We start from the raw sequence: 140,706 nt of genomic DNA on the forward strand, positions 1-140,706 counted from the left end.
ATTTTCTGTTCCTGAAACTCCAGTGTATATAGTACATGTTTGAAATAAATGTTCATACTGCAATTAGATTTTTATTTTTTTAAATGGTCAAATAATTCGTTTTTGAGGAAATGAAAATTATTCAAATGTGACACATAATTGGATTATTTGTAGATCAATTTAAGGGCTAGTTAATGTGATCGGTTTTTCTTCTTTGTCCGTCAAAATTTGCACTAAAGCGAAATCACCTACTCAGCTGTGTCAATAATACCAAAACATGAACAGTCTTCAAAGATAGTAAGGTTGTAGTTTGCTTTTATTTTCATATTATGTCCACATCGCACATTACTTATCAAAATATTTTTAAAAATTTGAAATATTTGTTTACGAGCCGGTATAGTTTTATATGAGTTGTGATACACGTACCCTTTGACTAGATTGGTCTATGGTATGACCCAATATATATATATATATATATATATATATATATATATATATATATATATATATATATATATATATATATATACTCAACTGGATTATTAAAAGCGAATTATGCATTTAATCGCCAATTTTACGTGCAGTCATCATTGTAAAACGACAAAAATGCACGGCGAATATTTAAGTAACGATTGACTTTAATAACATTTTATTTTTCTTGCAGTTTATTACATAATTACAATTACCCTATGTTTCACTTGTGTACATTATTCTGATTGGCTATAGTATATCATTTGAATGGGCTTTAATATTCAATGAAGCGAGTTGCCTCCACGAAGCGCATGAGGAAATCGAGCGTGGGACAACTTGGTTAAATTATACCATGTGCGACATGCACACAGTCAAAATTGCGTACTGTAAAAGGGGCGCCTACTTAATTCATGCACGAATAAATCCCAAATTATATTGTATTTTAGCCAAACCATTGAAAACATATGCACAATTATAATCGTAATTGCATGTATAAGAATTGAAACGCTCTTTTCTTCGCTTCATCGATGTTAGTAGGTTAGTTTTGGTATTTAAGTCGGCTTTATGCAAATTAGTTCCTCACACAAAACATGCACATTTTCAACTAGAGATAACTAAACATCTTACATTTAAAAGACCGGAAAGCGCGTTCAAAATAACCCTTTAATAGCTGCAGTGAAGTATCAAGCAGATACATAATGGTGAGCATTAATATACGATTCGATAAAAACTTTATTCAGATTTAACAAAAGTTGACCTTCAAATCTTCGCATAGAAGCTAATAATTTAAATTATAAATCTCTAATTCTAAATATCAAATTTAAAAAGATGATTTATAAAACAACATAACAGCTAATGAGTTTCAAACTGTTCTTCAGTATTTATTCAGAAAAAGTAAGACAAATGAAAACAAAGTTAAGGACATATCACTTTCTGAAATGGTCAGAAGTGAGTGGGGTAATGTAAAACAATAATAATCTCTCAAAAAGAGTATAAAATAACATGTTTTCACCTTATAAACCACTTTCTTCTTGGGCTTTGAAAGTCCTTATTTTCTTGTTTTGCTCATAAATCCGTTAACACCAGCTGGAACCTACACTACTGTAGTAGATAATGTTAGAGTATTATTATATATTACACACTAGAAACACTGAAAAAGGGATACTTTTGTGCAAGAAAAAAATGTAAACAACTAGAGTAAAAAAATAGTACACTTGAGCAAAAATGTGTTTGTCAAAAACACTATGTCCCCTTCTGCGCCGCTTTGAAGCTATATATTTGACCTTTAAACTTCAAGGATGACCTTGAACTTTCACCGCTCAAAATGTGCAGCTCCATGAGATACACATGCATGCCAAGTATCAAGTTGATATCTTCAATATTGCAAAAGTCATGGCAAATGTTAAAGTTTGACGCAAACAAACAAACCAACAGACAGCGCAAAAACAATATGCCCCCACCACTATAGTGGTGGGGAAAATTAAAAAGTATGATGGGCCAAAAATGATAATTTAAAAATGAAAGATACATAAATATTGAAAAAATGTTAATAAAAACCCTTTAATTTTATAGCGTATGTTAATATTATAAAGATAATGATATATCAATGTGTTTGTTAAAGTGATATTTTACACTGTTTCCAAAAGTTTCAATCAAATTTATATTTGTCATCCTGGTCAACCATACTTTTCCCAACTATTTTTAGACTCAAGTTGTTTACATTTTTTTTCTTACAAAAAATGATCTTGTTTTTCAGTGTTATTAGTGTGTTATATTTAATCATACTCTCACATTATCTTCTACAGTAGTGTAGGTTCCAGCTGGTGTCAATTGATTTATGAACAAAAAATAATTAAATAAGGACTAACAAAGCACAAGAAGAAAGTGGTTTATAAGTTGAAATCATGTGATTATTTACTCTTTTTGAAAGATTTCATTAGAACTGATTCATGTATCACTGAAGTATATGATATTTTAGTTCTGCATATTGTTCCAAACTTAATATAGAACGCTTATATGAGGAATTATTATTTGACATTACTCTAACCACTTCTGACTATTTCAGAACGTGATATGTCCTTAAACAACAAAAACAAGTAACACAAATAAGAGGGCTAAGCGGCACTGTGTCGCTCACCTGAGGGAAAGAGATGAAATTAATTCAGAACATTTATATGACAAAGGCTGACTTCAAGTCGAGGTTAAGATCTTCCAAAGTATTTAATGTAAGCATATATAGAAAATTACCCGACCTGGTTTTTAATACTGATTGACAAGAACCATTTTACAATACAAAAGTATCAAGGAAACATACGCTTTGACCAAAGTTCATGAAGATTGGGATAAAAATGCAACTTCTAGAGTTTTTACATGTTTACATTATAAACGAAAAGGAAACAGGGAAAACTGCTCCATCCCATGGCGGCCATTTTTGCCCCACCTATCAGTACCAATTTTGAACTTGTCTGAAAAAATCAGTAATACCAATTTTCTGACTAAGTTTCATAATGAAGAAAATCCGCTTCCGGTTTTGAGTGAGCATCAATTTAAAATGTAATTCTAAAAGCTAACAAAACGCGTGTGAGGCACACAAATAACATTTGTGAGTGATGTGAAGTTTATTGAACAGGATGTGACATGTAAAAAAAACAACGAGGTTTGTGACTTTGAGAAGGCCTTTCCTCAATTTTTTGTATTTTTCTATTGACGGGTGCGGTGTGAGAAAGACCCTAGATATTGACATAATATGTGTATACACACATAGGTTATTGTGATTGCCATTGTCATTGTCATTGTCTGGCGCCTCCGTGACGCATCAATAAACATGTTAATAGTTCACCGTTACAGTAGCTAAAGTGAACAAGAGTGTTTAAGGGTTTATTGTGAATACTGTCCCGTTAATCCCGTGTTAGTTGTGAAATCATGAACAAACGCCAGCATTCATCTACTGCGAGCGAGTTAACAGACAATAGCTCATTAGACTCGTCTGTATTCGAAAGTTTAAAGGGGCAGAAGTCCAAGAAAGACTCGAAAAAAAAAGTCCCAAGCAATAATCTATGGAAGTTTATTAATTCGCTCAATAGAATCGCGGCTCGAAGAGATTAGTTCCAAGTTGTCTATAGTCCTTACGAAAGATAACACCTCCATTATTCGTACCATGATTAAGGAAACGTTCGATGAAGTCAAAGATAAATTTTTGAGCGCAGTCGTCAAAAGGTTGGAAATCATTGAATGCAACATATTCGACAAGACAAAGGAAATTGAATCGTAACATTGTCAAATAACCAGCAAAGACAGAGAGCTACAAGACCTGAAAACAAAGCTGAATGACTCAGAAAAGCGTACTGCAGAAATGTTTAATGAGCACGAGCAGTATAGCCGTAGAAACAATTTGCGAATTACGGGTATACAAGGAGACAAAGAATTTCAGTCCTCAATAGCGTTGACTTAACAGGTGTCGTCCCTTTTAAGTTCCAAGCTTGGTCTGCGCGTTGAAAAGGAGGATATAGACATAGCGCATAGATAGGGAAATATCACCGAGAGAAGATCCGATCAGTCATCGTCAGGTTCATACGGCGCCAAACAAAATAGGATGTAATGCGAAATGCAAAGCTACTCAAAGGTTCCGGTATTTTCTTGAATGAAGACCTGACAAAATTGAACGCTTAAGTTAGGCTGAAGGACCCGGCGACGATGGAGCGAGCGTGGTCGTTCGATGGAAAGCTTTATGAACGCTTCAGAGGTAAAGAGCGCTCTGAGATAATCGATTACGAACATTTTCAGACGTGGCTCAACAAAGCATGGCCGAAGGCGGTAGCTTCACTATCGAACGCCAGCAGGGTTTCAGCTAGCACAAATCGAAGCCGGTAACATAGGGCCCTCCGTGTTAGAACTGACGGTGTTTTTTGTGTTATATCATTAACAGTCTATATTCACGTATTTGTAATACGTATGCAAACCAGTTTAATCATGACATTGTAACTAGACCACCCTGATACGTGTGTTGTCTGTTTTTTATCCTGTTGTTCTCTAGGTTTTTTATTGTTTGTAATTTCCTAACTTAAGTTCTTTTTTCTCTCTCTCTAATTCGATAAAGATACGTACTTTTTTAAGCATATCATACTTATATAATCCATCTCAATCTACGTCTATTGTTATAAGAAACAATCTCATACGGTGTAAGTTCACACACGCAACGTACGCACGCATGTACAAACACACACACACGCTTGCGCGTGCGCGCACACACACACTTACACACCCATCCACACGCAAACATGCAAGTAGTAGTAATATATACTTTTATATTTGCTCATTTAGAGGCCTAGATATACTTATGGGGAATATAGCGTGATAAAACAATTACCCATAATATGCCATTGTACAATATTATAGTTGTAAAACATTAGTAGTTTGTTTATGTATGCATATTAGTATGGACCGATTAGTATTGTATCTTCGTTAAGTCGACAGGTGTCATGGTGTTGTTTTTCTTGTTGTTATTGTTATATGACACAGCCCCCTTTTTTGGTTACAGTGTATATCGAGTACTAACGACTCGAAACACATAAGCTGTAAACATTTTACAAACACACACTTTACACATACGCACGCGTACTCACACACCAACGCACGTGCACAGATGCGCGCGCACACACACACACACACACACACACACACACACACACACACACACACACACACACACACACACACACACACACACACACACACACACACACACACACACACACACACGCACGCACGCACGCACGCACGCACGCACACACACACACACACACACACAAACACACATGCAAGAAGTAGAATATATTTCTTTTTCAACATTTAGAGCATATACGTTTATTCTATTGCAGTTTTTACAGGTCTTTGTTTGGACTGAATCGCCTTGTAGATAGCTTCTTTTGTTTAGTTTCTGTTTTTTTCAATAATTTTGAGAACATCTTACACCTGATGATTACTTATGAATAATAACAATATATTATTCTTAGTGAGTTTTTCCTTACATGTACCTTGTTGTATCTACTTTCAAGTTGAATAAAACTGAAACCAAGGTACAAAGATTAATATAACACTTTTTCTCCCCAAGATATTCTTCTTCATTGAAGAAGAATACATAAGTAGAAATTAAAGGATATGTTCTACCTTTATAACATGTTTACTTTTTTAAAATGCTTGTTCAATTATATAAAAGTATTATTTCTCCTATTGTACATTTTTGATAATGCTTCCTTTTTTGATTTCGCGGGAAGCGTTCTCAATTTTTCGTTTTTTATCATGTAGAGGAAACTCTTTGCTACTGACAATTTAAAAGAAATGTTCATATTATTATCCAATCTAAATGTATAATATATCTAAACTTTATTTATACAAATATTGTTACCTGGTAAATATAAAATCCGATACAACAGGCTAGGCTGGATCTATTTTTAATCACTTCAGATTTCTTGCAACACTTCAAAACCACTGGAATAGAACCATGTTTACAATCGGACCACTCGATAATTACTTTAAACTTAACCTTTAGTAACTTTCCTCACATACCAGGTCTTTGGAAACATAATAGTTATTTACTGTCAGACATTATGTATGTACAGGAAATCAACAAAAAAATTGATGATATTAAACTTCAAAACGCAATACCCATTTATAATTATCAAAATACAAACGATATTCCCGACAGTGAATTACAGTTTACGATAAGTGATCAACTTTTACTAGAAACCCTGCTTCTGGAATGAAGGGGCAAATCTATTTCATATGGGTCTTATAAAAAAGAGAAACAAAACTTATAGAAAGCAAATTATTAACAAGAATTAAAGTGTTGAAAGAAAACTTCCTAGATAAAAACTCTGAAGAAAATTTGAAAACTGAAATAAATAATATTCAGAGCACACATTTAAAAGGAAACATGCTAAGATCTTACTTTCAGTGGACTTTACAAGGTGAAAAGCCATCTAGATATTTTTGTAGCCTTGAAAAAATAATGCAATAACAACATCAATATATAAACTAAAAATGAAGATGATAGTGAAATAACTGACTAAACCGGTCTCCTAAATTCAATAGCATCGTATTATCAGTCTCTTTATAAACAAAATAATTATTGCAGTAATGAAGATTTTAATAACTATGTAAAAGACATAAATTGCCCAAAAGTAAACCAGAGTGAGTCCATTTTTATCGAAGGTATTATAACTTTAGAGGAAGCTTTAACTGTTTTAAAAAAGATGTCAAATAATAAAAGCCCATGCAGTTCTGGCTTCAGTGCAGAATTTTATAAAATGTTATGGAAAAAATTTGTACTTTTATTGTCAGATCCTTATAAGTGTGGTCATTTATCTATAACACAAACTCAAGGTATCATAACCTGTATTCCAAAGGGTGAAAAATCTAGGCTTTATATGAAAAAATTGCGTCGAATTACTCTTTTAAATACTGTTTATAAAATTGCCTCTGGAGTAATAGCTAACAGATTTAAATTATTTATTGACAAGTAAATTCATAACAACCAGACAGGTTTTATTAAAGGGAGATACATATGGGAAAATACTAGGTTAATTTATGACATTATACACTTTACTGAAGAAAACGAGATCCCAGGCTTACTTCTCTAATTGATTTTGAAAAGGCGAACGATTCATTGGCCTGGTCCTTTGTACAAAGTACACTTTCTTTCTTTAATTTCGGTCCTGACATAAAACGTTGGTTTGAGGTTTTATATAAAGATTCTAAATCAGCCGTTTCTCAGTGTACTTATCTAACTTTTTCCCTATTGAAAGGGGCTGCAGGCAAGGAGATCCACTCTCATGTTACATTTTTATCCTCTGTGCCGAAGTTTTGTCACTTGTATTGAGAAATAACAATAATATAAAAGGTATAACCATTCAGGGAACTGAACGTAAATTGACCCAGTTTGCTGATGATACTACTATTTTATAAGACGGTATCGAACAATCCCTAAATGAGACACTTACTGTTACACATAATTTTGCATATATTTCAGGCCTTGATGTTAATTTTGATAAAACAAAAGGTGTGTGGATTGGCAAGAATAAATATAGTTCATATACCATAAAAACCAAATGGAAACTAAATTGGATGCAACAAAGCTTTAAAATGCTTGGAATACATTTCCATGTAGACCTGTCAAAAATGTTAACAATTAAATTACGATGAAAAAAATGTTAAAATGGAAAACATTCTGAAAAATTGGAAAAGAAGAATTTTAACACATTAGCAAAATTGTGATCATAAAAACACTAATTGTGTCATTATTCAATCACCTGTTCATATCAATGCCCAACCAACCCATTACCATATTAAATTCAATAAAATCTTCCATTCTCAGTTTTATTTGGGATGGACACAGTAAAAAATATTTCACAACAATAGTTAAAGAACATGATGAAGGAGGTTTAAAATGATCAATTTGGATGCATTTATTCCAGCATTGAAACTTACTTGGCTACAAAAACTTCAATATTTAGTGGAAATTTGATAGACATCACAAAACTGTATTTTGATAAGTATAAACTCTTTAATTGCAGTAATCATTACGCTTGAAATACAGCTAATAGAATTTGAAATCCTTTTTGGGTAGATGTTTTAAAAAGCTTCTCACTTTATTGTAATAAATTGGATTTAAACACAGAAGAGATTCTATATTATCCACTTTTCTACATTCCAAACATATTAATAGGAAATAAAAGTATTTTCTTGAAGTCATGGTTTTGATGCTGGAATTCATTGTATAGGGGATATATTTAAAAATGGAACCTTTATTCATTTAGATGAAATAAATAGAATGTATAATTTGAACATAAATTTCATTCATCGTTCATGGGTAAAAAAGCAATAGATGAGTTTTTGAAAAAAAAAAGTATCTTGTCCCTCCCAGCAAATTATAAAACCCTTTTTGTCCCCTTTAATACAACTTTTACTGAAAAATGAATCTGGAGCAAAAAGACTATACATCATTATAAATAAAAATAATGAACAACCATCAGTAAAAGGAAAATTTTAACTTAATGTCACAATTTATGAAAAAGAATGGAATTACATATTTTAGCTACCATTTTAATAACCAATGACGTAAAAGTGCAGTGGTTCCAATAAAGAATTACTCACAGAATACTTGGAACAAATAGTCTCTTAAATAAAATGAAATAAATTTCCATTTATTGATAAGACAACTTTTCTTCTTGGATATTTAACGAAGTCTGCTAGTACCATAAATAATGTAATTTTATTTTTAAGGCTATACTTATACAAGTGTAAAACAAAAAAAAATCATTCCAAGCATAGCAGGAGCCAAGAAATACCTCAAATATGAATATGATAACTTGAGAAAATTTTCAATTACAAAAAACAATGAAGAATCATTTGATAGAGAATGGGAACTTTTTCATACTATTTTATCACAGACATAGATTTTAAACGCGATGATTATTGAATTTTCATCTGTTATTACAATATTTACATCATTTATACAGCATTAATTATCTATACACACTAAATAATATCTGCATCATTCAATGCTCTTATTAATGTTTGTCTATATGCCTTTACATTTGCTAGTACAATTTAAACATCATTGGTCGTATACATATATATATATACACACTGGGAAAAAAAATGAAAAAATAAGTTTCATAATGATTTGCACAAAAAGTGTCTTTAAGGGTGTTCACAAGCTTCTTTTACTACATAAAATATATGGAAAATGACCCCACGGTGGCCATCTTTTTTGACAGCCAAAACCAGTTTCAAACAAACTATACATATAGAGAAAACTGCCCCACCCCCTAAAAGCCATATTTTCCCACCGATCTTGACCATTTTCGAACTCGTCCATGAAATCAATAAAACCAATATTCTGACCAAGTTTCATGATAGGGAAACATGTGACTTACAATGTAACTTAATAGCCATGTCCGGAAAACTGCCTCGCCCCCTGGCGGCCATGTTTTTCAACCGACCAGAACCATTTTCGAACTCAAGAAGCGACATATCATTTACACAAACATTTTGGCCAAGTAAAAGTGACGTCTAGCGTATTCACAAGGTCTTTATTTTTTTGACCAAGTGACCTTGTTTCCGACCCCATATGACCAGTTTAGAACTCGGTGTGTGTGTGTGTGTGTGTGTGTGTGTGTGTGTGTGTGTGTGTGTGTGGTGTGTGTGTGTGTGTGTGTGTGTGTGTGTGTGTGTGTGTGTGTGTGTGTGCGTGCGTGCGTGCGTGCGTGCGTGCGTGCGTGCGTGCGTGCGTGCGTGCGTGCGTGCGTGCGTGCGTGCGTGCGTGCGTGCGTGCGTGCGTGCGTGCGTGCGTGCGTGCGTGCGTGCGTGCGTGCGTGCGTGCGTGCGTGCGTGCGTGCGTGCGTGCGTGTGTGCGAATGCTTGCGTGCGTGCGTGCGTGTGTGCGCGTGTACGTACGTACGTATGTACGTATGTATATATGTATGTATGTATGTATGTATGTATGTATGTATGTATGTATGTATGTATGTATGTATGTATGTATGTATGTATGTATGTATGTATGTATGTATGTATGTATGTAGTGTGTATGTGTGTGTGTATGTATGTATGTATGTATGTATGTACGTATGTATGTATGTATGTATGTATGTATGGATGGATGGATGGATGGATGGATGGATGGATGGATGGATGGATGGATGGATGGATGGATGGATGGATGGATGGATGGATGGATGGATAGATGGGTTTATGGATGGGTTTTGGGTGGGTGATTGTGCGTGCGTGCGTGCGTGCGTGCGTGCGTGCGTGCGTGCGTGCATGCATGTTTGTATGCATGCATGCATGCATGCGTATGTATGTATGTACGTGCGTACGTACGAACCTATTTACATATATACATATGTGACCGTACGCGCATCTTGGTACTTCTATATTTTTTAATGCAAATTCAATTAGTACGTACGTACGTACGTACGTACGTACGTACGTACATGTATGCATTTGCATATATACATATGTGACCGTACGCGCATCTTGGTACTTCTATATTTTTTTATACAAATTCAATTAGTGACTGCTGAGTGCAGACATACAAAATTTTGGGCATCGAATTAGAATGATTAAATTGACATGAATAACAGTGTTTTGTACTTTCATTCAAATGTTTTGAGAGAAATAGAAATGGTTAAAGTTGAAAAAAGAAGAGCTGTCTCCATAGGTTGACATATGCCCCCGAAAAATGCTTTGATAGAAGTTATGAGCATTTTTCGAAATCTGAACGCTGATTTTGAAACCTAAACGCGGACCCTAAGTTCCAGGTCAAGGTAATTGGGGTCAAACATTGTGTGCGTATGGTAAGGTCTTGTCCATATACACATGCTTACCAAATATGAAGGTTATATCTGAAGTGACATAGAAGTTATGAGCATTTTTTGAAACCCTAACACAGATTTTGAAACCCAAAACTATGACGACATACCATGTTATTTCACAGTAAGTCGATATAAACTAATCCGGCATGACCATATTATTTGGGTACCATATACGATTCCATAATGTTTAAACAACACCATTTGTCCACATAAATTATATCGACTCCTTCAGTTATATCGCCATGTCAACATTTTGTTACTTGCAAGTCATCAAGATATATGCCGTCATACAGTAAACAACACAGAACTTGTTAAATTTACTAAACGGCTAAAGGATAAAATATTGTCAGAGATTTAGGCTTTTATTCCAACATGCGGATTGTTTACGTCTTGACAACATATCTTATGTCGACAAATCAACATAATTTTAGGCGTCATGCTCTTTTGAAAATGACTTGCCATCGTTGTTTTAGTCGACATGATGAGTTATTTTTGACGACATGACACCTTTATCATATCATGCCGTCATAGAATGTTGACATCATCACAGTATCAGGGTGTACCATATACGTTTCCATATTCTACGGACGTGTATTATGGTACAACCCGATAATATGGTCATGCCGGATTAATTTATATCGACTTACTGTGAAATAACATGATATGTCGACATATTTTTAATTTTACTCGCAATAACGACATTAAGTTAAAGTCTCGACGTAAATCTTTCCGGCTTTTCCCGAAAAAATATTTGTTCGGCATGATAAAAGTCGACAAATAAACATAACTTTTGGCGTCATGCTCTTGTGAAAATGACTTGCCATCATAGTTTTAATCGACACGATGAGTTATTTTTTACGTCATAATATGGAACGCCAATGCTGCCTTCTGATGGCACTGGTCTTTATGTTCTGTGCATTTACTAAGTTGTTTTGTGTAAACTACATTTTGTCCTGTAGAAACATCATTTTGTTATGTATATTTTTCATAATGCTATGTGCATTTGCAATATCGTTTTGTACTAACGACATTTTGTTAGGTGCATTTGTCATTATGTTGTGCGCATTTACTGGAAAGCTGGACACTATATTTTCGTGTAAAGATGTGTTTTCGCCTTCATTAAGTTGTTAGTATTGCAAGTATTCATCCATTCTGTTTTAATGTGTAACATAAGTATTCAAATTTACGTAATTTACAGTATTGGTTTCATGATTGTTTACATATGATTGGATTATAACCATGCATACAATAATAACTTTTAAATATAAATACATGCACAAGTTTTCCACTAGAGCAATTATTCAATATTTTGCATACATGTGTCATGATATTATCTCAAGTGGTGATGCTTTCATACCTCATTGACCAGCCCACATTTCTCCGAGATAATGAAAATGTTGACAAAATCAACACGTTTACGAGACAGTGTGACGACTAAAATACGGAAGCGTATATGTTACACCCCAATTATATGGTCATGCCGGTTTAGTTCATATCGACTTACTGTGAAATAACATGGTATGTCGTCATAGTTTTGTAGGTTTTTCCCTCTTAATTTTACTCGCCATAACGACATTAAGTTAAAGTCTCGACGTGAATGTTTTCGGCTTTTCCCGAAAAAATATTTGGTCAACATGATCTAAGTCGACAAATCAATATCCTTTTTGGCGTCATGCTCTTGTGAAAATGACTTTCCATCATAGTTTTAGTCGACACGATGAGTTATTTTTTACACCATGGCACATTTTTCATATCATGCCGTCATAGAATGTTGACATCATCAAAGCATCAGGGTGTATCATATACACTTCCATACTAAAGGCTCAGGCGGCCATGAGTCGGTGTAATACTGGAAAACAAAAAAAGATGGACTAGATAATCGGTTTTACTGATGCAAATTTAATACATTTCATATTTACCTGTATATTATTCATAATTTTTAATAGTTGCCATAAGATATTTGATTGTGTATGGATCGTAGACAAGAAATTGATTTAAGAAAATTAAAGAGTACATAATCTAGACAGCAATGTTCGCAAAAACACTCGAATCTTGTTTGAACAGAAATCAGATGCAACGATTAAAATACGGAATGTACAGGTACAGTGGCATGCACATGAAGAATGACGAATTTAACAAGTTGAAATACTGTTTAATTTTTAGCGCACATTTTTCATGTTTTGTAACATCTCTTAAACATCTCAGTTAACAAATCCCAAAAGTGAACCGACTTTATATACAGATGGTCTATGGGACATTCAGTTATCAAGAAATATCCGCCAAACAGACGAGTAACACTCAAAACTGTCTTCTAACTTGTAATCGCGCGTTTTGATACGGGCGATTTTCATTAACTTAAATAAAAAATACTTTATTTTCATCGTCACTTCCTTTTTCTCGACTGAATAAGGAAAAATAAACAAGTTGCACTAACTTCGGAAAATATTACTGGTAACCGCCGATACTAGAGCCGTTTTGTCGGTCCATCGGCAGTAAATTGCGTGCCAATTAAGAAAGTCGCAGAATCTACAGTTGGAATCCAAGAGCGAGAGATAGCATTTTCGGATTAAGAAAATCTATTTAAACACCATACTACAGCTTGTATAAGCAAAGGTCTTTAAAATGAAAAAAAGTCATTTCGATGAAACTTAAGTTCATATTTACATTTATCAATTCAAAGCAATTCAAAGCATTTTATGACAAACTTCACAACATGCTAACATGTGTGAAAAAGTCCCATAACATACAAGTGAAACATTTAACGATATCAGAACTTGACTGGTTTGCCAGTATTTTCATTATATAAGTATTTTCCGGATTTTTTTTTATATTCCTATTTCGTAACCGCTTTTCATTTTTTATTCAGGTAAATGCTTTCATTATTAATACAGTTTTATTGGTCTTCAAAAAACGAAATTAACACATGCGACCGTTCTCTGAGGACATGAAATGAAGTGCGCATGCGCAACACTACCCCCCTTTCAGCGCACATACATTGTTAATCAAAGATTGAGCTGTCTTGTATTAAAACAGACGACATTTGAAATATCCTTGTGAAAGTTGCTACGACGTTGAACTGGATTGTACTGCTATGTTGTAATTATTTCGTAACGTCAATAGTGAACCATTTAACATGTCAAGTTTCAATATTTTTTCTTTTTAATTTTTTAATTTTAATTAATGATCTGATTTATTGCTCTTTATTTTTAAATAAACTGTCCACTCATCAGTTATTTTGTAATTCTCTTCATTATTAAATAAATGTTTCAAGTATCACTTTATTTTGGTGCTAATAGAAACTTTTTTTAATATTATATTTTCACCATTCCGGACCTATTTAATTGCGCATGCGCAAAAGTGACCTTCGTTTTGTTTACACTCGCTGACAAGCAAAGAACCCTATAGAATCAGAGTTGTCTCCATGCTCTCACGTATAATGCTGGTTCCAGTCATATCTCTGCGCGGAGGTTGAAACCATGAATGAAAAACATCCCAAAAATAAAAGCATATATCGTTCGAGAAAAAAAAGAACAGAACAGACAGTTTATTAAGACTTATACATAAGTACATTGTGTTCAATGCATATTACTATAAATAAAGTATCGTTTCATAAGTAAATGACATTTACACAGGACTTTCAATCAATATGACATCAATATACAACGGTTTGGTGTATTGTAAAAGAATATTTAAAACAATACTTATTCTTGGAATAATTACCGTGTCATGGCAAATTATAAAGAACATATACTACCATGACAAAGTATATACAGCACAGTTTTAACAACAATATCTCGTAAACGTTATATGTTTTCTTTCGATACACAATATTACTAACTTCAACGTGATAATCGACAACGTGATAATCGGCAATGTGATTTTCGACAACGGCTGTCCTTAGAAATCCAGAAAAAATAAAGATGCTGTCAAGTATATAGCATAGTCGAAGTTAGGAGGTTTCCTGTAACATCAGGCAAGTAAACTGATGATAATAAGATAAACATAAAACGATTATTATGTGCATTTTTAAATTACTTTGTTAATAAATTGTAAAAATTCAAAATATAGACGAAGATTTTCCAGGCTTCCAACATGTCAGAAATATGAAGATCGTTTAGAAAAACAAATCAGATTAGTATGGACAATTTAAGACATAGATGCATTAAAGTACATGCATAGGGTATAATTATAATGCAATAAACAATAAAGAACTGACGATAAACCAGCTGCGTCAGAAATCGTTGTCAACTCCATACCAGACTAGTTGTAAATTGTATGCATGTCTAAGTTTTCTATCTAGGTAAGAATTGTAACTGCCTTTGCCACATTTCTCGATGCACACGTTAACTCTATGAGCCGCATTGTTTGTGCCATCATTTAGGGCGTGACCAGTCGCCGCATCACGAGGATTGTTATCAGTATCACTGTCCGTATGTCCGCCCCTAGGCGAAGTGGCACTGCTCCACAGGAAACGCCTTCGTAGCAAATCTCGGTTGTGGCCGGGTCGATCTGGATCATGCCCCCTCAAACAAAACTAGTGAGTAAACACCTATTAACTTAAACGTAACATCATACTTAAACAATTAATTGTTAATCGTGAGTATTCATCGATTATTTAATACTTGACACGGCATTAATAAGATTTACCTTTTAAAGTGAAGAACACCGAGTAGCTCATGGCCCCGTCTCCGCCGGCGCTGACTCCCTGAACCCTGAGCTGGTAGACGCTCTCCTGCTGGAGGCGATGTAGCACCGCCGAGGTATCCAGCAGTTCCGTCGTCGTCTCGTTGGCGTGCCGAATATCCGACTGCACAAGCCACCATTTTACCTAGCGAGAGATGCCACAGGAAGATACAGTATCAGCGCCATTAGCAAGGAGTTATAGAATTAGCAACATCGACAAACAAGCAGATAACACTTACCATGATCACTGAACTTTTTGAAGTTATTGAGACTTTAAATAGGACTGCATTATTTTTTATTTTATTTTTGTATTCATTTTTTTTAAATAAATGCCTTTAGCATCATTTTGTTTCTGTACGCGTGCTATACTGTATGAAGGTAAAACAGTGTGCACACAAGTTTTAAATAGAGTAACCTATAAAGATTTAACACTTCAGTAAGGCTAAGTTATCTGACTCACAGTAGTGGTAATTCCCAGAGACCTTGAACTCTATTGTGGATAGAAGGAGCCTTATGGATTGTCAAATGATTTGTTTTACTGTTTTTATACTTCCATTCATAAAAAAAGATACATGTATATAAGTTGAAATGCACCAAGTTCTGATGTTGGGAATTTCATAAGATCAAAAACCACAACAAGACTTGTGCCAATATGTGTACTGCACAATCCTTCTTGTACCTTGTATCCCGTAATAATTTCCTCATTCTTTGTCGTCATGATCCCCTGCCACGTGACCAGGACGCTATTTGGACCATGTGACGTCACCGTGACAAACCGAGGGTAGTTCAGGGGCGCTAGACACAAACACCATAATTATAAAATAATAACTAGAGGCAACTATCTATTATTAAAATACTGTCCATTAAAATACGTGTAATATGTTAATGTTTCGCAAAGTATATCAGTGAATATCTGTAATACCGCGAGGGTTGATTTATTCAGGTAGGTATTTTATGTGTAATTTCATAAACACTTAACTGGTCTAAATTTTCTTGTAAAAGCACATTTTTATAGCTTACAAATTGTTTCATATAGCTCATAACATGGAAACATGCTGAACAATTGCTTATCGAAAAAATGTACTGTAATTTGTACTTAAATACACAAAAGGATAACTACTGTCCAACGAGATATGAACATTCACACCGTTTTTGGATGTTTCCCCTCGTCGCCATTCCCCTTTTGGACCCCTTCCGGCGGAATTAAACACTTGCATGCGGAAGAAGAACTCGGAGTTAATTTCCAAGTCAATCAGTAGAACCTCGCTCGCTTGGCCATAGATGTTGCGATTGCGCAGGTTGGTGACCGCACATCCCTTCAACGGGCTGCACCCTAGGTTGTTCCAGTAGTACTGAATCTTGAGAGGACAACACGCATCAGTGAGGCCATGGTATCCGTCACAATGAGGAACTTAACGTATTTCGGTTTTAAGAAACATTTGTCTTCAAAAACAAAGCCATAATTGTTGAACATATACACTACTATGGTTTTACAAAAAGTTCAAATGGCATTGGTATCGATGTTTGTCTTTCTATTAAAGTACATGTATGTAAGTTGAATATAATTTTGTGAAATTTCTTTTTTTAATACAAATATGCTTTTATAAAAAGGTAGTGAACAGTGATGGGATCTCTGAAAAGTAATAACTAGAAATCCCACTGCAATTATGTCCGAAGTACAGAAAATTCATATTTTTTAATGGTGTTCCCAGTGTTGTTAAGACTTTCCACAATTAACCTGATAATCATGTACTCTATGGAGAATAACCAATGCGCTTTAATTGTTTTCTATGATCGACTCGCTTAAGTTGAGGTTGGTGTTTCGCAAATTTAATTACATGTGTTAGCCATAATGAAAACCGACAGTTATCAAGAAATATCCGCCAAACAGACGAGTAACACTCAAAATCTGCCATTTCTTGAAAGTTGTCATTTTGTCTTTGAGTAGGTCAATTGAAAAAAAAGGTCCGTGTTTAAGTTGGCGAGCTATAATATCAAATACGTTCCTACACGTCGCGCGTTGTTTGTTCCCCAAGACATAGAAGTGAATCAAATATTGTGTTTTCTGAAATTTTGATAGGGTGATCCTTATGTTTGATAAGCAGTTATGGAGAATTAACGTAACTTGTACAACTAAATGTGCGCACTAGAAAAACAAATTTAGCAAACCTATGTTTCAGTTAAATGTGTAGTGCGTGTGTATTTTGAAATTTATGAGATCCTTCCGCGCCTATGACTACATAATATACGGACTCGGATGAAACATCACTTTTTTCTTATTAACTTATACTAAATTTAAAGACCTTAGGACTTTTTTTTTGGATCCTGGGTACAATTTCCACCTTTTCATCGCATACTGAAAGATTTTCGATATTGGTGTGATATTTTACTGTAGGAACGGGGTGGCCGGAGCACGGAGTGTATATTGACAGGAGATGAATCGAGTATTTGACCCTTACTGTAGTAAATTCAATCTTATGCAAGACCTATTCATCCGATTTTATTGGTTTATACGTTATCTTGTTGCTTATTAATTCCTCTTTCAAAAAAATATAACTTTAGTATATTCCCGTTGTTATGAATGGATTTATAGCGAGTTAAACACAAGAAATACACATTTTATATTTTACCACCGCGCGTTTTAACGTGTTGTGGCTATCGATCTTTTACGATTAGCGTACAGCGAAGTGCCGAGGTTATACATTTTGATGTACCCACTCACGTCTTTTGTTAAATTAAAGTTTCATTTCTCGGCCGATTTTGACAAATTATATATCATTAGAAAGCCTACGTTACGTAGTAAACAGATATATCAATATATATTAAGTTTTTCTTCTGATTTCGACAGCCCGGCGAGTTATAACTTAAACTTTTGCAAATATCATACCATTTTGGAGTTTTAGAATCTAGATTTACGGTTGACATGTTCGTACTTAATACCAATTTGTAGCGTTTATATTTGGAGTTCAGTTTTAAAAATTACATCTGGCTTACGAGAATAGAATTCTGTATACGATAGAAAAAAAATTGTTTAAAAACGAAAGTAATTAAGGAATGAAGGCGGGAAAATGTAGCGCGCGTTCCTAACGCACTGAACTGATGCTACGGTCTTGGCGATTATGCTTTTGTTTAGAAACCGGCCATTTAATTTCTTAAATTTTTTTTCTATCGTATACAGAATTCTATTCTCCTAAGCAAGATGTTATTTTTAAAACTGAACTCCAAATATAAACGCTACAATTATGTATAAAGTACGAACATGTCAACCGTAAATCTAGATTCTAAAACTCCAAAACGGTATGTTATTTGCAAAAGTTAAAGTTATAACTCGCCGGGCTGCCGAAATCAGAAGAAAAACGTAATATATATTTATATATCTGAAAACTACGTTACGTAAGCTTTGTAATGATATATAATTTGTCAAAATCGACCTAGAAATGAAACTATAATTTAACAAAATACGTGAGTGGGTACATCAAATTTATAACCTCGGCGCTTCGATAGAAGATCGATAGTTACGACACGGTCACGTGACTTAGACACAACAAGATATTTGGCGTAACGGTCCCGTTTCATATCCGTGTAATCTAGAGTCAGTGGCCGGAGTGCCCGAACCAAACCCCCACAGGTAGAGGATGAATTAAGCGACATACTTCATAGCACTGTACTGACCGTGTAGCCGCCAATGCGGCCCTTGATGTGCTCCCTCTCGTCCGGAATAGGGTCCCACGTGACTAGAACGCTCGACAGGTTCACTCCGCTTACGCTTTTAATCTTAGGCACGATATCCGGCACTGAGCAACAACAACTAATTTGAATATATACGTTAATGTGAAACAATAAAATGCATTGTATAATAAGTAATAGAGAGTTATGTTTCTCCTTTATACATTTTTATTATATATGTTACAATAAACCTCCACAACTATAAGGCTGAGCGGTCACAAAAATCAAAACGTACCATTGAATTCGATTGACTCTCGACGTTTTTTAGCAACCAATAGACCCATATCACACAAACCCCTGAATATGGGGCTAAGTCACGTATAAAGCATTTTTGACATATGCCTTCATTCAATCGCATATACCCAATAAAACGCGAGAAAAACTGACCGTTACAGCCCCTTCATCAATCTTGGTGGTATAAAATATAAATATGTAATTTAAGGTAACAAGGTTTTCCTGTAAGTTCTCTTACTGCCCATAGCGGAGAAGACGGTGACGACGCTGGAGTTAGGTCCGGCGCCAAGGTTGTTGAAGACGCCCACCATGACGTCATACCCGAGGTAGTAGTTCTCCACCCCGACCAGCGCCGAGTACATGCCCACGTTACCAAGGAGCACGACCTGCAGCAAGATGTAAGACGAAATGACAACGTTATGACGTCACGAATAAACAAGTACGTCATATATGTAGTGTATCATTTCATTAAAAAGGTGTGCATTGGATGTAGTGAAGTCGGTATTACGTCATAAATAACATGTGCACGTGGTGTTGCGTATCATGTAGTATAGATACAATCATTATATTTTATAAATAGTATGTACGTATCAAATTATTGTTAATAAACAGCGCGAAGACATGACGAAGAGATGATGAAATTCACTCACAAAATAATTATTGTCTGATCCAGCGAATGTCATAGAACACCATGTACGGGGATAAAGGGTGAGTGGTTGATGAAATATACCATTGTATATAACGCAACTTATGCAGTATGATTAGATTTACGTAACCTTAACTTGATGATGCGTACGCGGTTTAAAGTAATTTATGAAAGTGTAATGTAGAGTATGCGGAATGGCGTCAATTAAGAACGTAATGTGTCATGTATCGGATATGACGTCATTTAAGAAATATAAATGTGAAGTATCGTATTAAGAATAACGTCATTAGCGAACATTTAATATGAGGTAGCATATGCGGTTTGACGTCATTACCGACACGTACTGATATAAGTAGCTTAAACGGTTTGACGTTGTTAAAGAAATGTACATGTTATATGATTTACTATCATCAAGAACGTGTTTTTTAATGTTAACGATATAACGGCATGTGTATTTGTACTGTAGCGTTGGAGTTTAATGCTCCGTAGCGGATATGGATTGTTGACGAGACCGATTTCTCGACAGAGAATTCACCTCCAAAAATAGTGTGCTAAAGATGCAAAGGCCCAAGCAGTGACCTCTCCACGATCTAATACAGATACTATGATCGGGGGTATACATGCTCTAGGCAACCATGCCCCACCCTTTTATATTTTCACAGGAAAGAGGTGGCAGCTTCATAAAAGGTGTGGCTGCAGGGTCCGTGGGAAAATATCAGAGAGCGGCTCAAAGAGTACGTGACGAGCCATTTAGCCCGGTATGCAGCCTTGAATGCCAACATGGATGACAACCCAATCACATTATATACTCTATGATTAGCACAAGAGTCATCTCTCCCTTACACTGACCACATGGGCATCGGAAAGAAATATTATTTTGTTTGTTCTTCCTCCACACTCCAGCCGCCTCACACAGCCCTTGTACATTAGGGTGTTTGGACCTATGAAGGCGTTCTACAATAGGGAATGTCGGGCCTTTATGCATTCCAACCCAGGAGTGTCCATTTCTACAAGAGATATTGCTAGGTTCACTGCTAAGCCCTTCACTGAGGCATTCTGCACAAAAACATGTCATCAGCCTTGAGAAATCTGGCCAGCACCATTACTTCCACTTGATTCAGGGCAAGAGTCAACTCTTGAAAGTGACACAGATAGTGATAACATTTTCTGTGTGTGCAAGAAAAATAGTCCACCTGAATTCTGGAAGGATGTTTCGTTTTTTTTAATGGGATGAATGTAGTGTGTGCACGGATTTGGTACATCTAGTTTTGCTGCACTGATGCACATTTTTAGGCGGAATAGCTTCTTTAGGTGTCCCCATTGTGCCGAAGAAAACATGAAAATGTTACATTATATGAATATTGAGAATGAAAATTAGACACAAATTGAAAATAACTGATATACGTGTATTTATTTTATTTGATGTCTTAATTGCATATATTTAAATGGTCATATACTTTTTTGATTGTTACTTTGAATGGTATGGCGGAGCCTTGTTTATTCAGGTTTAGTTAATATTAGTGTTGTTTAGCCTATTTAACGCGGACCACTTTCCGACAAAAGGTTATATTACACTAATTCCGATTCCCACAGGGTCCCATTATAAAAGTGACAATTTTCAAAGCATTTTTCATGCCTTTCCGACGTATCAATTTTTCCGAATCTGGTATAATTTTACAGATGGATCCGTCTTTTTCCAATACTTGCAATCAAAAACATACCGTCTCGCAACTTCTAAGAAAGTAAATCGCTGTCGAATGCACCCACCGTAGAAAACAGTCTTTCGAAAGCCTTATTTTGACAAAAGCCCCATACAATAGAAAACACACCCCAAACGTTTATATTTCAAGTAAGCTTCCATTCCAAGACATCAAAGTACTCCAGACACATACATGTTATTAGAAATAACCACAAAAGACATGCCTCACATGGTGAAATGTCTTTTATTTAAGAAGAGAAAATGAACTCTTTAGAAATAGGCACTTCTTTCGAATGAACCACGGAGGGGTACACACTGATTTAGTGTAATGTTACTAAAATTAACAGCAATGGCGGAAAGTATTGGTTTTGTTTTTGCTACCGCAGTTAAATTGGAAGAGTTACGTCATAAAAAGCCAATTATCCAATTAAGTTAAGTCAAATATGTGTGTCTTTTAAATAATGTATATGATATATGAAGATGGTTTCTAGACGCACATGAATATTCCTTAAGTAGCGAGTCAACCGCGTTGCATAGAGAAATATACAATGGATCTATCGCCTTAAGGACATGCCCGTCATGCCAATGAACAATGCATTCAATGCCAGGTATCACGCTATCAGTGGTAGGCTTGACGCATCATTTCTTCTCATATATTATAGAGACGACATTAATATTCGTGCGTTTTGATAATCCATCTTACATGTAGATTAAATGAAAAATGGGGATAGTCACAATGATTTAACCAATGCGTTTAGCCAATCCGAAAGCTTCAAGATCGTCAGATACCTTCATTCATTTTATTGCTCAATCGCAAACAGAAATGGCACGAGCATTCTAAAGTCTGTAAAGGCGATCTTTAAACCTTAACGACGTCTTAACTATCATCAAGTTATGGGTGTTGGAGTGTCGCCTGCCTACCTTGTTCCAGTCATATCGTTCTCGCGTGCTCTGGCGTTTCCAGTACAGTGTGTAACCCAGCCCTGGGCCACAATGTTCTGACTCGGGGATTGGCTGAAATACAGCATGCGACATAATGTAAACTATACATGACAAATCGTAAAACTTGCATATATGTAATACAAAATGAATAAGCACTCGAGTTGTGTTATGTATCGCCAGATAAATATATGCCATTAAAATAAACCTATAATACATAAATAATGTATACATATACACATGTACGCATGAAGATCAGTATATTCAATCGATTCCAGATGTATTGAAGTTAAATCTGTATGGTCTTTACTTAAATCAAAATATAAAGCAAAAGCATTAACAAACACAATCTGGTTCACACTACTGCCTTCTTACCGTCCATGACATGTTGAGTGTCCCCACTTTGCCGTCCATGACATGTTGAGTGTCCCCACTTTGCCGTCATGACATGTTGAGAGTGCCTACTTACCGTCCATGACATGTTGAGTGTGCCTACTTACCGTCCATGAGATCTTGAGTGTGCCTACTTACCGTCCATGACATGTTGAGTGTGCCCACTTACCGTCCATGACATGTTGAGTGTGCCTAATAACCGTCCATGACATATTGAGTGTACTTACGTACCGTCCATGACATGTTGAGTGTGCCTTATTACCGTCCATGACATGTTGAGTGTGCCCACTTACCGTCAATGACATGTTGAGTGTCCCCACTTACCGTCCATGACATGTTGAGTGTTTCCACTTACCGTCCATGACATGTTCAGTGTCCGCACTTACCGTCCATGACATGTTGAGTGTGCCCACTTACCGTCCATGACATGTTGAGTGTGCCCACGTACGTCCATGACATGTTAAGTGTGCCCACTTACCGTCCATGACATGTTGAGTGTGCCCACTTACCGTCCATGACATGTTGAGTGTGCCCTCTTTCCGACCATGACATGTTGAGTGTGCCTACTTACCGTCCATGACATGTTGATTGTGCCTACTTACCGTCCATGACATGTTGAGTGTGCCTACTTACCGTCCATGATATGTTGAGTGTGTCTACTTACCGTCCATGACATGTTGAGTCTGCCTGCTTACCGTCCATGACATGTTGAGTGTGCCTACTTACTGTCCATGACATGTTCAGTGTGCCTACTTACCGTCCATGATATGTTTAGTGTGCCTACTAACCGTCCATGACATGTTCAATGTCCCTACTTACCGTCCATGATATGTTGAGTGTGCCTGCTTACCGTCCATGACATGTTGAGTGTGCCTGCTTACCGTCCATGACATGTTGAGTGTGCCCACTTACCGTCCATGACATGTTGAGTGTGCCCACTTACCGTCCATGAAATGATGAGTGTGCCTACTTACCGTCCATGACATGTTGAGTGTGCCCACTTACCGTCCATGACATGTTGAGTGTACCCACTTACCGTCCATGACATGATTAGTGTGCCTACTTACCGTCCATGAGATGTTGAGTGTGCCTCCTTACAGTCCATGAGATCTTGAGGGTGCCTACTTACCGTCCATGACATGTTGAGTGTGCCCACTTACCGTCCATGACATGTTGAGTGTGACTACTTGCCGTCCATGACATGTTGAGTATGCCTACTTACCGTCCATGACATGATGAGTGTGCCTAATGACCGTCTATGACATGTTGAGTGTGCCTACTTACCGTCCATGACATGTAAAGTGTGCCCACTTACAGTCCATGACATGTTGAGTGTGCCCACTTACCGTCCATGACATGTCGAGTGTGCCCTCTTTCCGTCCAGGTCATGTTGAGTGTGCCCACTTACCGTCCATGACATGTTGAGTGTACCCTCTTTCCGTCCATGATTTGTTGAATGTGCCCACTTACCGTCCATGACATGTTCAGTGTCCCCACTTACCGTCCATGACGTGTTGAGTGTGACTACTTACCGTCCATGACATGTTGAGTGTGCCCAATTTCCGTCCATGACATGTTGAGTGTGCCTACTTACCGTCCATGACATGTTGAGTGTGCCCAATTTCCGTCCATGACATGTTGAGTGTGACAACTTACCGTCCATGACATGTTGACTGTGCCCTCTTTCCGTCCATGACATTTTGAGTGTGCCTACTTACCGTCCATGACATGTTGAGGGTGCCCAATTTCCGTCCATGATATGTTGAGAGTTACTACTTACCGTCCATGACATGTTGAGTGTGCCTACTTACCGTCCATGACATGTTGAGTGTGCCTACTAACCGTCCATGACATGTTGAGTGTGCCCACTTACCGTCCATGACATGTTGAGTGTGCCTTCTTACCGTCCATGAAATGTTGAGTGTGCCCACTTACCGTCCATGACATGTTGAGTGTGCCTACTTACCGTCCATGACGTGTTGAGTGTGAGCTCTTTCAGTCCATGACATGTTGAGTGTGCCTACTTACCGTCCACGACATGTTGATTGTGCCTACTGACCGTCCATGATATGTTTAGTGTGTCTACTTACCGTCCATGACATGTTGAGTGTGCCCACTTACCGTCCATGACATGTTGAGTGTGCCTACTTACCGTCCATGAAATGTTGAGTGTGCCCACTTACCGTCCATGACATGTTGAGTGTGCCTACTTATCGTCCATGACATGTTGAGTGTGCCCACTTACCGTCCATGACATGTTGAGTATGCCTACTTACCGTCCATGACATATTGAGTGTGCTTACTTACCGTCCATGACATGTTGAGTGTGCCCACTTACCGTCCATGACATGTTTAGTGTGCCTACTTACCGTCCTTGAAATGTTGAGTGTGCCCAATTACCGTCCATGTCATGTTGAGTGTGCCTACTTACCGTCAATGACATGTTGAGTGTGCCTACTTACCTTCCATGACATGTTGAGTGTGCCCACTTACCGTCCATGACATGTTGAGTGTCCCCACTTTGCCGTCCCCTCCTCCCACGCTGTGCGGGGCGCGGTACGGGGGCGCTGAAGGCGTATGGATGTACGCTGAAATAGGAGGAGAACATGTACGTACAAGAAAGTAGTTCAGTATCTGTATGCATAAGTTATATGTTAGAAGTATGTATCAACTTAATGCTAATGTATAACACTGGATTTTTTAACCGCTCTAAGCCAAGGATTGATGCGAAAACTTGCTAAACCTTTTTTGTTGTTGTTGTTGTTTTGTTTTTCGTTAAACACAGTAAAAAAAGTTTATTAATATTAATCACCTTATTTTAATTTAAAGTAATACACAAAAATATCTCTTAACCAAATTGTTTGCAGACATCTGTATGTTTTATTTACAAATATGGCTATTAATTTACTAATAGCTCAAATTGTTTAAGAAACATTCAAGTCATGTTATTTTGTCTTGAATATAATAACATCTTTTATTCACAGTATATTGAATAAATAACGAACCGGAAAGTCTGCTACTCTCTGATCCACGACCATAGGCGTTCACGGCGCGCACCTTGAACCGGTAGTTCGTGTTCGGAACCAACCCCGTGACGTAGGTAGATCGCTGATCGCTGCGATTTCCGTTGTTTTTAGCCGTCGCGACTGCAGTGCTCTCCGAAACGTCTGCGAAAGCATACAGGTACATATTTTGGGGAATGAAAGAATTAATGTAGATCTTCTCTCTTTGTTTAAGAAGCTGCGAGTTAATGTAGCACTTTCATATAAATGATAGAATTGGAGAAATTATACAAGCGTTTATTAAACATCTTCTAATGCATACAGGATATTTGTTGGATTTGGTGGAATAATTTTAATTCACGAGTGATCAAAATACATGGGTTCTTTTTCGATGACCACGGGTGAATTAAAGTCAATATTCTAACGAACCCAATGAATGTTCTTTTAAGTTTATGCTTACAAATGATTATTGTTGTATTTGACCTGGGGAATTACGCAAAAATAATGACGCCATGACATAAAAAACAACGTTATTTCTCAGTAAAACAGTGAAAATTATCGATAATGTTCACTGTTAATTTTCACCTTTTTTGAAATAGTGAATTATCGGTTTCAATTAACTGATATTTCTCTCTAAACCTACGGAAAACATAAACCATAATATTAAAAAAAAATCAATTCAATGTATCAATGGATTAATTTAAGTAAGACTTTACCAATCATCGGCTTTTTAATGATTTTCTTTATGTTTACATCAAAGTATGGTCACCTCTTGCAACTATTGTCCAGTTTCCAGGATCGTAAGAAGTTTCTGCCTCGATATCATAAGACAGAATGGGAGCACCGTGTTCCATTGATGATGTCATAGTCCAGATGACGCGCGCACTGAATGACGTCACCGTTTCGCCGTCAACGTACACACCTGCTGGAGCGCCCGGCGGACCTGTGTTGATACATCTGTATATGTGACACAGACGTTGATACAAATTACCGTTAGATCGTTTCCGAAAGTTTGAAATGTCTTCAAACATAGAGAATAATAGGTTAGTGTTGATTATAGATCAGGTTTATCATGCGAGGCTTAGAAAAAAAAGCACGAGCCTTGGCGAGTGCTTTTTCGTTTTCGTGCCGAGCATGATAAACCTGATCTATAATCAACACTAACCTATTATTCTATTTATCCCACTTTTAATTTTGTAAACCTTTTTGTTTAAAGAAAATTAGGTTGACTGGATAATTTCGCTGGATTTATGACGTCATTTCGTCGAAATATTGACGTCATTTCCTGCCGTTGATTATAGATGATATTTAATCAACGGGGCTTTAATCAACCGAATTCGCTGTAAAAGTGGGATAAAATATTTTCTCGCTTATAATATTATGCAGACAAAGTTCGGTACAATTAAGACTTTTTAAGTAAAAACAGTTTATGTTCGTACAGAATATGTGTTGAACAAACTTTCGCAGCTAATCGTATGTATATCAAAAACTCGATTTCACAGGATTCTAATTTAAAAATTTCTCTTTTCATACATCGCAACTCGCTACATGTTGTGTGGACACTGACCTAAATGTTGTGTGGACACTGACCTACATGTTGTGTTGACAACTGACCTCTTACGGTGACCTTGGCTGTGCGAGTGTCCACTTGGAGGGGCGTCTGCGCCTCGCACGTGTACTCGCCTTCATGAGCGTACTGGGCCTCCCGGATGTAGAGGCCGGAGGCGCCTTCCTTCATACCCTGTGAAACAGCATGTAACTCGATCAATGATTGGTAAATATTTGGTTTGGATAAGTTAATAACTTTTATTACACATGTTTTTATAGTAGACGCAGTAGAACGATTGTCAACATTTGATTGAACTTCAAATTTGCAAGTCTTTGTATCTACATAACCCCGTAATGAACATGCATGTCACTATACAATCACACAAATACGAAATACCATTAATTAAACAAGGCTTTTAGTGACAAAGCAGCAGTCCCCTATCGGGTCTATGTTGTCCGAGTAAGAACACGATCTTCATAAGTCTCATAAATCTAGCTTTAATACTCTGTAGTTATGGCAGAAGGCAGACTTTAGTCTTCAATTCTTTCTGTAAAAAACACGGCAAACAATTTTTTTGGTATGACACAAATAAACTGAAATAGTTTGCCTTCTATCCACCCATAGAGTTTCATCAACCTATCATTAGAACTTGCTGAGTTGTCCTGACGTCCGGATTCATTTTGCCCATAGCAACATTTTGTTTCTGGCCAAGATTTGAAAAACGAGCATATTCCCTCAAATGGTCCTTTATCCACAGACCTACACACATGATGTAATATGCATATTAAACGTATGGACCTTTATCCACACACCGAGTTTTGTCAACCAGGCTTACATACTTGGTAAGTTATCGATATCCAGAATTTAGTTGTCAATTATATATGGACCAATAGAACATGTAACCACAGAACAACCGCATTTATCGTCTGACAAAAACACTGAAATATTATGTAGCCCTTTTACGAAAATCGAAGTTTCAGCAACCTAGCATCCAATATTGTTGAGTTATCGCAGGATCCAGATTTCAGTTTTCAATTTTGTCTGTAATCATAGCATCTGTAAATGTAGCAACCACACTTTTAGTCTGACGAGAACACTGATGTTATGTACGTATTCCCCATTTGGCCCTTGATCCACATACCAAGTTTGATCGTCATAGCTTGAGTACATATTGAATAAAAGCTGGATCATGATTTTTATTTTGCATTATTTCCGTATTAACCATGCGATACACTTTTTTGTCTGATTAAGAAACTAAAAATAACGCGCATTTTTTCCAATATGATCCTTCATGCACATACGAAGTTTCGTCAACTTATCTGAAGTATTTTTTTAGTAAAGCAACAGCAAATCGGACAGACGGAGACGCGGGCGTAGGACACACGAAGGTAATTTAGTCCTCTCCGGTTGAACCGAAAGGGACTTGTTAAAGCATATTTTTGATGATACGTATATATTGCCAACTAAATAACCTTATAAATATGATCTAACTCAGGATTGTGCCAGTTGATGTTTAACGTACCGATATAAAATGATGGTGCCGTTTAAAGTCGATGTAATGTCCATTGAACTTCCACCGGTACTTGACGTCAATATCGCTCCTTGCGACATCGACGTAGCACGAGAGGAACTGCGTCTCGTTGACGGCTACTTCCGTCGGCTCGGGACCGCGCTCTATCACCACGCCGTCTGAGGAAATACGAATTTGGCATTTTAAGATGTGTACAGTATAATGAAATGAACCGAATGCGTAAGTTTTGGAAAAAAAACACTTATTATTATTTATCTTTAAATTGTTGTTCGAAGGCTTTTGATTTTAGTTGTAAAATTGAACCTGAAATACTGCTTTATTGATACATAAAAAAATAAGACATCTCACACTTGATTGAAAACAGTTATAAGGAATTTGCAAAATGTTTCCACATGAAAAGGTTTATTACAAAAATATCCACTCGCGCCTGCATGTTTGTTACAGCAATCTTAAGCAGTCTTCCGAATCTGAATGTGATGTTTCATGGAAGGGAATCATTAATGTGCAAGATCAACAGAAGAAATCATAAAGCGGAGCAAACAAGATTTTGCTTTTTATTACAATTACATTGAAAAACAATGTGACTGGCAACTCATAGTTGAACCACGCACATGGCCATATGCTTCCCAAATACAGCCTTCTATTACATTTACAATTTAAGTGTTACGTGAATGGGTCTGATTGTCATAACTTATTAACTAATTAATGGACCTGATTGTCATACCTTATTAACTACGTAATGGACCTGATTGTCATACCTTATTAACTACATGTACGTAATGGACCTGATAGTCATACCTTATTAATTACGTATTGGACCTGATTGTCATACCTTATTTACTACGTAATGGACCTGATTGTCATACCTTATTAACTACGTAATGGACCTGATTGTCATACCTTATTAACTACGTAATGGACCTGATAGTCATACCTTATTAACTACGTATTGGACCTGATTGTCATACCTTATTTACTACGTAATGGACCTGATTGTCATACCTTATTAAATACGTAATGGACCTGATTGTCATACCTTATTAACTACGTAATGGACCTGATAGTCATACCTTATTAACTACGTATTGGACCTGATTGTCATACCTTATTTACTACGTAATGGACCTGATTGTCATACCTTATTAACGACGTAATGGACCTGATAGTCATACCTTATTAACTTCGTAATGGACCTGATTGTCATACCTTATTAACTACGTAATGGACCTGATAGTTATACCTTATTAACTACGTATTGGACCTGATTGTCATACCTTATTTACTACGTGATGGACCTGATTGTCATACCTTATTAACTACGTAATGGACCTGATTGTCATACCTTATTAACTACGTAATGGACCTGATAGTCATACCTTATTAACTACGTATTGGACCTGATTGTCATACCTTATTAACTACATAATAGACCTGATTGTCATACCTTATTAACTACGTAATGGACCTGATAGTCATACCTTATTAATTACGTATTGGACCTGATTGTCATACCTTATTTACTACGTAATGGACCTGATTGTCATACCTTATTAACGACGTAATGGACCTGATAGTCATACCTTATTAACTTCGTAATGGACCTGATTGTCATACCTTATTAACTACGTAATGGACCTGATAGTTATACCTTATTAACTACGTATTGGACCTGATTGTCATACCTTATTTACTACGTAATGGACCTGATTGTCATACCTTATTTACTACGTGATGGACCTGATTGTCATACCTTATTAACTACGTAATGGACCTGATTGTCATACCTTATTAACTACGTAATGGACCTGATTGTCATACCTTATTAACTACGTATTGGACCTGATTGTCATACCTTATTTACTACGTAATGGACCTGATTGTCATACCTTATTAACTACGTAATGGACCTGACTGTCATACCTTATTAACTACGTAATGGACCCGATTGTCATACCTTATTAACTAACTACGTAATGGACCTGAAGGTCATACCTTATCAACTACGTAATAGACCTGATTGTAATACCTTTTTAACTACGTAAAAGACCTGATTATCATACCTTATTAACAACGTAATGGACCTGATTGTCATACCTTATTAACTACGTAATAGACCTGATTGTCATACCTTATTAACTACGTAATGAACCTGATTGTCATACCTTATTAACTACGTAAAAGACCTGGTTGTCATACCTTATTAACTACGTAATAGACCTGATTGTCATACCTTATTAACTACGTAATGGACCTTATTGTCATACTTTATTAGCAACGTAATGGACCTGGTTGTCATATCTTATTATTGGACCTGATTGTAATACCTTATTAAATACGTAATGGACCTGATTGACATACCTTATTAACTATGCAATGGACTTGATTGTCATACCTTATTAAATACGTAATGGACCTGATTGACATACCTTATTAACTATGCAATGGACTTGATTGTCACACCTTATTAACTGCGTAATGGACCTGATTGTCATACCTTATTAACCATGTAATGGACCTGATTGTCATACCTTATTAACTACGTAATGGACCTGATTGTCATACCTTATTAACTACGTATGATTGTCATACCTTATTAATTACGTAATGGACCTGATTGTCATACCTTATTAACTACGTAATGGACCTGATTAACATACCTTATTAACTACGTATTGGACCTGAATATCATACCTTATTAACTACGTAATGGACCTGATTGTCATACCTTATTAACTACGTAATAGACCTGATTGTCATACCTTATTAACTACGTAATAGACCTGATTGTCATACCTTATTAACTACATAATAGACCTGATTGGCATACCTTATTAACTACGTAATAGACCTGAATGTCATACCTTATTAACTACGTAATAGACCTGATTGTCATACCTTATTAACTACGTAATGGACCTGATTGTCATACCTTATTAATTACGTAATGGACCTGATTGTCATACCTTATTAACTACGTAATGGACCTGATTGTCATACCTTATTAATTACTTAATGGACCTGATTGTCATACCTTATTAACTACGTAATGGACCTGATTGTCATACCTTATTAATTACGTAATGGACCTGATTGTCATACCTTATTAACTACGTAATGGACCTGATTGTCATACCTTATTAACTACGTAATGGACCTGATTGTCATACCTTATTAACTACATAATAGACCTGATTGGCATACCTTATTAACTACGTAATGGACCTGATTGTCATACCTTATTAACTACGTAAGTATACAAAGGCTCTGTTTTGTAAGAAATAACAGCAATATATTTCGAACTAGGAAAACATGTATTCAATACTCACGAAAAAAACAATGCGTCAAAACTGTCCGTTTACATTTATTCTATAAATTGACAAAATTGAAAAAAGTATCAGATTTGCAATTTTCGATGTAGTTTTTTTGGCAAGAAACAATTATACTGAACATTTACCATGCTCTAAAATATCCATTATATGCATCTTTTGACGAGTTAAAATACATAAAAATTATGAAGCGTTAAAAACGCGAACTGATTGCATAATTTGGAAAGTTCTGTTGTCATCGTTATATTTGGTAACATTACGAGGATTGCTTATATAAAGTATAATGTACGTCCGTTACTATGCCAGCACGGATGGCAGAGTGGCTGAAGCGCAAGACTTTTATTCCAAGGGTCAGTGGTTCACGCCTGGGAGTGGATTACTTTTTTTTCTTTCTTTATTTTTTTATACTAGAATTATTTAGTTTCGATGTTTACATTTATTAATGTAAAGCATTTAATCAAAAACTTTAAAACAAACTAAATTCTGTGAAAAGGTCACTTTAAATCTTTTTGATTAAATTGACTACAGAAGTGTGTACGAAATATATTAATTTCAAGTGAGTATATTCGATCATCGTTCATAATCCTATTAACCCCTTTACTTTTATGAATAAATGCGTTTCCCAGCCAGCAAGGATTCCATATGAGTCGTGTTCTGAGAAAACCGGGCATAATGCATGTGCGTAAAAGTGTCGTCTCAGATAAGTCTGTGCAGTTCGCACAGGCTAATCAGGGACGACACTCTCCGCTTAAATTGGATTTCCGCTAAAAATAGACTTCATTTCAACAACAAAATGTCATAAAAGCGGAAAGCGTCGTCCCTGATTAGCCTGTGCGGACTGCATAGGCTAATCTGGGACGACACTTTACGCACATGCATTATGCCCAGTTTTCTCAGAACACGACTCGTATAGGTTTTAAATATCATGCCAACCCCGAGCTGATGACGAAGTCCGATATAGAATTTAGCATAAAGGGCCGATATATTTGCCATAAACAACACATGTACATGTATCTGAATTTCGGCGTATTTCAATTTATCGTCTTGATATCGGACGTATTTCTGCATATGAAACTATATGAAAGTGTCATAAATCTGGAAAATTCTCATACATGACACGCGTTTAGAAATTACTTGCATCTATACATGTAAAAACGTATGCACCAAAATGTAATATTGCGCACCTTTAAGCCATTTTCCTAATGGACTCTCCCATCCTTCTAAATTGGAGCAATTTATTTCCAAATCTAGGAATGTCTAGTATATGAATTTCTATATTTACAATATTTCTTACAGAAATTCTTATAAGCAAACAGCGCAGACCCTGACGAGACGCCGCATCATGCGGCGTCTCATCTGGGTCTACGCTGTTTGCCAATGCCTTTTTTCTGGACGCTAGGCATAAATGGGTTATAGTTGTGTTTGCATGTTTACGACACAACCGCAGTAACGGCCCCGTTTAGAACAAAAACATACATTATTTGACTGGCATGGCGCGTAAATCAAAAACTACAATCGCTGTGTCTAAAGACATATTAACCGGCTGTGAACTTGCAAGTTTCTGTCAAGTGTACCTCAAAACAAATTGATGATAAAAAGCTTAAACTTTACCAACATATTAACAAGTTTATGATGTCAGGCACCTCCACAGTTTTTGTAAAGTCCGTACAGGCTAATCAGGAACGACACTTTCCGCGTTGATGATATTTTTCGTTTAAATAGATGATATTTGTTGGATCCGGTGGATTATTGATTTTAATTCACGAGTGATTATAGAAAATAATATTTTCACGAATAATATATATTTTTTATGATCACGAGTGAATTAAAATCAATAATCCACCGAATCCAACAAATTTTCTGTTTATTTAATGCATTTTCACAGTTTATATACATTGTTCAAGAGTTAAACTGAACTAAATAATTTTGCTCGGATAATGACGTCATTTCGTCCAAAAAATGACGTCATTTCACAGTAAACAATGAAAATTATCGATAATTCTCACTGATAATTTTCACTGTTTGAAACAGTGAAATTATCAGTTTTAATTCACTGATATTTCTCTATAAACCACCGGAAAGCATTAAATAAAGCAAGATAAAGCGGAAAGTGTCGTTCCTGATAAGCCCGTGCGGACTTTACAAAAACTGTGGAGGTGCCTGACATAACATACTTGTTAATGTGTTGGTAAAGTTTAAGCTTTTTATCATTAGTTTGTTTTGAAATACACAAGCTAATCTGGGACGGCTACTTATGCACAATTGCTCTTTTCACAGAGCGCGGCCCATATTTTATAGATATCGTAAAAATACAGCAGACTAATATCGATAGATTTCATTTCTGGGTGCTCCGCTTATAAAGGACCAGATATTGGACCGATATTGGTTCTTTAATATTATGCTTGCTGGGTTGATGTCATAATCACGGTTTGCATTAATATGCGTGTGTTCGTAAATAAAATCAGGACAATACTAGTTTTTCGTATTTTACAAATAAAACAAATGCGAATATTGTTTATATACCCACGACAGTGATGAAGGTGGAGTTGTGTGCCTCGCCATATTCGTTCCTAGCCATGCAGATGTACAAACCGGCGTCTGCGGCGGAGAGTTCGGTGATGATAATCTCAAACGTCAGCGTCATCTTGAGTCGCCCGCCAACGTCTCCCGGCTTGAGGCCCAGGAGTCGGTCGTCCTTCATCCACTCTACCTGCAATTGAACATAAAAGCATTGTGTAGCGTACATTTCTGTGGCATCTCGACATAGTAATCGCATCACTATGTTACAACATGATTTCATTGTGTTATTTCAAAACAGTTTTACAATGAAACCGAAGTTGTTGTTTTTTTTCACATACATCTGAAAAAATCAGTTCGCTTCTAAACGTACGGTTGGTAGTGGTGCCCCTTGCACTCTGCACGGAATCGATGTTTTCCCTCCAAGGGACGCCATCTGGGAATGCTTCATAGGGAACTGCTCGAAGTTAGGCCCAAATGCTGTCAAAGAACATCCAGTGGATCAGTTTTACGTGACACGATAACAACTGCATCAAAGAACATCCAGTGGATCAGTTTTACGTGACACGATAGCAACTGCATCAAAGAACATCCAGTGGATCCGTTTTACGTGACACGATAGCAACTGCATCAAAGAACATCCAGTGGATCAGTTTTACGTGACACGATAGCAACTGAATCAAAGAAAAATTTAATGAGCCGCCCTCTGTGAAACGGGGGTTTAATACATGTGCGTATTGTGTCTTCCCATATTAGCCTGTGCAGTCCACACAGGCTAATCAGGAACGACACTTTCTAAGCTAAGCTCGCGATAATAACTGTGCGATGGCACAGGTGACATTTAAATACATGTACGTCACACGACGGCGGACCCACTGGACAACAGTTAAGACCCGCACCTAGAATCCGAAGTTCGCCGGAGCTGAAGGACGTGCCGTGTCTGTTGGTGGCGGCGCACTGATACATGCCGCTGTCACCTGCCGCCACATTGCTGATAGTCAGCTGGTTCCCGCTAACCTCCAGCTTACCTGTACGGACATTCAAATACAAAGTTAAATTTAACACCTTTGAACCTTCTACCACTTAGATACGTATTATGACCATTTGAAGTCTCTTAGAAAGTTACATTTAATTAAGCACTTTTCTTACTGGATTCAAGTTTTAAAGGCTTCATTGCCAACCCTTAGATACTGGTCAGCACAAAATCATGTTATCTTTGCTTCCGAGTGGGGGAGAGTTAACTTAAGTTCATTTAATTGTAAACACCATTTGTGTACAAAAACGTACACAAACAGTCCGTTATATAATTGACGTCGTCAGAAGACCTATCGGCAAATCCCAAGATCAGTGTTGTGATAATAATTATTATCTCATTAAGAAGATGCATGTCATAGATAATCTGTTTTGCTTTCAATAACCTATAAATCTGTTTGATTTCAGACTTAAACTAGAGCTTTATTGCAGACGTGACGTATACCCCCACATGCTGCATTGACACAGAATATTTATCATGCGGTCTTCACAAAACAAGAGAAGCTGATGTATGGCTATTTTTCGGCGTAAGCTGTATTAAGCCAGCTTTTCACCTCTCCTGACCTTTGTAAGTGTCCAATAAAATTCAAATAAAATTTCCCGCGGCTAGGTACGAATGAATACACTTCATTTATTCCATTGGCTGATTTGAGTATTCCACCAGAACATTGGAAACATATCCGCGTCTTTGTAACACTGTTTTACTGCATGAAACAATTTTATTTCTAAGGAAAAGGCTTAATAGATAGAACAGTTTTACACTCAATTCTCGACATCAATACAGTTTGTGCGTTCACCTTTTATTTTCAGAGAATTACCAGCGCAACGCGTTTATATTTAAAGGCTATGTTCTCATATTTAGTACTTACTTCCATATTCTTGTCAACATGTTAAAATGTAAAAGTATAAAGAGCAGTGGAAGCGAGGCCTCACTTTAATACATTGCATTTCAACCCAGGTCAATTCGCGGCCAGTGTATGAATGTCAGAGTTTATATACAGGTCATCACCGGAGTTCGATGCCAGTAAAATAATAGTTATATAATAAATACGCTATCCGTGAACTAGGTGACCTGGAATTTTCCTTAGACCAGAAATATGTAGATTCTTAATGAGTTTCAACAATACTATGATACATATTATTTTTGATTAATTTAACAATAATTATTCCACCATATTGACCAATGTATTAAGCATGAGCGCGATGATTATCGATACTGTTAATAATCGAATCAAATAGCAATGCCCGACAAACCACTGAAACAGATTTGTTCGAAGAACGCGCCTATAAATACGGATACTTCTCGTGTGGCCGGTTGACTCGTATGTTTTAATTTCACTTCAATTCATCTTTTGGTTTTCTGTTTTGTATCTATGGGTTTATGACCAGCAATATGTAATAATGTAAAATAAGCCGCGAAAACCCCGCGTAACATCCCGTACTGCGTGTGATGCAGCTAAGAACTGCACAGAAAAAGACATTCGCTATCCTTGATCTCATTCATTGAACTATCAACGCCGTATATCTTTTTTTAAGATATTTCTTGTTAGTTATGCCATTATCATTTATGGCCATTTTGACCTTTGAGCTCTTGAATTCTTTCGGATGACACGCCGTCCAATGACTGTGAACAAAATTAATGTACATTTTAAAATCTCACAATGAATAACATAGTTATGGCCCGGACAAGCTCGTTTATTGAAATATTTTACTTTTGAACTCCAAGTGAACCTTGACCTTGGAGAATTCGACGTAATTCTTTCGCATGGCACACTGTCCAATGATTGTGAACAAATGTACCGCGTTATTTTAAAATATCACAATGAATGACATAGTTATGGCCGGAACAAGATCATATATGGCCATTTTTGACCTTTGAACTCAAAGTGTGACCTTGACGTTGCAGATATCGACGTAATTCATCCGCATGACACACCGTCCAATGATGTGGAACAAATGTGCCGAATGATTTTAAAATCTCAGAATGAACGACATAGTTATGGCCCGGACAAGCTCATTTATGGCAATGACCTAAGCTCCAAGTGTGACCTTGACCTTGAAGATATCGACGTACTTCTTGCGCTTGACACACCGTCACCGTCACATGATGTTAAACACATATACCAAGTCATTTTAAAATCTAACGATCAATGACATAGTTATGGTCCGGACAACATTTCGGTTTAAAACACTAAATGACACCGTGACCTAGTTTTTAACCTGGCATGACCCATATTCAAACTTTACCTAGACATCATCTAGATAAAACTTCTGACCAAGTTTGGTTAAGATCGGATGAAATTTTCGGGACAGACAGACCGACCAACAGACCGACCGACAAAGTGATTCCTATATAGCCCCTATTATCAATGGTAATGGGGTAAACAAATTAGTTGTATCACGTCTCCTGCACTTACCGGGCACATGTGTCAGTAGCACGCCATCCTTGTACCATGAATAACTCGCTCGAGGTCGGGCGACCGCCTTACAGCGCCAGACCACCGTCTGCCCGGCGTCCACAAACATGTTGTTGATCGGGTCAGAAAAGTAGGGCTTCGCTGGGAAACAGATCACACACAAAGTAAATAGTAGGATTCAACACATGATTCATATTTGCATTAGGGCGTTTACAAATAATCAGTTAATGGTATTTGCATTTTTTGGTTAATATCTGTTTTTGCGTATTTTCCACAACGACAATTTTAAACAATTGCCCATTATATTGGTTTTTCACTTTGCAGCTAAATTTCTGCATAAAGGAATAAATACGTCATTTCGCACTGTTATTCTCAAAATAATAAATACGCATTCATACGAACAAATGAGGTAATCTTTATTTTCGATTGAAGTCTTAACCATTTCAAGAGAATACATAACAATTTAAATACAGTATTATATAATGTGAAATAGTTCTGAGTTTCACGCGTTGATCACCTTTAGAACATTAAAGTTTAAAGAATATTGCTTATTTTTAGAATGAAGTCTAAGAATCGGTGGATTAATACGTCAAGGTCCGATAACGATGTTATAACAAAAGGTAACCCGGTAGCTGTACTTACTCTCAAGTAGCAGCGAGATGGTGGCCGTCTTACTGACTTTGCCCTGACGGACTACTTTACAGATGTAGTCTCCATCCGCCTCGAGCGGCGCGTTGGATATCGTGAGAACGCGGTTAATGTCACTGAGTTGCGTCCCCTTGACGAACGGCTGACCATCAGCGCGACTCCAGCTGTACGTCAACGGAAGGCTGCAGACAGCGGGGTGATGGTTATTGCACACATTATATATTATAACATTATACACATATGTATTGAAATAAATGAGATTTTTATATAAAATACACACCAAACAAATCCTTCTATAATTGCTAATTGTTTTAATGGTATATACAAGACCAATAAGTGCTATAATTTTATTACCGGTGTTATACTTTTAATAAAATTGATTGAACTCAAAACATTTTACGAATAAGGCAGCTACGTACGATCCATAAGCGACGCATTCGAGGCGCACCAGGCTTCCCCTCAACGCCGGGGTCGGGAACGTGTGCGTATAAATGATGGGGCCATAGTTGTTTGACGTCTCTGACAAACAAAGGAGCAAAGTAAAACAAACCTTAATACGAAAACATATAGGACAAGTAAGCATCGAAAATGAAACTTAAAAGCTTGAATGTTTGCCTGCCTTCGATGCAATCATCCGACAAATATATTAAACATGTCGATAACATCTTTTCTCCACTCACTTCCGGGTCTGAGTATAAGTTTGGTCCCCAGACCGACTCTGCTGGGCGACATAGTCGTATCGGCGTCGTAGTCGTGAGGGGCAACGAGCGTCACGACGCAGTAGTAGGTGCGGTCGTCGGTGGGCTGCACCTCGGAGAAGTACAGATAGCCAGATTGCGATATGAAGTGGACAGGGTGGTTCGGGAAGATGTAGTTGTGTGTGTTGTGGTTCTTAAACCAGCCGTACCGCACCTCTACAATAAAACACGTACAACTTTGAATTAACATTATTTCATCGCTGGTACAAAACAGTATTAATAACGGAAATGTACTAGTTATTTCTGTAATGTATTCTTACTATCAAAGTGAATGACTTCGTGAAAGCGTTAAGGTCATAATGTATTATAGATTATAGTGCTGTTGTTTTTCCTCGACCGAATCAACCGACGCAGTTTCTGTTCGCACCTGGACTGTACGCTGGTGTGAAGCAACTTATGCGGACTCCCTCGAACACCGTGCCCACCTGGTCGTCTGGTTTCACTGGCGAGAACGCGTGCAGATCTAGTGCGTAACCAAGAAAGCATTGAAATTTGAGTAAACAGTATGCCATTTACATTAAACCAGACAGCTGGTATTCAGATCACACGAATTAATGAGCCCATATATAAAAGTATAAAACCGAACGTTTAACCCATGTATGCCTAGTGGACTCTCCCATCCTCCTAAATTGGATCAATTTATTTTCAAAATTATGGATGTCTAGTATATTTATTTCTATATTTAGAATATTTCTTACAGAAGTTCCTTTATGCAAACAGCGCAGACCCAGATGAGACGCCGCATCATGCGGCGTCTTATCTGGGTCTACGCTGTTTGCCAAGGCATTTTTTCTAGACGCTAGGCATAAATGAGTTAATAATGAACTGGTATAAGAAAGAAGATGAAAATCTCTCAAAATCGTATCGGTACTGTGTATAGCGGGGTCCTCACGTACATCCAAACTGCACGACTGCGGCCCTGCTCAGGACGGTGCCCAGCGAGTTGGCGGCCTTGCAATGGTACATGCCGGCGTCTTCGCTGTCACGGGGGACCTGAATGATCAACCGCCCGCCGCTCACCGTGTACCTGTTCAACATACAACCTTCACTCACAAGGACATTGGCTGAAGTGTAATTAGGAACTTAACGAAATTAAAGACAAGTACTTGGAGTTTGCTTAAGGTGGTAATGTATGTAGAACCATTAAGATGATGACGATGATGGCGATAACGACGTTAAAGACAACGATAAAGATGACGTTGCGGCTGCTTCCGTTTCCGCTTCTGGTGATGATGATGATGATGATGATTATGATGATGATGATGATGATGATGATGATGATGATGATGATGATGATGATGATGATGATGATGATGATGATGATGATGATGATGATGATGATGATGATGATGATGATGAAGATGATGATGATAATGATGATGATAATAATGATGATGATAATAATGATGATGATGATGATGATGACCTTGCCTTTTGCTCTGCTCAGTTGTGATGGTAGTGTTTCCTCGGTACCAGGTATATCCGGGTGGCGGGTTGCCGCTAGCGGAACACTCCAGTGCGATGGAGGTCTCCGTGCCCTCTCCGATCATCGCCACGTTACGAGGCTCCAGCGTCATGAAGGGACCCCTGGGTATCTCCTGTCTATTCAGCCCGCCGTGACCGTAATCTGTGGTTAGAACAGTTAAAATATGCTATGCCCCTTTTGAGTCGAAGTTAATTTTCATTGAGATGTAACAAAATAAATTTCCATTAATAAATTGACCATAAATTATTATAAAAATAATAATTAACCTTTCGTCTTTATGATGGTTGCTTTTTTTCAAATATTTATTGTCTGTAAACACGAAACTAATTGATTGTGTTGATAGTGGCAGACCGTCATCTTGAATGTTCGGTCCTTCTTGATTCATCTATTCTGATTGGCTGTTGCAATCTTAATATTGGCATGCTATAAGCACTCTTTAAACTGACATTGCAGAGAGATTATTTTCAACAAAATGTCAACAGACGGTGAAGCATGGAAAATAGTAATAAATAAACGATTTTATGTAACTTAGAAACAAATATGAAGGATCAAATAATGTTTGTATTTTATAAGAACTTATCGAGTCATGATGAATTAAATAATTGCCATGTTTTTACAAATTTTTGATCAGCAACACAAATGCTACTTTGTTGAAACTTTTTACGGAAACAAACTGCATTATGTACGAAACTTGTATCAGGTGATTTCACGCGATCTCTATAAACGCGACTCAAAAACAACCCACGACTGAACAAAAACAAATCGAGCATGCACTAAGGTTTTCGCGTACGATCTACACGTATACAACACATTTAAAGTGATAGTATGGGCATCTAACAGTTGATAGGTGTCTATCGCAACCGTTGTTTATTTTTGGTGTTTTCACTTCATATACACTTATATTTGTTAATGCAGCATCAACATACTAAAACAATATACCGGAAAGAGAAAAATAATGCATTTGAATATCAACCGTACTTTCGTTTGACAACTAATCATATATGTACATGTACGATTTGAACCTAATTTTAGTTTTAGTGCATATTCGTTCATACGACACAAAGACACAATTTTGTTTTACGGATCATTTCGGCTTACAGGACTGGGTGGGCCACGTAAGAATATCGAATATAAAATATATTTTTATAAACAACTGGTAGCAAGATGAGTTGCAGATAATTGATCAGTAACCACATTTTAACTTACTCGTTTGACCTGTTAATTCTTTTCAGCTCAATTCAACAGTGCAACATGCCTATAATATCACTAAAATGTTGAATATAGGCGATAAACATTCCTATATATAGAGAGTTTTAGCGATCTTAGTAATTCCCGCCAGTCGACAAAAATAATTTGACAACGAGTTCAGCTATGACGTTCCACACACTGTGAAAATTCCGAAGTAATAAAAATAATTTAGATTGTCTTGAAGAATGATTAATGCACGACATATACATATTGTTAATCGACCACATGCTACAAGGCATGCTACAGATCAACCTAATCTCCAGCAAGGTAACCAAGGTAACCCAATTTCAAACTCTCCACCTAATTTTTGTTTAGGGGAGGGGGGTATAGCCAAGGTCTCCATACCGTAATCTCTGTTCATGACGTCTGTAAACTGGACATCATTTTGCGACATCTCGCAAATGAAATTCGCGTGCCGACTTCCGGAAACTAGCGTCCATCCGTATGCCGTATGCTTATTCCCTTTAAATAGCAGGCGACATTATTTATAAATTTTCAACATCTGTTTTGAATGATTGAATTTTTAATTACTTAAGGTATATATTAAAGGGATCTTTTCACGGTTTGGTAAATTGACAAAATTGAAAAAAGTTGTTTCAGATTCGCAAATGTTCGGTTTAGTTATGATATTTGTGAGGAAACAGTATTACTGAACATTTGCCATGGTCTAATATAGCCATTATATGCATCTTTTGACGATGTAAAAACCTAAAAATTTAAAGCGTTGCAACGCGAAACGATTTAATAATTTGGAGAGTTCTGTTGTTGTCGTTAAAATTTGTGAAACTACGAAGATTACTTATATGACGTATAAATACGAATCTAAGTATGCTTGGCAGGAAAGCTCAGTTGGCTAATGCGTTTTTACTTCAGGATTCCGGGGGTCACTGGTTCGAGCCCTGCTGCGGGCTACTTTTTTTACTTTTTTTAAATTTTATTTTTGATTTTTTACTGGAGCTTTTAAATTTTAATGTTTACATTTATCAATATAACGCATTTAATGACAAACTTCAAAACATTCCAAAATCTGTGAAAAGGCCCCTTTAATGAATTACTTGTACGAAGCTTTATATTAATTAAAAGAGAATCAAAATATATGGCGTTGTTATAAATTGAGTCGTGTTCTGAGAAAACTTGGCATAATGCATGTGCGTAAAGTATCTTCCCAGATTAGCCTGTGGGTCCCCACAGGCTAATCAGGGACGACCCTTTCCGCCTGAATTGGATTTTTGCTAAGAAGAGACTTCATTTAAATGAACATTGCCTTTATCATACCGTACGCGTACGCAATTCTGCTGTACAGGCCTGAAATCAAGTTCGGAGCAATGTTCCAGAGCTCAGGCGTGATTGCATCAGTTATGACGTCACCGGTATCCCAATTCACGTTGTCGATGGTATAGTAACCACCGATAAACCAGGTAGATTGTCTACAAAAAATCATGAACACATGACTCACTTTTGCAAAGACTTGCTCAGTGTTAGACATTCGATAGCTCATAAGTCAGTTACATTCTATTATAAAACCATTTTAAACAAGCGATGTGTTTGTGAAACACTATGTCCCCATATATTTGACCTTTGACCTTGAAGGATGACCTTGACATTGACCTTCACCTCTCAAAATGTGCAGCTCCATGAGATACACATGCATGCCAAATATCAAGTTGCTATCTTCAGTAATGCAAAAGTGTACATTAAATGAGCGATTTTGACCCATATATTTGACATTTGACCTTGAATGATGACCTTGACCTTGACCTTTCACCACTCAAAATGTGCAGCCCCATGGGATACACATGCATGCCAAATATGAAGTTGCTATCTTCAATATTGCAAAAGCTATGGCAGATGTTAAAGTTTGCACAAACAAACAAACAAAGGAACAAACCAACAGACAGGGCAAAAACAATATGCCCCCCCCCCCCCCCCACTATAGTGGTGGGGGACATGAAAATCAATATCAAAAACAGCCCAAATAAAACTGTATCATAACGACGTTATTGGGATAAACATATTATTAAATACATATTTTCGTCTATTAACAATCGCTATATACTAGGATCTGAAAAACATTGAAATGTATTGTCATATCGATCAGTTCAAATGTAATAATTCGGATTAAAAAATTTATTCGGTCCGGATTGCCACTATCCGGATACTTTGCCGCATTTTGGTCCGGAATGCCGATAACATACCTATTAAGTATCCAGATACCTAGCCGATATTCAGTCCGGAATACACGTTAACATCTATATTAACTACCAGGATACGTATCCGGTGTAAGGTCCGGTACGCTTGTTAACATCCGTATATTACATGTTATATACGGATACCTTACCGGTCTGGAGTGCCCATTAACATCAACAGCCAACATCATACAGTGAATATATCAGGCGAAGTTCCTCTTATAGCCCTACACAAACCATCGCAAATAACGATAAGCTGAATGTAGGTCTTCCACTTACAAGACGACGTCGTTGTCGTTGAGCCAGGAGGCGACCATCTTATGCTCTGCAAGGTTGTTAACGGTCAACAGCCGCGACCCGTGGGTCTGGAAATTGCAAGGTGCTATCGTTCAGATGGCTTGCAAAACTGGGGTTGGGAACAGGTATAACAATAAAATAACTATAACACAAAGACAGTTGAATGATTGAATATGGCTGAGCAGGAAAGTGAGTTGAATACTAGTAATTCGAGCGTTATGATTGGCGGAGACCGATGACTGGTTAAGTGTTCTGATATCGTGGGAGCAGTAGTCTAATGGTAGGACGCTGGCTTAGGGATCGAGAGGTCCCGGGTTCGAATCTTGCCCTGACAACTGGAATTTTCTTGAGCAAGAAATTTATCCCACATCTGCTCCTCTCCACCCAGGTGTATAAATGGGTACCTGTGAGGGAAATAAGCCAATGTGCCGTGGCTGCATACTGCACCATGATGTTAACGGACGACTTATGACCCAGTGATCAGGGAATAAATGTAAAGCGCCTTTGAACGCACATCTCGAGTATGAAAAGCGCGCTATATAAATGTGGTATAAAAAAGATAAGCGGAGACCAATAAATGATTGAGTGTAATGATAAGCGAAGACCGATGACTGGTTTAGTGTTATGATCGGAAGCGGAACAGGCTGAATAATACAGTGTAGCTGGAAGCGGAAAACGCTGAATGATACAGTGTGATTGGAAGCGGAAAAGGCTGAATGATACAGTGTAGCTTGAATCGGAAAAGGCTGAATGATACAGTGTGATTGGAAGCGGAAAAGGCTGAATGATACAGTGCAGCTGGAAGCGGAAAAGGCTGAATGATACAGTGTGATTGGAAGCGGAAAAGGCTGAATAATACAGTGGGATTGGAAGCGGAACAGGCTGAATTATACAGTGTGATTGGGAGCGGAAAAGGCTGAATGATACAGTGCGATTGGACGCGGAAAAGGCTGAATGATACAATGTAGCCGGAAGCGGAAAAGGCTGAATGATACAGTGTGATTGGAAGCGGAAAAGGCTGAATGATACAGTGTAGCTGGAAGCGAAAAAGGCTGAATGATACAGTGTGATTGGAAGCGGATGACGCTTAATGATTCAGTTTGATTGAATGTTTTGACCACTTAATGATACGCTGTGATTGGACGCGGTGAATGATAAAATTTAAATAATTTATTGTGATGGCGATGCGAATGTGGTCAATCATCTATTGCTATTCTTTTGCTGATGCGCTCTCATGCACATGTGGTCACGTGCTCACCCAGCAATACGAGTCCGCCTCCTCCAATATGAGACGCCTGTCCGATATGAAACCATAGCAATGCGTGTTCCACAGGGTCCAGCCGTCAATGCAACCTGAAAGAAAATCAGGAACCGTAAGACCATTCTGCAAAATTAAGACCAATAATTTAAGGAAACAAACCACCATAATCAGAAACATAAGTTTTGCTATTTTGTTTTCAAAGGAAATGCCGCGTTGACATTCCAGAGTCGAAAACCTAAGAAAATGTCTGATTAAATGTGTCTTGATCTTAGTAAACTGGTCATAATGCATGTGCGTAAAGTGTCGTCCCAGATTAGCCTGTGCAGTCCGCAAAAAGGAGCTTCCTGTAAATTAAAAATACAATTAAAGCGGAAAGTGTCAGTCCACGCAGGCTTATCTGGGATGACACTTTACGCACATGCATTTTGCCCAATTTTCTCAGAACCATTAACAAATAATCATTAAATTAACCCATTTATGCCTAGCGTCCTGAAAAAAAGAACATTGCAAACAGCGTAGACCCAGATGAGACGCCGCATAATGCGGCGTCTCATCTGGGTCTGCGCTGTTTGCTTAAATGAATTTCTTTATGGAATATTCTAAATATATAAATAAATATACTTGACACCCCTAATTTTGGAAATAACTTGATCCAATTTAGAAGGATGGGAAAGTCCACTGGGCATAAATGGGTTAATAGTTTCACAATTATAACTTCTCAGAGTCTAGAAATTACTTGCTATACAATTGTGTTCTAAACCAAGATATTATACTTAAAATAAATTATCAATTGACAAATATCAGATACATCGTGCGTGTGGTTGTGATATTTTTATTTATTTCCGCAGTCATCAGTCTTTAAGTGTAGGAAATCAATTGGAGGTAGTAATAATTCATCGGGGACCAAGTAATATTCGCTTTATATAGGAAATGTGTTTAAAACTTATATGTATAATAAACTTATAAAAGCAATGCAGTATGTGCAATGAGGAGGTTTTATATGGGTTGAAATTAGGTTAAAGAACTGATCACGTCCGCAAACGTGGTTGTGCAGCAATATGTCTTATTATAGGAGAGCTTTAATAGAGTAAGATAATTCACATTATCATGTCATATAATAGGAGAGCTTTAATAGAGTAAGATAATTCACATTATCATGTCATATAATAGGAAAGCTTTAATAGAGTAAGATAATTCACGTTATCATGTCATATAATAGGAGAGCTTTAATAGAGCTAGATAGTTCACATTATCATGTCATATTATAAGAGAGCTTTAATAGAGTAAGATAATTCACATTATCATGTCATATTATAGGAGAGCTTTAATAGAGCAAGATAATTCACATTATCATGTCATATAATAGGAGAGCTTTAATAGAGTAAGATAATTCACGTTATCATGTCATATTATAGGAGAGCTTTAATAGAGCTAGATAATTCACATTATCATGTCATATAATAGGAGAGCTTTAATAGAGTAAGATAATTCACATTATCATGTCATATAATAGTAGAGCTTTAATAGAGCTAGATAATTCATATTATCATGTTGTTTAATAGGAAAATGTGAACAAAGAAAGATAATTCCCATTTTCATATTATGTAATAGGAGAGTGTGAATAGAAGTTAAATAATTCACATTATCATGTTAGATAATAGGAAAGCGTGAACAGAACTAAGATAATTCACATTATCATGTTATATAATAGGAAAGCGTGAACAGAACTAAGATAATTCACACTATCATGTTATATAATAGGAAAGCGTGAACAGAACTAAGATAATTCACATTATCATGTTATATAATAGGAAAGCGTGAACAGAACTAAGATAATTCACACTATCATGTTATATAATAGGAAAGTGTGAACAGAACTAAGATAATTCACATTATCATGTTATATAATAGGAGAGTGTGAACAGAACTAAGATAATTCACAGTATCATGTTATATAATAGGAAAGCGTGAACAGAACTAAGATAATGCTTATTATCATGTTATATAATAGGAAAGCGTGAACAGAACTAAGAGAATTCACATTATCGTGTTATATTATAGGAAAGTGTGAACAGAAGTAAGATAATTCATGTGTTCATGTTATATAATAGGAAAGTGTGAACAGAAGTAAAGGTCTTCACATTATCATGTCATATAACAGATGATTTTGAATAGTAGTAAGATAATGCACATTATCATGCCATATAACAGATGGTTTTGAAAAGTAGTTAGATAATGCACATTATCATGTCATAAAATAGCAGAGTGCGGATAAAAGAAAGAAAATACACAAGATTATGTCATTTAATATGACAGTTTAATAGAATAAATAGAATTCAATAAATCCTATCATATAATCGGGCCGTACTGATAATTAAGTCAGAAAAGTAACACAATCCTGTCTTTTAATAGGAGAGTGTTTTAGAGGTAAGAGCATTAACATAATAATCAACTATAATAGGCGAGTGTTAACAGAATTAAGATATGTACCTCACATAATCATGCCATATAATAGGAGAGTTTGATTAGAGGTAAGAGCATTAACATAATAATCAACTATAAAAGGCGAGTGTTAACAGAAGTAAGATATGTATCTCACATAATTCTGTCACATTGTTTGAGTAATCGCCATGTTATTCACCAAATCCTGTCATACAATCAGTCTCCACACAGAGTTGTCGTTCTTTGCTCGAATACAAATTCTGCCATCACAAGTAAATACTACCAGATTTGCAATCGTGCTACATCGGCTATCTCCGGACTCATCCGTCATTCTATACATAGATGGTGACGTTATTGGCTAAAATTGATTTTCGGTAAGGAGGTATTTCCTTGAAACTAAAAACACCATAAAAGCGGACAGTGTCGTCCCCGATCTGGGACAACACTTTACGTACATGCATTAAGACCAGTTTTCTCACAACAATGCACAATTAGTCTTTGCGCTACAATTATGATTTAAACAACGCCGAGATTCTGTAAGCATACTAAATATAAAGGTTTGAAGCATAGTGACATCAGCTTTAAGGCTCGTTTGGTGTATGCTATCATGATTGAATACACCTTCCTTAGTTTGTTACTTTAAGCAGACAAAAATGTGACAGTCGTTGCACTGCCACATACGGTAGCTGATTTATGTCATATCGGTCTGGCGTGTTATTTAAAGAACATCGCCACACGCCACTTCAAAAAGCGAAAATTGTACCCGCCATAATAGTATAGAGATCGTAAATACTACAAACAGATATGGCATGTGTCACTTTTTCGTCGTTCTAGCGGGTATAGTTTTCGTTCTGGCTTTTTGACGAATTGGCGAACTTTGAACCCAAATACGCAAAAACACAAAAGATCGACAAATATAACACTTAAGGGACTAAAAAGGGGGCGCCAAGCAGACCAGTTTGGTATTTGTCGTCCTTTTATGGTACTGGCGTGTTTTTGCGTAGGCGACCTTTAAACACGCCAACACATTAGAACGATGTGGCAAAACCAGCCACCATACCACGTATAGGGCGATGTGCAACTATGAATGGGACGTCCTGGTCTTTACGTGCAATGATAATTTCAAACGTAGTTTTAAAAGAGTATGTTAAGCCATCAAAAGCGCACATTGGTGTAAAACTGACGTGTGCGGTATTCGACCCTTTCATGCTTATATAAGTCGTTTTCTGAGAAAACTGGGCATAATGCATGTGCGTTAAGTTTCGTCACAGTTTAGCCTTTGCAATTCGCACAGGCTAATCAGGGACGACACTTTCCGCCTAAATTGGAGTTTTGCGAAGACGAGACTTTATTTTAACGAAAAATGTCATACAAGCGGAAAGTGTCATCCCTGATAAGCCTGTGCGGACTGCACAGGCTAATCTGGGACGACACTTTACGCACATGCATTATGCCCAGTTTTCTCAGAATGCGACTCATATATCCGACGGTTGTGCACGGTATACTTGAGCTGTAAACAAAACCCTAAAACACACGCCGTACCCACCCAGTACAAGTAGATGCAAAAGCATTCTGTCCAGCCGACTGGGTGTCCCACAAGACAAACTAAAAACACAATTCGTGGTTCAGTTAATGGGCTAATTATGCGTCCACATCTGAGGGTAAGGTAATCGGCAAGCTGATGAGTTCAAACAAGTGTGCTGTGTCCTACAACCAGTCCCTGAACACAACAGGTATTAGTCCTTTAATTCGCATTTTATGTCCAGAATGCAGCCTTGTTCAAACAAGTGTGCTGTGTCCTACAACCATACCGTACATTATTTATAAATAGGCATGATCATGATCGGTCGTGCCGACTCGGGTTATCTCTCGATTATTGAAATGAACGCATACAATCCGTTCTTTATTACAAAATAAAACGCAAAATGCAAATTTCAATCTTTCTTTTTTAATTTGAGGTTTCTTTTAAGGCGGACTTAATGAGACATGATGTTGAATCGTGTTTCACAGTTTGATATAGAATGTAGACATTAATGCGTCACCGGTATATCCAGTGAACATTCAATCAATTTTACTTAAACAACATGTTATTTTGATAAATTTAAGTGGCGTATTCACACTTAATATATTGATTTTGTTTTCTCAAATATGAAGTGTTATAATTTAATTAAAAACACTTTTCAACAATGAAGCTTATAAAGACACCCTGTACGAGCTATTATTAAATTTACCATTTACCGGCACGTGCGGGCTTGGTTGTTGGTCACCATACCGGGCAAGTGGGTAACCTCCGAGTGCAGCGGCGTCCCCCTCTAATTGAAAATATTTCGGTAAAAAATAAGCTTTTACTCAATATTTGCCCCGACTTTCGTGAATATTTTTTACATTTATTTGTTTGATTTTCTGGATAATACTCCGGATCTACACAAAATGCGGACTGCACAGGCTTATCTAGGACGAAACTTTACGCACATGCATTAAACCCCTTTTCACAGAGAGAAAATGGGTATATGCTGCTTACGGTCAGAGTAACTCCAGACCAGCTTGCGCATTTACAGTCGGTGACCTGACGTGTCCGCTGCAAAGTCAGGCAAGACTTATTGATCTCATTACATAAGCGGACAAAAGGACTGACCTGTCGCCACAAAGTCAGGCAAGACTTATTGATCTCATTACATAAGCGGACAAAAGGACTGACCTGTCGCCACAAAGTCAGCCAAGACTAATTGTTCTCATGAGCGGACATAACGACTAACCTGTCCGCTGCAAAGTCAGACAAAACTTGTTCTCATTTGATTAGTGGACCTAAGGACTGACCTATCGCTACAAACATGATGACTGACCTGTCCACTGCAAAGTCAGACAAGACTTGCTGTCCTCATTAGCAGACATGATGACTGACCAGTCCACTGCAAAGTCAGACAAGACTTGTTGTTCTCATTAGCAGACATGATGACTGACCAGTCCACTGCAAAGTCAGACAAGACTTGTTGTCCTCAGTAGCAGACATGATGACTGACCAGTCCACTGCAAAGTCAGACAAGACTTGTTGTTCTCATTAGCAGACATAATGACTGACCTGTCCACTGCAAAGTCAGACAAGACTTGTTGTTCTCATAAGCAGACATAATGGCTCCTTATTAGAACATACGTAGTCAGAGGGTTATATGGAGTTTCAGTAATCGGATATGTCCTCAGGCGAATTGTTGCACTATGTGGGTCATTTATACGTGTATAAAAGTGCATCGGCAGTTTGATATGGATTTATTTATCAAATGTATAAACATGCATTAAAAATCATGCTCTATAATGAACATCTTATTTTTAAAGATCTCTCTCTCCCTCTCTTCCCTCACCCCCCCCCCTCCCCTCTCCCTCCCCCTCCCTCCCTCCTCCCTCCCTCTCTCCCTCTCTCTCCCTCCTCTCCTCCTCCCTCCCCTCCCTCCTCCCTCCCCCCTCCCTCCTCCCTCTCTCCCTCCCCTCTCTCTCTCTCCTCCCCTCCCTCTCCCTCCCTCCCTCCCTCCCCCCCTCCCTCCCTCCCTCCCTCCCTCCTCTCTCCCTCCCTCCCTCCCTCCCTCCCTCCCTCCCTCCCTTCCTCCCTCCCCCTCCCTCCCTCCTCCCTCCCTCCCTCCCTCCCTCTCTCCCTCTCCCTCCCTCCCACCCTCCCTCCCCTCCCTCCTCTCCCTCTCCCTCCTCTCTCCTCCTCCCTCTCCCTCTCCCTCTCCTCCCTCCCTCCCTCCTCCTCCCTCTCTCCTTCTCTCCTCTCCCCCCCTCCCTCCCTCCCCTCCCTCCCCCCTCCCTCCCTCCCTCCCTCCCTCCCTCCCTCCCCCTCTCCCTCTCCTCCCTCCCCATCCCTCTCCCTCTCCCTCTCTCTCTCTCTCTCTCTCTCTCTCTCTCTCTCTCTCTCTCTCTCTCTCTCTCAAAGAAAACCACTGCTTAACCCATCCAATGGGGAAGTGCCTAAATCTGTCACATCTTGGTTTTTGGCCATCTTAAAAAGCAGTGATCCGATCAAAAACTTCACATAAATCAACTTAGATTCAATGTGCATTCGTTGATTGTTGTGTTAAAATTAACATCAAATATTTTGTAATATTATTTTGAAACTAGAATTCGTATTCAGATTTTTGAAAGTGTTGAAAACACAATGCTTAATACACATTTTAAAGGGGAAACATTGACAAAAAACAGACAGGTACGTTAAGGTAGTACAACTGTTATGGGCAATATTCCAAAACCCATCTAAAGTATTATTTTCATAAGCTGCAAACCATATGTGGTCTTATTACAAATTTTTAAATTTTAAGGGTGGCTTTCCATGCAATTTTTCGTGATTTTTTCTGTATGATGAAATGGGATTAGCTTTCGACTTTATTTTAATTTAAGATTATAGTAACTCGTTCATACAATACAATATTCCTCATATTTCTATATCTTTTGCTCATCTTACCAAGCGGTCCTGTTGGTGACGTTGGATTTAAGTACATGTGTACCTTCAAATAGTCATATGACTGCGGACCAGTACACAACCATTGTCGATATTAGCTTGTAGACACATACATACAATTTTCGAACATGTTATGTTTTATTTTAAACAACTGGCACCCCCCCCCCCTTCCCCCGCCCCGATTAAAGAGTTGATTATCACCATATTGCCATTAATTGCAGACTTTTCTGATTATCACAACTTTAAACACGACGCTGTTCACGCACATAACTTCTGGTCACCAGGATGCACGATCACGTGACTTTGTTATGTAAATGAGCTTCGACGATAAATTAAATCGGAATGTTGTTATTTGTCTACCTCTAAAATACTTTTAATGCTATTTGTTCGCAAATATTTTCTCTGGTCTGTTAACGATTATTCCAGTAGATATTGCTTTTTTGTAGTAGTTAAGCTGGTTGGGTTTAATTTATAGCAATATGATATATGATAACTTGGAAGAAAATCAGTTTGCATAACAACATGTTGAGAAAGTCATAAAAATGTGTCTAAGCAATCTTCCCAGACAAAACAACATTGAAACTGGTATTTTAAAACAGGCTTAAACATCTCAGAACGTCTTGACGGAAACTTTTCTTAATTTACCAATATGCATGCACACATGTCAGCGAGTTGTGATGCTCCGGTATCTCAATCACTAAGTGTCTAACTTGCATGTTAACTGTGAGAGGGGTGCATCTCGTTTAATAACGTATTGATCACTGTGACTTATGCATTCGGGGTCGATAAACCTTGCATTTTGGTGACATTTAAATGTGCATGACAGCGGGCTGTGCAACTCTTAAATATGTTGCCGGCCTCGCCAGCCGTAGTGGGTGGAGAATAATACCAACAACGATTGATGTTTCTATATGTAATTCCCCGTGCAGACAATACATAAACATTAATCTACAACAATAGCATTAAATTATAATATGAATATAAAAGGATTAATGTTAAGAACTAGATGATAAACCACTTCAATATAGCACACATAAAACAATGCAAACAATACAACACAATATTATTACAATATATTAATACTAATAATAATAACAATAATAATAATAATAATAATAATAATAATAATAATAATAATAATAATAAAAAATAATAATATTAATAATTAATAATAATAGTAATAATAATAATAATAATATGAAATACCTGCAGATATATGTAAATATAACTGCTAAATGCTGAGCATGCTGAGAACATAGAAATGGCGTCTATCTATCTGAGTGCCACTGTCTTGTTCGAAAAGTGGCGCAATGGATTAAAAATCCCGTGCTCGTGCGCATAAACGGTGTTAGCATGAACTATAACAATAGTGGTTAACCACTACCAATACTACAACTACAATACTAATACCAATTGACAATGCTGACTTAAAATTAGTGGCTTGGAAGACTTAGAAGATTTCTAAGAGAGAACTTTTAAAATATAAAATCGATGTAATCACCCTATGACAATATAATCACCCTATGACAATATCCCCCCGGTGTATAAATGGCGTCTCGACATTTAAATTAATATCAACCCCTAGAAAAACTTGTAAATAAATAGGGTTCTTATATTTGAAGCAATAATGCTCAAACTTTAAACTTAGAGCATGTCAGAACCGGCTTTACCAGGACTACTTAATAACAAACGCATATATAGTGAAACATCTATATATTTTAAACATTCATCACATTTTGAATATTATAAGCTGCTTAAAGTAATATTCAAATTATTAAAGACATGCATATTAATGATGAAAAACACAAACACAAGTGATACATAATAACGATATTCTATAATTTTATAACGCAATTAAACAAAAACCCACACACTCTCCGATTTCAATAACGGTCAACGTTTATTTAATACAGTTTGTTATATTTCACAAGGTTCACTGTCTAAATACACGAAATCACAAGATGTTCTCCATTTAGGCGGATTTCGTTTCCTAGCGGAACGGCGTAAAACGGGAACTTCGTCAACACACGATTTTTCGTCGTCAAGTGAAACTGTACTTCCGGCTGTCCGCTGCCGAATGACATATCGTGGTATGTCTAACAGTTCACTCTGTTTGTGCGTGTCTTTAGACTGCGGAACACCGCCATTACTGGTTAAATCCAATCCAAAAGGCAATAACAGATTGCGATGAAGGCGACGTATGCGTTTAGCTCTCGGATCATCCCTCCTGACGTCGTAGACTGGAATTTCAGGATTAAGTCGGCCTACAACTACATACGGCGTATAATCCCAGCGATCAGCTATTTTCTGCTTACCCTTTAGGGCAACATTTCGCACCAGGACAAGATCTCCAGGTTGAATTTTAGCAGCTCTTGCCTTCATGTCATATTGACGCTTAGTCACTTCCGCAGTCCTGTTAGCAATCTCTTTAGCTTTGTGGTATGAAGAAGCTAACCGTTCATGGAGTTTTCGAGTGTACTCATTCTTGTACTTCGCACCAATATCATCTGTGTTGAGACCTAGAAGCGCATCCACTGCTAACCTTGGGTGGCGTCCAAACATCAAGAAGTATGGTGAACACCCAGTACTATTGTGAATAGTAGAGTTATATGCATGGACCATTGGACTCACATAGTATTTCCAGTTGCTTTTCTTATCTTCTTCTAATGTTCCCAACATTTGTATTAAGGTTTGGTTAAACCTATCGACCATTCCATTGCCCATTGCATGATAAGGAGTAGTCCGAGATTGCTCTATGCCTGCTAGTTTACAAATCTCTTGAATTAGGCTGGACATAAAATTGGCTCCTTTATCACTATGTATCCTTTCCGGAAATCCGTAGTGGACGAAGAATTTTTCAAACCGGACACGAGCGGTAGTACGAGCTGTCTGGTTGGTGGTAGGAAATGTTTGGGCATATCTGCTGAAATGGTCAGTGATAACGAGGATAATTCTCATATCCGCCTTTAGATCTCTCGAGACTGAGAAAATCTAAACACACCATTTTCATAGGAGCATATGTCTGGATACTGACCAATGGAGCTGACTCTGCATGTGTCTTGCGCCGAATGCATCTAGGACAACTGGCTCATTTCTGACTGATTAAAGTATCCATACCAGGCCAGTAAAACCTCTGTTTGAATAATGACGTTATGCGGTCCCTACCCTGATGGCCTAGATCATCGTATAGGGCACAGAACACTTCACCCCGTAACTGACTGGGTAGTATAAGCTGTCTATACAACTGGTTCCCATAATTGGCTATACGATAAAGAACGCCGTCCCTCCGTTCCAATTTGTTCCAGTCTCTTAAATATTTCTGTGCAGCTGAAAACTCAATCGAGGTCGGCTGAGAAGTCGGCCTGGTGCCTTGCTGGATATGGTTTATGAGTTCGGCAATTACTGTATCAGACAGTTGAGATTGTCGCCAATCTTTCGAACTCAAAGCATATGCTTGTATGACGTCGTCTGGAACAGTTGTTTCTTGTTCAAGTTCGGCTATCACGTCGGGATCAGCTATACTAAAACATAAAGGTGCTTCTTCGACGGTATCCATCACAGATGTAGCCAATGCAGTTATAGCATCTGTAGCCACGGTTATTCTGCTGAGTCCATCCGCATCGGCATTCTGACGTCCGGCGCGATAGCGCGGTGTAAACTCGTAATTAGCCAATGCTGCCACCCAACGCTGACCAGTGGCGTCCAACTTAGCAGTAGTGGTGTCATAAGTGAGAGGGTTATTGTAAGTAACCACTTCAAACTTGGTTACATATAGATAGTCATGGAATTTTTCCGATATCGCCCATTTCAAAGCGAGGAATTCCAGTTTATGGGCTGGGAAATTCTTTTCAGCTGGATTCAGAGAGCGACTGGCATACGCAATCACCGTTTCCTTCCCATCTTGTTTTTGATAGAGGACTGCGCCAAGACCTTGTGAAGAAGCGTCAGTATGCACAACGAACGGAAGTTCATAGTTTGCATAGGCAAGAATTGGAGGATTAACCAACTGCCTTTTTAACTCATCAAAAGCCGATTTCCGCTCATCAGTCCAGACAAACGGGACTTTCTTGGACGATGCACTTGGTTTTTGTTTACTCTTGGGTTTGTTAGTGTGGCCAATGAGTAGGTTTTTGAGAGGTCTTGCAATCTTAGAAAAGTTTTTAATGAAACGCCTGTAATATCCAACAAACCCTAAGAATTTCCGGACGTCTTTTACATTGACAGGAACGGGCCAATGTTTCACCGTTTGTCACATTATGGTTAGAAATTGTAGGTGGAATATGTAGGTTTACCTCATGTAAGAAATATTGAAAATTTTATCAAAAGGGCCAGTAAACATGACAGTCACAAAGTGCACATATAAGCTTATCGATGAGGGAGAGATTAAAGAATAGTATAGTTGACACAAGGCCGGGTATGTTTGTATTGGTCAAGCAACGCATAGACTGACCAATGGGATTCTTAGTAGTATAGCCAATCAGCTTATTTAGAAGACTGACCAATGGGATTCTTAGTAATCTAGCCAATCAGCTTATTTAGAAGACTGACCAATGGGATTCATAACAGAGTTTCATGGGGCAAATGTTAGAGGGAAATATTTAGTTAGCGTTTAGACCTAGAGGTGGACGGATGGAAAAGACACAATCATGTAGCAATTACAACGTATTTGTATAACTGAAATATTAGTTAATTCAGACATTAAATTTGACTAGAAACTGATATATGGTGTTGTTGAATATTTTATCCTACATTATGCAGAGAAATTAACATTAATAGAGAGGGACGGACTTGTCCCATGCGTGACACGATAAAATGGTAGTTAATGCAAAACTCGTCATCTTGGCAATACGCGCATGACATGATATCGAATGATAGGCTACACACCGGTAATTTAAGAGTAATGAACATTGCTTGTAACTGTGTGTCGTCCATGAACTATGAACGATTACGTAACACGTTTCAGTCTTTTCTGGGTCTGCACTTATTCCTTCCTCGGAGACAACATGGCCGAGATATGTTATTTTGGTTTTGAAGAATTCACATTTGGATGGCTTAATTGTAAGAATGTATGAAGCTAATCTGGAGAAAGCCAGATCCAACCGCTGGATATGACTTTTAATATCGTTGGAAAAAATGACGATGTCGTCCAAGTAGATGAGGCAGTCTCGGAGATTAAGATCTCCCATGAAACGTTCCATCAATCGTTGGAAAGTTGCGTGGGCATTGCATAACCCGAAGGGCATACGGTTGCACTCATAAAACCCCAGGCCTCCAACCTTAAACGCAGTCTTCTCCTTATCTTCTTCCTCAAGTTCCACCTGCCAGTATCCGGCTTTCAAGTCTAGTTTGGAGAAATATTTGGACCCTGATAATAAGTGTAAAGTGTCTTCAACTCGTGGTAAAGCATAACTGTCTTTCTTTGTTCTTTCGTTTAGTTTCCGGAAGTCTATGCAAAATCGAATTGTACCATTTTTTTCTGACAATTACACAGTCAAGGACTTCTTGATTCTCGAATTGCTCCCATGTCCAGCATTTCTTTCAGGTGTTCTCTGACTTCATTAAATACTCCAGGTGGGATTCTTCGATATGGCTCTTTAAAAGGTGTATCATTGTTTAGTTTGAAAGAGTGCTTTACGGTTGAGGTGTGTCCAAGATCCAGGGGATGTTTGGGAAAGAGTGTATCATATTTTTGGAACAGCTTATGCACTTGGTTTTTCTCATCATCGTTGAAATCGGTCTGTTCTAAATTAACTCCATATTGATCTTTAATATTTCCATCTTTAGCTTTTCCTTTCTTTTCAGGTGTTGTTTCAGTCTGTATTGCTGCAGTCAATGGATCTAAAACGGGTGCTTCACGTTATACTTGAACTTCGTTTAATTGGCATAGGCTCTGTCTTGCCTTGATCTTAATTGGTCTTGCTGTCACATTGCAAATTCTTACAGGTATCCTTACGGTTCTACCAGCGTTATTCACAGTGACCACGCGTGGACATACAATAGCACTGTGAGAGTGTTCATCTTCAAATGCCTCTGTAATTGCTGCGTCAGTATTCTTCATCTTCCTTACAAATCCAGTAATCGTTCTGGTTTCCATTGGATGAAAGGTTATTGGGTTTCGTTGATGTTACTCTACCGATAAACGGATTGATGGACATCATGGCTGCTTTCCACTCATCAGGTAAGTTATTTGCATTTCTGCATTGTTGAATATTGCGAATTAAATTCGTATCTAGCAGGACTGGAGCTACACCATGATACTTTGACACCGGGATAACCAATAAAACGGTAAGTATTGGTGTAAAGGTAAGTTGTGTTTCTATAGATGCTTCGATGTATCCAGTATATGGAACCGTCATGCCATTCGCACCTTTTAGATCTATTTGAAAATCATCCATAGAATTTAATTCAGGTTCGTGATCCATGTTATCATAAAATTCTTCAGTGATTGCGCTGACCTGTGAGCCACTGTCGATCAATGCTTTAACTGTTAAGTTTATCTTGATGTCTGTTAAATTAGGTTCTCCGACCATTCTATGCAGTATGTCTTCTGTATCATGTTGTTTATCAGTCAATATGTTACTGCTGACGCTCTCATCTGCCCCTGCGATCAGAGCCTCTGTTGGTTTAAATGTGGTGTTTTAGGTTGTTGTTCTGTCGGATCTTGTCTAAAGTACACTCGAGATGGATACTGACCTCGATAACTTCTAAATCCCCTTCCTCTGTTCATGTTTCTGTAACGACCAATAGGACCTCTTCTGTTATTTGTTTGGTCGGAAGTTCGATATTCAAAAACGTGACTCTGTTCTATCTTGTGATTGTTTCTCTCTTGACATCTTTTTCAACTTCTTCTCCATCAGCTTCTCTGTGAGATCTTTTAATATTTTCATTTGCTCATCAATGTGCAGTACGTTACTCTCTTTAGGCAGTTCCGTTCCTTTACATGCAGCCATTACTTGTTCTTCCCTTCTGACTTTAACTTTCAACTCTTCGAATGTTGATACCCTTTCATAGTAAACCATGGTTGCATTTCGCAAATCAGTATTCCTAATATGCATCCAGAATCTCGTTCTCAACATCGCATCCTTCTTATCTTCTTGTATCTCATTGCGATTAATTGCTTTCTGTATAAGTGTCTCTAACCGTATTGCCCATGTCGATATATCCTCGTCCTTTTCTTGTTCGGCACTATAAAATTCTTCCATTACACTTTGGCCCGTCTTGATATCACCAAAATTTGTTTCCAATGTTTTAAGTATTTTTTGCAGGCTCCTTCTAGAGAACTTAAATTGCTTTGTTTCTTCAACAGTCTCTCTTCTAACTCTTGCTTTTGCTGCAATAGTCGCCTTATTTGTTGTTGCTTGAGCTTTCTCTTACAGTACAGCTCACGCAAAACCAACAAATTCCGCGATCCGCGGAGTTTGACGACATCAATTGTTCGCGGAGTCGACTCGGCATCGACCATCTGGTCGCCGAGTCGCCGTGTCTGTTCGCCGAGAAACGCCGCGGCACGCCTCGGCATGATGCCGAGGAAATTGTTGGTGATATGACGCTGAGTCACTCGGCGAACAATCTTATTAACTATAATTTACCTGGTATAGAAACTGATTACAAGTTCCGAAATCATGATGTTTATTAAATGTAGATTAAGTACGTTCGGACAATTCCTCTAAATAAAATATAATTTAAACACACTGTATCGTTACCGTTACGCTGTTTCAGTTCCTTCATTACTGAAACAATTAGTGTATTGTATACTGACTGCAGCTTCTTGGGAAAACAGGGCTTAATGCATATGCATAAATTGTCAACCCAGTACCAGAGACTGTCTTTAAACGAAAAACACCATAGAATCAGAAAGTGTCGTCCTTGATTAGCTTGTGCGAACTGCACTGGCTAATCAGTGTGCACAGGACACCACTTATTGGACATACATAAGGCCCCGTTTTCCCGGAACGCAGCCAATATGTACAGATTTCAATGACAAACTGGCCAATGTCGTCGCACAGACTGTTAAACACTATTGATTATATACACACACTCACTGTCTGCAGTGTACCAGTGGTGAAGCATAAACAGGCTAATCAGTGTGCACAAGCAGATTCGGTGGTCATCGTTCTTAGGGTAGTTAAGAGCAGACCGACTTGCAAAACTAGCTCTTAATCTTAATTGTTCGCAAGCGAACAACTAACAAGAGAGGTGTTTGTCAAAAACACAATGCCCCCTTCTGCGCCGCTTTGAAGCCATATATTTGATCTTTGACCTTGAAGGATGACCTTGACCTTTGACCACACAAAATGTGCAGCTCCATGAGATACACATGCATGCCAAATATCAAGTTTCTATCTTCAATATTGCAAAAGTTATGACCATTGATAAAGTGTTCGGACGGACTGACGGACGGACAGACAGACAGACGGACGGCTTGGCGGACAGTTCAAAAACTTCATGCCACTCTTCGGGGAGCATAAAAAAACACGTACGTATGCCAAATACTGCTGTTCACAGAACATTATTGTATTTCAGCTAATGGAACCACATATATCTCAGACACGTGAAGTATCATATGCAAATGATGATGATGATGGTGATGAAAATGACAACGACGACCACGACGCCCCCGCCACCGCCGCCGATGCTGCTGCTGCTGCTGATGATGATGATGATGCTGATTATGTTCAATATCACGACCGCATTTGAACATAGATGTAGAAGTGGACCGCTAAACATTAGAACTGACGTGTATACATGTACATCGAACAAGCATAATAGGCTTCAATTTAACCCTTTACCACTTAGATACGTATTTTCACGCATTTGAAGTCCCTTGGAAAGTTATATTTAATTTAAGACCTTTCTTACTCGATTCAAGTTCTTAAGCCTTCATCTACAAACATTAGATACTGATGAGCAGCAAACAGCATTAAACATGAACAGACTGCGAGTTACTCGCAGGCTGTTCTGGTTTTATGCTGTTTGCACATAGCCATTTCCCCTTTGCTGATAGGGAAAGGGTTAAACGAGTGTTCTGATTAAAAAATAAGTAGCTTTTCTTCACATGGACTGGGTATTAAAGATAAAGACCGCAGGAGTACATTGGCAATCGAAATAGCGCGAATTCTGTACCCCGCAAATTCATGTGTTGAACATTACGTTAAGAAAATAAGAACACTGTCATTACATTATTCTTACAAAATTCCTTGCGTGTCATGAATTACCAAAAGGCTGTAATCGTAACACCATTATACGTTTGCCTTACATACACGTATCGAAGGCAATTATACGTGAAGTTTTCAGTGGTAAATCTTTATCATGATTTTTGGCAAAATATGCATTGAAGCATTTGGTATTTATACCTGCTCTAACTGCCACACTTAAAATGATCGCATTACCAAAAAGCTTTAAAATTACGACGAAAATGATCACCTGAACACTATTTTAGACTTAAATAATCAATTTACATAATCGCGCCTGTAACTTAAGAAGCCTCTCCAAGCAAATATTCAGCAATCAATACAACCATGACCTACTTAAATACAATGGCTGTTTATACAAGTTAACATGTAATATAATGTGATTCACATAACTACTGAAAACCACACTATGGCGCATAGGCGTTTGCACGTAACAGGATTAAAGATCTTAACTACAATGTAAAGCGTGTTGTTCATGAATGTTCCTTATTCTTGATCATACAAATAGTTGTCTGAAAAGGCTTGATGTATAATACAATGCATATTAAAAAACATTTACAATGACAGGAAAATAATATGATCGGAAGAAACACGTATTAAATATCCTTGCATAATGACACATCAGACCACCATGGCATGCACCTGTTTAATTGTTCTTAAAGGGATCTTTTCACGCTTTGGTAAATTGACAAAATTGAAAAAAGTTGTTTCAGATTCTCACATTTTCGTTTTAGTTATGATATTTGTGAGGAAACAGTAATACTGAACATCTACCATGGTCTAATATAGCCATGATATGCATCTTTTGACGATTTTAAAACCTAAAAATTATAAAGCGTTGCAACGCGAAACGATTGAATAATTTGGAGAGTTCTGTTTTTGTCGTTAAATTTTGTGAAACTACGAAGATTGCTTATATAAGGTATAAAATACGTCCAGTACGTGTACTCGGCGGAATAGCTCAGTAGGCTAAGGCTTTTTGACTTCAGGACTCTGGCAGGACACCAGGGGTCACTGGTTCGAAACCTGGATCGGGCAATGTTCTTTTCCTTTTTTAAATTTTATTCTTGATTTTTTACTGGAGCTGTTACGATCCAATGCTTACATTTATCGATATAAAGCATTTAATGAATAAGTTAAACAAATGCCAAAATCTGTGAAAAGGCCCATTTAAGTGGTAATACTCTCTTGGTTAGTCGTTGGAAATTCTACACATTCGATACTTATCTTCCTGTTGTCATGGACAATTAAGAAACTATATTCAGCCTGCTGGTATGCAAAATATATTAATGTAGAGCAGGCTTGGCTGGGATATTGATTTTATCAGACCGCCATTCCCGGGCGTTGTATCAGATTGCAAAGATACAATACGTATTCAAATGTTTGTTTGAAAACTAACGGCGCACTGTCATGTTTTCAGCGCTAACATGCACGTAAGCCATGATTAAGTACGGTAAACTTTTCCACAATGAAATTGAGGCCTTGACATAAATTATTGAATTTTTAAGAGGGTTTTAACATGCAATTTAGTTGCAGTTTCGTAAGATGTTACCGCTGTGTGCTGTAAACATTAAGCTTGTAATATGATGCGGGAATAAAAGTAGGCCTGTTAAAGGGAGCTTACACTTTTGAATGAAATAAGAAAACAAATGAGGTGTATTGCAAATATATGAAGTTGTGTCCCCCATTTATATGTGGTACTATATTTTTGTGCTTTATTATTCACATATCCATAATACTTATAATGAGTTTATGGAAAAGACGATTATATGAAGTGCAACATGGTAGATAATAAGACGAGACTTAATGTCATTTGCAGAACATAGGATATACACTTTTTTTATAAAAAAAACAAACATAATAAAATGCAACATGAATTCAAAACCATAAATATATATAATAAAAATATGTTATACAATTAATCGATTTTATGATGCTTGTTTCAAACAGAAAATGATAACTGATCGCACTTAATAAAATAACTCATCCTATTACGTGTATATCCCAGTAAACCATGTCTCGTAGGAAAAGAATATAAATACACATCTAAAAACTTTAAGTGTATTATCAATAACGTAAATAATGGCCAGCTTGTAGGGGAATTTTCTTTTTTTTAATTTAAGAGTGTGCAAATCTAGTATCAGTTTAATGATCAGTATGTCCAGTTCCGAAAATTTGAATAACAAATATATATCAAGCATTTGCGTTACACACGGAAGTTTTATACATAAAAGTAGTTAATAAGATATCAGCTATGTCTGCTCGACTTAAGTTATTCATTGAAAATAATTGGCATTGCAAATATGTTCTTCCCATTTCACAAAATCTTAAGACAGCAAGCCCAAAATAAAAGGACGTACTTGCAAACCTATTTTATCATATACAAAAACAAGCTTTGCAGGGGTATCGATTGCAACAGACCGGGATTTTCCAAAGCTGTATCAGATTTCACAAGTACAATTCAAACTTATGAGGCGTTCGCCATGGGTCTTATAAATATTGGGTGTATTAACATAAACGAAATATCAAGCGCACAAGCCCTCCCGTTCATCATGTTTAAGGTACACGATCTTCAACAATAGACAAATACATACTAGTAATACATGCCATGGCCAATGCGTCCCAACAATATATACCAGAGTGCAAGCTCCATTTTTATATTATAACGGGTATTTGAACATAACATACATACTTTGGAATTTTTACAAGTTTAAGATTTATAAAAATATGTTATGTTAAAGGTTTAATAATCGTACGGTCAAATAAAACATTATATCAAATCGCTGAAGGCACTGAAGTTGTTCGCTATTGCATAATCTTAGTTTTCAAAATTATGTTATAGCTTTTTATACCGCAAGTTTGAAATGCACACAACCCATTCAAATTTATAAAGAGTGTGTCGCAAAGCACAGGTTGAGATGTGGGTGCACTGTTTATCCTCATATTAATTTTATAGAGATAACTTAGACAAAGCAACAACAATATGTCTCTCGTTTTTCGCAGATGGTTGCTGCACTGGCAGCCATCTTTAGAATTTTGGTTGCCTTGCTAAAGAATAACAAGCCTAGAATCATGTACATGTTGTACAATGTGCATCTAATAATACATTTATTTTCTTTAAATTATTGAGTAACAATTTTGGCGACATGACAGACGTTTAAAGCAAGTCTCGTTTCCGAAATAATCTACGGGATTTAACTGTGTTAACTTTAACTCAATATAGATCTAGTTATCGACATACACAATAATTGTTTTGACAGATGACGTCCGATTGATAATTTAGTTAAATGTATGCAGATATAGAGAAATGTTAACAATCGCACAGCGTATTTTCTGTGTATGTTTCTATTTTTCGATAACATGTGTTATAGATTAGTATACAATCAATATTTGTAAATAGTTATACTCGGCGAATCGCCGCATCTACGCGGCGTTACTCCGCGAATCGATGCCGAGGCAAAAATAGACGCGGCGTCACTCCGCGAAATTTCGCCGAGTGCCTCGGCATCATGCCGAGTAAATACGCGGCGAAAATACGTTAACAGGAGAATCTGTCCGCGGCGTAGCCGCGGACTTTGTTGGCTTTGCGTGAGCTGTACTGTAGCTGCTTTTAATATGTCTGTTTTATTTCTACTTTCAATTTCATTCATCATTTGTATTTCTCTCTGTTTCATGTATTCTATATCCTTCTTTAATTGTTGTACTACTTCACTTTCAATACTGTACTCGTCATCTGAGTTCGTATCATCACCATCTGTATCATATGTTTCTACCTCCTTTTTAATTCTGTCCTCAGAATTGTTTCTGAATGTATCATGCACATGTCTTTGCACCTTTCGTTTTGACATTGTTGATTTGATATTTCCTTTATTATTATGATATTCATGATCATCATCTATGTTCAGTAGTTTATCATCAGATCTGTAGAATCTGTCTTTCCAACTGCCATCTTTTTTTTTCTTTCAGCATTTCAATCTCTTTGTCTTCTCGTTTAATTCTGGTTTCTTCACATTTGTGTTTTGGTAGGTCTTCTTTTTCTTGTCGAGCCTTTTGTCGCATTTCAACCACTCTCTTTCTCTGTTTTTGCAATTCTGCTAATTGTTTCTCTTCGATCTCTTTGTCTCTTTGTTTAATGCTTGCGAGCTTTGTTCTCTTCTGAATTTGTCTCCCTTTATTATCAATATCTAATTTCAATTGTTCCATTCACATCAACCTTTTGTCTCTTTCAGATAAAGGATTATCCATGATTTAGCTCATTTACAGCCAAGTATCACTAAACATTTAGAAACTTCAATTTAATTTAACTTCACTTGACTTCAACACAACACTTCACTTGTACACTTCACTTGTACACTTCAATCGAATACTTCATTTGAACACTTCACTTCACTTGAACCCTTCACTTCATTTGAACAATTCACTTCATTTAAACAAATTCACTTAACTTAAACAATTCACTACTCTTCTCTTGAACACTTCACTTCAATTGAACACTTCAATTCAATTAAGAAATCACAATTCAATTCGCAATTCAATTCACAATTCAAATCACAATTTAATTCACAATTCAAATCATTATTCACAATTAAGTTCACCATTTCAAATCACAGTTCAATTCACAATTCAAATCACAATTCATTTAATTTAATTTAACTTTACCTAATTTAATTTAATTAGATCAAATTCAATAACTTAACCTAATTTATTTTAATTTAATGTAATGAAATTAAATTAATTCAATTCAATTCGATTTAATTTATTTTTTTTATTTTATTATTTAGCTCAATTAAATTGAACTTAATATATTTAATTAATTTAAACACTCAAATTTAGCAAGCTCACTAAATTTAATTTATTTTAACACCTACTGAAATCAATACAATCAGATTTTATTTAAAACAAATCAATGAAATTTATTTTAACCAAATTTAAAGTATCTAAATTATATTGTAGGTTAAAATGTTTTCAATTTAATTTTAATCAAGCTGATTAAGTACAATTAAAAATGTTCAATCTTATCAAAGATCTTTAGTGGGCAATTTTTAAATATTTTTGTATTTATATTATTGTTTTGTGATAAATTAAATGAGCTTATTTAATTTGAAATTTGTTTTTATTTCTTCAATGTCATTTTTGTTTATGTATCACACGTTTTTAATTTAACCTATATTTTAAATAATGCGCCGCTAATGTTTGTACAATCTAACCAAACATATGGCACACTACTCCAATTTCAACTTTGTACACACACTAATAAGAAGTGCACATACAAAAATACGTAACATGTAAAATATACTAGGTATATTTTACACAACCCAAACGGTTTGAAATACGCGATATAAAAACAACGCGCGACCTTGCAAGGATCTGTTCGCAATATTCTCTAATTGAACGTTAAACCTGTGTTGTATTTATCATTGAAACAGGTGGATCAGACCTCAATCAATGCTTAATAATATATTTAACGTTCAGCACAACCCGTTTAAAAATACGCATGAATTTATACAAAGTCACACGTATCTCCTTTTTCTAATATAGGTACATATCAATTAAATCATTCTGATATAAACTGTGCGAAATTTCACCTTCAAAATGTCACTAGAATGATTTTACAACTTACTCAATATTGTGTACACAACTACGCTACCTGACCTATACTCTATTGTATACGGATTAGTTTATGAATGAAACACAGTGAGATGAAACGTTAGTTGTCATGTCATGCAGGGCCAGATTTATATCCTTTAATTAGTGCAGTGATCAATTTTTACGTTCAGTAAAAAAATCCTAAAAATATTAATACAAAAATATATAAAAAACATCATACAAAGGAATACGAATAATTCACCCGTTATTAATGAAAATAATACTTAAATAAAATTACTTAAAACACTAATGAATTTATCAAATATAATTCACAATTAAGTGTCAAATCACTTAACGCAGTAATAATACACAGTCTGGTCTTCAATCCATCGACGAAAAGCGTGATCCTCGGACAAGTGCACTATAGCGTAGTGGTACCGGTAATCAGGAATGATGTGTATTGAGCTCAATTTCAAAGCATGCTATTTGTTTTCACATTCTTATCACAACCCGGGGTTTAATGTACTTGTATGTGGTCTGTCCATGGACAATTCAAAAATGGCAATACAGAAGGCTTATCATGTATTAATTGAACCGCTCTTTACTTGCAACCAAGCAACCGTGAGCACATACTTGATACTGGCAATATCGGTATTGCATCGCCATAAGAGATAGTCAAGACAAAATGTATGTCTTTTTACACGAAAACAATGTACATTGTACTTAAAACGTAACGTTGACATAAATACTGCATCAGCATCTAGAAGCCTGAATTAGTATGCGGGCCTCGCTCTGTGAAAAGGGGGTTCAATACATGTGCGTAAAGTGTTGTCCCTAATTAGCCTGCGCGGACTTGCACTTACTGCCTTTATGATATTTTTGGTGTAAAGAAAGTCTCTTATTAGCAAAAGTTAAGTTAAAGCGCTAAGTGTCGTACCTGATCAGCATGCGCGCACTGAACAGGCTAATCTGGAACGACACTTTACGCACATGCATCAACCCCCCGAATCACAGGGCACGGCTCAAAATATATTCGCTTGTGATGGTTTGATCACAGTATCGTACGGTGAGCTATTGTCGATGGAGACCTATTTCCGGTGATGGTTTGATCACAGTATCATGGTGAGCTATTGTCGATGGAGACCTATTTCCGGTGATGGTTTGATCACTGTATCTTACGGTGAGCTATTGTCGATGGAGACCTATTTCTGGTGATGGTTTGATCACTGTATCTTACGGTGAGCTATTGTCGATGGAGACCTATTTCCGGTGATGGTTTGATCACAGTATCTTACGGTGAGCTATTGTCGATGGAGACCTGTTTCTGGTGATGGTTTGATCACTGTATCTTACGGGACCTATTGTCGATGGAGACCTATTTCTGGTGATGGTTTGATCACAGTATCTTACGGTGAGCTATTGTCGATGGAGACCTATTTCCGGTGATCTTTTTACGTTTATAACTAGGCTCTCGTTATGACGTCAGGCGCATGCGATCTGAATATTTTGTTGTATTACCGATACTACTATTACTATTGAAAATAAAAACCAATACAACAAAAAGTGGGAAACGCAGGTATTATTGCATTTAAAAACCTTCCTTCAACTAAATAATCAAAATTTATCTATACACCATACATTTTAACTTTAAACTTTATATTGGTTATCTGCATTAAATTTCCACATAAATTGCTAAGTAAAGCAGACGACTGCACTAGTGTAAACACAAAACGTTTATTGCTTATTGCAGCTGGGAATTCTGTTTCCGGAGTGACGTCACCGGAAATGGGTCAATAAGGCTCGATTGTCAATTGTCGGCTCGGGTATTACTTACATGTACCCCGGGTACTCTTAAGTATACTTACATGTACCCCGGGTACATATTAAATATACTAAAACGTACCCGGTAATTTTAAAGCTAAATCGGCCGTTGTCGGCTATTTTTTTAATTTAATTATGTTCACATTTATGTTCTGTTAAATGGCCACTATATTATCGAAACTCGTACTCAAAAAGCATGTTGATGCAGGTTTTTTTTAAAGAGAAGTTTGTTTACGATAAACAATATCGTTTTACGGTAACCGGTAGCGCATTTTACGACATCGGATTTGGGGCAGGAATACAACTCGGGTACAGACTAATATCGACCGGATACGTGTAAGTATATTAACCGTACCCGGTAACCCGGGTACATGTAAGTATACTTAAGAGTACCCGGGGTACATGTAAGTGGTACCCGAGCCGACAATGACCAATCGAGCATCAATAAGACAAATAGTGAACGTTATTGCAGTGTGTATGGAACGATCGGCTTTGCCTGGTTATACATAATGTAAGTAAAAAAATAAGACGTTGACTTCACGATATATGGTAATTGGATGATAATAAACCAGTATAGTTACAATAATTAATCCTTATACGCCCTAATACAGTTTATTCACAAGTCACAATATGAAACATATTTTTGCTTATATCGTAGTGGAATATTTCACCAAATTGTATTAGCGGGCCCTTTTAATATATTAGTTAACAACTTAACACTACTATGGCAAGTACTTTTTATTTTATTTTTAAAAGAAATTACATTATCCGTAAGAATTACTTATTACAATATGCACAAACTTATGTTTCAGATAATATTGCCTCTTACTGGTGCGTAGATAAGTTTCATAATTTCACGAACTGTGTTACTGTAATATCGTTTATCTCTCTGTGAAAAGAGGGTTTAATGCATGTGCGTAAAGTGTCGTCCCAGATTAGCCTTTGCAGTCCGCCAGGTTCGACACTTTCCGCCAAAAGTTGATTTTTGCCAAGAAAAGACTTTCTTTAAACCAAAAAATATCATAAAAGCGGAAAGTATCGTCCCTGATTAGCCTGTGCGCACTGAGCATGCTAATCTGGACGACACGCGCATGGCATTTAGCCCCTTTTTCGCAGTGCACGGCTCATATATAATACATGTAATGAGGTTATACCCGATGTTTTGAATGAGATTATATACATGAACAAAAGGTCACAGGATATTCTTACTCGCAGAAATGCTGAGGTCAGGCATAAGCTTCTTCTGTAAAAGAAGTGTATGTTATCCTATCATACTAAGAGCTATTTGGGTATCCGGACATTGGTCCCTACGGACGATTGTTCCTACGCTAATTTTTACACGTGTTTTTTGATAACCGATCAATGGTTCCCACGTTATTTTGACAGCACAGACAATCGTTTACACTTTATATTGAACGCCCGGACATTGGCTCCTACATTGTATTGACATCCTGGACATTGGTTCCGATAATTAAATGCCAAACTGAACAACATAGTACACGGCGATCAAAGGTTATCATCGCAAAAAACTCCGACAATTCAAAATATTATTAAGACCTTTTTTAGGCTTCATACTTTTTCAAAAGCACATGTTTGTAATTTAATTTTAATATAAATAACATATTATTCAACCTTTTGTTCAAATTAGCATAGGAACAATTGTACATATGAACGAATGTCAGGGATTGTAGCTTCTGGTAGGAAGTTATTAATAAAGGGCACAGAGGGAGGGGAGCATTGTTAGATTCTGTAGTGGCATAGCTCAAATAAATGTGGAAATGTACTTTAAGAGAATTGACAGTACATGTATACATATTTAATAGAAAATATGTACATCTTATTAACTCGTTATAGTTTGTGATACTACGACGATTGCTTACATAAAGTATAAAATACATCCCTCATTGTATAAGCATCGATGGCCGAGTGGCCTAAGCGATAGACTTTTTCTTCAGGGGTCAGTGGTTCGAGCCCAGTTTAGGGTTACTTTTTTTCTTTCTTTTATTTAATTCTTGTTTTCTTACCGGTGCTTTTTAAATCCAATCAATCAAAAACATTTAATGTCAAATTTCAATACATGCCAAAATGTGAAAATGCCCCTTTAACTGCCCACTGTATAATGGTGTACTTCTGTGAAGACTTCTATACCTTGAATTATGATAATCTATTGAATTCTCTTGATATATCTTGGAGCCAAAGTTGTTATCTTGTTTTTAGAAAAAAAGAAGAATGTAATATGTGCTAACATGTATATAATCTAGTGTTGAAGCTCATTATACTTTTATTGTGGTCCAACTGTAAACCTTTTAGACGTATATGTGTCTTGTTCTGATAAAACTGGGCATAATGCATGTGTGAAAAGTGTCGTCCCAGATTAGCCCGTGCAGTCCCCACGGGCTTTTCAGGGATGACACTTTCCACGTTTACTAGATTTTCGGTAAAAAGGGACTTCCTTTAAAAAACATTGAAGCGGGAAGTGTCGTCCCTGATAAGCCTGTGCGGACTGCACAGGCTAATCAGATACGACACTTTACGCACATGCATTTTGCCCAATTTTATCAGAACAAGACACATATGGCTGGCTCTCCATCATGTATCTGTTATGATGTGTTAGCAAATAGCGTTAATTGGTTGTATCATTATGTTGCGGTTAGTTCTCGTATGTTTCACGACCTGGAACCAGACATGGATATTACACATATCTTGTAGCTCTCTATTACTTAAAAATGTTTGATTGTGTGTGTATCTCATGTAAATATGTATATTATAAAACATTGTTTATGTTATAATTAATAAATGAAAATAAAAGTATAAATAATAAAAAAATAAAAAATATAAAAAAAAAATCGCACAGAGATCATGTTTGCTTTATTCCTTCCTATAATTCAACACGAACAATTGAGTGTACACTAAAAGAACTCCAGTAATCAATTTGCATTGTTTAATTATTTGTGTTTGAATTTTCTTATTCTTAAAAGCATATTGATCATGAAAAAAATCTTACCATTTAATCCAATTTGTGCGTCAATAAAGGCAAATAATCCAGAAACAACAACGCACGTTAATACACAAACGCTCCGTCTGTTTACCATAATGCACGTGAACGTCAAGTATGACGTAACAGGGGTATCGGTTTATAATAATAATAATAATATATAATAATAATCTCTTTATTTTCTGAAGGTAACTCAGGTTTGACCCAGTTTGAAGGTTTGACGCAGCACGTACTATGGATATGCAGTATTGGTCCCGATAAACTTTCATTTATATAGTAGCGATGAACGTGGCTATCGATTAAAGGAGCAGTGTGCGCTAGATCCTTTTAATTGGGCCGTGCTCTGTGAAAAGGGGGTTAAATGCATGTGCGTAAAGTGTCGTCCCAGATTAGCATATGCAGTCCACACAGGCTAATCAGGGACGACACTTTCCGCTTTTATGATAATTTTCGTTTAGAGAAAGTCTCTTCTTAGCAAAAATTACGTTTAGGCGGAAAGTGTTGTCCTTGAGCAGCTTGTGCGGACTGCACATCCTAATCTGGGACGACACTTTACGCACATGCGACACTTTACACGCATGCATTAAACCCTCTTTTCACAGAGCACGGCATTATTGTAAACGCGTTCTCCCCAACAGAATACATAAAGTACATTAAAGGCACGTTTACGCGGTCGCTTTTATGGGGATGTTTCAGTTACGTGTAAAAAGAGAGCTTGCTAGATATATTAATTCTGAAATGTAAAATACTGTCAAAAGTATTATTACAAGAAATAAAAAACATACATGCTAAGCATTAAGCTTGAACGTTAGATATATATGAGCATTTGGATAAATAATACTTATTAAGGTAGACATTGGTCCATGCGCACTAAAAAGCAGTAAGGCATAAACAATAGGCTCAATCAATGTAAGTACCTTGTTTACAATATGCAATATGAGTGTATCTTAAATATTGATAATTACGTACACGTTAAGACTGCACATTTACGAGAGAACGACTTTCGTTGGTCAAGGATTCTGAAAATATGGTCAAGAATACTACTGCAAAAAGTAGAAACAAACATGTCAAGCATTAAGCTTAAACGTTGGATATGTTTGAGTATATACATAATTAACACAAAATTAAGTACACAGTTGTTCACGTGCACTTCGAAGTAAAAATGGAAAGCATAACGAATTAACTCAGTCCAATGTCAGTACATTTTTTACATTATGCAAAATGATAATGTCTTAAATATTAAGTAATACTGTTAGACTGCATACTTTAGACGTTAGATATCTATGAAATTTTTTATATTTAAAACCTTTTTAAGTCTTCAATTGTTTACGTGCACTTAAACAGTAAAGCATAATTTTTAGACTCAGTCAAGTGTTAGTTTTTTCATTACAGATGCAATAAGACTATGTCTTAGATATTAAGAATTACGTGCACGATTAGACTGCACGTTTTATATTTAGGTGGATATATCCATATTTAATACCTATTAATATCCACAATTGTTCACGTGCACTAAAAAACAGTAAAGCATAACAAATTGACTCCATTTAAGCGTATCCTACATAGGGGATATGTAGGGTCCGTCTACGGAGCCCATTGAGTCTTCGTATAAGTGTAGTTAAAATACGTCATGCTTTGATATATGTGTTATATCCCAAAGAAAGCAGCCCTTCAGAAACGAAATTGAGGGTCCGCATTGGGATGATTTTAGAAAAATGCGTTATATTCGATATAAATATTGAAAGGGTGCGCTTATCGTGCATATGACACAAGCATAGTTTGTTATATGCATAGTTATGATTATGTTATTTAGTAGTCAGTAAATAGGAGTGCCAAATACTGAACAATAATCTATACTGAAGTTATCACCACTTAAGACATACATGCTTGAGTTACTCAGAGACGTAGTCACGTAGATCTCTGACGGTAGATATCACCAACAAAGACGAACAAATTAAATTTGGAATACAAATGTTATCTATACGCAAGAATTAGTTATGCATACAAAAGAAATATGTTTGCTTTTAGGAATTTCTGTAAGAAATATTCTAAATATAGAAATAAGTATACTAGACATTCCTAATTTCGGAAATAAATTGATCCAATTAAGAAGGATGGGAGAGTCCTCTAGGCGTAAATGGGTAAAACAGCCATTTTGATATCAGAGACATTGGTAATATGAGCCGTGCTCTGTACAAACGGCGTTTTACGCTTTGCATGCTGGGAAATTTGTCGTCTGCTAAAATGTCGTCTGCTGAATTTATAAAATTAGCATTTTCTTTGATTTTTTTTCAAAAAATACTATCAGAATAGCAAACAGTTTGGATCCTGATGAGACGCCACGTTCTGTGGCGTATCATCTGGATCCACACTGTTTGCAAAGGCCTTAAAAATTTAGTTCCCGCATTGTAAGGGTTAACGTATGTGCGTAAAGTGTCGTCCTAGATTAGCCTGTGCAGGCCGCTGGATTTTACTTTAACTGGATTTTTGCTACTTTTTTGCTGGATTTTTTAGACTATACAGGCTTATCTGGGACGACACTTTACGCACATGCATTAAACCCCCTTTTCGCAGAGCACGATCCATATGAATTAACCAGATGAAGCCCAATAAAAGACGCATAGTATGCGTCCACACATTTGACTGTGGGACAGTTTAGCAGAAATAGCTATTCCCATAACACGTGTAACCTTGGGACAGTGTTATTAGAAACATCCAATGCTACGAAGCATGTCTCCGCGGGACACGCGTTTTCCGAACCAGCAGTTTCAACGACACGTGTCTTCTATGGACAACATTATCAGAAACAGCTATTCAAATGATACCTGTCTACATGTGGCAATATTATCATAAACAGCCTGCCGTGTTACAACACGTGTCTGCGTAGAACATAATTAGCAGCAAAAAATCCATGTATGTGATTACATTATTAGAAACAGCATATCCTATAACGAAATTAACAGAAGTAGCTATTGCTATGACGAAATTATCAGAAACAACAATTGCTGTGACGTAATTGGCATCTACTACTATGACACAATTCTAAGAAATATCGATTGATATGACGAAATTATTAGAGAAACAGCCATTGGTATGATGCTATTGTCAGAAACATCTATTACTATAACGAAATTCTAAGAATCATCGATTGCTATGACGAAATCATCCGCAACAGCCCTTGGTATGTTGCTATTGTCAGCAACAACTACTACTATGACGAAATTCTAACAAAGATCAATTGCTATGGCGAAATTATTAGAATCAGCCATTGGTATGATGCTATTGTAAGAAACAGCTGTTGCTATATCGCCGCTATCAGGAACAGCTTTTCCCATGACGCTTGTGCCAAAAACAGAGCTTCCCATCACACTATCGTCAGAAAACATTAAAGATATAGACGGGAAAACCCGTCTTGTTCATTCATTTTAGTTGTTCGCGCTAGCGGGCAACTAATGTAGAGGGAGTTTTGCAAGACAGTCTGCTCTTAACTACGCATGGCATTTAGCCCCTTTTTCGCAGTGCACGGCTCATATATAATACATGTAATGAGGTTATACCCCATGTTTTGAATGAGATTATATACATGAACAAAAGGTCACAGGATATTCTTACTCGCAGAAATGCTGAGGTCAGGCATAAGCTTCTTCTGTAAAAGAAGTGTATGTTATCCTATCATACTAAGAGCTATTTGGGTATCCGAACATTGGTCCCTACGGACGATTGTTCCTACGCTAATTTTTACACGTGTTTTTTGATAACCGATCAATGGTTCCCACGTTATTTTGACAGCACAGACAATCGTTTACACTTTATATTGAACGCCCGGACATTGGCTCCTACATTGTATTGACATCCTGGACATTGGTTCCGATAATTAAATGCCAAACTGAACAACATAGTACACGGCGATCAAAGGTTATCATCGCAAAAAACTCCGACAATTCAAAATATTATTAAGACCTTTTTTAGGCTTCATACTTTTTCAAAAGCACATGTTTGTAATTTAATTTTAATATAAATGACATATTATTCAACCTTTTGTTCAAATTAGCATAGGAACAATTGTACATATGAACGAATGTCAGGGATTGTAGCTTCTGGTAGGAAGTTATTAATAAAGGGCACAGAGGGAGGGGAGCATTGTTAGATTCTGTAGTGGCATAGCTCAAATAAATGTGGAAATGTACTTTAAGAGAATTGACAGTACATGTATACATATTTAATAGAAATTGTAATGTATGCTATTGAGGCTGAAAAATATGTACATCTTATTAACTCGTTATAGTTTGTGATACTACGACGATTGCTTACATAAAGTATAAAATACATCCCTCATTGTATAAGCATCGATGGCCGAGTGGCCTAAGCGATAGACTTTTTCTTCAGGGGTCAGTGGTTCGAGCCCAGTTTAGGGTTACTTTTTTTCTTTCTTTTATTTAATTCTTGTTTTCTAACCGGTGCTTTTTAAATCCAATCAATCAAAAACATTTAATGTCAAATTTCAATACATGCCAAAATGTGAAAATGCCCCTTTAACTGCCCACTGTATAATGGTGTACTTCTTTGAAAACTTCTATACCTTGAATTATGATAATCTATTGAATTCTCTTGATATATCTTGGAGCCAAAGTTGTTATCTTGTTTTTAGAAAAAAAGAAGAATGTTATATGTGCTAACATGTATATAATCTAGTGTTGAAGCTCATTATACTTTTATTGTGGTCCAACTGTAAACCTTTTAGACGTATATGTGTCTTGTTCTGATAAAACTGGGCATAATGCATGTGTGAAAAGTGTCGTCCCAGATTAGCCCGTGCAGTCCCCACGGGCTTTTCAGGGATGACACTTTCCACGTTTACTAGATTTTCGGTAAAAAGGGACTTCCTTTAAAAAACATTGAAGCGGGAAGTGTCGTCCCTGATAAGCCTGTGCGGACTGCACAGGCTAATCAGATACGACACTTGACGCACATGCATTTTGCCCAATTTTATCAGAACAAGACACATATGGCCGGTTCTCCATCATGTATCTGTTATGATGTGTTAGCAAATAGCGTTAATTGGTTGTATCATTATGTTGCGGTTAGTTCTCGTATGTTTCACGACCTGGAACCAGACATGGATATTACACATATCTTGTAGCTCTCTATTACTTAAAAATGTTTGATTGTGTGTGTATCTCATGTAAATATGTATATTATAAAACATTGTTTATGTTATAATTAATAAATGAAAATAAAAGTATAAATAATAAAAAAATAAAAAATAAAAATAAATAATCGCACAGAGATCATGTTTGCTTTATTCCTTCCTATAATTCAACACGAACAATTGAGTGTACACTAAAAGAACTCCAGTAATCAATTTGCATTGTTTAATTATTTGTGTTTGAATTTTCTTATTCTTAAAAGCATATTGATCATGAAAAAAATCTTACCATTTAATCCAATTTGTGCGTCAATAAAGGCAAATAATCCAGAAACAACAACGCACGTTAATACACAAACGCTCCGTCTGTTTACCATAATGCACGTGAACGTCAAGTATGACGTAACAGGGGTATCGGTTTATAATAATAATAATAATATATAATAATAATCTCTTTATTTTCTGAAGGTAACTCAGGTTTGACCCAGTTTGAAGGTTTGACGCAGCACGTACTATGGATATGCAGTATTGGTCCCGATAAACTTTCATTTATATAGCAGCGATGCACTTGGCTATCGATTAAAGGGGCAGTGTGCGCTAGATCCTTTTAATTGGGCCGTGCTCTGTGAAAAGGGGGTTAAATGCATGTGCGTAAAGTGTCGTCCCAGATTAGCATATGCAGTCCGCACAGGCTAATCAGGGACGACACTTTCCGCTTTTATGATAATTTTCGTTTAGAGAAAGTCTCTTCTTAGCAAAAATTACGTTTAGGCGGAAAGTGTTGTCCTTGAGCAGCTTGTGCGGACTGCACATCCTAATCTGGGACGACACTTTACGCACATGCGACACTTCACACGCATGCATTAAACCCTCTTTTCACAGAGCACGGCATTATTGTAAACGCGTTCTCCCCAACAGAATACATAAAGTACATTAAAGGCACGTTTACGCGGTCGCTTTTATGGGGATGTTTCAGTTACGTGTAAAAAGAGAGCTTGCTAGATATATTAATTCTGAAATGTAAAATACTGTCAAAAGTATTATTACAAGAAATAAAAAACATACATGCTAAGCATTAAGCTTGAACGTTAGATATATATGAGCATTTGGATAAATAATACTTATTAAGGTAGACATTGGTCCATGCGCACTAAAAGCAGTAAGGCATAAACAATAGGCTCAATCAATGTAAGTACCTTGTTTACAATATGCAATATGAGTGTATCTTAAATATTGATAATTACGTACACGTTAAGACTGCACATTTACGAAAGAACAACTTTCGTTGGTCAAGGATTCTGAAAATATGGTCAAGAATACTACTGCAAAAATTAGAAATAAACATGTTAAGCATTAAGCTTAAACGTTGGATATGTATGAATATTTTCATAATTATAACTAATTTAAGTACACAGTTGTTCGCGTGCACTAGATATATTAATTCTGAAATGTAAATACTGTCAAAAGTCATATTATAAGAAATAAAAAACATACATTCTCAGCATTAAGATTAAACTTTAAATATATATGATTATTTACATAAATAATACTTATTAAGGTAGACAACGGTTCATGCGCACTAAAAGCAGTAAGGCATAAACAATAGGCTCAATCAATGTAAGTGCCTTGTTTACAATATGCAATATGAGTGTATCTTAAATATTGATAATTACGTACACGTTAAGACTGCACATTTACGAGAGAACGACTATCGTTGATCAAGGATTCTGAAAATATGGTCAAGAATACTACTGCAAAAAGTAGAAACAATATTTATTGTTAAATATGTTGCAATTTTTATGCACATTCTGCAATTATTAAAATTAAAACAACGTTATGGCGAAATTGGGTGATTTACTGTTGAAAATACGAACCATGCATGTTGCATTTTTATTTTTATATCAAAAAGTAAACGGTAAATCTGTCTATTTCTTGGTATTTTTGCTGTATATAGTCTTTCTATAAAAACTAAGTTTAAAATATGACTTAAATGATACTATTTTGAATTTTATGACACTTTGTTTTTAACCGACCCAATTTTTACTTTGCTGAAATCACTTACATTTCATGGCGCTCTTCCATAGATAAAAATTTGTAAAAAATAAATGTCTGTAAAAGAATACTTATTTCATCTTGTTTAAACTTTAAACACCTTTACAGCATCTGTACACACCAACTGCATGCCCATATTTGGAAATTTGAATGAATTATGGAACTTTTATATACCCCAGGGGTGAAAATAAACTGGACAAAAGCCGAGCGTGGGGGTGGTTTTGAAAAAATCGGTATATTTTTTTAAAAAGCATGGAAAGCCTACCTACAAATTTGCATGTAGTTCAGTGAAATGATGCTGATTAAGAAAATAATTAATTAGATTATATTTGGATATGTGCCCATTAGAGGTGCGCTACCTTAAACGTTGGATATGTTTGAGTATATACATAATTAACACAAAATTAAGTACACAGTTGTTCACGTGCACTTAGAAGTAAAAATGGAAAGCATAACGAATTAACTCAGTCCAATGTCAGTACATTTTTTACATTATGCAAAATGATAATGTCTTAAATATTAAGTAATACTGTTAGACTGCATACTTTAGACGTTAGATATATATGAACATTTTTATATTTAAAACCTTTTTATGTCTACAATTGTTTACGTGCACTAAAACAGTAAAGCATAATTTTTAGACTCAGTCAAGTGTTAGTACTTTGATTACAGATGCAATAAGACTATGTCTTAGATATTAAGAATTACGTGCACGATTAGACTGCACGTTTTATATTTAGGTGGATATATCCATATTTAATACCTATTAATATCCACAATTGTTCACGTGCACTAAAAAACAGTAAAGCATAACAAATTGACTCCATTTAAGCGTATCCTACATAGGGGATATGTAGGGTCCGTCTACGGAGCCCATTGAGTCTTCGTATAAGTGTAGTTAAAATACGTCATGCTTTGATATACTAGTATGTGTTATATCCCAAAGAAAGCAGCCCTTCAGAAACGAAATTGAGGGTCCGCAAAAATTGGGATGATTTTAGAAAAATGCGTAATATTCGATATAAATATTGAAAGGGTGCGCTTATCGTGCATATGACACAAGCATAGTTTGTTATATGCATAGTTATGATTATGTTATTTAGTAGTCAGTAAATAGGATCGCCAAATACTGAACAATAATCTATACTGAAGTTATCACCACTTAAGACATACATGCTTGAGTTACTCAGAGACGTAGATCTCTGACGGTAGATATCACCAACAAAGACATACATGCTTGAGTTACTCAGAGACGTAGATCTCTGACGGTAGATATCACCAACAAAGACGAACAAATTAAATTTGGAATACAAATGTTATCTATACGCAAGAATTAGTTATGCATACAAAAGAAATATGTTTGCTTTTAGGAATTTCTGTAAGAAATATTCTAAATATAGAAATAAGTATACTAGACATTCCTAATTTCGGAAATAAATTGATCCAATTAAGAAGGATGGGAGAGTCCTCTAGGCGTAAATGGGTAAAACAGCCATTTTGATATCAGAGACATTGGTAATATGAGCCGTGCTCTGTACAAACGGCGTTTTACGCTTTGCATGCTGGGAAATTTGTCGTCTGCTAAAATGTCGTCTGCTGAATTTATAAAATTAGCATTTTCTTTGATTTTTTTTCAAAAAATACTATCAGAATAGCAAACAGTTTGGATCCTGATGAGACGCCACGTTCTGTGGCGTATCATCTGGATCCAAACTGTTTGCAAAGGCCTTAAAAATTTAGTTCCCGCATTGTAAGGGTTAACGTATGTGCGTAAAGTGTCGTCCTAGATTAGCCTGTGCAGGCCGCTGGATTTTACTTTAACTGGATTTTTGCTACTTTTTTGCTGGATTTTTTAGACTATACAGGCTTATCTGGGACGACACTTTACGCACATGCATTAAACCCCTTTTCGCAGAGCACGATCCATATGAATTGACCAGATGAAGCCCAATAAAAGACGCATGGTATGCGTCCACACATTTGACTGTGGGACAGTGTTAGCAGAAATAGCTATTCCCATAACACGTGTAACCTTGGGACAGTGTTATAAGAAACATCCAATGCTACGAAGCATGTCTCCGCGGGACACGCGTTTTCCGAACCAGCAGTTTCAACGACACGTGTCTTCTATGGACAACATTATCAGAAACAGCTATTCAAATGATACCTGTCTACATGTGGCAATATTATCATAAACAGCCTGCCGTGTGACAACACGTGTCTGCGTAGAACATAATTAGCAGCAAAAAATCCATGTATGTGATTACATTATTAGAAACAGCATACTAGTATCCTATAACGAAATTAACAGAAGTAGCTATTGCTATGACGAAATTATCAGAAACAACAATTGCTGTGACGTAATTGGCATCTACTACTATGACACAATTCTAAGAAATATCGATTGATATGACGAAATTATTAGAGAAACAGCCATTGGTATGATGCTATTGTCAGAAACATCTATTACTATAACGAAATTCTAAGAATCATCGATTGCTATGACGAAATCATCCGCAACAGCCCTTGGTATGTTGCTATTGTCAGCAACAACTACTACTATGACAAAATTCTAACAAAGATCAATTGCTATGGCGAAATTATTAGAATCAGCCATTGGTATGATGCTATTGTCAGAAACAGCTGTTGCTATATCGCCGCTATCAGGAACAGCTTTTCCCATGACGCTTTTGCCAAAAACAGAGCTTCCCATCACACTATCGTCAGAAAACATTAAAGATATAGACGGGAAAACCCGTCTTGTTCATTCATTTTAGTTGTTCGCGCTAGCGGGCAACTAATGTAGAGGGAGTTTTGCAAGTCAGTCTGCTCTTAACTACGCTAGGAACGATAACCACCGCATCTGCTTGTTTATACTTCAGCACTGGTACACTGCAGACAGCGTGTATGTAATCAATAGTGTTCAACAGCTTGTGCGACGCCATTGGCCAGTTTATCATTGAAATCTGTACATATTGGCTGCTTTCAGGGAAAACGGGACTTATGCATTTCAAACAAGATTAGCCTGTGCACACTTATTAGCCTGTGCAGTGCGCACAAGCTTATCAAGGACGACACTTTCAGATTTTATGGTGTTTATCGATTAAAGAGAGTCTCTGGTACTTGGATGACAATTAATGTATATGCATTAAGCCATGTTTTCCCAAAATGAAGCTAAATTAATGATTTGATAAAAAGATAAAAGTGATAATAACTTTAAAGTAACCTCGCTGACAAAGCGAATAAGCAAAATCACTTTTAAATCAAATAAACAACCAATGAGTTCTAAAGATTTACCTTGTGGCATTTTTAGTAATTATCTAAAAAGGACCTTTTCATAGTTTGACATTAAATGCTTAATATTGATAAATGTAAACATGGATCTTCAAAGCTCCATTTAAAAAAAACAAGAATAAAATAATAGAAACAAAAAAAGTTATGATATATAATGAGAGATGTATTTTATACTGTATATGAATAAGCAATCATCGTAGTATGAAAAAATATAACGACAACAACAACACACTCCAAATTATTAAATCGTTTAATTTTGTCAATTTGCCGAAACGTGAAAAGTCTTCATGTCTTCAGACTTTCAAATTGAATGAGTTAAATAAACTGTCAGATCTTAGATCAGGTTTAGTGGTTGCCTGTTATCCTGGGGTGGTATTCCAGAAGCATCTTAAGTTAAATTTTATTCTTATCCTTAAATTGGGAAATGTTCTTAAGTGTTTTTATTTCAAATTGATCTCGATTGCCATCAAGATATACATTTAAATAACATCATTATGCCAATGTTATTTTATGATAGCAAAAAAACTGGTGTCTCTTTATTTAGTAAAGAAATACAAAACATTATAATTTTGAACTTAAGTGAAATTATTTGAGAAATGACTTATGATGTTTCTGGAATACCACCCCTGGGGCTAGTAGATTTAAGCCCTGGAAACTCAATTTCAAAAGTTGATTATGCAATAGCGAACAACTTCAGTGCCTTCAGCGCTTTGATTCTGATTGGCATGAGTGCATGGCAAACACAATAACACGTACTTTATTCTCTTTGTGAGCATAATTTATAATTGAAAACCAAATTTAGCATTTAATACAAGTAAAAATATGATAGGAAATGAGTCATTTCTATTTATTTTTGCATTCGATATTCAATGACTCATTGAAACATGCTTTTTGTAGATCATTGATAAATTGCGAAACTTTAAACATCGATGCATAAATATTTGTCTACGTGTTTCAGATTGAACAGATTGAATATTTTATTGTTACATTGAAGCGGAAATGTGCATGCACATGCACTTTACATTAGCAATCGTGCGTTCATAATCTGCTGACGAAAAGCCGTGAAAACTACGCCTGCGGGTTGCATTTGTATGCATAAGATGAGTAAGCGGTGAACTTATTTATTCCACCCATATGAAACACCCCAGGAAACCCGAAACCTTGTGAGCAGTGTAAAATCATTGGAGCAGTGTTCGGTACTTTACCATGAACTAACCTAGGGTATTAAAGTAAATTGGAAAAAATAAAATTTTCCAAGTCCAATTTTTGAAACAACTGAGTATTAACATTGAAAGCAAAGGTATTGGCCTACATGTAGAAAAAAAATCCTGACACATTTTCTTAAAAAAAAATGAGAAAAAAGTGGCTCCATGAAGTAGAATGTCGGGCAAAATGGGACATTTTCAGGCATTTAGGGGAGAAAAGCTGCTTTAATTTGCAAGCCACTACAATAATTTAAGGATTTATACAAACTTACACAGGTCTGCCATAACTTCTCAGAAGGATTTCACCAGAAAACTATTTCTTGTGGAGAAATTTGCGTTTTAATGAACATATTCGGAAAACACGGATACCATCTGGAGATGACCAGGAAATCTTATATGAGCAGTAACTTCATAATTATTTTTGGTGACGAAAAACCTAATTTCCCGCCATTTTGTTGCAATTTCTTTGCTTTGAAGAGGTATAGAGTAAGTGTATGTGGGCACATATGAATACAAATGTATTTTAAGGTAGCGCACCTCTAATGGGCACATATCCAAATATAATCTAATTAATTATTTTCTTAATCAGCATCATGTCACTGAACTACATGCAAATTTGTAGGTAGGCTTTCCATGCTTTTAAAAAAAATATACCGATTTTTTCAAAACCACCCCCACGCTCGGCTTTTGTCCAGTTTATTTTCACCCCTGGGGTATATAAAAGTTCCATAATTCATTCAAATTTCCAAATATGGACATGCAGTTGGTGTGTACAGATGCTGTAAAGGTGTTTAAAGTTTAAACAAGATGAAATAAGTATTCTTTTACAGACATTTATTTTTTACAAATTTTTATCTATGGAAGAGCCCCATGAAATGTAAGTGATTTCAGCCAAGTAAAAATTGGGTCGGTTAAAAACAACGTGTCATAAAATTCAAAATAGTATCATTTAAGTCATATTTTAAATTTAGTTTTTATAGAAACACTATATACAACAAAAATACTAAGAACTAGACAGATTTACCGTTTACTTTTTGAAATAAAAATACAAATGCAACATGCATGGTTCGTATTTTCAACAGTAAATCACCCAATTTCGCCATAACGTTGTTTTAATTTTAATAATTGAAGAATGTGCATAAAAATTGCAACATATTTAACAATAAATATAGCTTATATGCCATATTAAATCAAATTACGTTAGAGAATAAATAAAACGCGTCGCAAAAAAGTATACGTCGTCGGCAGGATTCGAACCTGCGCGGGAATATCCCAAAAGATTTCTAGTCTATCGCCTTAACCACTAGGCTACGGCACCTAATAGTAGGCTCTTCAACCTTCGAAGAAATCGCGGGAAATCATTAGAGGTGCGCTACCTTAAAGGGGCCTTTTCACAGATTTTGGCATTTTTTAACTTATTCATTAAATGCTTTATATTGATAATTGTAAACATTGGATCGTAAAATCTCCAGTAAAAAATCAAGAATAAAATTAAAAAAAGGAAAAGAACATTGCCCGGAGCAGGTTTCGAACCAGTGACCCCTGGAGTCCTGCCAGAGTCCTGAAGTAAAAACGCTTTAGCCTACTGAGCTATTCCGCCGAGTACACATATTTGACGTATTTTATACCTTATATAAGCAATCTTCGTAGTTTCACAAAATTTAACGACAAAAACAGAACTCTCCAAATTATTTAATCGTTTCGCGTTGCAACGCTTTATAATTTTTAGGTTTTAAAATCGTCAAAAGATGCATATAATGGCTATATTTGACCATGGTAAATGTTCAGTATTACTGTTTCCTCACAAATATCATAACTAAAACGAAAATTTGCGAATCTGAAACAACTTTTTTCAATTTTGTCAATTTACCAAAGCGTGAAAAGATCCCTTTAAATGTCTTATGTATTATCAATAGTGCCTTTTCATTATTCTCGAGTATTATTTCTTTTTTACCAACACTATTTTTGAAAATTTAAAGAAAGACTTGACTGCTTTGTCACATAAATTAATTGGCTGTGCACATATAATGATGTCTTAATAAGTGTATATGGGGGTTGTATGTATAACATTTAATAAGTCACAGTTTTAAAGTAGGTGGTAGTGATGATCGGAATTCATTTCTTCGTTGATTCACTTTTTTAAGAGCCTAAAAAAACTTGTCATTACTTTGTTACCAAAAATTTAGGACTTTGTTCAACCTGCTGACAACAACCAACTGTCATAGATAGGAAATGGGTGGTGTAGAGAGGTGGCTGTTGTTTTCAGATGGTTTGAGTAACAGGTGTTTAATTGACTAGTACCTTATATATTTTATATATACATATATATCTCAATTGACAAAAGTCATGACTTAGGGATACAGATGTCAATAAGTTAAACAGTTGATAGACACTGTGAGGGAGTTGTATAGGAAAACGGGATACACTAAAGTCAACAATTTATAGATACCCGTTTAAAATTCATTTTTTGAAAAGTTGATATGGGGAGATGTAGCAAGCCTTGTATTACATGGGCTCGTACATAGCATATATCTGATAAGATAAGGGGAGGTAAACCAAACTTACAGGAAGCCATTAGTGAAATTGTTTAAAGATGACTGTTTGTTGTTGACAGTGACTGTTAGTGGAGACGGTGTAGTGTATATATAAAGCTCATAAGGGTGTATATACATATGAAGTTGATGGTTGTATGTTCATTTGTTCAAAAGTTATTTCATGAAAATAAATCCGGACGGACTGACGGAAAAAAATCGGGACGGACGTGACGTACTGGGACAGGGACGGACGGGATAAACTGATTCCTATATAGCCCCAAAGAGAGTTTGTTGGGGGTATACTAATGTGGATGGGGAGGCAACACTAGAATTGTGATACAATGTAATTTTAGCACAAACTGGCAAACGAGTTAGTAATTAAGATAAAACTATCAGCTTTACATATCTTAAGTGAACATGGTCTAACCACATTATATATAAGACAAAGGATTCAAGTTTCTGAAATGATATTGGATGAAATGCAAAAAATATCATAAAATGTATTATAAAGCATTAAAAGTACATGCATATGTGCCCACCTACACTTACTATAGGCCTCTAAAAAGCAAAGAAATTGCAACAAAATGGCTGGAAATTAGGTTTTTTGTCACCAACAAGAATTATAAAGTTATTGCTCATATATGGTTTCTTGGTCTTCGCCAGATGGTATCCATGTTTTCCCAACATGGTCATTAAATTAATTTTTCTACATGTAGGCCAATACCTTTGTTATCAATGTTAATACATAGTTGTTTCAAATTGGACTTGGAAAATTTTAATTTTTCCAATTTACTTACACTATGTAAGTTCATGGTAAAATACCGAACACTGCTCCAATGATTTTACACTGCTCACAAGGTTTCGGGTTTCCTGTGGTGAGGAATATGACTTAAATATTAATAGAATTTTCAGTTTTATGGTTGTAAACGAGTTTCTTCTCATATTGGGTAGATTATATTTTAATTGGAAATGACTCTGTCTATCTTAAAGGGACATTTTCACGTTTTTGGTAAATTGACAAAATTGAAAAAAAATAATTTCAGATGTGCAAATTTCCGTTTTAGTTATGATATTTGCGACAAAAATATACTGAACATTTACTATGCTCTAAAATATCCATTATATGCATCTTTTGGCGATTTAAAACCTTAAAATTTTGAAACGTCACAAACGCAAACGATTGAATAATTTGGAGATTTATGTTGTTACCGTTATCAATATCGACTGTTACTGCGCCTTATTTTTCGGCCGTTTTTTGGTGGAAAGAAGCCTTGTTCGGTGCATTTGTTTTCCATAGTCTCTAATTTTATCATATTTAAGAGATTTAGTAGTGAACACCTATGCTTACCCTATCAATATCCCCAAATGATAAAACCAAAACAACAGTTTAAGGTGTAAAACTTACCTTCGGTTAACATATGATTTTTTTCTTTATAGAGTACAGCTCCTACATGACTCAGCTATTTAGTATAATTAATGTAAATATGAGGCGGATACAAAACCATAACATCGCCATTTTCTTTTGTATATTTCAGTCCCTTAAGGTGAATATTTGAATAATGAATGTCTAGCAGTACCAGCACCTTATTCTCTGTCGATACCGCAAAGTGCTATATGCCCGGGGCTATATGAAATACATTTTTGGTAAACCAGATGGGTGTGTTTTTCCGATACAATCACTTGAAGATGTCGTACATGCGTGATGGGGCGTCTCATCTGGGTCTGCGCTGTTTGCTTAAAGGAATTTTTGTACGAAATATTCTAAATATAGAAATAAATATTCTAGACATCCCTAATTTTGGAAATAAATTGATCCAATTTAGAAGGACGGGAGAGTCCACTAGGCATTGAGGTCCTAAATGTGACAACGAATTACTGTATATTCGTACAACTAACTTAATTTCGTTTAAAATACTTGGTTTGGACGAAAATGACGACTGCTTTCCAACATTTTGCCCTGGGGTCTGTGAAACTTTGTCCCGAAGTCTGGCACACAATGTTACATATACCTTCCATTTTGTTAACGTTACAGCACGAGATTTAACTGCTGCAATTCGAGATTTAACTGCTGCAATTTTTGGATTTAACACGTCGTTGGATATAAAAGATACTTTGTATTACTCAGGAGCGGATCCAGAATTTCTGGTTGGTGGGGGGGGGGGGGCGGGATATTGAAAGATTTGCTGGGGTCCAAGGGGCCGCTAGTGTCCCTGGTGGGTGCAGGGCAAAGCCCTGCTAGGCTGTCAAGTGGGGCGAAGCCCCCCGGAAGCTCCACGTTTTAGTGATTTTGAAGACTTTGACAACCACTTCTCGAGCATGTCACGCCTTATATACTTTCATCAAAGTGCCGTCTCATAATGCCAAAAAGTGCATAGTTTATAGTTTCGGGGGTCCAGGGGTCGAAGCCCGCCGGACGCTCAACGATTTTAGTGATTTTGAAGGCTTTGACAACTTTAAATAGATGATTTCGATCTAGTTATGTGCGAAATATCAAATGAATTGACTTTACTTACTTTGGCGATTTTAGGGAGGGGGTGCATACGAAGCGTCCGCCCCCCCCCCCCCCCCCCCCCCCTGGAGCCGCCTATGTTACTTAAACATGATTTACTCGTGATTTAACCAATTTATCGTGTCTTAAATTTCAATGAAATAAATTTAAAAAAAATATTGGCACACTATTCCCCGGCCTCTTGAAGGGTATCCGAATGAATGGTTAATTAGTATAACCTTTAAGGTGATTTATATAGAATCATGATTACTACACATTTTCAAACACGCATAAAATATACACTGTTTAAATACGAACCGTTGATCGATTATTACATTAATCTTATTAACAAAAATGATAGCTTGTTTTTAAAAGTTCTTCATTTGGTCAGTTGACCTCATGAGGTCGTTTCATTATACACTTTTGGATTACTTGTATCGTAAATCCGGTTAACTGCGATTAAACCCGCGCTGAAATAAACTCGGTTGATCCCTAATGTAGAATAAAGCAGCACTAATAAAGGATTGTTATTTCAGTGTGACTATGACCATTGATTATTGATTTGATAAACAATACTACATTATTTAGGACATGATCATCTCTGTTTTGCACTTTTCTTTAAGTCATCGTTTAATAAATGACACATGACTTCTATATGAAAGAGGGGATTTTATTATTACACAGATAAATAATGAAGGTTCAGCAAACGACCGACGGATGGAATATACATTATACGATCATATACATTTGTGTGAAAGATGCTGGCTATATTTTGACAAACATCTTGCCACTTACAGAAAAAAGTTGCATTGAAGATGTAATGTTTGCAAGTTTGGATTATTAACATTACGGAAATGACCGTAGATGATAAAACAATAACCTAATTGTATGAAATTTGTGGTACAGTACCTAATAATTTAAGTTGCAAACATACGCAATCTTATTTGATACACGCTTGTATAAACGGACACCTCTTATCGTTTTTTTAACGATAATTATGGAGCATATTGAGATAAAAGACTTGAACTCGTCACATCAACAGAAAACTACTAAAGTTGAGCTGCCTTCTGTTTCCATAGCAACATCGTCTCTGGCAGAACCAAAGTCCTCATATCCTAAGATCCTGGTACAGAAACGCAATTCTGGCAATCTTCACAATATGCCACTTCCGGGACACGAGTATGACTTCCGACGAACGCTGGATCACAAGCGTTCCACTCCCCGAAAGTTAGTGAGCGGAAGAGTACGTCCGCATGTACCACCGGACACTCTGGATGTTGGCGGTCTGCGTCTCGACGAGTCCCAAACATTCCGGAAGCGACGTCATACTGAGCGGCTAGATGTGGCGCGCATAGCGACGCCGGCACCGATCGACCATGATCTTCAGGCACAGGACCAGTTGACTGAAAACATCTCCATTTACTACGGTCATACCACGTGTATGTATTCTGTATCAAAACGATAACAAGTTACAATAGTAGCTGTAATGCAAATAAATGTAAAATGCAATCAATGATATGGTAATAATTCAAATCATTGACAGGTAGCACAACTAAGGTAAACATTCAACAATTTTTGACAACTCGGCAGCCATCAAGTCTCCAGTAATGTCGGGCCATTCTGTGCTGACCAGACATGTATTCTGATGTAGATGTCTGGCACATCTTCACAGAAACCGTGTGTCAAGCAAAGATGTTGGGATAGATAATAATTTTCACAAATTTCGTACTGATTATTTTGCAGTTTTGGAAATATCTGAACAAACACACTATAAAATATAACTTATTGTCCAACTCGTCAGTTATGATGTGAGCCTTGTTCTGAGAAAACTGGGCTTAATGCATGTTCGTAAAGTGTCATTCCAGGTTAGCATGTGCTGATCAGGGACGACACTTTCCGCATAAACTTGATTTTCGGTAAGAAGGGACTTCATTGAAATTAAAAATACCATAAAAGCGGAAAGTGTCGTCCCTGATTAGCCTGTGCGAACTGCACGTACTAATCTGGGACGACACTTTACGCACACGCATTAATCCCAGTTTTCTCAGAACGCGGCTCATATTATGCGTAATCGTATCCAAAAAAACACTTGCGTCTTAATGCAGCTCGATTGGTCATTGTCGGCTCGGGTACTACTCACATTTACCCCGGGTACACTTAAGTATACTTACATGTACCCCGGGTACGGTAAATACACTTAAACGTACCCGGGATTTTTAACGCTAAATCAGTCGTTGTCGGCTTAAAAATTCATCTTTATATTTATGTCAATTTCTATTTAATTGCCTCTATATGATCGAAACTCATATTCAAAAAGCATGTTGATGAAGTTTTTTTTTAATAGAAGTTTGTTTCGTAATGGCAGTAATAGGTAGCGCGTTTTACGACATCGGATTTTGGGCGGGAATTAAACTCGGGTACAGTCTATTATCGGCCGGGTACGTTTGAGTATATTTACCGTACCCGGGGTACATGTAAGTATACTTAAATGTACCCGGGGTACATGTAAGTAGTACCCGATCCGACAACGACCAATCGAGCCTTAATGCAACCATGTAGTCCAAATAACAAATGCTGACATCGATGTTTCAGACCGCACCACGGTGGGCAAAGTGGATGACCTAGAAGAGTTCGCAGACGACAATATCAGTGAACAATTTCAAATGGAAAATATTCGCAAATCCGTTGTAAGTAAACCGTTCAAGGAGAAGTATGACGTCATCGGTACGGACACTGAAAGCGCGAGGTTTCTCTCGCCATCGCCGGGTCCTCACCTGGGTTTGACAGAAGACGCGGTGAACTTTTATTTCCAACGACCGCTCAGTAAAGACAGTCAAATCGCCAAATGGCTCGTTGAGTTAGACCAGAAAGCGAACGAGAACAAACTGCCAGCGCATTTACCAGATATAAGTGCTTCACATAAAAATGTTTCAGTGGTTTATGAGGATACCATATAGATATGCCATATATATACATGCACACATGTTTTGTCTGATTTTGTAATTATGGGTAGTTATGTTGTTTTTATGAACTTGCAATAAAATAAATTAACAAGAAATATGTTTGTAAACGTTTGTATTCTACTATTTTGCAAGGGTTACAATACACAATCATTCACTGTGCAAGTAATTGCACATAAATGTAAATGTAAGAAGTGAGATTCTGCTTAAAACAATAAATACTTTTTTGATAACATAAGTAGATGACATGTTTGGTGCAGAAATACACATTTAAAAATATATAATACTGTCATAATCAAGAACTGTCAATGTTTAGCCTGAAATATACGTATTTAGGAATAAGCTAGAATTTGATAAAAACACACTTATCTGTTCGTACAAATAAGGCTGACAAGTTTAAACGCCTTTCAAATTCACAAACAATATCAACCATCATTATTTGAATGAAGCTATCATTGGTATAAAACATGTTTCAGAATAGCTGGTATTACGGAATTATTGTGTTGTTTTTCCCCAAATATTGTCATGCAATCCAGGATTCGTCTACACCACCAAAACCACTTTGTCAGAGGGCATAGGCGAATTAATTTTAAGAACTGATTTTCCAAAAATGTCAGCTTCATATCTTTCAAGTTTCACCTTGAAACCCTGTATCATAATGGATACGCGTCCTGCAGCTTGAATATTCACAAGGGCATAGACAGAAAAAAATTAAGAACTGAGGATACGCATCAAGTCCCATTGCTATCAAATCATGAAAGGAGCACTGCTCTTTCCTTTACTGAGAGCTATATACGTAATAAATGAGAAGTTGATACCGTCCATGAAATTACACAATTACAATTTACATGCATTAAATTTACAAACGGCATTAACTATACAAATATAGAAGCAATGGTTATAGTTCATATAGAAGCAATGGTTATAGTTCATATAAAAGCAATGATTATAGTTCATATAGAAGCAATGGTTATAGTTCATGTAAACTGTCAATGCCTATAATGAGACCTACTTACCTATTTTTTTAAATTTTCTAGGTTTGCTCCGGACAAGATTTAAATACTAAAATTAACAAAATTGGTGAGCAAAAGATATATTATTCTTTGGACTCCACATACCCATAAAGAGATCTATTGATTCCCTTTTAAGTGTATACCGGTTTTATTTTTCAAGATTTAAGTGTATACCGGTTTTATTTTTCAAGATTTTTTGTGTACACAATTTAAATTAACAAAAACTAACAAAGGGTAATAACTCTAAAAATAGGAAAGCAAAACTTATTGCCCTTATGCACTGCACATCTTCTCAACATGCAAAACCTACCTATTTAGTTTAAATTCAGTAACTCTTTTTGTTCTTAAGATATGCTCCAGAACAAATATACATGAACGAATTAACAAAAGGCAATATCGAAAATCCTTGGGATCAAGCGTTATGTTTCTTTTGCACTGCACATCCCCTAAATGAGATCTACCTACATAAAAAGTTTCAAGTTAATACCTCTTTTTATTTTTGAGCTATAGTCTCAACAAAATTTAAATATTAAAATAAACAAAGGGCAATAACTCAAAAATATGACAGAAAGAGTTATATCCCCTGTGTAGTCCACTTTTCTGCAATCAGATCTATCTACCTGTGAAGTTTAAGATTGATACATCTTTTAGTTTCAAGACATGGTTCTAACAAGAAATCAAAACAGCTGTTACGGACAAGAAATCCAACTGCATGACAAAAAAACTGACCGCCCTAATAATAATAAGTTCAAGGCAAACATATAGCATCTTAAGAATGTTTAGTCGAGACAATCAGCCTTACAGGTCTTTATGCACATATGTATGGCATTGTTCACAAGTTTCGAATCAAATAAAACATCAAAATAATTTACATAAAAATTAATATATAACTAAGCCAATTCTAAGATTTTTCTAAGGTATCTTAAGAAGTGGAGTAATTTTATAACATATAAATAGCCTTCTTAAGTTCTGTGAATAAAACATCTGTATATATTTTTCTTTCAATATTTTTATTGAAACCATCTATTTTTATTTAATTTCTGCTAAATGTTTGTACTACTCCCAGATGCTTTGCTACATTTTCTGTATTATTTATTTACATTCAATGTTAATAATTACTTATATTTACACCTCCCATATTATTTCAGACTGATATTCTATAGTGGAGCATACAGTCTTCAATGTGTTGCATAATGACAGCAGAGCATAACCTCTGGCAAAGAAGTCAGTGACTAGATTATGTATTGAAAACAAATCAACAAGGGACAAAATTGTCACAAAACCAGGTTTTCAATTTGAAAAAAAGTCTGACAAAGGGAGACAATTCAAAATGTGCATTGTTACCCCCCTTGTGTAAAATTCAATCTATTTTTACTCGTGGCGACCTTGATTTCAATTTGAAAAAAAATCTGATAAAGGGAGAAAACTCAAAATTTTCATTGTTACTGATAGTTCATAGTTACCCCCCTTGTTTCAAAATCAATCTATTTTTAGTCGTGGTGACCTTGACCTTGGAGATATTGACATAATTCTTTCGCACGACACACCATCCAATGATGGTGAACAAATGTGCCATATAATTTTAAAATCGCACAATGAATGACATAGTTATGACCCAGAAACGCTCATTTATGGCCATTGTTGACCATTGAACTCAAAGTGTGACCTTGACCTTGGAGATATCGACGTAATTCTTTCGTGCAACACACCGTCTAATGATGGTGAACAAATGTGCCAAATGATTTTAAAATCTCACAATAAACGACAAAGTTATGGCCCGGACAAGCTTGTTCCGCCAGCCCACCTGCCAGCCCGCTCACCCGCCCGCCAACATTCGCCAATCTAATAAGCAGTTTTTTCCTTTGGAAAACCTGGTTAATAAAAGCTCCTCTATTGAGTCACGTGATGTCAATAGTTAGTGCAGAAAGCATTTGTGAACAGTAGAGAATTGAAAAAACGCAAAGAGCAATCAATATACAACCTTGCTTAGGGATATTGACACTTTTGCACCTACGTATTATAAATTAGACATAATGGGAATGTAAAATACAACAGCATACTTTAACATGTCTTTACAAGTTGCATAACACGAACTGGTAAATGCATTTTATCTCGAACCAGCATAAGAACTTCACACGCATTGACTTGTATTAGTCCACAGGAATGACATGATTCCCCTCCATCACTTCCCAGTTTGCATTGCACCAGCGGGTGTCTATCCCCCAACGCACATCTGTAGGCCTGCATCTGGGAGGACGATAAAAGCGTATGTGAGGGCGGGGACACTGACAGCCCTGGTGGTCTTCACCGGGGTCAGCAGGTCAGGCAGCCGCCCCTCGGCCACCTCCAGGGGCACACCATTCAGCAGCACTGACCTGCAACAACATCTGTATATCAGGGGAGATAAACAGGCATGTCTTTTATTCATCACTAGTTTATCACAAAAACTAAGCTAATTTGCCTGATGAAAAGTTTTTATTTTCATAATTGCTTCCCTTCCACACATAGTCATAAGATTTAGACAAGTTGTGAATTTAGAAGAATAGTTACATTATTACATGATGATTTTTGGACAGCATTTAACTTCCATTTTAACTTCAGAAAACATGTTGCTCAAATGACTTCACTGAACATTTATCAGCATATCTGCACATACATGTACATTGAACATAAACATGTAAATGTAAACAAGTCCAAACATATTACATATTATATTAAATACTGCATAGAAATAAATGGAACAAAGCCGTCCTGCACACATACTGAGACGTGAGGTCTCCATCTGCTGCAGTCATCATGTATACATGCACAGGAGAGTTGGAAGGGAAGTCTGCAAATGACACGTCACAGCTCACACTGCCCATGTTCAACACATACACTGTAACACTGCCTGCTGGGTAGCCGGACCTGCAACAGGGAAGACAACACAGGAAAGCTCAAATGGTAGGCAGGGAAGACAACACAGGTGATCTTCAATGGTAGGATTCTTTACAGGGGAGACAATATATGTCAGTTCCTATAATAGACTTGTTTAAAGGGGAGACAACACATAGGTGATCACCAAATGGTAGACTTGTTTAAAGGGGAGACAATACAGTTAAGCTCCAATGGTAGGCTTGTCTAGTCCTTGAAAACACGATGATGACACTGTGTATGAAAGGTAGACAATTCTTTTCTGTATTTATCTTACCAAAATACATTTTGTTTCAAGTTTAGATATTTGACAGAAACAACTGCCTAAAGGCTTGGCAATATGACCGTAAATGTTCTCAAATAATATAAAAGAAACAATACATGAACATGATGATCATATAGATGTGATGTGATTGACGGCCGTGATCAATTAAAAACAATTTTATCATCAGAAACATGCTTACCGAACAGTGTTTGTACAATGTGCGTAGACCCTGAGCTTGCCTGTGGACTCGGGGGATGTCACTCTGACCACCCCACGCCCAACGAGGGTCTTGTACAGGAGAGACAGCCAGTAGTCCTACAGGGCAGAGACAGCAGCATAAACATAGTGGATAAAATGACCAATATGCTTCTATTGCTTACATTTAGTCGTAAAAAAAAGACAACAGGGCAGTAGAATCCAAATTAGTTTTATCTCTAGCACAGATCTGGGATCTGCTTCCCTCATATATCCATTTTAATTGTACATTTGCATCATTAACCATTTCACACTTTTAATATGAAATCAACATGCACAAGTATAAGATAAAAGATTTGCATACAATCATATTCATTCACTGTACTCTATACGTTCACATTCAGAGACAGGTTTGACACGTCTCCTACCAGATTGGTTCAAGTACTCTATATTTTCATATTCAGTGACAGGTTGGACACGCCCCCTACCGGATTGGTTCAAGTACTCTATATGTTCATATTCAGAGACAAGTTTGACATGCCCCGTACCAGATTGGTTCAAGTACTCTATATGTTCATATTCAGGGACAGGTTTGACACGCTCCCTATTGGATTGGTTCAAGTACTCTATATGTTCATATTCAGTGACAGGTTTGACACGCTCCCTATTGGATTGGGTTCAGGTACTCTACATGTTCATATTCAGAGTTCAGTGACAGGTATTGACACGCTCCCTACCGGATTGGTTAAAGTACTCTATATGTTCATATTCAAGGACAGGTTTGACACGCTCCCTACCGGATTGGTTTAAGTACTCTATATGTTCATATTCAGGGACAGGTTTGACACGCTCCCTATTGGATTGGTACAAGTACTCTATATGTTCATATTAAGAGTTCAGAGACAGGTTTTGACATGCCCCCTACCGGGTTGGGTTCCAGTGTGAGCTGGTCCAGGAGAGCATAATGGCCGCCATAGAAGCTCTGCCTGATCACCACATCCACACCAAGACTGGCAGCAAGCCCCAGCTTATCCAGCCACCTAGACCATAGAACAGCACACAGTTACATAGATATACATTAAACAGCACACAGTAACATAGGTATACACTAAATAGCACACAGTTACATAGATATACACTTAGCAGCACACAGTAACATAGATATACACTTAGCAGCACACAGTAACATAGATATACACTTAGCAGCACAAAGTAACATAGATATACACTTAGCAGCACACAGTAACATACATATACACTTAGCAGAACACAGTAACATAGATATACACTTAGCAGCACACAGTAACCATACATATACACTTAGCAGAACACAGTAACATACATATACACTTAGCAGCACACAGTAACATAGATATACACTTAGCAGCACACAGAAACCATACATATACACTTAGCAGCACACAGTGACATAGATATACACTTAGCAGCACACAGTAACATACATATACACTTAGCAGCACACAGTAACATAGATATACACTTCGCAGCACACAGTAACATAAATATACACTTAGCAGCACACAGTAACATACATATACACTTAGCAGCACACAGTAACATACATATACACTTAGCAGCACACAGTAACATAGATATACACTTCGCAGCACACAATAACATAAATATACACTTAGCAGAACACAGTAACATAAATATACACTTAGCAGCACACAGTAACCATACATATACACTTAGCATAACACAGTAACATACATATACACTTAGCAGCACACAGTAACATAGATATACACTTAGCAGCACACAGAAACCATACATATACACTTAGCAGCACACAGTGACATAGATATACACTTAGCAGCACACAGTAACATACATATACACTTAGCAGCACACAGTAAGATAGATATACACTTCGCAGCACACAGTAACATAAATATACACTTAGCAGCACACAGTAACATACATATACACTTAGCAGCACACAGTAACATACATATACACTTAGCAGCACACAGTTACATAGATATACACTTCGCAGCACACAGTAACATAAATATACACTTAGCAGCACACAGTAACATAGATATACACTTCGCAGCACACAGAAACATAAATATACACTTAGCAGCACACAGTAACATACATATACACTTAGCAGTACACAGTAACATACATATACACTAAGCAGCACACAGTAACATAGATATACACTAAGCAGCACACAGTAACATAGATATACACTAAACAGCACACAGTAATATACATATACACTAAACAGCACACAGTAACATAGATATACACTTCGCAACAAACAGTAACATAAATATACACTTAGCAGCACACAGTAACATACATATACACTTAGCAGAACACAGGAACATAGATATACACTTAGCAGCACACAGTAACATACATATACACTTCGCAGCACACAGTAACATATATATATACACTTAGCAGCACACAGTAACATAGATATACACTTAGCAGCACACAGTAACATAGATATACACTTAGCAGCACACAGTAACATAGATATACACTTAGCAGCACACAGTAACATAGATATACACTTAGCAGCACACAGTAACATAGATATACACTAAACAGCACACAGTAACATAGATATACACTTAGCAGCACACAGTAACATACATATACACTTAGAAGCACACAATAACACACATATACACTTAGCAGCACACAGTAACTTACATATACACTTAGCAGAACACAGTAACATATACACTTAGCAGCACACAGTAACACAGATATACACTTAGAAGCACACAGTAACATAGATATACACTAAACAGCACACAGTAACATAGATATACACTTACCAGCACACAGTAACATACATATACACTTAGCAGCACACAGTAACATACATATACACTTAGCAGCACACAGTAACATAGATATACACTAAGCAGCACACAGTAACATATATATACACTAAACAGCACACAGTAACATAGATATACACTTAGCAGCACACAGTAACATACATATACACTTAGCAGCACACAGTAACATAGATATACACTTAGCAGCACACAGTAACATAGATATAATCTAAACAGCACACAGTAACATAGATATACACTAAACAGCACACAGTAACACAGATATACACTAAACAGCACACAGTAACATAGATATACACTAAACAGCACACAGTAACATAGATATACACTAAACAGCACACAGTCACATTGATATAAACTAAACAGCACACAGTAACATCGAAATAAACTTAACAGCACACAGTAACATAGATATACACTTAACAGCACACAGTAACATAGATATACACTAAACAGCACACAGTTACATAGATATACACTAAACAGCACACAGTAACATAGATATACACTTAGCAGCACACAGTAACATAGATATACACTTAGCAGAACACAGTAACATAGATATACACTTAGCAGCACACAGTAACATAGATATACACTTAGCAGCACACAGTAACATAGATATACACTACACAGCACACAGTACTATAGATATACACTAAACAGCACACAGTAACATATAATATACACATGTACACTAAACAGCACACAGTAACATAGATATACACTAAACAGCACACAGTAACATAGATATACTCTAAACAGCACACAGTACTATAGATATACACTAAACAGCACACAGTAACATAGATATACACTAAACAGCACACAGTAACATAGATATACTCTAAACAGCACACAGTACTATAGATATACACTAAACAGCACATAGTAACATAGATATACACTAAACAGCACACAGTAACATAGATATACTCTAAACAGCACACAGTAACATAGATATACACTAAACAGCACACAGTAACATAGATATACACTAAACAGCACACAGTAACATAGATATACTCTAAACAGCACACAGTAACATAGATATACACTAAACAGCACACAGTAACATAGATATACACTAAACAGCACACAGTAACATAGATATACACTAAACAGCACACAGTAACATAGATATACACTAAACAGCACACAGTAACATAGATATACGCTACACAGCACACAGTAACATAGATATACATTAAACAGCACACAGTAACATAGATATACACTAAACAGCACACAGTAACATAGATATACACTAAACAGCACACAGTAACATAGATATACACTAAACAGCACACAGTAACATAGATATACACTAAACAGCACACAGTAACATAGATATACACTAAACAGCACACAGTAACATAGATATACACTAAACAGCACACAGTAACATAGATATACACTAAACAGCACACAGTAACATAGATATACACTAAACAGCACACAGTCACATCGATATACACTAAACAGCACACAGTAACATAGATATACACTAAACAGCACATAGTAACATAGATATACACTAAACAGCACACAGTAACATAGATATACACTAAACAGCACACAGTAACATAGATATACACTAAACAGCACACAGTCACATCGATATACACTAAACAGCACACAGTAACATAGATATACACTAAACAGCACATAGTAACATAGATATACACTAAACAGCACACAGTAACATAGATATACACTAAACAGCACACAGTAACATAGATATACACTAAACAGCACACAGTAACATAGATATACACTAAACAGCACACAGTCACATAGATATACACTAAACAGCACACAGTCACATCGATATACACTAAACAGCACACAGTAACATAGATATACACTAAACAGCACACAGTAACAGATATACACTAAACAGCACACAGTAACATAGATATACACTAAACAGCACACAGTAACATCGATATACACTAAACAGCACACAGTAACATCGATATACACTAAACAGCACACAGTAACATAGATATACACTTAGCAGCACACAGTAACATAGATATACACTAAACAGCACACAGTAACATCGATATACACTAAACAGCACACAGTAACATAGATATACACTAAACAGCACACAGTAACATCGATATACACTAAACAGCACACAGTCACATCGATATACACTAAACAGCACACAGTAACATAGATATACACTAAACAGCACACAGTAACATAGATATACACTTAGCAGCACACAGTAACATAGATATACACTAAACATCACACAGTAACATAGATATACACTAAACAGCACACAGTCACATCGATATACACTAAACAGCACACAGTAACATAGATATACACTAAACAGCACACAGTAACATAGATATACACTAAACAGCACACAGTAACATAGATATACACTAAACAGCACACAGTAACATAGATATACACTAAACAGCACACAGTAACATAGATATACACTAAACAGCACACAGTAACATAGATATACACTAAACAGCACACAGTAACATTGATATACACTAAACAGCACACAGTAACATAGATATACACTAAACAGCACACAGTAACATCGATATACACTAAACAGCACACAGTCACATCGATATACACTAAACAGCACACAGTAACATAGATATACACTAAACAGCTGTCTAATGATGCTTTGCTCACTGGAAATGTTGTTTTTATTTAATAAAATATGTACTGGATATTTCATTCTCGTAGAATATAATAATCTGAAATGCACATTACAATTGCAAAAAGATTAACAAGAGGCTCAAGTGGTCCAGGGTTGCTAACTTTAATGATTCATAGTTACATAAACAAATGCAATAGCATATTCTGATACATCAGGAAACATTCTAACACAGACAAAAATACTGTTAAACATTTTAGTTTTAAGGTCTTGGTGTTTGTAAACAAAGTAAAAACATCAGCCTTAATAAAAATTATTGAAAACTTAAACATAAGGTGCTATATTTGGTGACAATGCTTACATGAAGCCAGCAACATATCTGTCGGACAATCCCTCCGCCCCGCCTCCCCATGCAGAGCTGGTCTCTCCAAGCCATATTGGGGCCTTGCAGTGGGCGGCACGTGTCAGGGTCACCCCTGTCGCTAGCTCAGACTGCAGCACATTCAGAACTTCAGGGTCGTAAAACTGGTCAATAGTGGCTGTGCGGCCATCAATGTAGTACCTGCATGAGTCAGATATGTGCCATGTGACTTCAGTGTCAGCTGATAGAGGAAACACTCCTTAATATTATACTAGTAGTTGTTCTATGTCTTGTTACTTTTTAAAGAGATCTTACCTGATTAATGAAATAACTAGTCAGAGGTCTCTCAGTTGTTTTTTTCACCATTATGCAAATGGGGCCAAATCCTTTGGATTGGGAAAATTTGCAGTTTTGACTAAAATTGGTAAATAAGTGTTGTTGTTGTTGTTTTGCTTAAAAATGCTTCAAAATTGAGAATACAAGTGTTTTTAGTATCAATATATTTACTAAGGTTAAATTATATGGATGGGAGATGAACATAATATTGAGATCTGAAAAAAATAAATAATAATAACTCTTTCAGTGCGGGAACCGAATTTTGAAGGCCTTTGCAAACAGTTTGGATCCAGATGAGACGCCACAGAACGTGGCGTCTCATCTGGATCCAAACTGTTTGCTATTCAGATAGTATTCTTTGAAAAAAAATGAAGCAAATGCTATTTTTAGAAATTGAGCAGACGACATTTTAGCAGACGACAAATTTCCCAGCATGCAAAGGGTTAATATTTATCTCCCATTTGGTAAAAATATATACTTTTTGCCATGGGGAATGGGGTGGATTACCGTCCCCGATTTTGAACCGTCCCCGATTTTGAATGAAAAAAAACACACTGTCTCTCTTACTTACTGGTGAAATGAGGCTGCAGTGACCACATCTCCACCACCGGACTCCAAGAAACTGTAACCAGAGTCAACAGCAACCATGTTGCTTGTAATCAAAACTCAGTCTTTGTATTATTAACAATCATGCAACATTTTTTTACCCTTTCCCCCATAAAAGCAGTGAAAATTGCTTTTGCAACCAGCATAAAACCAGAACAGCCTGCAAGTAACTCGAAGTCTGTTCAGGCTTTATGCTGTTTGCTGCTCATCAGTAACTCGGGGTTAGAAATTAAGCCTTTAAAACTTAAATCTAGATAGAAAGGTCTTTAATTGAATGTAACTTTCTAAGGCACTACAAATGCGTTAAAATACGTATCTTAGTGGTAAAGGGTTAAGAACATTTTAAATCATATTTAAATTCCATGTATTTGTTAATGACCATATTGTATATAAATATCATAGCCACTTAAGTGGTATAGTAAATATTGCACACCAAAGAGAGGTACAATGTATGTCTACTGAAGCTAAAGGTGCAGGTAGACATTACTCTTTTTCGGAACAATATTAACTATACAGTACCCCAAAAGTTGCCCATAATATTTATTTCATTTGACAACACAGACATTCTGTACTCTAAATAAAAATCCTAAATGTGCATTTATATTATAAAATCAAGTGCTGTTTAAGCATTCATTCAACTGTCTAAAAATTAAGTCATTAACCCATTAATGCCTTGTGGACTCTCCCTTCCTTCTAAATTGGATCAATTTATTTCCGAAATTGGGGATGTCTGTTATATTTATTTCTATTTTTAGAATATTTCTTACAGAAATTCCTTCAAACAAACAGTGCAGACCCAGATGAGACGCCGCATTATGCGGCGTCTTATCTGGGTCTATGCTGTTTGCAATGTCCTTTTTTCAGGACGCTAGGCATAAATGGGTTAATATATGGGGGAAATCTGGGTGTCAAAAAAAATCAAAATATAACAAAAAATAGATACATTATTTGGCTACACAAAGAGGGTATTTATTCTATTGAACCTATTTCTATTAATATGCATTAACAATGAAAACACTATATTGTAGTATTCTATATGTTTATAACAAGTATCCAGCACAATTTGATGACCAATCCCTTTGAATGTTAATCAAAAGCAAAACCATGCATATATGATTACATGAATACCCTTATAATTTAATTGCTCATGACATCCCACGGGCATGGAAGTAGGAAAAACATGTAAACATTATCAAGAGCAGCCATGAAACAAAATGTAAAAACTCAAAATATTATTAATAAGCAGAAGCAAAATAAAAAAACATCACCTTTCAAAGTAAATGTTTGTACTCTTTTTATTTAACTGTGTCACTGAAGGGCCTATGATGACAGTATTGTTGTTGTACAAGTCAAAGTCAGAAAGAACTTGCTGCAACCGCACATAATCATGCGCCAGCGTGTCTGGCAATAAGCGGAATTTGATCAAGTGGTAGAACGCATTTGGTTCTGAAATATACAAACAACTCAAATCAATAGCAAAGGAATTGTTCTAAAATGTACTGGATACATTTTTGAAAGTCCTATCTTGTACAAACTGTCAAAAAATCTGTATGCATATTGTGTATTCATAGTTATACAGTTGAGAGTCCTATCTTGTACAAACTGTTAACAAATGTTTATGCAAGTTGTGTATTCATAGTAATACAGTAATATATGAGAACAAACTCCAGAGCTGAAATAAAGTGGATAAAAATTCAACAAAATAGTTTTCAGGATATCTACATATCTTCTCAAACCACCAGAATCTATTACAGTTCCATTTTATGAGGTATCTGACAGTACACATGAATGTATACTATCAAAGCAGAAGAATAGTCAAGCGTGTTGTCACGAGAAAGCTTTTAATTCATGGAAAACAATGAAATTGTCTTTAAAAATGAATTAAGAAATAATTTTTTAATTGATGTGAGAAGTTGTTTCAATTCAATATATCAAATAGATCTGGCCATTTTATTGAATATTGCTGATTCTGTCAGTCACCTTATATAATTAGTTAATTACTACACAGACAAATTGGAACTTGAATACCTGTTTAGTTATATATAAAAAGTAAAGTAAAAGAAAAATACATATTTATATATATATATCAATCAAGATATATGACCATGATCAGAAATTAGTTTTTCAATTGCTACCAATGAATTAAGTTGAATTAATTGACTCATAATTAACAGCATATAGGCTCCTTCCACAGAGAATTACAGCACAATACTCCCTCCAGCCCATACTATAGTTATCAAGCAGAAGCCATTTATTGTTTTTAAAACCTTTATCTTAGCCCACTGGCCACAAATGCAATCCCAACTTAGGCCTGCTTGTAAGCTACCTACACACAATAAGTGTGTCAGAGTAGAAGTGATGTCCACTGTTCTAAAGTTAAGTGTTAGATTATAAGTGATGTTCACTGATCTGCAGTTAAGTGTCAGAGTAGAAGTGATGTCCACTGTACGAAAGTTAAGTGTTAGATTATAAGTGATGTTCACTGATCTGCAGTTAAGTGTCAGAGTAGAAGTGATGTCCACTGTTCTAAAGTTAAGTGTTAGATTATATGTGATGTTCACTGATCTGCAGTTAAGTGTCAGAGTAGAAGTGATGTCCACTGTTCTAAAGTTAAGTGTTAGATTATAAGTGATGTTCACTGATCTGCAGTTAAATGTCAGAGTAGAAGTGATGTCCACTGTTCTAAAGTTAAGTGTTAAATTAGAAGTGATGTTTATTGTTCTGCAGTTAAGTGTCAGATTAGAAGTGATGTTCACTGTTCTGCAGGCAAGTGTCAGATTAGAATCGATGTTTATTGTTCTGCAGTTAAGTGTAAGATTAGAAGTGATGTTCATTGTTCTGCAGTTAAGTGTTAGAGTAGAAGTGATGTTCAATGTTCTGCAGTTAAGTGTCAGAATAGAAGTGATGTTCAATGTTCTGCTGTTAAGTGTCAGATTATACGTGATATTCACTGTTTTGCAGTTAAGTATCAGAGTAGAAGTGATGTCCACTGTTCTAAAGTTTAGTGTTATATTAAACGTAAGTGTAAGATTCAAAGTGATGTTCATTGTTCTGCAGGTAAGTGTAAGATTCAAAGTGATGTTCATTGTTCTGCTGTTAAGTGTCAGATTAGAAGTGACGTTCACTGTTCTGCAGGTAAGTGTCAGAGTAGAAGTAATGTTCATTGCAGTTAAGTGTTAGAGTAGAAGTGATGTTCATTGCAGTTAAGTGTTAGAGTAGAAGTGATGTTCAATGTTCTGCAGTTAAGTGTCAGAATAGAAGTAATGTTCAATGTCCTGCAGTTAAGTGTCAGATTAGAAGTGATGTTCAATGTTCTGCAGTTAAGTGTCAGATAAGAAGCGATGTCCCTATTCTAAAGTTGAGTTTTATATAAAAGTGATGTTCAATGTTCTGCAGTTAAGTGTCAGATTAGAAGTGATGTTCACTGTTCTGCAGGTAAGTGTAAGATTCAAAGTGATGTTCATTGAACTGCAGTTAAGTGTCAGATTAGAAGTGATGTTCATTGTTCTGCAGTTAAGTGTCAGATTAAAAGTGATGTTCAATGTTCTACAGTTAAGTGTCAGATTAGAAGTAGTGTTCAATGTTCTGCAGTTAAGTGTCAGGTTAGAAGTGATGTTCAATGTTCTGCAGTTAAGTGCCAGATAAGAAGTGATGTTCAATGTTCTGCAGGTAAGTGTCAGATTAGAAGTGATGTTCAATGTTCTGCGGTTAAGTGTCAGAATAGAAGTAATGTTCAATGTTCTGTAGTTAAGTGTCAGATTAGAAGTGATGTTCAATGTTCTGCAGTTAAGTGTCAGAATAGAAGTGATGTTCAATGTTCTGCAGTTAAGTGTCAGATAAGAAGTGATGTTCAATGTTCTGCAAGTTAAGTGTCAGATTAGAAGTGATGTTCAATGTTCTGCAAGTTAAGTGTCAGAAAAGAAGCGATGTTCAATGTTCTGCAGTTAAGTGTAAGATTAGAAGCGATGTTTAATGTTCTGCAGTTAAGTGTCTGATTAGAAGTGATGTTTAATGTTCTGCAGTTAAGTGTCAGATTAGAAGTGATGTTCAATGTTCTGCAGTTAAGTGTTAGATAAGAAGCGATGTTCAATGTTCTGCAGTTAAATGTAAGATTAGAAGTGATGTTCAATGTTCTGTAGTTAAGTGTCGATTAGAAGTGATGTTCAATGTTCTGCGGTTAAGTGTCAAATTAGAAGTGATGTTCAATGTTCTGCAGTTAAGTGTCAGATTACAAGTGATGTTCAATGTTCTGCAGTTAAGTGTCAGATAAGAAGCGATGTCCCTGTTCTAAAGTTAAGTGCTATATAAAAGTGATGTTCACTGTTCTGCAATTAAGTGTCAGATTAGAAGTGATGTTCACTGTTCTGCAGGTAAGTGTAAGATTCAAAATGATGTTCAGTGTTCTGCAGGTAACTGTAAGATTCAAATCGTTGAAATCTGATGTTCATTGTTCTGCTGTTAAGTGTCAGATTAGAAGTGATGTTCACTGTTCTGCAGTTAAGTATCAGAGTAGAAGTAATGTCCACTGTTCTAAAGTTTAGTGTTATATAAAAAGTGACGTTCACTGTTCTGCAGGTAAGTGTCAAAGCAGAAGTGATTTCATTGTTCTACAGTTAAGAGTCAGATTTGAAGTGATGTTCACTGTTCTGCAGTTAAGAGTTTGATTTGAAGTGATGTTCATTGTTCTACAGTTAAGAGTCAGATTAGTGGTGTTCACTGTTCTGCAAGGAGTGTAAGAGTAGAAGTGGTGTTCACTGATCTGCAGTTAAGTGTCAGAGTAGAAGTGATGTTCACTGTTCTACAGTTAAATGTCAGATTAGAAGTGATGTCCACTGTTCTACAGTTAAGTGTCAGATTAGAAGTGATGCTCAATGTTCTGCAGTTAAGTGTCAGAGTAAAAGTGATGTCCACTGTTCTAAAGTTTAGTGTTAGATTAAAAGTGATATTCACTGATCTGCAGTTAAGTGTCAGAGTAGAAGTGATGTTCACTGTTCTACAGTTAAGTGTCAGATTAGAAGTGAAGTTCACTAATCTGCAGTTAAGTGTCAGAGTAAAAGTGATGTCCACTGTTCTAAAGTTTAGTGTTAGATTAGAAGTGATGTTTAATGTTCTGCAGTTAAGTGGAAGAGTAGAAGTGATGTTCATTGTTCTGCAGTTTCATAGGAAGTGTAATGCCAGTAAGTTTGTGCTGGATATGAACAGAGTTTAAAAGAATGCCAAATAGTATATATGAATACATGTTCTGAATAAACATTGGTGAACCTATGTACAATAAATAGTTTATATAAGTACCTTTCATTGATTTAATACAAATGAACTTTGCAAAGCAGAAAAACAGACAAAGCATTGAATATTTTCATAGCAATTACTTTAATTTTTAGTATTCAATTTGTTATAAACAGATGACTTCAGGCTGCCTCATGAACCATACAATTAAAGGAGCTGTCTATTGTTCTTAAAGATACAAAAAGAAAATAATACTATATAACTATGCCCACTATTTCACCTTTTATAATAAATGATTCCTTTATTGATTGGTTGAGTAACAGAAGGTCCTATCAGCAACAGGTTGGAGAACTCTGGGTAGGAATAGACCAGACTACGAAACAGCACAAAGTCTCTGACATACTGAGGCGGGGGCAGAGTGTAGTTGCCAAAGAGGTACTCGTAGTTATCTGGTTCTGGTAACAAGCAACAAAGAGGTACTCTTAGTAATCTGGTTCTTGTAACAAGCACCGAAGAGGTGCTCATAGTTATCTGGTTCTGGTAACAAGCAACTGTTCATAATTCAACAAACAGCTAAAATGTATCTATTTACTGGTTTGTGCTTGTTCAAATACACAATTAATAAATACATTATGCAGTTACAAGTATTACAGATCTTCTGTTAAGCTTATTAAAAAAATGTAAGTTAAAACTTTAAATGTGTTTCAGGCATTGATGCCCCCACAACACATGTTTGGACACGGGCAATTCCACTATATGTGCCGTGCTCTGTGAAAATGGGGTTTAATGCATGTGCATAAAGTGCCTACCCATATTAGTCTGTGCAGTCCGCACAGGCTAATCAGAGATGACACTTTCCGCTTTTTTTGCTATTTTTTGTTTAAAGAAAGTCCCTTCTTAGCAAAAATCAAGTTAAGGCGGAGAGTGTCATCCCTTATAAGCTTGTGCAAACAGAGCACAGCCCACACATTCTAAAGTGGATAAAGAGACAGTTCTGTTTATAAAAACCTATGCAGTTAAAATAAATTATTTTATGATCATGTAAACATTAAAGTAATTCATATATTAAGATATAAATCAATAATGTATTGTCTCCATGGCGTAGTGTATATGGTGTCAGCCTAGCGACCTGTACCAAAGGACTTGTTCTAAAAATGGCCTTAAAGAGCGTTTTAAGGTAGCGCACCTCTAATGGGCACATATCCAATTATAATCTAAGTAATTATTTTCTTAATCAGCATCATTTCACTGAACTACATGCAAATTTGTAGGTAGGCTTTCCATGCTTTTAAAAAAAATATACCTATTTTTTTAAAACCACCCCCACGCTCGGCTTTTGTCCAGTTTATTTTCACCCCTGGGGTATATAAAAGTTCCATAATTCATTCAAATTTCCAAATATGGGCATGCAGTTGGTGTGTACAGATGCTGTAAAGGTGTTTAAAGTTTAAACAAGATGAAATAAGTATTCTTTCACAGACATTTATTTTTTTACAAATTTTTATTTATGGAAGAGCGCCATGAAATGTAAGTGATTTCAGCCAAGTAAAAATTGGGTCGGTTAAAAACAAAGTGTCATAAAATTCAAAATAGTATCATTTAAGTCATATTTTCAACTTAGTTTTTATAGAAACACTATATACAGCAAAAATACCAAGAAATAGACAGATTTACCATTTACTTTTTGAAATAAAAATAAAAATGCAACATGCATGGTTCGTTTTTTCAACAGTAAATCACCCAATTTCGCCATAACGTTGTTTTAATTTTAATAATTGAAGAATGTGCATAAAAATTGCAACATATTTAACAATAAATATAGCCTTTATGCCATATTAAATCAAATTACGTTAGAAAATAAATAAAACGCGTCGCAAAAAAGTATACGTCGTCGGCAGGATTCGAACCTGCGCGGGAATATCCCAAAAGATTTCTAGTCTATCGCCTTAACCACTAGGCTACGGCACCTAATAGAAGGCTCTTCAACCTTCGAAGAAATCGCGGGAAATCATTAGAGGTGCGCTACCTTAAGAAGTCGTCAGCTTTCTACACACTCAAGCTAAAATAAATAGTTTTAAGGAAATATAATTCAACTGTGAAAATGTTAGCGAGATCCACAATAGTTGTCCCTTTCCCAATCAGAAGCGAAGTGCAAATGGCTATGTGCAAACAGCATAAAACCAGAACAGCCTGCAAGTAACTCACAGTCTGTTTAGGTTATATGCTGTTTGCTGCTCACCAGTATCTAAGAGTTGGAAATGAAGCCTTTAAAACTTAAATTTAGTCAGAAAGGTATTTAATTTAACTTAACTTTCTAAGGGACTACAAATGCGTCAAAATACGTATCTAAGTGGGAAAAGGATAAAAAGGACTTTAAAACACAAGGTTCAGAACTGTTAAAACAGACAAAAGGCTACAATTCTGCAAAAACTAGTTGCAGCCGTAATTCCTTTTTTTAAATCGTCTACAAATTTAGGTCATAACCTAAGAAATTCTGATCCACCTAATCATTAATTTTTTTTTAACACAAGCTTCTGGACCTACATACATACATAAGGGCCTTGCTCTGTGAACCAGGCTTATCAGGGACAACACTTTCAGCCTAAGAAGAGACTTTCTACAAACGAAAAATACAATAAAAGTGAAAAGTGTCGTCCGTGATTAGCCTGTGCAGACTATGCAGGCTAATCTGGGACAAAACTTTACGCACATGAATTAAATCCCCTTTTCACAGAGCACGGCCCTCAAGTATTACTGTGTGGATGGAAAAGGGCAATGCTTAATGCCTCCCCCACTGATGGCGTAAAAAAAACAATACACATGCTGCGACTCAATTCATTTAGATAAACATATGAAAATTCAAGAAATTTTGTTGAATGCGTTCAAGTTAAAGATATCCAAACAGGCCCATGAATGAAGTGTACCATTGCCCAGTTCCCAGCCTGCCATCTTGTATCCGTGTTTCAGTGTGTAGTTCATAAGCTCCATAGCATTGCTGGGGTCCCACCTATCATTCTGTCGCTGCAAGAGGTTTAGGTCAAAGATGAAGTCCCATCCAACAGAGGACACAAACTCATAAGCCTCATCAAAAAACTGGCCTAGAACAAAAGAATTATTTACAAGTATGTGAAACATGAAGAAATAAACTTCCAAAACGCAAAATAAAATATAATCAATTAATGGCGGAAACTTACCAGTCATTGTGAAATTTGTAAGATCTTTTTTGTAATCATATCCAACATCAAAGTCATTAATGTTTGGTCCATTTTGGTCAAGATGGCCACTTCTTCGTTTTACACGAGTGCTGTTGTTTTTATATATATCTATAGCATCTTGCACTCTGATGTTATTATATTGAGACTTCAGATAACTTGGCTTTGCAGAAGATAGCGAATCATCTTTTTCTTTGAAGATCAGAAAGTCTGCGTCTGTTCCTCCCATTCTCAAGTAGCATGGCCCCAGAGCAGAGGCCAGCAGCTTTACTAATGGAGACCTGCAACAATCAATCACACATGGCTTCACTGTTGGAGACCTGCAACAATCAATCACACATGGCTTCACTGTTGGAGACCTGCAACAATCAATCAAACATGGCTTCACCATTTGAGACCTGCAACATTCAATCACACATAACTACACTGCTTGAGACCTGCAACATTCAATCAAACATGGCTTCACCATTTGAGACCTGCAACATTCAATCACACATAACTACACTGCTTGAGACCTGCAACATTCAATCAAACATTGCTTCACCATTTGAGACCTGCAACATTCAATCACACATAACTACACTGCTTGAGACCTGCAACATTCAATCACACATGGCTTCACCATTTGAGACCTGCAACAATCAATCACACATGGCTTCACCATTGAAGACCCCCAACAATCAATCACACATGGCTTCACCATTGTAGACCTGCAACATTCAATCACACATAGCTTCACCATTGTAGACCTGCGACATTCAATCACACATAGCTTCACCATTGTAGACCTGCAACATTCAATCACACATAGCTTCACCATTGTAGACCTGCAACATTCAATCACACATAGCTTCACCATTGTAGACCTGCAACATTCAATCACACATAGCTTCACCATTGTAGACCTGCAACATTCAATCACACATAGCTTCACATAGTTAGAGTTGGATATAAGATGACACTGACAATGTTCAAGATGAAACCGATTATGATGAGACAGAAAACGATTATGTCACTGAGTTGACTATTGTGTAATGTAGAAATATCAAGAAAATGGAGAAACTAAACTTTTGTTATTCTTATGAATAAACTGCTAAATTGTTTTTTGGTTTAAAAAAAGCAATTTCAACAAGAATTAGCCTTACTGGCAAGTAATTGGTAAAAGTTTATTTCGAAGACTGAACAACTTATAAGGGTCCATGTTTGGAATGACAGCTTATTTAGCGCCTGTAAGAATGGTTATAGTGTTGAACGAAACAACAGTTTCAAGAAAAGCAGTGACATTTAATAAATTGTATGGCATTTAATGAAGAATAATTACAAAAAAAAGAAATTAAAACCTACAACCAGAAGTAAATTTGTGTGATCTTAACTTAACTTGTTACAGAGAAATTCATAAGCAATCATTTGTAAAGTATTATATTATTGCACAATGAACAGAAACTAGCCAAGAAACATAAAATCAACAAAATTCATTAAATACATTATATATGGAAATTTTGACTATAATATGCAGTTTCCAGCATTGCACACCTGTGTTGAAGTAAGGATTTTTTAGTATTTTGAATGACACTTTCTGTCTTCATCTAAGAAGATGTTATGAAAAATTAATTTACATCTTGGCAGTTGACTGTAGTAACACAATTTAACAGGTGTATTTGAAGAATTTTGAAGCAACAGTGTTGTGCAAGAATTTTAAATGTTGAATCTCTTGAATTTATTAGCAGTACATAATGGGTAATTTTAAAATGCTCATTCGGGCTTGTGGTTGTGACTGTGAGGATAGCATGTATATCTCATCTGTAGTATCTGTGATCTTAATGAAAACATATAAATTCTTTAAGTGAAAATATAGTTTGTCCTTCGTTGTCTAAGATGACCATGAATTCAACTGTTAGTGTTACTGTGGTTGGTGTTGAAGGTGACCGATTAATCCAATCCTGGCATGGAACGCCCTTCCACATATCGGGCAGGATGGTCCAGATGGGGGTGCATCAGATGCTTCCCTCTCCTTCCGCTTTGCTCTCTTTTGCTCGCCAAGGCAGACACGGTGCTGCTCGTGTTTTTTTTTGCTATGACCTTTAGACTCGATCTCCAAGCACTAAGATTCTGGGTGAGCTTCTCCCATGAGTCGGGTTCAATGCCAAACAGCTTGGTGGATACTTTCAGGGAGTCTTTGAACCGCTTCTTTTGACCAACTCTGGAGCGTGCGCCATTTACTAGTTCACCATAGAACAGCTGTTTCGGGATGCGTGTGTCATCCATCCTACAAATTTGACTAGCCCAGCGAAGTTGGCCTTGCCGTAGTAAGGTGTCGATACCGTACATGTTTGCACGGCTCAGGACCTCATAATCCGGGATCTTGTCTTGCCATCTGATGCCTAGTATCTTTCGGAGGCATGCTGTATGAAAGTGGTTAAGCTTCTTGGTGTGTCTCTGGTACACCGTCCAGGTCTCGTTGGCATAAAGTAGAGTTGTAAGTACAACTGCTCTGTACACAGTGAGCTTTGTCGCTGCTGTGATACCTCGGCGGTTCTATACAGTTTTGTTTAGGTTACCAAAGGCAAAGGTTACCATAAACCAGTCCTGTTCACAGTATAAAACGCTTTGGTGAGGTTCTACAAATGTTGTGTAATGGCTAACATTCTGTTCTTGGCATTTCGCTTGCAGTTGTTTAGCAGCAAAGATCATGTCGGCTGTACCACGACCGGAGCGGAATCCGTACTGACTCTCAGGAAGGAGGCCATTTTAAGGTGGGTTAGGAGTCTGTTCAGTAGTATGTGTGTAGGATCTTTCCTGCGATGGATAGGAGAGAAATACCTCGGTGGTTGTCGCACGACTGTATGTTGCCTTTACGCTTGTAGAGGTGAACTATTGATGCATCCTTTAGATCCTGTGGTAGCGTTTCCTTTTCCCACATTGACTGAAAAAGTTCTGTCATTTTCTGGATCGTCAGTTTGCCTGCGGCTTTGTAGATCTCAGCTGGAATGGCATCTGCGCCAGGAGCTTTGCCAGTTGACATTTGCTTAAAAGCCTTTTCTGTCTCTGTAGGGGAAGGAGGGTTGTCGAGTGTATTGTCAATTGGGGCCTGAGGTAGGCCATTGATTGCTTCGTCACTGATTGTAGATGACATGTATAAGACCGACTCAAAGTTCTCCGCCCACCTATCAAGAATGCCAGGCTTGTCTGTGATAAGTTTGGTCCCATCCGCAGAGAGCAGCGGTGATGTACCAGCAGGCTGGGGACCATACAGTGTTCTGACAGCTTGATAGAAATGTTTGGAGTTGTGAGAGTTATCATAGTCCTGGATTTCATCGGCTTTTTGTTTGCGCCTTTTGTCTTTCATGTGCCTTAGCTCTGTCTGAACATTTTACTTTACCTGGTGTAAAGCAGCTGTGTTGGCTTGGGTTTTGTTTGAGAGGTTCAGCTTTAAGAGTTTATTCTTTTCTTCAAGCAGTTTGTCTATAGCCTCGTTGTTTTCATCAAACCAATCCTGGTGAGAGTGCATTTTAGGACCAAGTAGGGCACAGCATGTCGAGTGTACAGTGTTCTTGAAGTCCGCCCAGTCTTGTTCAATGTTGCCAGAATTCAAAGGCATTGACTCAAGTTTTTCATCCAACTCACTTGCTACCTGCTTTTTGACGTCAACATTGTTCAGCTTCTCAATATTCAGACGTTTTGGAGGTTTCTTCCCCTGTGGGTGCCTAGGAGGTTGAATATGAAAGTTGAGTTTAGATATTATGAGGCGGTGGTCCGTCCAGCAAATCTGCTCCACACATCGTTCCTGTCTGTAGACCTGACAATGACATCAGGCTTTTTCCGCTCCATTTTGGGAATACGCCACACTGGAATTTTGGGAATTTCGCGTCGTGAAAACCCCCATTTTGGGAAAAAAATTATTCGCAAAATTGGCTCAATTGGGAAAAATTATCGCATGTAAATAGTGTTTCTTATATTTCAAAGAAGCCGTTAACTGGTAAATAACGACTATTTTGATAACTTATAATTAAAATTTAACAAAGTATTATGAACATGTGAGATAAGTGCAGGTTTTTTAATCTGAATTTGGGAAAAGGCCTGGCCTTTTTTGAGGTGAAAAAAATCGTGCGAAGCGCCGGATTTTGAGGAAAATAAGGAAAGTCTTAAATAATATTAACATATTTTACAGTTTTTAAAACAAATTCAAGGCAACAGATAATTTAATTATGCAACACTTTCTATTTTCTACACTGGAACAGGTAAACTTATATATTTAAAGGTAAAAAAAAAAAAAAAAAAAAATTTTTTTTTTTTTTTGGAATTGGGAATTTTTTTTCAATTGGGAAAAAAACAACCAGATTTGCATTGGGAATTGGGCCGAATTTCGGACCCGTGGCATAGGGCGGAAAAAGCCTGGACATAGTCCATAAGATGCCAGTGTTCTGAGCGCAGGTGCATCCAAGAGGTTTTGTTTTCGGTTTGGCAGCTAGAAGAGTGTGTTTGTTACACTAAGGTTATGCTGGGCGCACAATATGAGAAAGAGTAGACCATTACTGTTGCAAGTTCCAACACTGTGTTTGCCAATGACTTCAGTGCCCCAGATAAGCTGCGTATCTGCGTCTTTCACCCTATTAAAATGTTTAAAAACGCAAAGAAATACAATATTATGCGTATTGAAAACGCAACCAGTTTGACATTTACGCAAAGTCGTCAAATTTAATGCATACGATACAATAGCTTTGATCGAAAATGCTTTGCTCATTTTCTGTATTTTCTCTTTGGAATTATTATCGTATAGCGGCGACGGTTTCATTCAGCAAGCATCTGGATGACGGAGCAGGAAAACATTACAAGTTAATCAAACGCTCTGCGGACTCGATTTCATTGTTAAATAAAGCGTCTGACCAAATTATTAACGATGAAATACAATCATGCATTTTCAACCTGACTTAATCCATCAATCATTGTGCATGTATTTGTAAAGCGTCTGTACTTTCAGTTTATATTACGATGAGAAATAAAAATGTCTTAAAGAAGTCGAAAGACGTTCGCTATTGTTGCGCCAAAATATCAGTCTTTATGTTTGTCAGTTACAAAGATGTCAGTTAACCTCAGGCTTTTTTTTTAATTTAAAGTTTATATTATGGACAGTTTCAAGGATTAAAAATGTTATAAAACATCAGTTTGTTAAAATTAATTATGATAGTTTACAGTTTTATTGATTCAATACAAGAGTGCAGCTTCAACAGAACTAAAGCAGCAATGATTTTAAGGTATTCATTTAATAACTCATTTTACCCTATTTCAAGAATAAAATCACCCCATTTTTCAAAATCAATGGGTGAAAACCCTATTTTAAAAAATAATTATCTGGGCCACTGTGACTTTTCCCACGTGTCTACATCTGACCAAGACTAACATCTGACCCGACCCGGGCATTGAAGTCACCAAGAACCACTAGTTTGTCTTGTTTGGGTGCGGAGTCAATAATATAGCAGTGTATGGAGTCCATCAAAAATTAAAGATATTGATAGCATTGAAAACGTCCAACGTAGAGCAACCAAAATGTTACCCAAACTTAATGATATGTCATACGAGGAAAGACTTATTAAACTACCCACTTTGAAATTTCGCAGACTACGGGGGGATATTATTGAAACGTACAAGATCTTGAATAATATCTATGACAAAAGAACAACAGCTGGAATTTTTAATCTGAACACAAACACAAATAGAGGTCATCCATTGAAACTTTTAAAACGCAGATGTGCACGTGACATTCGCAAGAACTTTTTCTCCAGCCGCATTGTGAACATATGCAATAATCTACCAAGTGCTGTCGTCACAGCCAAGAACACGGATACATTTAAAAGACGACTGGATAATTATAAATGTGACTATAATGTAATAACCGGAGGCAAAACACCGAGACTATTAAATAGTGAGGACGAAGAAGAGGCCACTACAGAGGTTCCATAGATCTGCAGTGGTAAACCACCTAAGGTAACCTAAGGTAAATATAATTGACAAAAAGATTGACAAACATACATGTTTAATACGTCAATCTATTGTTTAATGTGTATTCTTGGACATAACAATAAAAACTGCATTTAAATCTGTAATGTTTAGCAAAAATACTGGCAATACTAAGCCCCATGTAGTAATCGGTATCATGTACACCGTTTCTCATAATATCGTCCCTTCTGATTGGTTGCTTAGGTTTGTTACTATGCGCATGTTCTTTTTCTATAAAAAGTTTCTTATTGGAAAACGAAACCATTGTTCATGTTTTTCTTAAATTATTTTCATTTTTTTACAAATAAACGGCTTATACAACATTTGATAAACTTACTAATAAACCAAATGAACTAACACAATTATGTGTAACCATAATATCGGCCTGGTATAAACATGACCCACTTTCAAAATTAATGAAAACCGAAAATCATGAGAAAGATCGTCGAAATAATCATTAAAAAAACAGCAAATAACTTATAACTTCTAAAAATGGAGAAAAAAAATACTGTCCATCACTTTTTGTGATGTTTTCGTCAAAGGCACGATACAATGAGAAGGGTCGTCACTATCAGAATAAGGGATAATTACCGGGGATTAAATTTCTCCCAGTTGCGTCTTATAATCCCAGAATCGATTGCAACGCTTAGAAACTTGTCACTTGTATTAAAAATCAATTGTGTAGTGTCCAAACTGATCTCAACAGATGCAACAACTTTAAAAATACTAAAAACAAACAAAATGTGTCTCGTGATGCCCATTGTTTTTTTTTATTTCCTGTTTATAATGGCTAACCATCCAACAGGGGAAGTAAGTGCGTCTGAATCATATAAGTGTAATGTAACCTACAATCAATTACAGCTCATCCCAAAATGGCGAAGACTTTATGTCAACAGTTTTTAAATGTCTAAAACTTATAAAGGGGTTCTCATGTGCTTTATGAATATCATTTAAATGGTAACTTGTTCGTGTACCTTTGCAGGCAAATACGAACAACCTATAGTTTATTAGTGCTGCCCCATAGTAATGCTATTTAAATATATCGCGCATCTTTGTTTTGGTTTTGTAAAGTTTGTCAACAATGATGATTATTGATCAGTTTAGTGCTTTTATGTTTACAGTCTACATACTTAATTGGCGGTTAAGAAACCCGTAAATTTGTTCAATCATCATAAGTTTGTTTAACATTTCGTAATTAAATTAATACTTGTTTACACTTCTCTTCTTTATGAGAGGAATTAACTAACAAAACTAATATTTACTTTAGAATAGTTTTGACTACTTGTAATAGAAGGACAACGATAAATAATCTTTTCTGTTTTAATTATAATATTAAAATGCAAAACAATGTAGACAACGTTTAGATGTCGTAGTTTAACATAAAAACATGATTAAGACAGGTTTTTTTTCCCACTTTTTGGGAAGATAGCCCATGGCTTTGGAATTGGGAATTTTATCGGCATTTTCATGAAATTGGGAAAATAAATTCATTTTTCCACACGAAAAGTCCACTGATAAGGGAAACACTAAATTAGATTTAACTCTTTATAATCATTCAAATTAAAAGAAAAAAAATCATATAATACTTTGTTAGATGTAATTGAATAAAATTGAGATAAAATACACATAAGACTCATTTCTAAAAAAAAAATATTTTTTTTTATGGCAATTGGGAATTTTTTGCCACATTTTGGGAAAAAAAGTATACTTTTTGGGATTGGGAACATAGCCGAATTTCGGCTATAAAATCGGGCCAAAAAAACCCCTGTAAGAAAACATTAATTTTGGCTCGATTGGTCATTGTCGGCTCAGGTACTACTTAAATGTACCCCGGGAATGGAAAAATACTGAAATGTACCTGGGAATTCTTACGATAAATTGATTGTTGTCGGCTAGTTTTTCAAATTAATTGTGTTCATATTTATTTCAATATTGGATTTTGTCTAGACATGTAGATTTCCTGTATGAGTAACAACTCAGTTGAAGAATAAAAAAAAAACTATGTCTGCTCTTATAATAATGGCTTTGAATAATTTGTTTCAGAGATTTTAGAAATACTAAAATGATGGAAAAAAGAGTGAAGTTGAAGAAACTGAATCCAGAGATAACCTGTGGGCTGTGCAAAGGCTATCTGGTGGAGGCAACAACTATAACAGAGTGCCTTCACACCTGTAAGTACGCCTGAAATGGTGTATGAACCTGTAAACAAGCACCTGCATATCAAGTATTGCACTCCTGTTAATACTCAAATCTTAATGATTTTCCTTCTCACCGCCTTTAACTAGTATGTATGCATACAAGCCTATGTGAAATATTAATTCCAAATCTACATACCTGTAAATGTCATTTTTGAAGCATCAGAAAACTTGAACTATTTTATACAATCTTTTTGTACTTTATTGTCAGTTTATATTTTTTCATTTACTTAAACATGTACAATTTTGTTTTACTTTATTTTAGTTTATATGTTTTCATTTAAAACATCATCAGTTATACAAAATATCATCAATTTATCTTGTTTTTGCAGTCTGTAGAAGTTGCCTGGTGAAGTTTCTGTTGGAGAACAATACTTGTCCTCGGTGTGGAGATCTTATTCACCAGTCCCACCCTCTCAACTACATCAGGTAAACCAAAGCTCATCCTCTCAACTACATCAGGTAAACCAAAGCCCACCTCTCAACTACATCAGGTAAACCAAAGCCCACCTCTCAACTACATCAGGTAAACCAAAGCCCACCTCTCAACTATGTCAGGTAAATAAAAGCCAACCTCTCAACTACATCAGGTAAAACAAAGCCCACCTCTCAACTAAATCAGGTAAACCAAAGCCCACCTCTCAACTACATCAGGTAAAAAAAAGCCAACCTCTCAACTACATCAGATAAACCAAAGCCAACCTCTCAACTACATCAGGTAAACCAAAGCCCACCTCTCAACTACATCAGGTAAATAAAAGCCAACCTCTCAACTACATCAGGTAAACCAAAGCCCACCCTCTCAACTACATCAGGTAAACCAAAGCCCACCTCTCTACTACATCAGGTAAACCAAAGCCCTCCCTCTTAACTACATCAGGTAAACCAAAGCCCACCCTCTTAACTACATCAGGTAAACCAAAGCCCAACCTCTCAACTATATCAGGTTAACCAAAGCCAACTCTCAACTACATCAGGTTAACCAAAGCCCACCTCTCAACTACATCAGGTTAACCAAAGCCAGTCCTTTCAACTAAATCAACAGTCCAACCCTCTTCAATTCATCCATTAAACTAGTTAAATTTGTTCAACTTCATCAGGTAAACCAGTCTCAACCTCTCAACTACATCATATGAACAACTCCCATCTTCTCAACTAGTTCAGGTAAACCAAATCACACCATCTCAACTACATCATGTAAACATACTTCCCTTTCAAGCAAACAGTAACATCTTAGCTAAATAAGTCTCATCTGTCAACTACATTAGGTTAACTATTCTAAACCTCTTATCTAGATTTGGTAAACTAGTCCCAACATCTCAACTACTTTATGTTAACAGTCACATCCTCAACTAAATCAGGTAAAAAACCACACCTTCTCAACTGCATCAGTCTAACACAACCCTTCATCTTAACTACAAATCAGGTAAGCTTGCCCACTTTCACAACTTCATCTGAAAAACCAGTCTGAACCCTTTAACTACTCATCCGATAAATCCGTCTGAACCCCTCAACTACTCATCTGGTAAACCAGTCTGAACCCCTCAACTTCTCATCCTGTAAACCAGTCTGAACTCTTCAACTTCTCATCTGGTAAACCAGTCTGAACCCCTCAACTTCTCATCCAGTAAACCAGTCTAAACCCCTCAGCTTCATCAGCAGTCTGAACCTCTCAAGTTCATCAGGTAAACATGTTTCATAAACAGACTTTAACTGCTGTTTTTGTGTCTATATAGTTGTTAACATGCAATAGCATTGATATGACATGTTGGAAATTATCAGGTTTTATTTGCTAACATATTGTAGATTGTTATTTGGTATTGAATTTTGTTCTTTTTTTCAGCCATGATCGAACAATGCAAGACATCGTTTATAAGCTGGTACCAAATCTACAAGAAAGTGAGTGATGGAATCTTTTGTGTCCATTTATAAGGAGCATAATTAAGGATAAATTGAAAACTTAAAATAAGAATGAGCTTAAGTATGAATGTCCTTTTTCTCACAGAATAAAATACTTTTAAATTTGCCATTAAGAAATGATGAGTTTTTGCTTTTAATACTCAAGGCTAACCATTTATATGTATTGTTAGTTTGCCTAAACTTATTTTGAGCTCACCTCAGCACTAAGTTTTGCAGGTGAGCTATTGTGATCACCCTGTATGTGGCATTCTAAGGTGTGCATCACCAACTTAAAGCCACATTTGTTCATCCAATCTTGAAGAAACTTGGTAAGAATGTTTATTTTGACAATATTTCAGCTTCAAATGTGGGTCAAGTGTTTCATGAAAACTAGGTCACTAGGTCAGATCTTAAATAAAAAACACATTCTTACCACGCTAGAGACCACATTTATTGCTCAATCTTGATGACACTTGGTCAGGATGTTTATATTGACCGAACCTAGGCTGAGTTCAAATATGGACTACTTTTGCCCCAAATCAAAGTCTCCGGGTAAAGTTTAAGAAAAACCCTGTTACCTCATTTTTGACTCAATCTCAATTAAACTTGATAAGATTTATCGCAACAATATCTATGCCGAGTTTGAATTTGGATAATGCGATAATAAGCTTTTGTTTATCACAACAATATCTTGTCACGTAATCTTCCAAAAAATTAGGGCACTAAGATAAGTAATAGAACACCCAGATTACAGATATAGAAACAACATGTATGACTCGGTCTTGCTCAAACTTGGTCAGAATCTTTATCTTGACAATATTAACGCCATATTTAAGTCTGGGTCAATCGGGTTTAACCCTTTAGCAGTTAGATATGTATTTTCAAGCATTTGTAATTCCTCAGAAAGTTATATTTAATTAAAGACCTTCTTACCAGATTCAAGTTTTTAAGGCTTCATTTCCAAACCTTTCAGCAAACAGCATAAAACCTGAACAGACTGCAAATTACTCGCAGGCTGTTCTGGTTTTATGCTGTTTGCACTTTGTCATTTTCACTTTGCTTTGAAGTGGAAAAGGGTTAAATACTATATCACCCAGTCAAGTCTGTCACAATTAATTTACCTTGATCTTTAGTGAGCGCTTTAGGGCCATCATGACCCTCTTGTCCTGATTGTTTTGCAGATGAAAGGAAAAGACAAATAGAGTTCTACAAGAAACGTGGGATTCAAATGCCAAATGGAGATGGTAATTTTTTTATGTTATGTTTTATAATAAGCCCCTAAGCATTCATTTCAGTTCAGGAAGTAATTTATGATTTTCCAAAGGCTTTTTAATTCATAACAATTTTATGCCTCACAGGGTTTATGTATGTACGTTTATGTAATCATACTCATAGTAATATATATATAAAATTTGTGAACTTTTTCGTTTAAGTACTTTGCAGATACATGTACTAATATCTTCAGAGATAAACAGATGAACAATCATTATGTGTATGTTATCGTAAAGAAAGGAATATGGATCAAACTAGTTCCCGATGAGTTATGCTTGCTTGTTATTTTCAACACTAAAGACTTCATGCTACAAAAAATATATGATGGAAAAACTTAACTGTTGGGGACTTTCCCTTTGTGTCCAGGCATGTGTTGGTGGCTAAGCCATGCATGGGACACCTGAAGCTAAATTAACAATACTTTTTTATGCCCCAGGATCGAATGATCGGGGGTATATTGTTTTTGGCCTGTCTGTCTGTCATTCTGTCTGTCATTCTGTCCCAAAACTTTAACCTTAGTAATAACTTTTGCAATATTGAAGATAGCAACTTGATATTTGGCATGCATGTGTATATCATGTAGCTGCACATTTTGAGTGGTGAAAGGTCAAGGTCATCCTTCAAGGTCAAAGGTCAAATTTATGGGTTCAAAGTGGTGCAATAGGGGGCATTGTGTTTCTGACAAACACATCTCTTGTTATGTCTCAAAAGAGATAAGATTAAACCTTTTTATGCTCCCGGTAAGGTGGCACATAGCTAGCAGTCGCACTTTTGGACATTTTTTCTATAATAACAGTTTTCTGGAGGGGGTTTTGGCAACATTTTCGGATATTTTGGTGATTTTTGGAATGTGAGTCTACATACATGTCTTACAGATGAAATGTCCATTGATCTTTGGCGAAGTTGAGGGCCTTGGACATAGAAGTTTTCATTATATTAACTGTTCTTTGGAGGTTTTTTACGCAAAGCTTAAAGATATTTAGCTGATTTTCGGTGTGTAAGTCTACATACATTACTTACATAAGAAGTGTGAGTTTTGTTCCAGTCCATTGAGTTTTGTCTAAGTTGTTGCCCGGACTGAACAATGTTCTCTAAAAAAGCTGCTGTGTAGCTTCAAAGCGCAGTAGGGCGAATTGTGTTTCACCTTTGAAAGAATTGTTGTCGTCATTGGCGACTGTTATGGAGCCTGCTATTGTGTTGGTATATTGCAGCGTATGAAGATGACAAGAAGAACATGGAGAAGCCAGCAGTGCCTGTGGTGGAGAACCAGGACTACCATCGGCTGGATGAACAGGTGAACATCTGCCTCGAGTGCAAGGAGATGAACACGCTGAAGAGCCTGAAGAGGAAAGTACTGCGCCTCTCCGCGCAGGCTACAGTCACCCATCTCAAGAAGTTTGTCTCCCTCAAGGTGTTTGACACTACGGACCGATACAGAGATGTACGCACTTTTATTCTCTGTTGTACAATTATGGAATCTGTCAATCACATGACATTTGGACTTTCTTGAGTAACAGTTTTCCAGTACTGTTCTTAAATCAGATGTAAAAATAATTTTTTACAATTACATTATGTAGATTTTCAATTTCCACACCTCTACCTCAAGTAATTTTAAATCAATATATAAAGATTAACGTGTAAATTAGTGAAACCGATGACTCATGGAATAATTATACCGCCCCATGACAAATTAAGTTGGGTTGCACTGATACCACCATGAATTCTCTCAGTATGTTGGTTTGTGTGTTGTATTTTAAATATAAGAAAAATTATTCCTTCCTTTCAAATAGGCTTTGTAAACCATCGTGGTTATGAAAATACACTATAATCAGATTTTTAAATTTTGTAACAGAGTGATAAGTGATATATACTTGAATCGTTATGGACGCCTGTCCTTTTATTTGTCCATCTGTTTGTCTGCCAGTAGACACAAGGTTGTCCGGTGGCTGTCTTTTTCTTTGTCCATCTGTTACAGTACAGGCTGTCAAGCGGTCATACTTTTTCCTACTTTTTCCTACTATTTCCTACTTTTTCATCAGGATCCTACTTTTTCCTATTTTTTTACCAAATCTTCCTACTATTCCTACTTTTTCATTTTCAATGGAGAATTTTTTTTTTTTAAAGAGTTAATTTAGTAAACTTGCAGGATGAATGAATCTATGGCATGACTGTATCCCTGTTAATGTGCATTCATTTAGATGAGACCTGACAACCCATGCTGACTGTCTGCTAGCACCTCTTCAGGAACATAAATATTTATTTCTTATGTAACTTTTAAAATTATTGACAAGTTTTTTTTTAAAGTAACAATAGTGCCTTGTTTACTTCCTTAGCATTTGTACACTGCAGACTTCACTACCTTACACAGTTCCCAGTGATGCAAGAGCTGAGGGAACCCATTGTTTATTCCAGTTTTATTTTGTTTCCATTGACAACAATTTGACCAAACCTTATGCATGTTTACATGATATTGCTGTTTGGAATGTAGAGATATAGAGATACATGTATTGTATGAGTGGTTATGTAATATGGAATTTATTACACAAGTTATTGGAAAAAAGATAAAACTGATGCTTTGCCGAGTTTTCATCATTTACAAATATAATGTAATAAATTCTGTATTACATGACAACGGATATGATGTTCTATTGATATCATAGGTACATCATGTTTAGTAATTAAAGATAAATGCACAGAGCCTAAATGCCCTGATACATTTTTATGCTCCCGGTAGGGTGGCATATTGCAGTTGTACTGTCAGTCCGTTTGTCTGTCTGTCTGTGTGTGTGTGTCCGTCCATGCACAGGCTAATCAGGGACCACACTTTCTGCTTTTATAGTATTTTAAGTTTAAAGGAAGTCCCTTCTTACCAAAAATATTGTTTAGGCGGAAAGTGTCGTCCCTGATTAGCCTGTGTGAACTGCACAGGCTAATCTGGGACAACACTTAACGCACATGCATTATGCCCAGTTTTCTCAGAACACGACTAAAATGAAGTCCTGCATGTGCAATTAATCTTCATACGTTAAAAATTGCAATAGTTGTCATCCCTTGTCAACTAAGTCAACAACATCATTCTACATATTATTTTATTTCGCCGTGGGAGGCGGGGTATTTTTTAAAAGCCCCCGCGGGGTATTTTTAAAAAACTATTTTGACAATTCTGGTTGTGTGGAAAATCTATGTAACAAGTAGAGAAGTACTGAATAATATACACGTTTAAAAAATCTTATAACAATCCCTCGGACTGGTTTACACAAATGTGTTAAAAACTGTACGATTTTATGTGAAAAACTAGTGAGATAGCTAATGAGTATTTTTTTCTATCTTGCTGAAGTGAAATGTAAATCTAGGGAAATTTAAGCGAATTTCCTGCCTTTTTTTTTAGAAGACATATCTGTAAATTTCAGATAGACATTTTATGCAATGAAGAGCTGCTTGGAAAGGACCACATGTTGAAATTCATAATTGCAACACGAGTGCACATAAGTGTAAGTACATAGCCTTTAAAAGCTTGAAAATTCCTGTCTCAAACGTATGTCATATCTTGAGTGATGTTCAAACAAGACTATTGCAAAGCAATAAAAGTCCCCTACCTCACATGAAGCAGTAATATAATTGTCTCCCTTTGTTTTCAAGGGACGTAATTCTTTGTTTGCCTTGTAGATGGTACTAAAAATTGAATCCCCATTTTCAGCAATATTACTAGACGATCTGTTGCCATAGCAACCAGAATTCTTGACATAGGAACAAAATGAAATGACATGCATAATCTCCATATTGCCATCTGTCCGTGTTTCAAGTTTCATAAAAAATATGAAGAACTTTTAAAGTTATCACAGGATCCAGAAAAGTGTGACAGACTGACTGACAGACAGAGCGCAAAACATAAGTCCCCTCCGGTTTTACCGGTAGGGGACTAATAACTAACCAGAAACGACAGCGAACACAAGACATGTCAAGTGAAATACTTATCTCTATACTTAAAAGGTCATGGTCACACTTAAAGATCAAATTTTTTCCATAAAACTACTTGAATATTTCTGTCTCAGCCATAACTTTGCCATATTGATGGATTTGCGAAATAAATTACCTCAAATATTATTCCTCCCTTTGAAGAAGGCAACAGTCCTACCCACTGTGCGTCTGTATGTCTGTGTGAAGCCTACTGGCTATAATGATGGATTTTAATACATCGGGCAAAATGTCAACCACCATTAGACAACATTTCAATCTCAGGGATAAATTTGCCATACATTACTGGATTGTGAAATAACTTAACACAAATGACAACCATCACCAGACATGTCACATGTTATCACCTATGTCGCTAACGATGGTCATGTCAGCATTTTGTGTGGAAAACCTGTCTCTCTAGCAAGGTCTTACATAGAAGGGTCAAGGTCACACATAGATGGGTCAAAGTCAGACATAGAGGGGTCAAGGTTGACTTTGTGTCTTAGTCGTCTCATCACTTTACCTCATTACCTCAAAAGTCACAGTCACAATAACAGGTCAAGTCAAATTAGGACATAAACAACTCATTTCTAACATAAGCAGAGTTTTGAAACATAATGTGGGGCATCTGTGCCCTTCGACATATGTCTTGTTCTTTAATTATGTTGTTTAATGATATAGTTTTTTTAATAGCTGCTGATAAATACTTATATCTCACCTCCTACAAGAATGACCTTATCCGATTTGCTTAGAGCGGTCACGTGCCCATGGAGTATTTTACATACACCCAGAGTAATTTCCATACTACCCGAGTAATCGAGTAGTCGGTTGAGATATAATCGTTACACAGTTAGTAACTTACGGTGTATGGGATATACACCCTCAGTAATTTAATACCATACGTGAGCGAAAATGAAATTACTGAAGGTGTATATCCCATACTCTAACGGTGTAACTAATAATACTGCATACTGTGATAAAGAATTTCAACAAATGTGCCATCTGCAGTGCTTAAAGTTGCAAGTTGGTATTGATATCATTGATACTTCCATTTGGAAACCTGGTGGATGGCTACAAACTAGCAGCTTCCATTTGGCCACATCATTGTCTTCATTCAATGGCACAAAAAAATCTTGTTATTTTGGTTAAAGAAAATGTGTGGCCATGGGAAGATATGATTGTTTCCTGGCATTCCAAAATCTTTGATCAGTTTGTTTACTTGTATTTGTAAGTGTTTTGCAAGAGGTCGCCGTGGTGTAATGCATAAGGTATCTGCCTAGCGACTGGGTGGTCGCGGGTTCGATCCCCATTGTGGGAGCGTTCTTTAGATTTGCCCCAAAGACACCAAGTACTGGTTCCAGACCCAGGAAACGGACTTAAAAGCATTTTAATAAGCCTGAGACTTTAGATGCAATGGAGCTAAAATAAATAGGTTTAAACTCAACTAAGTATTTTCTGGGAGTGCAGTCTACAGCATGTTTCCTGATGTTGTTTTCAGAATGGACCTTTGTTACTTCACTACAGACGCAGGCTGGAGCTGTGCTGACAACATTGAAAATTAAGTCTTCCATTCAACAGCATGGGATGTTACAAAACCGTAGTCATGAACTTTCAAAATCATTGTTAAAACATGATTTCTTGTTTTCAACCAAAGTTCATGTATCAGTACTTAACGTCTTCGTCCAGATCTTTTCTTGCTTTTATGCAGAGTACATTATGTGTTTCACATATTCTTTGTATTTATTTAAAATCTCTCAAGTGTCATCAGTTTTAAAAGACTCCTACATGTAACTTAACATAAAGCATAACTTAAAGCATTCAATGATTTTACTTTTCTGATTTTGACATTGTGTCTTTTAAAATAATTGATTTTCTACTTGCAAATTTTAAAGACATAAACTTCAAGACTAGGAGCCCACCTTGTTAAACTTTGTTTGGAAAATTTAAATTGCGATACAGGTTTTGGAGAGGATTTAGATTACCATCCTTATTTTCGTTTAGTTTTACTCTATTCATTTTTTTCAGTCTTTCACATGTCCTTTATTTTATGATCATTTTGATCATTCACGTTCATTTGTTGTGAGCTTAAAATTAAGTTGCAACTTAACCCTTTACCACTTAGATACGTATTTTGACGTGTTGGTTGTCCTTTAGAAAGTTAAATTTTAATTAAAGACCTTTCTTACTAGATTAAAGTTTTAAAGGCTAATTTCCAACCCTTAGATACTGATGAGCAGCAAACAGCATAAACCTGAACAGACTGCAAGTTACTATCAGGCTGTTCTTGTTTTATGCTGTTTGCACAAAGCCAATTTCACTTTGCCTCTGAGCACATAGCCATTTTCACTTTGCCTCTGAGTGGGAAAGGGTTAAATTAGTTGGAACTTGGAAGCTCCGTGATAAAACAGGCTCATGATATTTTACATGGTATCCAGTTTATACCTGATTTTTTTTGCGCTCATTTTTGCTTTGATACTCAGATGAATGTAGTTATAAAGAGATAAGAGGCTTGGTTCACTAAACGCTGATGCACCTAGTGGGAGCCTCTTTGGAATTGAATTATTGGCCATTAAAGAAGTCTTACCAAAATTAGATAAGGAGGTCATGTGATTCTGCAGAGTGCTGGATAGAAGCATGAAAGCTGTTTAGTAATATCAGCAGTATTTATGTTAAGAGAACAACTACTTTGGGTTAAACACGTTTTTTACCTTTATAAGTGTCAGTCCCAAAGTAGGCCAGTGCCAATGTTAACAAATGTGGTGGTAATGATATTATGTTGAGTGTTCATAGGCAACATCAATGCAACAACCAAAGTTATGCTTGGAAGAAATATTGATGTTAGACAAAACACATCATTTAAGGTAAACAAAGAATTCGGACCCTCAGAATAAGTCCGAAAGTAAGTTGATATCAAAATAAGGGTGATGTGAAGGTGTTGATAAGTGTGCAAAGACATGCAAGATTCAAAGCTTTGTTAAAAGAGTTATAATAAAACATGTCATTTTGTATGTATGTTTGTATTTATTTTGACTTTACAGTCAAGGATAACCTATGAAAGTGGAAGCACTTATTTCCAATGGGGTCCTTTGGCTTTGCTGAAGAGACAGCAAGCAGAAGAGACAGTATTTTTTGGGTTGACTTGATCCAGACGGATGAATAAATGAAAGAAACGGTGAAAAACTTTCTAAGCTCTAGCAATTTGGTAACATAGTCTATATAAAACTGGTGGTCATTATTTAAATGCCAGCAATTTTAAAAAAATGGTTTGGGTTAAATTAAAAAATAACACTTGAACAATGTCAGCAATCAGAATTTATGTTATTTTGTTATGAAAGATATTATTTCTTCATATTATTCAAAACAATCTTCCAAATGTTGTACTCGCACACTTGATTACCACACCTTTCTGGAAGCATGATAGTGATGCACAAAACAAGATATATGTAATATATAGCAGAATCCAATATAGCAAATAGCAATGCAATGAAATGTCTAGGCGACAATCAATAAGGTAACCTACAAAAAAGATGCAATACTACTTAACCAGGTCACATCCTCGTATTACAGCCGCTTCATTATGTATGCATTGAAATTTTAACTTTATACTATTAATCCTAGTCAAATAGAGATTATTGACTTCTTTTTCATACACTGGTTCTGTCCAAAACCTAGAAAATTGGATTGTGACGTAAACATAGACACTTGCTATCATGTTCACTACCATTTTAAGACACTTAAAGTTGTGCAATGTGTGAAATTCATTTTGTCTTTATCTTTCTTATTTTACTTAATTATGACATCATTAGGTATTGATTAATGTGCGCATATGTTATTTATATAAAATAGAATACGTAAGTGTATTATAAAAAAAAACTTTTCAGTATGTTTATTTGTAGCATCTGACATTTGTTTATGCTTTCACATGGCAAATATGTATGAGTTTAAGAAATTACGTTATTGGTATTATCCAAATGATCTTATGTTATAAACAATAGGGCCAAAGGCCCTCACCTAAGACCCCAAGGAACTTACCTATTCGTAACAGATAGTGTTCACAAGATTTCTCAATAAAACTGCCCCAACACCTGGCACCCCATGTTTTGTAACAAAACGCAATCACTTTCAGCCTAGATATCATTACAACACATCTATTTGGCAATCTGTATGTCGTGTGCATCATCGATTCGCTTTTCCCACTGCAGTCAGTTCCAAAAGAACTAGCTTCTTTGTTGCTATTGACAGCAATAGAACGTCATGACGGAAAGTGGTGGTGGCAATGTCTGCCTGGAATCTCAGCTGCTTCTTCAGATTTACCAAGTACACAGTCTCTCACTGAAGCTATGATGCCTGGATATGTTGACCGATAATTTTTAGGTGCTGATTCTCCATCTCCAACGAAAAATTTATTGAGTTGGCCTTGTCTGCATGGGTGGCTTCTTCTTTCGTGTCACATGAAGGCTGACTGCAATCTCGATGAGGATCTTGTCGTGCAGCCATCTCCCGCACGTAAATGCTGTTCTGCAAGAAGATATGATGTGCTATATGTTTTTTGGCCTGCCACACAACCTGCCGGTGGGGTCCTTAGTTAGTTTCCAGGTCCGGAGGTTGATTGGTTTAGGCAAAACGTTGTAAACTGAGCGTAGTCGAAATCTTTTTATTTGGTGGTCCATTCTCCCCGTGTCACTCCAAGACGCACTCATTGGTTGGAATCCTTCCCATTTCATCCAACTGCCCTGTTGTTTTTTTCATTCCAACGGCTGCAGATTGACTTGTCTCCGACATCCCCGCAGGATCATCATCCTCTTCTTTGCTGGTGATTCAGCCCTCCAACTGGCCCAAGTGTTGTATCTTAATCCCAACCTGTCAGATATAGTTTTTCCCCACGATGCCGCTGTGTCTGAGCCTGGATTGTGCGTCTTTTACTGCATTGTCTGCACTCCACTTCTGACCTGTGATGACTTCCACACGGGCTCCACTGACTTTATCGTCTGCATACCTGACTTTGGTGACAAAGCCTTCAGTAAGAGGGGAATGTGGAAGCTGTAGCTTGCTGCCAGAGCTGTACAGGCCGATTCTTTAGAAGCTTCTTGGAACTCTTCTCCATAGATTCGACGGTCGATATTGGAATGTCGCACACCAGAAGAGGAAACGTAAGTGTTGGTAGATCCAATAATTGTACTTTCCTGGTAAACCACTTTTTCCACGGCTTGCATCCACTAATATACCTGCAACCGACTAATCTCATGGACTTGGCTGGCTTGAACTTCATCCTTAACCATGTGATCAGTCGTTCTAAGTCTTTAAGCATCCATCTTTCTTCTGGTACTGACTTAGCTGTTATTGCCATATCATGCATTAAGGCTCTTGTTGGTGGCTGGCGTATACCTCAGATGTCCAAGCACAAGACCGTCAGATCTCCTTTGGTAGCCTAGGCCTGTGTGAGCTGTGTTAAAATGAATTTTGTGATTTATTATCTAATAATACATGTTTTGACTTTGTGAGAACAAAATTAACTAATGCATGGCGTTATAGTGGCGGAATAGACGTGTTTGTAAAATGAATCTGATACAATATTAAATTTGTACAAATATGCTGCATGCTCTATGTGGGTATATAATAAAACACACTCTCTTAATAATAATGACATTTTAGTAAATCAGCCGTGGTGGGATAGATAATGTAGCGCGGCTAAACATACGAAGTACGCGGCATTACGAAGATTCCAGTTAATTAACACTCTGTTGAAGGTGGAAAAATATGTGATCGGTCAAAAAACAATTGTATTAAACGGCGTCAAGAAACAAATTGGTTTCATCGCGTACTAAACCAAAGTTGTTCTGGAAATTAATAAAAGGTAGTCAGAAGACGAGCAACAAAGATTCTTGTTATATATCCACGTGCATGGTATGATTATTTTAAAGGAGTTCTTTTTTAAGACAATCAACCAAGTCTAGTTGATATAAACTTAGAGGTTAACAAAACTGAAGATGAGCAAGATCAAACTGTAATCTCAGAAATCACGAACGAAGAGATGATGCAAAGCATTCCAAACTCAAAGATAAAAAATCGCAAGGGACCGATGGCCTTGGGGCGGAATTTTATAACAGTACGATGCATATGATAAAACATAATCTTCGAGATTTATTTCAAATTGTTATTATTAAATTATTTAAATTATTAGATTAATTTAATCAGATTATTTATACTGGGCATTTTCCAAATTCTTTGCGAGATATTATTATTATGCCGCTTTGTAAGTCAGGCGCTACAGATGACCCTTCTAATTATAGAGGTACATCATAAATTAATCTAATGTATACAATATTTTCCAATATTGTTTATAACAGATTATGCAAATGGGTAGATTTAAATATTAAAATTGAAGAAGCACAATCCGGTTTTCGCAACAGATATTCAACAATTTACAATTTATTTACTCTTTAAAGTATGGTTCAAAAATATACGTTTAGACCTTGTGGTACGTTTTATGTTCTATACGTGGAATTCCGAAAAGCATTTGATAGTTTGTTTATTCATAATCTATCTACAACTATGTGTTAAATTGGTGTCAGAAGGAGGCTTTTCCTGTATTAAAATCCATGTATTTAAATCTACGCCGATGTGTACGGGTAAATGATAATAATGTTACGCAAAACTCTAATTGCAACATCGGCATTAGGCAAGGGGACGTAACCAGCACAATAATTTTTAATTTGCGCATAAACGAGTTGTCTACCTGTATGAAATCTAAAGGTCATAGGGGTATTTTTTTTTCATCGAAGGCTTTTCAGACATAATTAACAGTATTTTTGCTGATGACGTAGTTGTGCTGATACTGTGATTGAGCTAAAATCACAATTGAAATTTATATCGGAATTGGTAAACACACTGGTATGCCAATTAATCAACAACATACAGAAACTATTGTTTTTCGAAACGGGGTCCGTTAAGATCATACGGACATTGGGTCTTTAAAAATAACCCAGTAAATGTTACATCTGTATTTAAATATATGGGTCTATTTTTTACGCCTAAACAATAATGGAGGAAAGCGAAAGAAAAACATGCATCTCTGGCCCGAAAATCTATTTTTGCTATTAAATAATACCAAAGAAACTTCGGATATTTTGCATATACATAATATTTTAAATTCTTTCATTCAATGGTCAAACCTATACTTACATATGACTTCAAGATATATGGAATAGAATTCTCAGACATTCTTGAAAAACTACAAATCAAGTACTCTATGTATTGGATCTCCAGAGGGAGGAAATTATTAAAACTTCACACATTTACTCTTTTATTAAATATTTCGGCCAAAGGCCTTCTTCAGTAAACGATTATTATGACAACTTTACATAGCGTTTTCTTCTGTCGATCATAACGGCCCCAAGTATAACGACCCCCATGTGAAGACCAACCTGCTGCTCCAGGCACACCTCTCGCGCATGCAGCTGTCAGCAGAGCTGCAGTCAGATACGGAGGAGATACTGAGCAAGGTATAAACAATCACAACACTCATACTCTTGGCTCAGTCAACTGGTATTCAGCAGGGTAACATCCTGGCATTTATTACTTTGTCTAGCTGTTTTATTTTACAGACAGTGAATATGAAAACTGCTAATTAAAACAAAATATTTGCAGATTCATCATACACATAATACATATTTGCCATGGTAGTCATATTGTTAGATAATGAAATCTCTGTAATACAACGCCAGGTAGCTCAGACTTTAGAGGGCCTGACTATAAATCTGAGGATTACAAGCTCAAGATCTGGTCTGGCCCCATAACTCATGTGGTAATAAGGCATGAGATGATTGCTTTTGGTCAATCTCTCCCTACTTCTGATTCAAGTAAAGTAGTTATCAGTGAATTGCATAAGTATGATCACCTAGCACTGGTAAACCAGCTGACTCCAAAAAAGTTTGTGAGTGGGTTTACTGACACCCACAGAAATACTGTTGAAAAAATCCACCCAAACAAAAAAATATGAAATAAGGAGCTAAGAAAACTATCTATCTGTATCTATAGTGTTGAACACATGTTCAATGTCTGTGCACTATGTGTTTGTTGCAGGCTGTGCGACTAATCCAGGCATGTGTGGACGTACTGAGCAGTAACGGGTGGCTGTCCCCGGCCCTGGCGGCCATGGAGCTGGCACAGATGGTCACACAGGCCATGTGGGCCAAAGACTCCTACCTCAAACAGCTGCCCCACTTCACACAGGACACCATCAAGGGATGCCAGGATAAGGTAAAATTGAGGCTTAAACTGGTAAACAAAATTGTTGGGGTCAGGTGGGCGTGTCAACATTAAGAAACAGCTGCCCCACTTCACACAGGACACCATCAAGGGATGCCAGGACAAGGTTACTTTAAGGCTTAACCCTTTCCCACTCAGAAGCAAAGTTAAAATGGCTATGTGCAAGCAGCATTAAACCAGAACAGCCTGTGAGTAACTCGCAGTTGGTTCAGGTTTTATGCTGTTTGCTGCTCATCAGTATCTAAGGGTTGGAAATTATGCCTTTAAAACTTGAATCTTGTAAGAAAGGTATTTAATCAAATTTAACTTTCTAAGGGACAGCAAATGCGTCACAGTACGCATCTAAGTGGTAAATGGTTAAACTGGTAAACAAAATTGTTAGGGTCAGGTGGCCATGTCAAAATTTAGAAACCCGGAAAGACAGAGGTTTTGACAGAGTCAGGATTTTTCTCAGTTTGTACATGCTTGCAACAATGATTGAAGTCATGTTAACTTGATTGTCAGGATTTGAAACCATATTTGCTGTGATGCGCTCTTGATTGTCAGGGGGAAGAGACCATATTTTATGTGATGTTGTACTACATTGTCAGAAGTTGAGACGATATGATGTTGTACTTGATTGCCAGGGTGTGGAGACCATATTTGATGTGATGGAGATGGAGGATGAAGACAGGAACTCACTGCTGCAGCTCACAGAGTCTCAGATGGCTGACGTGGCACGCTTTTGCAACCGCTTCCCCAACATAGAGATGACATATGATGTTGCTGATAAGGACAGCATATCCAGGTAAATAGCCTTGGTACTTTGAATTTAAGGAATCTATTTTAGCTCTCATGTCCGTCAATCGCTGATTTCTTGCTATATTGAATTGTATGTAATGGTCCTTTTGTTTGCTAGGGTCTGTGCATATATTATTGTTGTTTTTGCTATCCAAGTCCAGCAGTTTTTGTCCAATCTTCATGAACACTTATGACATCATATATCCTTGTCAAGTTAAAAGGCTGTAATGGTTAACAAATCATTTCAGGAACTGCACAGTTATTGCTCTATCTAAAATGGAACAAATTTGCATTTTGAATCCAGGGTCAAACAGTTGTCATCCAATCTACATCAAACAAAGTGAAAATGGCTTTTGCAACCTGCATAAAACCAGAACAGCCTGCGAGTCACTCGCAGTCTGTTCAGGTTTTATGCTGTTTGCTGCTCATCAGTATCTAAGGGTTGGGAATGAAGCCTTCTAAACTTAACTATAGTAAGAAAGGCCTTTAATTTAATTTAACTTTCTAAGGGACTGACACATGCGTCAAAATACGTATCTGAGTGGTATAGGGTTAATGGTCATATCAGTTTAACATCTCTTATTGACACAACATGTGTATTTGATGTTTCAGTGGCTCCAACGTGAATGTAAATGTACAGCTGGAGCGGGAGGATGAGGTGGCTGGGCCGGTCATAGCGCCTCTTTTCCCACAGGTAGGCCACTCTACACCAATGACCACTGTCATCAGTACTGATATCACATTATATTGCATTTATTCTGAATGTAACAATATACCAGTATTGCTTTTGTTACGGTGGAGTGCTTCACAAGTGTAACTGCAAAGGCGTATCTAACTTTACATTATTATACCCCCGGCATAAGTTGTTAGGGAGAGGACTATACTGGTTTCAGGTCGTCCGTCTGTTCGTCGTATGGACTTTTTCATGACCCCAGCATATCTCAAAAACTATTTAGAGACAGAACTTAAAACTTTATAGATGGTAGATGGATTGATCTCATTTATGGATTGTGCAGTGCACAAGAATTATAAGGACCTACTTTTTTTCCTTTACCTATTATAAACCTCTCTTAACACTCTAGAAGTGACTTTTTAATTCCAATCTTTATGAAACTTGGTGGGAACTTTTGTTCTCATGATAGCTTGGCTGAGTTCGAAATGGTCATGATGTGGTCGCCAAGGGACGGGGCATTTGTTCTAATATGGCTATAGTAAAACCTTGTTTACACTCTAGAAGTCACATTGTTTGTCCAATCTTCATGAAACTTGGTCAGAACATTTGTTCTTATGCTAAATTGGCTGAGTTTGACAATGGTTCCTGTCCATTGAAAAACCATGATTGCCAGGGTGCTAGGGCATTTTTTTGCCTTTATGGCGATAGTAAAACCTTGTTAACTCTCAAGTTGATACTTTTGCTAAGTTTGAAAATGGTTTTAAAAACTTGTCAAAAGTTGTTATGAGCAGTTCAGTTTCCTGAAGTCTCGGGTGTATGACCATTGGCCGCTGGCCCTCTTGTAAAGATATTGCCATTTTATGTTGAATTGCCTATGCCCCCGGAAAAAGCAGCATGTGAAGGGGAGAGGGTACGTCAGGATTTTCAGTTGTTTGTTTCCTTACCTGTTATTGTTTTCAAGGCTAATCAATTTCTGCTTCATGTTATAAAATGAACAGAATGTATCTTATGTTTGAAAAACAATTTGCCCTGTGTTCTCACTGGTGTATGTGTTTCAGAAACGTGAGGAGGGCTGGTGGGTGGTGATAGGGGACACCAAGAACAACTCTCTGCTCTCCATCAAGAGGCTCACACTGCAGCAGAAGGCCAAGGTGAAGCTGGACTACGTGGCGCCCTCTCCAGGCCGCTACAACTACACGCTGTTCTTCATGAGCGACGCCTACATGGGCTGTGATCAGGAGTACAAGTTCAGCATCGACGTCAAGGAGGGACGCGGCAGCAGCGGCAGTGATAGTGACTAGGCATGGCAACAGTAACTGGACTCAATTGGAAGTGACTGTCTGCACATTCAGTGTTGCTGCCATCATTTCTCTGTCTTGGATAAATGTTCTGTTGCAGCCTGCAGAATTTAAGCCTTAAAGATAAATATTTTCATATCTTTTGCTGGCAGTTGTCACATTATTTGTGTGAATGAGATTGTGCAGTTGCAGGCCAAGTCTGTTGTTGCCATTTTTTGTCCAAATGTGTGATCTGGCATAAATGTTAACAAAAACTAATGGAAACTTATATGTATCAATCTTACATCTGTATTGTTTTTGACATTGAAATTTCTTATTTCTTTTTTATGATATTTTAGATGGACTTGTTTCATTTTATTAGTAATGATATTTGTTAGCTGTTAAATCAGAAATCATGTAATATGTCCTTAATTCTTACTTTACAGAATGCAGTCTGATACAAAAAATAATCACCAGAGACACCAATTTTGTAATAGTTATGCGTTTTTAGCGCATCTGATCACAGTGCGCTCATGGTGATCTTTTATGGTTGCCATTTGTCTGTCGGATCTTTGTGCTTCATCAACATGTAATCTGCTAACTCTTTAGAGGCAGCATTTATTATGAAACTTTGTCAGAATATTTGTCCAATTATATCGCAGCTGAGTAGAAAACTGGGTCATGTAGGTGATAATGATAAAAACTTGTTAAAATCCCAACGCATTTTATGCCCAATCATCACGAAACCTGCTGAAAACATTTAAAGACAATGTCTTGGCATAGTTTGAAAATTGTTCAGGTCTGTTGAAAAGCATAATACATTTATGGCCTTTCTCTGTAAAAAGGGGGTTTAATGCATGTGCGTAAAGTATTGCCCTAGATTAGCCTGTGCAGTCTGCACAGGCTAATCAGGGACACACTTTATGCTTTTATGATTTTTTTTGTTTCAAGAAAGTCTCTTCTTAGCAAAAATTCAGTTTAGGCGGAAGGCGGAAAGTGTTGTCCCTGATTAGCCTGTGCTAATTAAACAGGCTAATCGGGAACGACACATTACACACAGAGCGAGGCTTATATGGCTGTAGTAAAGCCTTGTGAACTATCTTGAGGTAACTTTTTTTTGCCAAAGCTACATGAAACCTTAGAACATTTTTCTAAATGTTATCTAAGCGATGTTCAAAACTAGTTCTGGTAAGTTGAAAAACATGGCTACCAACGCTGAACAGGCATGGCAGATTTTTTTATTTGTCATTACTTAAACCTTGTAAACTTGAAACTTTCTCTCATAACATTTGTTTTAATGATATATTGACCAAAATCCAAAATGGTTCAGGTTCATTTAAAAAACATGGCTGCTGGGGGTGGGGGATAATGTTTTTACCAAAAATATTATAAATGTGTTTGAAACTGAGTCATGCATGTTAAAAAAATAAGTTTTTAACTTGTTAGGTTTCATTATAGAAAAAGCTTGTGAGCACTTTAGAGGCCATATTAATTGCTCAATCTTTATGAAACTTGGTCAGAACTTTTGTTGCAATGAAAATTCAGCTATTTTGAAACTGGGTCATGTTCAATATTGGTCACAACTTCAAATTGAAGAAAAGCTTGTAAACACCCTAAAGGGTATGTTTATTTCCAATCTTGATGTCAACCAAGTTTAAAACTGTATCACAGAGGGTCATAAACTCTGTCACTTGTGTTATTTTTAGAGAAATAGCGGTCTAACTAGAGTATTAGCTTGTGAACACTCAAGATGGGACATTTATTGCCAAAGATATTTGGTCATGACATATGTCCCAATCTAATCTCAACCGAGTTTTTAACTAGGCATGTGGTGTCGAAAACTAGGTTGCTAGACTGAATTAAAGAAAAAGCATGTAAACACTTGAGGCCACATTTATTGCCAAATCTTCATGTAACTTGGTCTGAACATTATTCCAAACGATTTCTGTTCTGGGTTCGTAATTGGTTCAAAATGTGTCAAAAAGTAGTTGTAAGGACCAAGAATAGAAAATGTTGGAATACTATTGATGCTTTATTTATTTGCCCGTTTTTCCTAAAACATGGTTTTAAATTTTGTTCTAATGATAACTCCACAGAGTGAGATATGATTCCAGGCTATTGAAAATAGTGGCCACAGTTTTATTTATGTGGCTTTAGTAAAATCATTGTATAAGATCTCATCTGATTTATTAAAAAACCAGTCTTT

The 140,706-nt window shown here is 36.6% G+C and overlaps 4 protein-coding genes across 7 annotated transcripts; 2 read left to right on the top strand and 2 right to left on the bottom strand.

Moving 5' to 3' along the window:
• Positions 1–14,355: 14,355 nt before the first annotated feature.
• On the bottom strand, positions 14,356–78,549 carry LOC127840671 (contactin-3-like). The gene is made up of 27 exons (XM_052369083.1): positions 78,322–78,549; positions 46,402–46,496; positions 45,126–45,211; positions 43,936–44,087; positions 43,006–43,122; positions 41,358–41,553; positions 40,823–40,953; positions 40,294–40,389; positions 39,849–40,082; positions 39,588–39,687; positions 39,163–39,350; positions 38,521–38,661; positions 35,971–36,099; positions 35,445–35,551; positions 35,078–35,264; positions 29,220–29,386; positions 27,763–27,889; positions 26,918–27,091; positions 26,152–26,313; positions 25,640–25,734; positions 22,736–22,828; positions 19,708–19,855; positions 19,182–19,303; positions 16,657–16,867; positions 16,189–16,304; positions 15,474–15,654; positions 14,356–15,349 (listed from the first exon to the last, which is right to left on the bottom strand). Exons 1-27 carry the CDS (start codon positions 78,407–78,409, stop codon positions 15,204–15,206), a joined length of 3,789 nt encoding a protein of 1,262 aa, XP_052225043.1. The 5' UTR covers positions 78,410–78,549; the 3' UTR covers positions 14,356–15,203.
• A 14,114-nt stretch (positions 78,550–92,663) lies between these two features.
• LOC127841833 (heparanase-like) lies at positions 92,664–118,961 on the bottom strand. Of its 3 annotated transcripts, none has more exons than XM_052370952.1 (10): positions 118,771–118,961; positions 112,168–112,466; positions 111,898–112,071; positions 105,016–105,193; positions 103,713–103,763; positions 102,806–103,006; positions 97,877–97,991; positions 96,956–97,071; positions 96,342–96,485; positions 92,664–95,953 (listed from the first exon to the last, which is right to left on the bottom strand). In XM_052370952.1, the coding sequence occupies exons 1-10, from the start codon at positions 118,938–118,940 to the stop codon at positions 95,794–95,796; spliced, it is 1,608 nt and encodes a 535-aa protein (XP_052226912.1). In that variant the 5' UTR covers positions 118,941–118,961; the 3' UTR covers positions 92,664–95,793. The 3 variants fall into 3 exon arrangements, with proteins under 3 accessions (XP_052226912.1, XP_052226913.1, XP_052226914.1); XM_052370953.1 differs by lacking the exon at positions 105,016–105,193 and adding an exon at positions 109,254–109,428; XM_052370954.1 differs by lacking the exon at positions 118,771–118,961 and adding an exon at positions 116,892–117,010.
• Positions 118,962–119,007: 46 nt separating this feature from the next.
• On the top strand, positions 119,008–129,415 carry LOC127842728 (polycomb group RING finger protein 3-like). Of its 2 annotated transcripts, none has more exons than XM_052372403.1 (8): positions 119,008–119,136; positions 120,223–120,350; positions 120,707–120,803; positions 122,218–122,273; positions 123,455–123,517; positions 124,757–124,986; positions 126,956–127,036; positions 129,001–129,415. In XM_052372403.1, the coding sequence occupies exons 2-8, from the start codon at positions 120,242–120,244 to the stop codon at positions 129,046–129,048; spliced, it is 684 nt and encodes a 227-aa protein (XP_052228363.1). In that variant the 5' UTR covers positions 119,008–119,136; positions 120,223–120,241; the 3' UTR covers positions 129,049–129,415. The 2 variants fall into 2 exon arrangements, with proteins under 2 accessions (XP_052228363.1, XP_052228364.1); XM_052372404.1 differs by having other exon boundaries at positions 119,019–119,149.
• A 2,363-nt stretch (positions 129,416–131,778) lies between these two features.
• On the top strand, positions 131,779–138,774 carry LOC127840672 (U5 small nuclear ribonucleoprotein 200 kDa helicase-like). The gene is made up of 7 exons (XM_052369085.1): positions 131,779–131,819; positions 132,293–132,522; positions 134,868–135,004; positions 135,585–135,761; positions 136,397–136,557; positions 137,163–137,244; positions 138,282–138,774. The coding sequence occupies exons 1-7, from the start codon at positions 131,779–131,781 to the stop codon at positions 138,522–138,524; spliced, it is 1,071 nt and encodes a 356-aa protein (XP_052225045.1). The 3' UTR covers positions 138,525–138,774.
• Positions 138,775–140,706: the final 1,932 nt, after the last annotated feature.

This window comes from Dreissena polymorpha, chromosome 8 (assembly GCF_020536995.1).
Source record: "Dreissena polymorpha isolate Duluth1 chromosome 8, UMN_Dpol_1.0, whole genome shotgun sequence".
In the NCBI taxonomy this organism is placed as follows: Eukaryota; Metazoa; Mollusca; class Bivalvia; order Myida; family Dreissenidae; genus Dreissena; species Dreissena polymorpha.

What these genes read in the sequence shown, in the direction of transcription:
- LOC127840672 (XM_052369085.1), top strand. Translation starts at nt 131,779, where the DNA reads ATGTCTGCCTGGAATCTCAGCTGCTTCTTCAGATTTACCAA. An exon ending in CGGAGGAGATACTGAGCAAG is followed by an intron (nt 135,005 to 135,584) that starts GTATAAACAATC and finishes TGTTTGTTGCAG; the next exon opens with GCTGTGCGACTAATCCAGGC. An exon ending in GATAAGGACAGCATATCCAG is followed by an intron (nt 136,558 to 137,162) that starts GTAAATAGCCTT and finishes TTGATGTTTCAG; the next exon opens with TGGCTCCAACGTGAATGTAA.
- LOC127840671 (XM_052369083.1), bottom strand. Translation starts at nt 78,409, where the DNA reads ATGGTAAACAGACGGAGCGTTTGTGTATTAACGTGCGTTGTTGTTTCT. An exon ending in AGGCGGACTCGTATTGCTGG is followed by an intron (nt 45,212 to 46,401) that starts GTGAGCACGTGA and finishes TGCAATTTCCAG; the next exon opens with ACCCACGGGTCGCGGCTGTT. An exon ending in AAGGGGCACCACTACCAACC is followed by an intron (nt 35,265 to 35,444) that starts GTACGTTTAGAA and finishes GTTCAATTGCAG; the next exon opens with GTAGAGTGGATGAAGGACGA.
- LOC127842728 (XM_052372403.1), top strand. Translation starts at nt 120,242, where the DNA reads ATGATGGAAAAAAGAGTGAAGTTGAAGAAACTGAATCCAGAGATAACC. An exon ending in AACAGAGTGCCTTCACACCT is followed by an intron (nt 120,351 to 120,706) that starts GTAAGTACGCCT and finishes TTGTTTTTGCAG; the next exon opens with TCTGTAGAAGTTGCCTGGTG. An exon ending in CACCCTCTCAACTACATCAG is followed by an intron (nt 120,804 to 122,217) that starts GTAAACCAAAGC and finishes TCTTTTTTTCAG; the next exon opens with CCATGATCGAACAATGCAAG.
- LOC127841833 (XM_052370952.1), bottom strand. Translation starts at nt 118,940, where the DNA reads ATGGGCATCACGAGACACATTTTGTTTGTTTTTAGTATTTTTAAAGTT. An exon ending in TACAAATTTCACAATGACTG is followed by an intron (nt 112,072 to 112,167) that starts GTAAGTTTCCGC and finishes CTTTTGTTCTAG; the next exon opens with GCCAGTTTTTTGATGAGGCT. An exon ending in AGGCTGGGAACTGGGCAATG is followed by an intron (nt 105,194 to 111,897) that starts GTACACTTCATT and finishes TGTATATTTCAG; the next exon opens with AACCAAATGCGTTCTACCAC.